This window comes from Prionailurus bengalensis, chromosome B2 (assembly GCF_016509475.1).
Source record: "Prionailurus bengalensis isolate Pbe53 chromosome B2, Fcat_Pben_1.1_paternal_pri, whole genome shotgun sequence".
NCBI lineage: Eukaryota > Metazoa > Chordata > Mammalia > Carnivora > Felidae > Prionailurus > Prionailurus bengalensis.
In genome coordinates, this window is record NC_057349.1 from 27,778,099 (window position 1) to 27,922,277 (window position 144,179).

Here is a 144,179-nt window from a genome sequence, read left to right on the forward strand (position 1 = left end):
TTTTTAACTGTATAGTTTCATGGCATTCACAGAGTTCTGCAACTATCATCATGAGCTGTCTCGAACTTTTCCAAGACTGAAACTCATATCCATTTACCATTAACTCTATTACTCTCTTCTGCTAGACTTGGAAACCACAATTCTACTTTCTGACTCTAAGAATTTGACTACTCTAGTGTGAAACCTCATGTAAATAGAGTCATACAGTATATGCCCATTTGTGCCTGGCTTATTGCACTGAACATAATGTCCTAACACTCATCCAAGGTATAGCATGTATCAGAATTTTATTCTTTTTCAAGGCCAAATAATATTTTATTGTATGCAAATACCACATTTTGTGTATCCATTCATTTATCAATGACCAGTTGGGATGCTTCCACCTTTGGCTATTGTGAATAATGCTGCTATGAATATGAGTGTGCAAATATCTGTGTGACTTCCCACTTTCAATTCTTTTGGATATATTCCCAGAAGTGAAATTGCAGGATAATATAGTAAGGATTTTTTTAAGGAATCACCATACCATTTTTTAAGGTTTATTTATTTAAGAGAGAGAGAGTGAGAGTGGGAGACAGGCAGAGAGGGAGGGAATCCCAAGCAGGCCCCATGCTGTCAGTGCAGAGCCTGATGTGGGGTCACAAACAGTGAGATCATGACCTGAACTCAAGAGTCAGTCATTCAACCAACTGAACCACCCAGGTGCACCCACCATACCATTTTTTATAGCAGCTGCACTATTTTGTATTCCTACCACCAGTGAGTGCACTTAGTTCTCTTTCTTTACTCATGTTTATAATTATATGATCTGTAGACAATGATAACTTTACCTGTTCTAATCCAATTTTTATGCATGTAACATCTTTCTTTTTCTAATAGCGATTAGGTACAGTTTTCTATTATAAAAATTTCAGTTATATAACATGAAATAGTTATTCTCAGGATTTTACTTATTTAATGAGAAGTGAACCAAGTTCTTTGGTTGTCAAAAAGTAAGATTCTAAACCAAACATTTTAATGCACAATAAATCACTACTTTTAAGGGATAAGGAATCTCTACTAGCTAAAATATTATAAATTGGCTCTATGTGTTTTGCTGATCTAATTAATAAGCTGACATAATTCAGTATACATTCACAATTCCCTGTTTTTTTTTTAATTTTTTTTCAACATTTATTTATTTTTGCGACAGAGAGAGACAGAGCATGAACGGGGGAGGGTCAGAGAGAGAGGGAGACACAGAATCGGAAACAGGCTCCAGGCTCTGAGCCATCAGCCCAGAGCCTGACGCGGGGCTCGAACTCCCAGACCGCGAGATCGTGATCTGGCTGAAGTCGGACGCTTAACCAACTGCGCCACCCAGGCGCCCCCACAATTCCCTGTTGTGTGAATTCTATTTTGAGTTAATGTCCATAACATAAATAAAATAAATTTTTAATTCTCAGTAAACTTGACAGAGGTTAATCTGAAGTATTTGAGATTTCTGAAAAAGATACCATGGAACATATTAAACTATTACTAGGTACTATGGACTAAATTTTCTTCCCTCAAAATTCACATGTTGAGATTCATATGTCCTAACCCACAAGGTGACTCTCTTTAGAGATCGGAAGGTAGCTAAGGCTGAAGAAGGTCACAAGGGTAGTCCCTGATCCTATAGGACTGGTGTCCTTACAAGAAAATGAGAGACACCAGAGAACTTTCTGTCTTCCCACTGGTACAGAGAAGCCCTGTGAGCACACAGCAAGATGGAAGCAAGCCAAGGAAAGAACTCTCACTAGACACAAACCATGATGGCACCTTGATCTTAGACTTCTCATCTTCAGAACTGTGAAAAAATAAATACCTGTTGCTTAAGCTACCCAGTCTGTGGTATTTTGTTTATGGCAGCCCGCATAGTCACTCTATGTATATTTGAAAGGCGTTTTTTTTTTTTCTGTCAAATAATACAGATGTTAATTGTCTGAGGAATCTGCTCACTGATTCCTTCTCAACTGTGTATTTGTCTATTTAGAAATGAGAGCAATTGTGGTCTGTTTTTAGTTATTCAACCTGACACATTTAGAGTACCTTGAGATTCCAAGACTAGCCATTAAAATTTTTTAAAAAATCAATTACAACTAATTATCTGTATGTATCATGAGTTTCTCATGTCTGTGTAATGAAAATAAATACAGAAATATGCTGAAAACTGGAAATATACAAAATCCATATGCCCTGATTTCAAATTCCATGGTCACCAAAAGAATCTAGATTATCTTTCATTTACCTTTTAAGTATTTTTTAACTTTGGATTTTAAAATAAAGTTGCATTGATTCTCTGATATTACATATGAGGACATGAAAACACTTAAATTTTTTCCTAGGTTCTTTTCACTCTGTATTTTCAGATATTTAAATTACATTATGATTAATTTTATTCTATGAGGAATCACAATATTTATATTCTATGAATTTATCTCAGTTTTAAAGCTTATTATTTCTCATTTCTTGATAACTTCTTTGACATAAACAGAGTTAGTTAAAACAATGAGATACCACTGCACACCTATTAGAACATCCAAAATCTGGGACACCTGACAATAGCATTTGGATATGGAACAACAAGAACTCTCATTCTTTGCTGATGGAAATGTGAAATGGTACAGCCACTTTGTAAGACAGTTTAGGGTTTCTTAAAAAACTACTTCTCTATACAATCTGGCAATCACACTCTTTGGTATTTACCCAAAAGTGTTGAAAATTTATATCTACACAGAAACCTGCACATGGATATTTGAAGCAGCTTTATTCATAATTGTCAAACTTAGTAGCAACCAAGATGGCCTTCAGTAAATGAATGGATAAATAAATGGCACATGCAGACAGTGAAATATTATTCAGCACTGAAATGAAATGAGTTACCAAGCCATGAAAACACATAAAAGAAACTTAAATGCATATTAGTAAGTGAAAGGAGTCAATCTGATAATGCCACATACTGTATGATTCCACCAACTATAAGACATTCTGGAAAAGACAAAACTGTGGAGACAGTAAAAACATCAGTGGTTCCCAGAGGGTGGGAGGGTGGGGAAGAATAGGCAGAGTGTAAAGCTTTTCTAGGGCAGTGAAAATACCCTATGATGGATACATTTCTAAATACATTGAATATACAATGTCCAGGGTAAACTTTTAGGTAAACTATGGGTTTTGGGTGGTTATGTTGTGTCAATGTAGGCTTACCCTTGGTTGAAAACAATGTACCATTCTGGTTAGTGATGTTGATAATAGGGGAGGCCATGCATGTTTGGGAACAAGGGATATATGGGAAGTCTCTGTGCCTTTTTCTTAATTTTATTATAAACATAAAACTACTCTAAAAACTTAAAGGTTTTAACAATTTGGAAGTATTGATTTGATCCTATTAAATAGATATTATTATCCCTATACTTATATGTAATGTAATTTTCTTAGTTCTTTATTTTGATTCTTCTCTTAGTAGAATAAATACAATTGTCAAATATTTTTTCAAAAATCTTTCATGACTATTATATGCTTAAGTTTTTAGATGATGAATTAACATTTGACTGGGTAGAAAATTCTCAGGTCGAACTTTTCCTCCTTCAGAATTCTTGAATATTGTTTTTTACTTTATCTTAAAGCACTGTGTCTGCCTCTAGAGAAGTTTGAGGCTCATCTTGATAAGTGACTTCCTTTTTTCCTGGATGTCTACAGCATTTGCTCTTTATCCTTAAAGCTCAATAAGTTTACTAAGGTATGACTCAGTGTTAATAATTCTGTATCAATTTTTACCCAGTACGAAGTGTGCCTGCAGTTTCAGTTCTTGTTTTTATTTTAGAAATGTTTCATTCTATTATATTTGAGTACTTTTACTTTTCTGTTTATTCTCTTCATTTCCTCGGGAACACTAACTCACTCAATTTAATTTTTTCTGTCTTGCTTTAGATATTTTTCATTTTTGTCTAGTCATGATCCCTTTTCTTAATTTTTTTAATGTTTATTTATTTTTGAGGGAAAGCGAGCTAGAGCATGAGTGGGGGAAGGGCAGAGAGAAGAGACACAGAATCTGAAGTAGATCCAGGCCCTGAGCTGTCAGCACAGAGGCTAAGCTGGGATTTGAACTGGTGAACCCAGAGATTATGATCTGAGTAAAACTCGGATGCTTGACCTACTGAGCCACCCAGGAATCGGAATCTCTTTTTATTTAACTTTGCTGGGTGATTTCCTCATATTACTGACACTGTGTTCAGTGATATATATTCTAATATTTTTCTAAACTAACAATTTTTTTTCCCAGTAAGAATTATATTGTTATCACTGACTGCCTTTCGGAGTTTTGCAATCTCATTTTATATCCTCTAAATCTCTTTTTTAAAGTACTTCCCAACTGGTGGCGCCTGGCTGGCTCAATCAGTAGAGCATGTAACTCTTGACTTCAGGATTGTGAGTTTGAGCCCCATGTTGGGGCTTAAAACTTACTTAAAACAAACAAACAATTTCCCAACTGCCAAAAAGAATCTATTCACTTTTCAATTTGAGAGTACAGAGAAATATTTTCCTAAAATTTTCTTTTTTTAACTTCAATGAGTTTTCTTTTTAAGTGTATTCTTCTTTGCGTGTAATTATCATTTACTTTCACTTAAAAATTTGCGATGTTTGTGCACATGGTCTATTTCATATCCCTTCTGCATATTACTCATTTTTATTGGGATGAGTTTGTCTGTACCTTCTATTTGCTCAAAAAAAAAAACAAAAAAAGATTAGGAGGGCAGAGAGTATTAGCTTCCAATCAGTCAATAGCGTCCAATTAGTTCTATTGTCACTAAGTGCTTTTTCCACAAAATCTACCACTTGGTGGACATAGTTCTTTCCTTATATTTGGAGTCTTCACTTTATTGAAGTAAAATGATCTCCCAACAGCAGCTGGACAGTGATTTCCAGAGATGCCTCATAGCTCAAAAGGTATTAGGTTTAACATTGATAATAATTTAACATTGATTTTTCTCTGCTCCCATGACTCTGGTTAACAATTTCTTACTTCCAGCTGCTTCTCCAGATTAAAAACCTGTTTATAGAAAATAAGAATGTCTAGTGTTGACCTCCACCCTTAACCAGTCTTCAAGATGGAAAATTGTATGTCTCCTACTACTCCTCTCCTATATTCATGCTCTCACCTTTTGATTTTCAAGTATAGCTTCATCAGATTCCTCAAGGTCCACTTACCTTCAGAGCAATCTAAAAATCTTGAGAGGTGTATTATCAGCTTTGAGATTGTTCCACTTCAGATGCATATGCAAGCTATAGAAAACCCAACTGAAAGAGCTCTAAATAAACAAAGTCAATTGTCTCCCACAGCTGATGAATCCAAGGGCATATCTGGCTTCAAATGAGATTTAACCAGGCCTTAAGCAACATGACCATGAACCACTTTCTCTCTGTTTTTTGTCTTTGCATCTTGGGAGTTCTCAAGCAGGTCTTTTTTGGAGGTCTTAAGAGGCTGACTGGCTATATGGGCCAATATAATTCTCATTTACTTGCAAAAGGAAAAAGAAATGAACTGCTTCTCCAGTATGTCAGCCAAAGTATTGGAGATTAGTCTAATAGGCCCTTATGGGTCTAACTTGGGTTCTGTGTCCAGAATTGAACAAATAATCTCAGCCCAGGGGTTTGAGATGGTCTCAAGATAATCAGAGTCTCTGCTTGGGCTGGGAGGAAAGTTCAATTCCACTGAAACCACATGGCCAGGAGACCGGAGTCCAGTTATGAGGAGAGAATGGGTACAAGGTGTGGAGGCAACCATAGTATTCTCAGCTGATCAAAATGTCATTTTATCTGGTGGAATTCTTAATATTCTTGAACTCCTTCCTAATTTAGTTAGAGATGAAGTTTTCTACTTCATTTTCTTTTTGTTGTTGTTTGTTGTTGTTCATTTTTATGACTTCCAGAGATGGGAAGAGAGTAAACCTCTTCATTTCTAAGTTTTAATTCGAAGTCCCAAATTAGCAATTTTTTCAGCTTTATGATTTGGATTCTTCTTTGTTCATTAAACCAACGTATTTTGAGTATCTGCTAGGCATTGTTCTAAGACTGAAATTTCAACAATAATTAAGAAAGACATTTCTCTTGCCTTCTTGACATTTATAGTCTATGGTATAAGACATAATTTGGGGGAAAATAGTGTTTTTTTTTTTCAAAAAAGTATAAAACCATTGCTGTATTCCATGTAACACTCCCTTTTCCTTATTTATAGGTAGGGTATAAAGAACAAAGCAACAAAGCAGAATGAAGAAATGGAAAGTTTCAGTAATAGTAAAGGAAGTCCTAGGTGGTATAGGCCTTCCCCAATAGATGCTGCATATATCTGGGCTTTCTTGATTTTTGATTCTTAATATTCCCAAAGCAAACTCCAGGTGCACAATTTCTCTATTTCTTCAAGCTTTTGGCATTATGCAACATATTCCCAAAGCCAGGAACTCAGTATTGCTGTCTTGAATGGTTTGCTCTTCTTTTTTCTTGCCTCTTTTGTCCATCTTCTCTCCATTTTCCTTCCTCATGTTTCCCTTGGTGGTCATGAAAACCTACCTAGTGAGAACAGAATCTGGGGCCAGTATCTTTAGTCTACAGGCATAGAATTCATAGACCTTTGCCAATGCAAGTCCTATTCATATACATGGATATGCTGTTGTCATTTGCCCCTGTAAAGAACTAGGGTAGGGCCCCCGGAAAGGTCAGGCTCAAATCAGCTGTTGTTAGTGACATTCATTAATGGCCCATCCTGAGGACTTATTATGAGTCCGGAGTTATGCTCAGTCCATCACATGTGTCATTTCCTTCTGTCCTCACAACCCCCAGCAAGAGTTAAGAAATAGTTATTTCCAGAAGCGCCTGGGTGGCTCAGTGGGTTAAGCATCTGACTTAGGCTCAAATCATGATCTCACGGTCCGTGAGTTTGAGCTCCACATCTGGCTTGTGCTGACAGCTCAGAGCCTGGAGCCTGCTTCAGATTCTGTCTCCCTTTCTCTCTCCCCCTCCCCTGCTTGCACTCTTTCTCTTTCTCTATCTCTCTCTTTCAAAAATAAATGTTAAAAAATTTTTTTTGAATAACAATTTAGAAAAGATAATTATTTCCATCTTACTGACCAAAGATGGAGGGACTCATCCAAGTCTTTCACTTTACCTGGGCATTATACTATGTCCACCTGGCTCCCAAGCCCAGGTACCCACACATTGTGCTCCACAAAAGTGATCCACCACTTACTCCCTTTGCATCTCATAACCTCTGGAGAGAAGGGCTGCATTTGCCAGCTACAGCACTACCCCGTTCATTTTGTACCCTTTCTCCCTTAGGTAGCAGGACTCTCCTTGACAAATTGGCAGGGTAAAGAGGTACAGGGATTGCAAGGGAAGGGCTCTGCTTGTCAGACAAGGTGTGTTGCTAAATAAGCATCTATGCTTGATGAAAGGGTAAGCTTTTGTGGGTCTCCATGTCAAAACTTTGAAGGCTCTTTTTGCCTTTATGGTTTTTGCATTTGTTCACTCATTGTTTGTTTTTCTGTAATGTCTAAGTAAAATTTCTTTTGAAAATCCCATGCTCCCTCAGCTGTGCAAAGAAGAACAGAGAAAAGAGACTTGGTGTTTTGTCCATACTCAAGTATTCTAAAGAGGAAGAGGCCTATCCTTGCCCCATCTGATGGTGCTGGGCCCAGTAGGGAAGAAATGGAAGGGGCTTAGATCCAGGCATGTGGCCTTATTGTGCTTTTCCACTGGCTGCCTTCCCTACCTCAGGTGTGTGTTATGATTGTTCTTTCTCACAAAGAGCTACTGCATCCCTTTATCATCCACAAAATGGAGATTAAAAACAATGTATTCCAGGAAGTTTACCAATTTACCCCTAAAAAAGATCCAAGTCAATGTTCTAATTCTTCCAATCCCACTCTGGCTATGATCTCCAGCATGTCATTAGGAAAATCAAGAGAGGCCAGGTGGGAAGAGGACTGGATCGAATGGAGTGAGATGAGACTGCTTTACCCCGATTTGGCATCAGGGCTGACTGGGTGAGTCACTGAACCCTTCTGAGCATCAGCTTCCAAACCTAAAAAGGAAAAAATGATACTGACTTTACAGGACAGTTGTAATGACTGAACAGGGAAATATATATGGAGATACTTGGTAACAATAACTCTTTCCAAACATTAGTGTTAGTATCTGAGCACTTAAAGGGTGTAGTGCATTTGTATTGTGTCTGTGCTAGTGAGCTTGTGTTTTTGTTCAGCTGAAAGGTAGACAATGCAGTACATGGATACTAAACAATCAATCAAAGATGGGTTTGGCAAGGGGCCCCTGGATGGCTCAGTCAGTTAAGCATCCGACTTCAGCTCAGGTCATGATCTCATGGTTCATGGGTTCGAGCCCCACATTGGGCTCTGTGCTGACAGCTCAGAACCTGGAGCTTGCTTCAGATTCTGTGTCTCCCTCTGTCTCTGCCCCTCCCCCACTCATACTTTGTTGCTTTCTCTCTCTCAAAATAAATAAACTTAAAAAAACATTTAAAAAATTAAACAGATAGGTTTGGCAAAAGTGTTCTCCTGGAGCAGGCCTATACCCACTCACAAGACAGATGCTGCTCACTTCCTTCCATTCCACATCCACACATCACGTTGGGAGCTGAGAACCAGCCATCATGGGACATTCATATCACAGAAATCAGTAAATGATACCAATTAGGACTTTTTTGATTGAAGGGACAGTTCACCAGCAAACCACTGATTGGTAGGTTATATTTTTTAAAAAAAGGTTTCCAGGTAATGTCTTAGTTATTATTAAACAACAAGTGAAATCTGAGTAGTCCTAACCTCAGCAATCAGACAACAAAAAGAAATTGGTAGAAGAAGTCAAACATTCACGTTTTGCAAATGACACGATACTCTACATGGAAAACCTGAAAGACTCCACCAAAAAGTTTCTATAACTGAGCCATGAATTCATCAAAGTCTTAGGATACAAAATCAATGTACAAAAATCGGTGGCATTTCTACACACCAATAATGAAGCAATGGAAAGAGAAATCAAGACATCGATCCCATTTACAATTGCACCAAAACCCACAAATACATAGGAATAAGCCTAACCAAAGATGTAAAATGTCTGTATGCTGAAAACGATAGAAAACTTATGAAGAAAATTGAAGAAGACACCAAGAAATATAAAAACATTCCATGCTCGTGGATTGGAAGAATAAACACTGTTAAAATGTCAATACCACCCCAAGCAATCTACACATCCAATGCAATCCCAGTCAAATTGCACCAGCATTCTTTTCAATGCTAGAACAATGATCTTAAAATTTGTATGGAGCCAAAAAGACCCCAAATACCCAAAGTAATGTTGAAAAAGAAAACCAAAGCAGGAGGCATCATAATCCCAGACATTAGCCTCTACTACAAAGCTGTAATCATCAAGCAGTATGGTGTTAGCACAAAAGCAGACCCATGGACCAATGGAATAGAATAAAGAACCCAGAATTGCACCCAGAAATGTATGTCCAACTAATCTTTGAGAAAGCAGGAAAGAATATCCAATGGAAAAAAGGCAGTCTCTTTAACAAATGGTGCTGGGAGAACTGGACAGCAACATGCAGAAGAATGAAACTAGACTACTTTCTTACACCATTCACAAAAATAAACTCAAAATGGATGAAAGACCTAAACATGAGACAGGAAACCAAAACCCTGGAGGAAAAGACAGGCAACAACTTCTTTGACCTCAGTCACAGCAATTTCTTGCTTGACATGTCTCCAAAGGCAAGGGAATTAAAAGCAAAAATGAACTATTGGGACCTCATCAAGATAAAAAGATTCTGCACTGCAAAGCAAACAATCAACAAAACTAAAAGGCAACCGATGGAATGGGAAAAGATATTTGCAAATGACATATGGGATAAAGGACTAGTATCCAAAATCTATAAAGAACTCACCAAACTCCACACCTGAAAAACAAATAATCCAGTGAAGACATGGGCAGAAGACATGAATAGACACTTCTCTAAAGAAGACATCCAGATGGCCAACAGACACATGAAAAGATGCTGAACATCACTCATCATCAGGGAAATACAAATCAAAACCACACTGTTACCTTACACCAGTCAGAGTGGCTGAAATTAACAACTTCAGGAAACAACAGATGCTGGTGAGGATGCGGAGAAATAAGAACCCTCTTGCACTGTTGGTGGGAATGCAAACTGGTGCAGCCATTCTGGAAAACAGTGCAGATGTTCCTCAAAAATTTAAAAATAGAACTACCCTATGGCCTAGAAATAGCACTACTAGGAATTAATCCAAAGGATACAGGAGTGCTGATTCACAGCAGCACATTTACCCCAATGTTTATAGCAGCACTTTCAACAAGAGCCAAATTGTGGAAAGAGCCTCAATCTCCATCAACTGATGAATGGATAAAGAAGATGTGGTTTATATATACAATGGAATACTACTTGGCAATGAGAAAGAATGAAATATGGCCTTTTGTAGCAACGTGGATGGAACTGGGAGTGTTATGCTAAGTGAAATAAGTCAGGCATAGAAAGACAGATACCATATGTTTTCACTCTTATGTGGATCCTGAGAAACTTAACAGAAGACCATGGGGGAGGGGAAGGGGGGAAAAGTTACAGAGAGGGAAGGAGGCAAACCATAAGAGACTCTTAAAAACTGAGGATAAACTGAGGGTTGATGGGGGTGAGTGGGTGATGAGCAGGGAGGAGGGCACCTGTTGGGATGAGCACTGGGTGTTGTATGTAAGCCATGAATTATGGGAATCTACTCCCCAAACCAAGAACACACTGTATACACTGTGTGTTAGCTAACTTGACATTAAATTAAATTATATTAAAATTTAAAAAGGAGACACAAAATGAGGGCTTGGGATTGGATCTCACACTGGCTATGAGATAAAGAAGACACAATCCTTGATGGAAAGGGCACATATAGACCCTGATGCAAGACGGGAGCTCAATTACTAAAGATTTCACTGGAGTTGGCCTTGGAAAATGACCCTATGTGGAATGTTGCTGAGCTAAGTGCAATGATACAAGCATTTGAAAAACATGAGGGAACAGTGCTGACAAAGATAGTGGAGTTGGTCAGTTATTGCTATGTTGAGCTGATGTCCTGAAGCAAAAAAAGGAGAGTGAGATTTACTTACATGTATGAGTAAGCATAGGAGCCAGAGAGCTTCAGCCAGGGCTTCCAAAGAGATTTTCATCATCTGTGGTTGGCAGGAAGCTGCAATATAGCAGAGGGTCTTTGTGAGAGTTTTAGATCTCTATAGTGGTGTGAATGTCCAGTGAAGGCAGGTCTGAGATATGCAAGTCAGAACCTTGGTGGGGAGAAACTTGGAAACCTGAAAACTATGACAGGAGTATCTGGGTGGAGATCCCTTTGGATGGTGATTCTACAGATCCCATTGTCTTTCAGGACTACAGAGGTGCCCTCCCCTTTCCCAGTTAGAGCTCAGAAGGTCCCACCCCCATACACAAGCCAATAGGCACTTTCCTCTTCTAGCTCCCAAGACAACAACTAAGATTAAATATTAACAGAACCCAGTTAGGGATTTGCTGGGCCTGATAAGGGAGGAAAAAGACTATTCATCTAAAGAATTGAAAGGCTCCCAACCAGGAGCAAAGGGAGTATACTTGGGATGGATTTTGAGGGTGTGTGATCAAAGGGCTCAGACTATAAAGTCAGATAAGCAATAATTAAAGTTTTGTGGGGTTTTTTGGTTTGTTTTTTGTTTTTTGTTTTCTTTTGGTTTTTGTGTGTGTGTGTGTTTTTTTAGGATATGGGATTTAACATCTTAGTCAGGAGTCCTAGAATGGAGCTAATTCACTACTGAGGTGACTTTGAGAAGACTAGAGAAAACTGGTGGCTAAATATCAGCAAAGTAGGTAGATGTAGAGGAAGGAACAAAGAGGCTAAGAGAATGGGACGTGTAGAAACAGGCACATGGTAAGAAACCGAAGGGCTACAAAATGACTATCTTTCATGAGAAGGCCCAATGGATATACATGCACCAAGGGCATAGGAAGGCACAGGTGAGAAGGGCATGAACACTAGGAAGTTTGGTGATAACCCTTCTCTGCACACTGGGTCACCAAACTGGATTCAATAACATCCTGGGAATGACAGGGCCCCAAAGTAATAGAGAGTAGAATCCAGGAAGCCATAATTACCATGATCAATGGAGAGGTAGCCATAGATACCTGACCTACAGGGAGTTTTAGAGATTGTTAATAGAGCAAAATGTTCTTAGGATTAAAAAAAAGTTGGGAGAAGAGCAACTGCTGTGTTCCAGAATGCTCCCATCTTCCCAAGGAGAGTTTCTACACATGTCTGTTGCCTGATTTTTATGTCTAATTATATGGATTTTGCAGCTGCCATCCAGGGGCGTTCCTTGATTGCCTGGATCTGGAGGTCAAGGAAGGGGCTTTCATTTCTGGGTCTCGTAAAGCTGTAACAATGAGAGAGACAGTTTGGGGCAGACTATTACTCCCAGGGTACTGCACTGAAAGGAGATTGAAACACACTTCCAGTCTTTCTGAGAAAGAGGTCTATTTGCTTATCCAGGAGCTTTGGCTTGAGGGGCAGCTTTCTGGTTTGGTACACTTACAACATCCCACAGAGTTGTCAGGGACACTTAGAGTAGCCTACAGAGGAGCTTCCAGGGAATGGAGGCTGATAAATTCAATTTTGTGCTTTCTTCTGCTTCACTACAGCTCATCAGTATCATACAGAAAGGAGCTTACATCCTTTTCTGGTGCCCTAATTTTTCATCTGCTACCAGAGGACACCTGTACATCATCTGACTCTCGTGACCAGTGATGATTATGCTTATGGATGGATCCCACAGAACTATAACCAATGGAGAAAGAGTTCTTAAATAGTTACCACCACCAGGACACAGTGAAAGGCACTGACCCAGAAGCTCAATATTTCTGAAAAAGAGATCCATTTGTTTATCATCACAGCTTCAGCTTGAGGGGCAGATCTAAGGGCTGACTGTAAACCTTTCCTGAGACCTCAGAAGGAGAGCACTACCTTCATGCTTTCCCTCTGCCATGATCCAGAGTGCCAGAGTGCTCATCCATTAAAGAGGAGTTCTTATACATGCTTGGTATTCTAGTTTATGTCTTGTGATCTGGTTTTTGCAGCTGCCACAAAGGGGGTACTCTTTGATATCCTGGAACTGGTAGAGGGGCTAGCATTCTTGGGTCCCCTGGACTATAACAATCAAAGAAACATCCCTTGATAGGCTGCCACCTCCAGGGCACTGTATAAACAGCATAGTAATACACACTCCCAGACTTTCAGGAAAGAGGCCAATGGGTTAGTCCTGGAGATTTGGCCTTAGTGGCAGTCTTCATGCTAGGCACACATGTAGAGGCTATACAAGTTCTTTCAGTGAATATAGGCTGAAGAATGCCATCTTTATTCTCTCTGTCTGCCTTGTATCTTCCAGAAAATAGCTTATAAGTTTGTCTGGAGCCCCACTTTTTGTAACTGCTACCCAGGGAACAACTCCAGATTACCAGGTCTTGGGGGCAATAGGGCTAAAACATGTGACAGGACTGTATATTTTGCATTTTTATAAAGCTATTGCCTGAGGGTCTCACTTCCAATCACCCTAAATCTAAATGCAGATATTTCTTTTAGTATCTGAGATACTTCTTTTTGGGACACTGATAGATCTTGGCACACCCTCAACTACAAGGAGCTGTGAAAAATAACATAAGCCACTTGGAAATCACAAAAGTTTGAGAGAAAACCAAAGAGAGCAGGATTGAATGATAAATTTCATCTCCTATACAAGGTCAGTGCTTTGAGACAGAGAGGTGTCTGTTTGTTCCAATGTATAGAAATAAATATGAATGTCAACCAAAATGAAGAACCAGAGGAATACATTCTCAATGAAAGAATATGATATAATCCCAGATAAAACCTTAATGTCATTGAGATAAGGAGTTTACCAGATAAAATGTTCAAAGTAATGGTCATAAAGATGTTCACCAAACTGAAGAATGGATGAATACAGTGAGAACTTCAATGAAGAGATAGAAAATATAGGGAATTGCAAACAGAAGTCACAGAACAAATGAATAGAATAACTGAAATGAAAAGTACACCAAAGGGGTTTAATAGCAGACTAGATGAAGCAGAAGGAAGGATCAGTGAACTAAAAAACAGGACAGAGGGACTCAACCAATGGGAGAAACAAAAAGAAAAAAGAATTTTAAAAAATGAAGATAGCTTAAGGGGCTTATGGAACAACATCAAACAGATTAACATTTGCATTTTAAGGATCCCAGAAGAAGGGAGATATAAATGAATAGAAAATTTTTATCTGAAGAAATAATGGTTGAAAACTTTTTTAACCTAGGAAAAAAAACAGACATCCAAGTCAAGGAGGCCCAGAGAGTTCCAAATAAGAGGAACCCAAAGAGACACACATCAAGACAAATCATAATTAAAATGTTAAAAGTTAAAGACAAGAAGAGAATCTTAAAGACAGGAAAAGAAATACAATTTTCTAGATACAAGAAAACCCCTGCAAGACTATTAGCAGATTTTCTTCAGCAGCAACCCTGCACAATAGAATGGACTGGCATGATATATTCAAAGTGCTAAAAGAAACAAAACAAACAGGAGTTGGAAGATGGCTGTGGAGTAAGAAGACCCGAGGCTCACCTCATTCCATGAACACAACTGGATAACTATCAAATGATCCCAAATGCCCCAAGAAATTGACTTGAAGACTGGCAGAACAAACTCCACAACGAAAGGTAGAGAAGAGGCCATGTTGAAGAAGGTAGGAAGTGTGGAGATGTGGTTTGGGAGAGAAGTGGATCATGGCTACTGCAGTGGGGAGGGAGCCATGGTTGCAGAGAAGGGTGTGAGACAGACTGACACAGAGGAGAGCACACTGGGAAAACAAATCCTCATAGTAAATGCCCCAGTAGGCATAAAGTCTGGAGTTTTAAAAGTCAAAAGCCATGGCTGAGATAGAGCCCAGAGGGCATTGCATTGCTTTTGGAGTCAAGGCATACAAACAACCCCTGACAGACAGTGAGGAAACTGAGATCTAAAAAGTAGCTGACGCACACAGTAGGGAGGTTATTCACTCATCTCCTAGTGATATGGGATACAAAGGCAGAAGGAAAGGGCATATAGAATTAAATTTCCTTTAACCTGCAGCCCATTAACAAATACTTGAGGCAGGTAAACATTTCTCCAAGAATGCCTTACTGTCTTAATGTTAATATTTTGCTAGAGGGAAAAAAAACCTTAGTTTGACAATATGGAGGCCTCCAGTATCCTGTGAGTCTTCTTTAGCATATGAAAATCTCTTTGGAAACTTCCTCTTGACTTCACCTCCCCAAACTCCCAAGTATATAATCAGTCTCTCCTCAAGGTACAGGGCAGCTCTTCCTGCCCATGGGTCCTGTCCCCACGCTTTCATAAAATCACCTCTTTTTTTTGTACCAAAGACATCTTTAAGAATTATTTTTGACCATTAGCAACAAACCTTACCATCACTTCAAAAAAACATCATCACTAGAACATCCCAGAGAGGCAGCATCACAGAGAAACCCCCTCCAGGAAGAAAGGAAATAGCCTGTGGCATTTCCTTCCCCCACCCCTCAACATTAACAGAGAGACATTTGTTGGAACTAGCACAGACAAATAGTTCCTACCTAATTTGCTTACACTAAACCCCAGCCCTGGATTCCAAAAGAACAACCCTTCCAGTCACCCTTGTCTCAGTCCCATTAGAGTAGGCACCCTCCCCCAGAAGACCAGCCCAAACCCCTGCTCACACCTTACCTCCTGATGTAGGAATTTTGCAGAGCTTCTGTGTCCATGGTGGTAACAACAGGTTTCAGTTCACAAATAGACCAGAGCACACCTAGTTAAAATGAGCCACATTCAGGCTAAGGACCAAACACTGCCCACATTGAGCAAAGAGAGCCTTTGAAGATGACTAACCTGAAAAATAAAGCAGCCAGGACAAAATACCAGAGAACATATAACACACACTGGAGACACTCCTGAAAGAGCCAGGCTGTGGGCAACAGGGGACACTACATGGCAGAGCACTGCAGAACCTCTTTTTCATAAGGCCATTATCCATAAGAATGGGAGATATAGTTGACTTTCATCACACACAGAAACAGGCATAGCGACTTAGAAAACAGAGAAGATAATGAAAGTTATCCCAAACAAAGAAAAGTACAAGGCCATGGCCAGTGATCTAAGCAAAATAGATATAAGTAACATGTCTGATAGAGAATTTAAAGTAATATCATAAAGATAGTCACTGAACTCGATACACAGTGGAAAACATGAGTGATACTCTTAATACAAAGATAAGGAATAACATAGTAGAGATAAAAGGCTCAATAAATAAAATGAGAAACATGTGTGATGGAATGGACAGCAGGCTGGAAGAAACAGAGGAATGAACTAATGACCTATAAGACAGAGTAAGGGAAAATCATCAAGTTGAGCAAAAGAGAGCAAAAATAAATATGCAACATGAGAATAGACTTAAGGAACTCAGTAACTACATCAAGCATAATAATATTTATATTATAGGAATCCAGAAACAGAAGCAGAAGCAGAGGAGGAAGAGGAGGAGGAAGAGAAAAAAAAAGCAGACAGAAAATGTATTTGAAGAAAAACTAGCTGAAAATTTCCCTAATCTGAGTAAGGAAATAGGTATCTAAATTCAGGAGGAACAGAGCTCTCATCAAATCAACAAAAAGAAGATCCACACAAAGACATATTGTAATTAAAATTGGTAAAATATAATAATAAGGAAAAAAATTTTAAAGCAGCAAGACAAAAGAAGATATTAAGATGAAAATGGAAAACTCATAAGGCTAGCAGGGGATTTTTCAGTAGAAATTTTTCAAGACAGAAGGTAGTGGCATGATATATTCAAAGTCCTGAATGGAAAAATCTGCAGCCAACAATACTCTATCCAGCAAGGCTAACATTCAGAATAGAAGGAGAGATAGTTTCTGAGACAAACAAAAGCTAAAGGAATTCATGACCACTAAACCAACCCTAAAAGAAATATTAAGGGGCCCTTTGAATGAAAAGGAAAGACCAAAAGTGATAGTATAAAGGTAGACAACACAAAAGCAGTAAAAATGAATATTTCTGTAAAATTCAGTCAAAGAATTCACAAAATGAAAGGATATAAAATATGACCACATACTCTTAAAATGTGGAGAAGAGTAAAAAATAAGATCAAACTTAAAGGGCCATCAACTTAATATAGATAGTTATACTCAGAAGAGCTTATATACAAAACTGATGGTACCATATATCAAAAAACACAAATAAATATGCAAAGAATAAAGAGAAATAAATCTAAATAGATCACTAAAGAAACTAAGCAAACCATGAAAGAGAGAAAGACAAGAATCAGAGAAAATCTTCAGAACAATCACAAAACAAATAATAAAATGACCATATACATATCTATCAACAATTACTTCAATGCAAATAAACTAAACACTCTATTCAAAAGACATAGGGTGACTGAATGGATTAAAATAAGACTCATCTAAAAAAAAAAGAGAGACTCATCTATATGTTGCCTATGAGAAATTCATTTTAGACCTGCAAATTGAAAGTGAGGGGATGGAGAAACATCTATCATGTAAATGAATGTCAAAAGAAAGCTGGAGTAGCAATAAATATATCAGACAACATGGACTTTAAAACAAAGACTAACAAGAGACAAAGAAGGTCACTATATCATAATAAAGGAGACCATCCAACAAGAAGATAAAACAATTGTAAGCATTTATGCCTCCCAAATCCAAGCACACAAATATGTAAAAAAAAAAAAAATGAATGACCAACATAAAGGAACACTTTGACAATAATATAATAATAGTAGGGGACTTTAAACCCCACTTACCCCAGATCATCTAAACAGAAAATCAACAAGGAAACAATGGCTTTGAAAAACACCCTGGAACAGATGGATTTAACAGACATATTCAGAACAATTTATCCCAAAGCAGCAGAATACACACTCTTCTCCAGTACACATGGAACATTCTCCAGAGTAGATCACATAGCAGGTCACAGATCAGCCCTCCAAAAGTACAAGAAACCAAGATCATACCATGCATATTTTCAGACCGCAATACTAGGAAACTTAAAAACCAGAAGAAAAACTGGAAAGACCACAAATACTTGGAGGTTAAAGAACATCCTATTAAAGAATGATTTGGTTAACCAGGAAAATAAAAGAAATAAAAAAGTACATGGAAGCAAATGAAAATGAAAACACAATAGTCCAAAACCTTTGGGATGCAGCAAAGGAAATCCTAAGAGGGAAGGATTTTGCAATACAAGCTTACATCAAGAATCAAGAAAAGTCACAAAGACACAACTTAGCCTTACACCTAAAGGAGCTAAAAAAAAAAAAAAGTAGCAGCAAAGCTCAAAGCAGCAGAAGAAGGGAAATAATAAAGATTAGAGCAGAAATAAATGATACAAAAACAAACAAAAACCCAGTAGAACATATCAACGAAACTAAGAAGTGGTTCTTTGAAAGAATTAACAAAATTGATAAATTTCTAGTCAGACTTATTAAAAAGAAGACAAAAGGCCCAAGTAGATAAAATCATGAATGAAAGAGGAGAGATCACAACCAACACTGCAGAAATACAAATAATCATAAGAGAATATTGTGAAAAATATGTCAACAAACTGGGAAATCTGGAAAAAATGGACAAATTCCTAGAAACAAACTATCAAAACTGAAACAGGATGAAATAGAAAATGTGAACAGAGCCATAATCAGCAAAGAAATTGAATCAGTAATCAAAAATCTCCCAACAAACAGAAGTCCAGAGACAGATGGCTTCCCAGAGGAATTCTACCAGACATTTAAATAAGAGTTAATACTTATTCTTCTCAAATTGTTCCAAAAACTACAAATGGAAAGAAAACTTTCAGATTTCTTCTATGGGGCCAGCATTACCCTGATTCCAAATCCAGACAAAGACCCCACTGAAAAGAAGAATTAAAGATCAATATTCCTGTTGAACATGACACAAAAATTCTCAACAAGATACTAGCAAATCAAAGTCAACAGCATATAAAAAGAGTTATTCACCATGATCAACTGGGATTTAATCTTGGGCTTCAGGGGTGGCTCAGTATTCACAAATCAATCAATGTGGTACATCACATTAATAAACAAAAGGATAACAACCATATTATCCTCTCAATAGATGAAAAACATTTGACGGAATACATCATCCATTCTTTATAAAAAACCTCAAGAAAGTAGGGATAGATGGAATATACCTCAACTTAAAAAAAAGCAATATATGAACAACCCACAGCTAATTTTATCCTTAATGGGGAAAACTGAGAACTTTTCCTCAATGGTCAAGAATAAGACAGGGTTGTCCATTCTCACCACTACTAATTAATATAGTACTGAAAGTCTTAGCCTCAGCAATTAGACAACAAAAAGAAATAAAAGGCAATCAAATCATCAAAGAAGAAGTCAAACTTTCACTATTTGCTGACAACATGATACTCTAATGTGAAAAACATGAGACTTCACCAAAAAAATTGCTAGAAATAATACATGAATTCAGCAAAGTCTCAGGATATAAAAGAATGTACAGAAGTCTGTTGCATTTTGACATACAAATAATGAAGCAGCAGAAATAGAAATCAAGGAATTGATCCCATTTACAATTACACCAAACCCCATGAGATACCTAGGAGTAAACCTAACTAAAGTAGTAAAAGATCTGTACTCTGAAAACTATAGAACACTTATGAAGGAAATTGAAGAGGACACAAAGAAATGGAAAAACATCTCATACTCCTCATACTCATGGGTTGGAGGAAAAAATATTGTTAAAATGTCTATACTACCCAAAACAATCTACACATTTAATTCAATCCCTATCAAAATTCCATGAGCATTTTTCACAGAGCTAGGACAAACAATCCTAAAATTTGTATGGAACCACAAAAGACCCTGAATAGCCAAAGCATCCTGAAAAAGAAAAGCAAAGCTGGAGGCATCATGTTTCCAACTTGAAGCATACCATAAACCAGTAGTCATCAAGATAGTATGGTGCTGGCATAAAAACAGATACAGTTGGGTCTCACTCTTTCACTCCCCTATTTGTGCTGTCTGTCTCTCTCAAAAATAAAATCAATAAAACTTACAAAAATGGTGCTGGGAAAACTAGACAGCAACATGCCAAAGAATGAAACCAGACCACTTTCTTACACCATACACAGAAATAAATTCAAAAGGGATGAAAGACCTAACTGTAATATAGAAAACCATCAAAACCTTGAATAAAAACCCAGGAAGCCATCTCTTTGACCTTGGCTGCAGCGACTTCTTACTAGACATGTCTCTGGAGGCAAGGGAAACAAAAGCAAAAATGAACTATTGGGACTTCAAGATAAAAATCTTCTGCACAATAAAGAAAACAATCAACAAAACTAAAAGGTAGCCTATGGAATAGAAGAATATATTTGCAAACAACCTATCTGATAAAGGGTTAGTATCCAAGATATATAAAGAAGTTATCAAACTCAACACCCAAAAATCCAATAATCTAGTTAATAAATGGGCACAAGACATGAACAGAAATTTCTCCAAAGAAGACATACAGATGGAAAACAGACACATGAAAAGATGCTCAACATTGCTTATCATCAGAGAAATACAAATCAAAACCAGAATGAGATACCACCTCACACCTGTCAGAATGTCTAAAATCAAAAACATAAGGAACAACAGGTGCTGGTGAGGATTTGGAGAAAGGGGAACCATTTTGCACTCTTGGTGGGAATGTAAACTGGTACAGTCTCTGTGGAAAACAATATGGAGGTTCCTCAAAAGGATTAAATAGAACTGCCTTATGATCCAGCAATTGCACTACTAGTTATTTACACAAAGAATACAAAAACACTAATTCAGAGGAATACATGTACGCAATGTTTATTGCAGCATTATTTAGAATCACCAAGATATGGAAACAGCCCAAGTGTCAATCAGTTTATAAATGGTTAACAAAAGAACAAATATATATCTACAATGGAATAGTATTCCTCCATTAAAAAAAAGACATTTTGCCATTTGCGATGAAACAGATGGAGCTAGAGAGTATAATGCTCAGTGAAATAAGCCATTCGGAGAAAGACAAATACCATATGATTTCACTTATGTGTGGAATTTAAGAAACAAAACAAATGAGCAAAGGGAAAAAAGAGAGAGATAGACAAATCCAAGAAACAAACCACAGAGAACAAATTCATGGTTACAGGGCAGGAGTGTGAAGAGATAGGTTAAACAGGTGATGGGGATAAAGGAGTGCACTTGTGATGAGCACCAAGTGATGTATGGAATTGTTGAATTTCTGTATTGTACACCTAAAACTAATATAATATTATATATTAACCAACTGGATAAAATAAAAACTTAAGAAGCTAAATGAAAAAAAAAAAGAAGGTGGGGTGAGGAGAGAAAAGAGCTAAAAGAATTCATCACCACCAAACAAGCTTTACAAGAAACTGAAAAGAAAGAGTGCTAATTAGTAAAGGGAAACATAAAAATCTAAATCTCACTTGTAAAGGTAAATTTGTGATAAAGGTAGTAGATTAATCAATTATAAAGCTAATATAAAGTTTAAAAGCGAAAATAACTGTAACTATAATAGTTAAGGGATACACAAGATAAAAAAGTAAAACATGACATCAAAAACATAAAATATAGAGATTTAGAATTGTTCAAACTTCACTTGCTATCAACTTAAAATAGACTGTAATAAATATAATTTGTTATATGTAAACTACTTAGAAAATAACCTCATAAAAACTCAAAAGATAATGAAAAAAATCTAAGCATACTACTCAGAAAATTATCAAACTACAAGAGAGGAGAACAGAAGAAAGAGAAACAAAGAGATGAACTACAAAACAGCCAGAAGATAACAAAATGGCAATAAGTCATATCTATCAATAATTACATTAAGTGTAAATGAACTAAATTCTCCAATGAAAAGACTTAGGGTAACTAAATGGATTTTAAAAATCTACATTCATCTCTATGCTGCCTACAAAAGATTCACTTCAAATGTTAGAAAGCACACACACTAAAAGTGAAGAGATGAGGAAAGACACTCCATGCAAATGGAAACATACAAATATATATATATATATATATATATATATATATATATGTCTGTGTGTATGTATATATATACACATATATATATGTTTGTGTGTATGTATATATAGTAGTTATATATATATATATATGGAAATATATATATATATATATATATATATATATATTTGGGGTAGTTATATAAAACCATATAGACTTTAAAACAAAGATTGCCATAAGAAACAACAATGGATATTATATATTGATAAAAAGATCATTTCAAAGAGAGCATATAACATTTATAAATACTTATGCACCCAACATAGAAGAACATATATATATATATATATATATATATATATTAATCAACCTAACTGGAGAAATAGACAGCAAACAATAATAGTAGAGCACTTTAATACACCACTTACAGTGATAGATAAATCATCCAGAGAGATCATCAATAAGGAAACATTGGCTTTAAAAAATACATTAGGTCAGATGGACCTAATGGATAAATGCAGAGCATTCCATCCAAAACCAGCAGAATATACATACTTCCCAAATGCACATGAAACATTCCTCAGGATAGATAATGTATTAAGCCACAAAACAAGTGGCTCAACAAATTTAAGAAAACTGAAATTATATCAAAGCATCTTCTTTGACCAAAACTGCATAAAACTAGAATAAATTGTAAGAATAAAAATGGAAATTTTACAAAGATATGTAGACTAAACAACACACTATTAAACAAACAAAAGGTCAAGAAAGGAATCAAAAGTAAAATCAAAAAGTACATTCAATCAAACAAAAATGGAAATACAACACACCAAAACCTATGGGATACAGAAAAATCAGTTTTAAGAGGAAAGTTCAAAGGGATAATAAAAGCCTACCTCAAAAAAAAAAAAAAAAAAACCCTCAACCTAGCAACCTAACTTTGCATCTCAAGGAACTAGGAAAAAGAACAAATAAAGCCCGAGCTTAGTGGAAGGAAGGAAATAACAAAGATCAGACCAGAAATAAATAAAATAGAAACTAAATAGACAATATAAAAGATCAATGAAACCAAGAGCTGGTTCTTTGAAAAGACAAACAAAATTGACAAACTTTTAGTTGGGCTCACAAAGAAAAAAGAGGACTCAAATAAATAAAATCAGAAGTGAAAGAGGAGATGTTAAAATGAATACCACAGAAATACAAAGGATCATAAGAAACTACTATGAACAGTTATATGCTAACAAATTGGATAATCTAGAAGAAATGGATAAATTCCTAGAAACATAATCTACCAAGACTGAATCATGAATATGTTAACCAGTAATTTAGATTTGAGATGCCTGAGAAACAGATCAGTTTGATAGTTGGTCTCTGAATAACAAAATCCAGGGCGGGGTGGGGGCGTGGAGGTCTGACTAGACTTAGACAGGTGAATGTCCACACCTCACCGGGAACCAGAATGACACACCACTCAGAAATGTGTGTCCACCAGTGTGAGGTGGCTCAGGGCTAGGGTATTTGTTTTCAACTTCCCTGGACAAATCTGTGCAGCCAGGAAGAACAATCAGAGGTAGTGTGAAAGAACACAGGCTTGTGTGAATCTGAATCTCAGGATTATTGTTTACTAACTGCGTAACCTTGAGCAACTCATTTTACTTCTCTGAGATATAATTTCTCATTGCCCATATTTACCCATAGATTCCTTTGAAAATTAAGTGAAATAATGATGAAGATGCCTAGTAAACTTTTTGTATAAACCAAGTGCTTGATAAATGCAGAGTACTATTATCAATAATATATTTTTATTCTTAACATCAAAGTTAATGTGTTGCAGGAAGAATAGGTCCCCATAGAAATAGAAAATCAAACACAGTGATTGCAAGTAAGAAGATTGAATCAATAATTTAAAAACTCCTAACCACATGGGTGGCTCAGTTGGTTGAGCATCCGACTTTGGCTCAGGTTGGATCTCGAAGTTCATGAGTTCAATGCCCACATTGGACTCACTGCTGTCAGTGCAGAGCCTGCTTTGAATCCTCTTTCCCCACCCCCCTGCCCCTTCCCTGTTTGTGCTGTCTAAAAACAAAAACAAAAACAAAAAAAACCCACAAAAAACACAAAAGCAAACAAAAAACAACTCCCTGCAAACAAAAATCCAAAACTAAACAGACATTATTAGTGAACTTTACCAAAAATTCAAAAGAGAATTAATATCAATCCTTCTTAAGACCCTCCAAAAAATAAAAGAGGAGGGAATACTTAAAGCTCATGTTAGGAGGCCAAAATTACCCTAATACCAAAACCAGACAGGAAATCAAAAGAAAAGAAAATTACAGGCCAACATCCCTGATAAACATAGATCAAAACTCCAGAACAAAATATTAACAAACTTAATTCAACAAAACATTAGAAGGATCATACACTCTGATCAAGTGGGATTTCAGAGATACGAGGACGGTTCAACATCTGCAAATCAATCAATGTGATACCCTTCATTAACAAAATAAAGAATAAAAATCATATGATCACCTCAATAGATGCAGATAAAGCTTTTGATAAAATTCAACATTTATGTATGATAAGTACTCAATAAAGTGGTAAAGAGGGAACCTACCTTACCATAATAAAGACCGTATATGACGAGCCCACAGCTCACATTATACTCAGTGGAGAAAGGCTGAAATTTTTTCCTCTAAAATCAGTAATAAGATGAGGATGCCCACTTTTGCCACTTCTATTCAACATAGTATTGGAAGTCCCAGCCAGAGCAATTATGTCAGAAAAAGAAATAAAATGCATCCATATTGGAAAGGAAGAAGGGTTGTCTTTCCTACTTGCATAGTCTCAGCCAGCACCACAGTCCAGGTGTTTGAAGAATTCCTGATCCACAAGTATGGAACCTATACATTTTAGCATTTAACCAGGGCACCCACCTCAGAGCAAAGGCAGCACAGGAGTGGGTCCATGACCATGGAATACACTAGGTATATCATGACCTTGCCCTAAAGAAGCAATTGGTCTTGTAGAACATTGGCATAGCCTTCTGAAGGCTGAACTGAGGTACTAGATTAGAGAAACCTCTCTGAAAGGATAGGCTACCATCCTTGAAAATATAGCATACTTATTAAATCAGTCACCCCACAGTGGTGCTGTGTCCCCAGTAGGAAAGATACTTGGGTCTGGAAATCAAGAGGTATAAGTAGGCAGGGCCCCACTTAATATCACTCCCAATTACTTCCACAGACTGCTATGCTTTTCATCTACCTCAGAGGAGTTAGAGGTTCCAGGTCTTATAGGGCAGTATACCCTTGTAGATGATACAACAAGAGTCCTATTGAATAAAAGTTATAATGATCACAGGGCACGCTGGACTGCTGTGTTCAAGAACCAGCAAGCAGAAAGGGGTGTTACCATACTGGCAGGGAAATTGACCCTGATCAAGGGACGAGCTGGGGTTGCTTTTACATGGTTGGAACATAAACAAACACCTGTGGAAGCCAGGGGCCCAAATGGGACTTTCTCCTTTGTGAGCAAGAATGGACATTCTGAGCAACCCTGGACTGAGAAGAATATGCTTATCAAGTTTTGGACTCTCCATGAATGAATGTTTGGGTCATCCCATAAAATAAATGAACATGATCTGCTTAGGCGCTCTCTCAGCATAAGGGACATTTAGAACAGAGAGTGGAGTAGGGGGAGGATAAGTACCGGTTGTGCCCCCAAGTCAACTTTCATAATGGCAAAGGAGGATACAGTTCATCCTAATCATCTCCCTATTCTGCATTTTCCCTTTGGAGAAAGCCCCACAGGAGCCAGGGAGGCACTGCTCCCAAATGTATGATCTTTAACCATAGAGAAATAATTGAATGAGGGGCCCAGCATGTGCCTTCTGAAGTCTATCACCATATTTGTGCCATGGCCATCCCTCTTCCTGGCTAATAACAGGGCAGCAGAGATCCCAAATCCAGCCCTGGAAGAAATGGGCTTCTCTGACTTTTGCTTAAAGACTGACTCTCTGAGGGCACTTGGGTTGCTCAATCAGTTAAGTGTCCAACTTCAACTCATGATCTCAGCGTTCATGAGTTCAAGCCCTGTAATCAGGCTCTGTGTTCACAGCTCAGAGCCTGGAGCCTGCTTTTGATTCTGTGTCTCCCTCTGTCTCTGCCCCTCTCCTGCTCATGTTCTGTCTCTCAAAAATAAATAAATGTTAAAAATTAAAAAAAAAAGACTGACTCTCAGACTGGCTTAATAGCAGTGTAGGATGATTCCTTCCACCCCACCTCACCACACTGCCTCCACTCTATCACTCCAGCACACACTTGCCTCTCAGTCATAGTTTTTGCAACCTTCCTCCATTCCCTGTCCATTCTCTCTCACATGGGGATGTATAACATTCTTGCACATCCAGCCTCATATTGGTAAATTTCAAATGGCTGTGGCCAAGTCAGTTTACCTCTCTGTATTTTGGTCTCATACACAAATTTATAGATTTAGGATTTCAGAATCCAAGGTACTATTAAGAATATTTTATTCAAACCTCCAAACTCATTCTATGAGGTCAACATTACCTTGATTCCAAAATCAGACAAAGACCCCACAAAAGGATACCTACAGACCAATTTCTCTGATGAACATGGATGCAAAAATTCTCAACAAGATACTAACGAACCAAATCCAACAATACATTAAAAGAATTATTTACCACAATCAACTGAGCTTTATTCCTGGGCTGCAGGGGTGGTTCAATATCCATAAATCAATCAACATAATAGATCACATAAACAAAAGAAAGGATAAGAACCACATGATCCTCTCAATAGATGTAGAAAAAGTGTATGACAAAATATGGCATCCTTTCTTGATAAAAATCCTCAAGAAAGTAGGATTAGAAGGAAAATACCTCAAAATCATAAAAACCATATATGAAAGACCCACAACAAATATAGTCTTCAGTGGGGAAAAACAAAGCTTTCCCCCTAAGGTCAGAAGCATGACAGTGATGTCCAATCTCACCAACATTGTTCAACATAGTGTTGGAAGTCCTAGCCTCAGCAATCATACAACAAAACAAAAAGGCATCCAAATCAGCAAGGAAGAAGTTAAACTTTCACTCTTCACAGACAACATGAAAATCTATGTGAAAAACCCAAAAGACCACCAAAAAACTGCTAGAATTGATTCAGCAAAGTTGAAAGATATAAAATCAATGTACACAAATTGGTTGTATTTCTATACATCAATAATGAAGCATCATAAATAGAAATCAAGGAATAACCCCATTTACAATTGCAGCAAAACCAGAAAATGCCTAGGAATAAGTCTAACCAAAAAGGTAAAAGATCTGTAAGCTGAAAACTATAGAAAGCTTACGAAAGAAATTGAAGAAGCACACAAAAATGGAAAAACAGTCCATGCTCATGTATTGGAAGAACAAATATTGTTAAAATGTCAATACTACCCAAAGCAATCTATGCATTCAATGCAATCCCTATCAAAATAACACCAGCATTCTTCACAGAACTAGAAGAAACAATTCTAAAATTTGTATGGAACCAGAAAAGACCCCAAATAGTTACAGCAATTATGAAAAAGAAAACCAAAGCTGGAGGCATTCCAGACTTCAAGCTGTATTACAAAGTTGTAATCATCAAAACAGTATGGTAATTCCACAAAAACAGACACATAGATCAATGGAACAGAATAGAGAACCCAGAAATGGATCTACAAATGTATGGCCAACTAATCCTTGACAAAGCAGGAAAGAATATCCAGTGGAAAAAAGATGGACTCTTCAGCAAATGGTGTTGGGAAAACTGGACACCAACATGTAAAAGTCTGGACCACTTTCTTACACCACACACAAAAATAAACTCAAAATGAATGAAAGACCTAGATATAATACAAGAAACCATCAAAATCCTAGAGGAAAATTCAGGTAACAACCTCTTTGACCTCGACCACAGCAACTTCTTACTAGACATGTCTCTGGAGGCAAGGGAAATGAAAGCAAAAATGAACTATTAGGATCTTATCAAGATAAAAAGCTCCTGCACAGTGAAGGAAATCATGAACAAAACTAAAAGGCAACTGACAGAATGGGAGAAGATATTTTCAAATGACATATCAGATAAAGGATTAGTATCCAAAATCTATAAGGAACTTATCAAACTAAACACCCAAAAAACAAAGAATCCAGTGAAAAAATGGGCAAAAGACATGAATAGACACTTTTCCAAAGAAGATCTCCAGAATGCTAACAGACACATGAAAAGATGTTCACCATTACTCATAATCAGAGAAGTACAAAGCAAAACCACAAGATATCACCTTGCACCTGTCAGAATGGCTAAAATTAAGAACTCAGGAAACAACAGATGTTGGCAAGAATGCAGAGAAAGGAGAACCCTTTTGCACTGTTGGTGGAAATGCCAACTGGAGCAGCTACTCTGGAAAACAGTATGGAGGTTCCTGAAAAAATTAGAAATAGAGCTACCTGACGATCCAGCAATTGATGCTGATTTGAAGGGGCACATGCACCCCAATGTTTATAGAAGCACTATTAAAAATAACCAAATTATGGAAAAAGCCCAAAAGTCCATCAGCTGACGAATGGATAAAGAAGAAGTGGTATACATGCAATGGAATATTACTTGATGGTCAAAAAGAATTAAGTCTTTTCACTTGCAACAATGTGGATGGAGCTAGAAAGTATTATGCTAAGCAAAATACTATGTCAGTCAGAGAAAGATAAATATATGATTTCACTCATGTGGAAAGTAAGAAACACAACAGATGAATATAGGGGAAGGGAAGGAAAAATAAGATAAAAATGGAGAGGGAGGCAAACCATAAGAGACTTTTTAAAATTTTTTTTTAAAAATGAAATTTATTGTCAAATTGGTTTCCATACAACACCCAGTGCTCATCCCAAAAGGTACCCTCCTCAATACCCATCACTCACCCACCCCTCCCTCCATCTCCCATCAACCCTCAGATTGTTCTCAGTTTTTCAGTCTCTTATGCTCTCTCCCTCTCTAACCTCTTTATTTTTTTTCTTCCCCTCCCCGATGGTCTTCTGTTAAGTTTCTCAGGATCCACATAAGAGTGAAAACATATGGTATCTTTCTTTCTCTGTATGACTTATTTCACTTAGCATAACACTCTCCAGTTCCACCTGTGTTGCTACAAAAGGCCATATTTCATTCTTTCTCATTGCCACGTAGTACTCCATTGTGTATATAAGCCACAATTTCTTTATCCATTCATCAGTTGCTGGACATTTAGGCTCTTTCCATAATTTGGCTACTGTTGAGAGTGCTGCTATAAACATTGGGGTACAAGGACCCCTATGCATCAGCACTCCTGTATCCCTTGGGTAAATTCCTAGCAGTGCTACTGCTGGGTCATAGGGTAGATCTATTTTTATTTTTTTAAGGAATCTCCACATTGTTTTCCAGAGTGGCTGCACCAGTTTGCATTCCACCAACAGTGCAAGAGGGTTCCCATTTCTCCACATTTTCACCAGCATCTATAGTCTCCTGATTTGTTCGTTTTAGCCACTCTGACTGGCATAAGGTGGTATCTGAGTGTGCTTTTGATTTGTATTTCTCTGATGAGGAGCGACGTTGAGCATCTTTTCATGTGCCTGTTGGCCATAAAAGACTTTTAAATACAGAGAGCAAACTATGGGTTGCTGGAGGGTAGTTGGGTGGGGGGATGGGCTAAATGGGTGATGGGCATTAGAAGGGCCCTTGTTGGGATGAGCACTGGGTGTTATATATAAGTGATGAATCACTAAATTCTACTCTTGAAATAATTATTACACTATATTTAACTAACTTGGATTTAAATAAAATTAGAAGAAAGTAAGAAAGAAAGAGAGAGAAAGGGAGAGAGGAGGAAGGAGGAAGGAAAGAAGGAAGGAAATTTTATTTGTGTGATAAGAACTTTAATTCAGGTCACACCCAAATTCCTAATGCAATGGAGAACTTATGTTCATTAGTGAATTTTACAGGTTAAAAAATTTGGGATATGGGGTGTTTGAATCAGGAAGATAGGTCTCCTTCCCAGGATCTCCTCTGGCAGCTGTTCATAACATGTATCACCCACTCCCATTCTACTGTATGCCTCTCCAGATTGCCACAGCTTCTGTGATCACTCATGAACCTGAATTTTTGTGTCCTTTTCTCCCCAAGCTTCTGCCCCTGCAGTAGCTTTACCCAGTGTGTTTAGGTAGGAGAGAACATTGTACTGGGAGGCTCATAAGCCTTTTACTTGAGTATCTCTGGCATTTTCTCCTCCACTCTGAAATACATACTCTGAATTATATTGTATCATCCCCAAAAGGCTACATTTTAAATTAATATATTGGTGGGGTGCCTAGGGAGCTCAGTTGGTTAAGTGTACAACTCTTGATTTCAGCTCAGGTTATACATAATCTCGCAGTTCATGAATTTGAGCCCAGTGTTGGGCTCTCTGATGTTAGCAGGGAGCCCACTTTGGGTCCTCTGTCCCCCTTTCTTTCTGCCTCCACCTCACTCATGTTCTCTCTCTCTCTTTCTGAAAACAAAAACAAAATTTTAAAAATAAATAAATTATTATTTGGATAGCAGTGTCTATTTAGTGAATACTTAGAATTTTGTATTCATTATAGAGTCTTTCAAATAACCAGGGTTAATATTATCTTCATTGAAATATGAGGGAACTCAGAAAGGGTAAGTTGTCCAAGGTCCATAAAGCAAGTATGTAGCAAAATTAAGTTAAAATGTAGTTTTTTTGATTTCCCTGAGTCAAGGCATGTTTCCAGTGCTCACCATTTTAATAATGAAGAATTGAAAATCAGATAAGGCATTCCCTGAACACTGAATGTCAGAATCATTTCCTTTCTTTGAGGATTCTAGAGCACAGCTGGGTTCCCTGGCTTACCATTTATCCCACTACAATGTAATTGCCTGTTAACTTATTTTCTTACCCACTAGACTAACTAAAGTCTCTTGGAAGGCAGAAGTGGGGCCTTACGCATTGTATTCCTGGAGCACAGCATGATACTTAGCATGTAGAAACTGTGTAACAAATAGTTATTCAGTAAATTAACGGATGATAGTAAAAATTAGTTTAATTTACTCTACAAAACACAAAGTAATCTTGGGTAAATTACTGAAGATGTTTGAACCCCAATTCCATTTCTTCATTTGTAAAGTGAATACTATATGTTTTAATTAAGTAATCTCTGAGTTCCTTTCCAGATATAGAGACTTGTGATAGTAAATAATACGTATATGTTATGAAAGCTTAAAATCATGTACTCATGTGTACAATAAGGAAGAATGCTAAGAAATTAGTTAACCTTTTCCTGTTTCAGCATTTTGAGGTAACAGTTAATGTTACTAAACATAATTCTTTGACTATAAATCTTGGTATACAACCTATATTAGCTATGGACTGAAAAATGGACATGTTTTGTAGAAATTCACATATACTATTTACAGACAGGTTCAAAAATTTCTAATAAAGTTGAAGACATATTACTCACATAAAGGATTACTGCTAGCTATGAAAGGTCAGTGTAGTCCTTACTAATGAACATTCCAAGTGTTCTCTCACAAGTGTGGATGGTAGTGTGATCTAAACACAGACATGAATCACCATGGTTTTACAGAACATGAATTTCTTAAATAGCATACTTTTCATGGTAACCCAAAGAACAGATTTATTTTTCCCATTCTAAATGTGGAAGAATTTTGAGTGGATTTTTTTTGGGAAATCCAGAGAAGCAAATCACGCAAATTAGCCTTCATGTGTTTATGTATATTATTTGAGCCTATAACTGAAACAAGCTAGGGGTTAGCTCTGGGATGTACAGGTGGAAACAGTGGGAACTGCTCACCAAAAAATAAAGAACCCTTTAGATTTTTGCCTACAAAGTAAAGCCAGAGAATCTCCAGTCAGGGTGGGCTTTTCCCCTGGACTCCCTTGTTACTAAGGTGTGAACATGCTAGAGGTGGGGTGTGGGTAGTCATAGGGTTAACTAACTGCAGTTTTATGATCTTTTAGCGCATAACTCCTGCTGTTAGTCACAGTAAGGACTGAAATTTCAGAGGTGGCTTTATTGTCTACTTGACCAAAAAGCAGATTTTAAACTTCTATCCCAATGAGGCTATTATCAATGAAGCTATCTTTGATTAAGAAACAGAATCTATGGGGCACCTGGGTGGCTCAGTTGGTTAAAGGCCTGACTCTTGGTTTCGGCTCAGGTCATCATCTCACAGTTTGTGAGTTCAAGACCCACATCAGGCTCTGTGCTGATGGTCTGGAGCCTGCTTGAGACTCTCTTTGTCCCCTTCTTTCTCTGACCCTTTCTGCTCTCTCTCTCTCTCTCAAAATTAATAAATTAATTAATTAATTAAAAACATTCAGAATCTATTTTGGTCACAATGCTCAATGTCTATAATCTAAACTTTGAAAAGTTCAATTAATATATATTTTCCTTAAAATCAAATAGAAATGTGTTCTTGTAATTTTAATTCTTCTTAGCATATGGTAGGGTATTTGCTTCATTCTGAGATGTACTTTGCTTGTTCTATTCTGTTCAATTGACGTTTATTTTTTTTAAGTAGAAGAAAAAATTATAAATTGGAACCCTCTTCCTATAACACGTTGACTTTAATGTTAAGAATAAAAATATATTATTGATATTCGTACTGAGCATTTATTGAGCACTTGGTAAATGCAAAAATTTACTAGGCATCTTCTATTATTATTTCACTTAATTTTCAAAGGAATCTATGCATAAATGTCTTCTCTCTACATTTTTTTCTCTTTTTCAAATGAGAAATTAAGTCTCATAGAAGTAAGATGAGTGGCTGAAGCCTACATAATTAGTGATGAATTATCCTGTGAATTCAGATTCACACAAGCCTGTGTTCTTTCACAGCACCTCTGATTCTCCTCCCTGGCTGCAAAGATTTGCCCAGGGAACTTAAAAAATCCCCTAGCTCTGTGCCACCTCACACTGGTGGAAACACACTGAGTGGTGTGGGAGGCATCTGGCATAGACCACCCTACTCTACATGCTGGCTCCCAGTGAGGTGTGGACATTCACCTGTCTAAGGCTAGTACAGACATCCCCCCTGGACTTTGTTATTCAGAGACCAGCTACCCAGCTTATCTGTTTCTCAAGGCATATCAAACCCAAATTACTGGTTAACATGTTCTCCTTTTCTGAATATAAACTAAAATGTTCACTTCTACTTTGTCAATATGTATGAAATTCCATAACATGAACAATTCCTGGCATTCTAGAGATTCTAGATCACTGGACTTGGGGGCCTGACAACAAGGCTGGGCGATATGGGAATAGGAGGCAGCTGAGGTCCTATCAGCATACGCTCACTGACATCCACAGACGAAATCATTTCGTAGTCAACCCATCATATAAACAAATTTCATAGGTTGTATATTCCTGTTATTTTGAGACAGAGGGAATAGTAGGGATAGTACCTGCTGTGTACCAGGCCCTATTCTAAGTACTCTGTCTCTGTATGTATTAATTCATAATCTGCACAACAACTCTACACTATTAACATCCCCCATTTTACAGATAAGGAAGCTGAGGTGCATGTCACACAGCAAGTGTGACTAATGAAGCTAGGACTCAAGCTCCAGAGTCCATAGTGATAACTAGAGGCTATACTGAGGTATCAGTAAGGAAGGTATCAAATTTTTCTGTACCTGTTAGAAAATTAGAAAGTCAAGCAAACAATAAGAAAAACATTCCCAGTCATTCTTCTACCTGTTATTAATATTTTTATAAATACCCTTGTAGAATTTACCTTTTATGTATATATTTATTTTATGTATTTATAGGGTTTTTAAGAAACAAAAATCATATCATATCTTGTAACCTGAATATCATTTATAAGTATTTAAATTATTGACCTTTAACTTATTGACAAAAATACTTCTTTGGAGGCAATATAGAGGAATATATAGGAATTTATAAGAGACCATTCTTTTGGTACCTCTTGATTTCTCTAAATAAGAATGCCTTCTTCTGAGTCTCCAATGGAAATATTTCGCCAATCTCAAAGCTAAATATTAAGTATTTTGAGAATGCTTATTACCCCTCCTCTACATGTGAAATTTAGCTTATCACCTCCCTTTGGTATTATAGTGCCCAAGTGCCTCTCATTCATTTCTATTCTGTGTCAATTCCAATCTTTTCTCTTTTTCTTGCCTTTCAGAATGAGTGTTGTTTTGGTTGAATCCAGTTGATTACGATTTTTCTGTCTTCACTTTTAATATCTGAAACTGTCAGTAGAATATCAGAGTCTGTGGTGGGCAAGCTATGAGTTAATATTAAGCAACTACCATTTGTAGAATAGACTACAGCTCAGGATAACATAAATGTACAAAGTCCCTTAAGTGAATGAATGCTGAGGATTGACCAGGTTATTCATGTGTGCATCACCTCAACCCCCCTAAAGCATTGTCTGTAACCTAGTCTCTGTGCTCTTAGGTGGGTGGTGACTTTATGCCTTTTCTCTGCTCATTGTCTTTCTTTACTCATTTTCTCCAATCTGCAGTCTTTGTCATTTTCCTCTGTTCTTCTTTCTCCCAGATTTTGACCTACCAGAAATTTCTAATCAATGCCCAGTTCAAAGACATTTTCTCCATAAAGTCTTTGTTCTTTTCCTTCAAATAGGCATAATGTATTACTCTTTTTTCTGTCTTCTCAGAGTATGTTTCTTATACTTCTATTGTAGTACTTCTCTAATTATTCGTTCTGATTATCTGTGAACTGTATTATGGATTGTACTAGATCAGAAACCACCAGGTAACTAGGGATCAATCTTTTGTACTTCCCTCTGCCCTAGTCCAGTGACTGACACATGTATATTTTTATTGAATAAGTAAATGAGGGAATGAATAGACGGTTGAATAAGCATGCGAGCTTGAAGATCTAAGTCCCAAAATTGTCTCATTTTTTTACTACTTAATTTTGCACATAGGAAAACTGGAGGCTAACCTCATACATTGGATCCTCTAGGGCCCTTGTTCAAAGGAAACTTTAAAAATGCAATCAGTATGAAAAGGGTTTGTCTCTACAGCCTTTGGATAGGAGGATTTATTATGAGAGATTTTACAGGACTGCCATAAACAGTGAGTAAACAAGAAGAAGGAAAACAAATGTGACAACTCTGCATCTGTTTATTTCCTTTATTTATGTTCTGTCTTCTGTCTTTAGATTAATTTCTATATCAGAAGCTTTGGAGGTCGTGCTGGTCTTTAATTAAGTATGAGTGAGTCAGTGTGTGTGTGTTGGGGGGGTGTGCATGTGCACTCCCTGATGTCAGACTGAAGAGCAAAAAAATTTAATCACATAAGCAAATAACAAGATTTCCCATGGCTTGAAATGCATTAACAGTCACCAACGCCCCATATTTCAATGTGTCCTTTGGGTTGTAGATGCTACAGTTATAGATCTTCAAGTGGGAGGGTCCAACTCACTGAAGTCAGACTGATTTATTCACTACCCAGTCCTCACTCAGTCGCTCATGAAGAAGCTTAGATAAACATGGACAAAGAAGCTCAGTGTTCCATATTGAGTGTAACAGTCCCAGAATCTACTTCAAACACAAAAGGTTAGCTTTGTGTCATATGGGCCTCTCACATAGTGAAGTCCATGCTCCCCATTCAACTTCTCATTGAAGATTTCTGATTAGGGGAAGGTCAAGGAAAGCCTGTTTGGGCTCAGTTCCTCAGCAACTTCAAGGCAGCAGATTTCATTACCTGGAAAACTGAGGAGCCACACTTTATATGGAAAAGAAGACTGGACTTATTTCTGGAAGACCCATCTAACCCTGACTTGCATTAATTTCTTATATTCTTGAGCCTTGTTAGATCTGTTTTCTGCTTACTTACCTCATAGGATTGTTTTAAGAACTGAAAGCTCCAAGCAGACTCCCAAGGCTTGATTGGGCCTGTCATGAAGTGTCTGTACGATCAAAACCTCCTGTATGACCTCCAGGTGAAACTTTCATTGAGGTATACTATCACTGAAGATTTACACTGGAGAGAAAAATACCACAAATACCATTAAAATGTGTCCAGAAAAGTCTGAAATTGGCATTTCCTTTGGTTTAGACTTATGCTGCTAGGTATAAGGAGGGAAATGAATAAATCTCTGGATAGCTTCTACTTCACTGATAGGATTCTACCAATGCTCCACTTATTAAAAGTAGGTACGTTGAGATGCTAAGAAAAAACACCTTGTGCTTTTATAAGTAAATATTATTATTTATTATTAAGAATGAAGACCCTGAAATACATTTCAGTTGGAAAACACCCCCTTGAGTCAGCACTACAAGTAGAAAGTGAAAACACTGAGTGGAGAATATTTATTACAAAATGTGAAGGCTCATGAAAAATCTGTCTTGTAGAGACAGGAAGATAATCTCAACCAAATGTAAAATTGCAAGTGAATGTTTTTATAGGACAAATTGTGAGTCTGATATATATTTACTTTGCCTAATGGGTAGCTGCTTCAAAAGAAAGAAATCATAAATATAGTATGATTTCACATGTTTTAGCTGAAGTACATTTTTCAAGCCCAAATGAGTTATCAGAAGACAATGGGTAGAGTTGAAGTTTTAAGAGGGAAAAAAGTCTAAATTGACCAAAACATAAAGTAGTGCAGGAAAGTTAACATTTTTTTGCAGGGTTATTGAAAATATCAGATCACAAAAAGTGACTTGAGCTGACAATTGTACAGATGGAAGAGAGAAATTAAAAGTTAGACAAGATGAGTAGGACTTGGAAAGGAGATCAAATGTCATGGTGGTTTGAGTGGGAGTTTGCCGCCAAGAGGAACATGTGTTGAGGGGCATGAATACATAGCTATTCTGTCTCAATTGTTACTGTGGACAGGGCTTGGAAAACTTTTCCTTCAAGAAAGTCCTGGAAAACCTACAATATATGGGTCATTTCATGGGGAACCTAGAAAAATGAATAAGACTGCAGGGACACTGCCTGTCACACTTAGATAAAAATTTGCCAGTAAGACCAGGATTCATATTTGGTGCCCACAAATCCATATGCACAGCTAGCATTATGATTTAACTAGATCAGATACATCACCTCTCTTACCCATTCCTGTCCTATCTTTCAAATTATATAGATGGCACTGTGATTCATAAAATGCAAACTCTTTGATAACCATTACTGAAGGCATAGTAAATTGTAATCATGTAGTTAAGCAATACACACATTCTGAAAATCACAGATAGTCACAAAAAGAAATGTCCTTAAAATTTCTGGGTTTTAAAGCAAATTTATTAAATTCATAATGGTTAGAAATATGTGCTCCAGAGCATAACATTATAGACATGAGTTCTTTCCTCAGAACAGGAAAAGTGCTTAAAGAACCCTGGCTGAGTTCTGTCTTTTATGGCAACAACTGGCTGACAACTGGCCCCACAGATTGCTAAGAGCTTTCCTTTATGGACTGAAGATTTGGAAAGATTGGCTCTGAAGCATTTAGTGGAGAGAAAATCACACCCAGAAGGGAAGAGAATTTTTTTTATGAAAAGTGTAGACTGTGATAGCAGCAAAAAAACAGCTGTGGGATGGAAGACACATGTAGACCAGATCTGTATAAAAGGAGAAAATACAGGGATCTGGCTTAGAAGCATTCCCAACAGTAAGTGAGTGGTAGTCTGCCCCATCTGCCCCTCCATGCTTAGCTAGGCACAAAAATGTTCTGACAAAGATGTTCACATCCTAATCCCTAGAAACTATGAATGTTACTTTACATGGCAAGAAGGACTTTGTAGGTAGGATTAAGGACCCTGAAATGGGGAGATTACTCTAGATTATCCAGGTGGGGCCAATGTGATCACACAGATCCTTAATAGCAGAGCATCTTCCTTGGCTATGGTCAGAGACAGAGATGTGCCAACAAAGAAAGGTAAGAGAAATGTGATATTTCTGACTTTGAAGAAAGGAGGCACAAGGCCAAGAAATGTGGACAGTATCTAGGACATGCAAAAGGCAAGAAAATGGTTTTTCCCATAGAGCCTCCAGAAGGGAATTTAGCCCTCTGACAATTCAATTTTAGTGCATTGACACCCATCTGAACTCTGACTTACTAAATTGTAATATAATAAATTTATGTCTTTGTTTTTGGTAATTTGTTTTAGTAGCCATAGGAAACAAATAAAAGTCTTCATCACCAGCTAGAGACCACTGGAAAAACTGCATCTTGAGGGCAGTATTGGGCTTGGCCCTTGGAGCTGAAGACTCTTGAAACACTTTTTGCCTCTGTGGTGCACTTGAACTGCTAACACCCAAGGACACTTGAACAAAAATGTCTCAGGAGATCCATCCTTATGGAGATTTTTGCAGAGTGAATTCAGAAGACTTGGGTGGTGGAGTATTGGAATTACCAATTCTAACAGAAAACCTATTTTCTAAATGGCCTTGATGAGGACCTGTAGGAAGTCTACACAAGTAATGAAACTTCAAATTGGGCAACACCATTATTTCTTTAGGAATTGGGCCAATTTCTAAAGGAAGATTGGGGAAAAACATATTATTTGAAAAAAAATACTCTAGAATAAGCCTTGCAAATAAGGTTGAAGTACACTATTTTCAGTATATGAAATTTAATTGACCAGATTTATTTTAAGCCAGCCAAATTAACTCATTTACAGAAGTAATCTTGTTATAGTACCTGTAAATACATTTAAAGATGAAACAAAATGTTCTTGGTTTTTCCTAGGATGCACATGTCCTTTTGGTCTGCATATTTACTATATAATAAAGGCAAAAATTGTACCTCATTTACTCAAAGCACCAGAAACTAGGGTTATTAATAGGACAGAGATGCACACAAAATTTGTAGTTGGACATTGAAAAGTTGTTTTTGGAGTAAGAATTTTCAGAGTTGACATTACTGTGTGTGCTTTGTAGCCACTAGTCCGGGAACACAAAAGCCAAGGAACTCATTAGGCAATATAGGTTTATGAGATGATCCCACACTATGAGACATAAAAAATCATAAGCATCAGAGCAAAAAGTGATTATAATGATTATTTAGCAGGACCTTCTTGTAAAATAATGAGAAAAACAACCCTAAACTAGAAAGCCAGCACGCAGCAGGGCTACAAGTTGATGTCAAGTCTATGCCCTGAGACAAGGGCTCTTTTGGCTTCCTGTATCTCTGGATGAGTGACACATGATCTCTGCATCAAGACATGTGCACACTAGCACAGGAATTAAAGAAAAATAAAATTAAATGTAGGAGAGCAATCCACCACACATGTCCTGAGAGCTAAGGTCAGTTATATCTAAGGAGTCTGGAAAAGCAGCCCTGAAGATTTCAATGACTAGAACATACCTGAAAGGAGGAAAGACTCTACTAATTTGTAAGTCAGTTATGATTAGGCAATTAGAGAAGAAGGTGGGAGATGTTTCAGTACTAGGAAACAGGGAACTAACATCCTGAGTTAGGAAAACAACTGTCCTGTTAGTATACAGTGAGAAAAATGATCAGAAAAGAAGAAAAGAAAGAAGGGTAAGGAGGGAAGGTGAAAGAAGGAAGGAAAGCTGGTTGTGAGGCAGGCATGAGGGAAAGTAGGAAGAGGGGACTAAAGTCAAATTGTAACAGGCCTTGACTCCCAGCCCTCTGCTCCTATACCTCTGGGAGTTACTTTTTCAGCTCTGGATGAGTGACAAAGTGGTATGGGACAGGGGTCTAAGGTTAGTGCATGCCTTTTTTTTAATAGCTCCTTGCATTTGCATAATACTTTTATATTTGTAATGTAGTGTATTGGGAAGGAGAACTGGACTGGCAGTAAGCATGGAAAAGAAGGAGTGGAAGTAAGAGAAACCATCAGTGTTGAATGATTCAGTAAAGCTCAAGGACCTGCCCCTGACTAGATGTCAGCAGTAAGGGAAAGAGAGAATAAGACTTAACAATTTGTCCTATATGCACTAATACCAGCCTTTCCTGTTTCAAACATCCCCTCCACCAATCATTTCATCTCTCTTGGACACAGCTCACTGAGTTTTCAACTTTAAACTGCCCTGCAAAAAGTCACAGACAGATGGGTGCTCTAAAGCCTCAGATCTCACAGTGCCCTGTTGCAAATAGATAGCTACCTGTGCACACAGAGAAAAGATGACTATTGAAAAAAAATGGGTTATAAACAGAAGCTACACATGTGAAAAGCTGCTCAACATCACTAAATTATTAGGGAAATACAAATCAAACCTACAAGAAGAAACCATTTCACATCCACTAGGATGACTACTATCAAAAAAACTAAAGAAAACAAATAGATAAGAGCTATGTGAAGAAACTGGAACCCTGGTACCTACTGTGGAAACAATATGGCAATTCCTAAAAAAATTAAACAGAATGGTCGTATGATCCAGAATCCCACTTCTGGGTATATACTCAAAGAAGTGAAAGCAGAGACTCAAGCAGCTATTTTACAAAAAATGTTTATATCAGTGCTATTTATAATAGTCAAAAGGTGGAAACAACCCAAATGTCCACCAGTGGATGAATGAATACACAAAATGCGGTATACACATACAGTAGAATATTATTCAGCCACAGAAAGGAAGGAAATTCTGATATATGCTATGGTAAGCATAAATCCAGAAGACATTATTTTAAGTGAAATGAGCCAGACACAAAAAGACAAACACTCTATGATTACATTCATATGAGGTCCCTAGAGTAGTCAAATTCATAGAGACAGAAAGTAGAAGGGTGGCTACCAGCGGCTGGTGGGGAAGGACAGGGACAGTGTTTAATGGGTGCAGAGTTTCAGTTTTGCAAGATAAAAACAGTTCTGAAATGGATGGTGGTGATGGTTGACATTAAAGTTAAAAATGGTTAGGGGCGCCTGGGTGGCGCAGTCGGTTAAGCGTCCGACTTCAGCCAGGTCACGATCTCGCAGTCCGTGAGTTCAAGCCCCGCGTCGGGCTCTGGGCTGATGGCTCAGAGCCTGGAGCCTGTTTCCGATTCTGTGTCTCCCTCTCTCTCTGCCCCTCCCCCATTCATGCTCTGTCTCTCTCTGTCCCAAAAATAAATAAACGTTGAAAAAAAAAATTTTAAAAAAAATGGTTAAAACAGTAAATTTCATGTTGTGTGTATTTTACCACAGTAAAAAAGAGACTAAAATGTGTGACTATCACAAGCACACTCATTCATTACTGGTACAATTATTTAGCAACAAATGGGGAGCCAAGCACATGTTGCCAACACATAATCCAGTTTATAATAAGCAGATATCAAATCCAGCGCTGGTTTTACCTCAAGACTCCTGTAGTAACTTGGAAACAACACATTTTGCACCTTTCTAAACTTCAGTTTTCTTATCGGTAAAAGCATATGTTTCAACTAAGTAGTCCTTAAGATTCTAATTCTAATCCATTGTGTTTCTGAGATAGTTTGGGATCAGGCTGACAAATCTGGCATATTTCTAAATCAGCCTTATGTAGTCACAACACGAGTATGTTTCCTTGTTGTCCAAAAGTACAAAATTATACCAGAATGTGTTCAGGATGGTGTGATCTTATAGCTCACTGTCTAGTAGTGAGAAAATGCCTTTCTAGAATAATGAAGTTCTTATCAGGTCAAATTAGCTAACAACCCTGACTCCCCCAGACTCTTCCTGACTTGAGGGCTAATTAAGTGTATGGATGCCAGAGGCACCTCTTTTAACTCTCGTCCCTACCTGGAAGAGATGCAGAAAGTCTAGTCTTGCAGTCCTTTCTTCAATACTTGGGTAGTTCCTGAGCCTTCCTCTGTGGCCAAAGAAACTCTTGGGTTACTGGTATGTTTGACCTGATAAGTCTACCCCGTGGTAGCGTCTTTTGGTGGCTGATGCTTCTACCGCCCCATAGAACTTGTCCAATACCACTGGTGTCCTGGTCTCCATAGTCCATAGTCCTGCTCTTCTGTGTGAGGCTGCATTTTGCCCACCTAGAATTAGGGAAACCCTTCTCCTTGCCTGTGAGCACAGGCAACACTCTCTCTGACTTTGAGTAGTGTGACCTTACAGAAAATGCTGCTTTTTGTTTTGTTTGTTTGTTGTTGTTGTTTTTTACTTTGGTCCAGTGTTGACAATTCAAGGGGCCAGATTACAGTTGAGTCATATACCGTGGTGTGATATACTTCTGTGCATAGATGCCTACCCTGCTAACAAGGATAGCAACACTATTGATAGGATGGAAGCTTGCCATTTGGTACTCAGGATTGTAGTGAGAAATCTCAATAAGGAAAGGGGGGCAGAATTGGACTTATTAAAGTGCAGGTGGCAGACATAGGGATGCTTGTCACATGTGCACCAAATTTAAATAATTCTGGAGAGTCCGTAACAGCTAGAAATGTTTTCACTAGTAATGATAGTCAACCTGATCTGTATTGACCTCTTTGCTAGGTGACCATAAATCAGTTTATCCCAAACATGCAAACTTTCTGCAGCCTTGCCTTCCCTGTCTGCTTCTGTTCTCATATGCATCTCTTTTTTCCTTTGTCAGAGAACACTGATAAAGTGGATTACTGCCTCCCATGTGAATACAAGTAAAAAACTGATGATAATTAACCAGATGTCTTTGAGTTACTCTTTGACAGTTGTGGTCTCTATGAAGTTTGGAACAAAATTTCTGTCCCTTTCTTCTCAGGGAAGCACAATTTTGGCTCCTTCTACCTGAACAATGGCCATGAAATTTCATTTTATTGCTTTGCTAGGAACTCAAGCCATGCTCATGAGGACTCTGAGGGTCTATCTCTGAAGGGCAATGTCTCTTGTTGGGTGAGCATATCAAGCTCCACACACTGTCTTACTATATCTTGATTCATCATTTTCAAACAGGTAATAATGTGTGATTTTAGGACTGTCCTAATACCTATATCACTGTTTGATTCTAAAACATACAATCTGACCTATGAGAACATTGAAAAACACCTTACCCACCCTGATTGAATCCCTTTTCTGCTTCCAAGAAAACACCCAGGAATGTGCTGAGGAAGTGGCACACTGGTTGCTTGCACCTAATGTGCAGGAAGTATGGTTGCAAGATGCCAGAACAGTCAAGCAGGAGAAAAGTCAAAGGGGCATAAAAATATCTTTTAAACAAGTACAAAAGAGCCTTCTGCACCTGGTAGAACCCTCACTTCTCGTATATGGGGTCACCCTTAGCTGTTTGCCCACCTGGGGAGCTTTCGGTCACCTGGAAAGAGACATTCCTGTCTGGGAAGACACTGTACTATCTGCATTTTGTGTACATCTCTTACTAAGTGTCCCAACTTTGACATTAAAAAAACTCTATACCTTCTAACTGTGAATGCTGGCAACTCTCTGTCAAGTACATCCATGTTCCCATTGGGACCATGTACAGAGCCACAGAGACAATGAATGTTGGGCTTAGGAACTACAGAGCCAAGTACACATTGGAGAAACAGGATGAAAACCTACTTAGGGAGCTGAGAGATTTAAAAGCTTTATCAATTCATTATTTTTTATAATGATATAAATATATTTGCAATGTAGAAAAACAAAGAAATATTCTACTGCTAAAGAGCTGAGCCTTTGATTTTTTTTGTTTTTAACATATGTGAAAGTAGGGTACATATAGATTTAAAACCATATTTAATTTTCAATTTTTTAAAGAAAGAAAGAGAACACATCTGCATTTTAAAATATCCAAAATAGAGAACATATGTAAACATATTTCAAAAAATGAAATCTGGCTGTCTATATCCATCATATATGATCTTCTTGCTGCATTTACCTCATGGTCTCAGGGACACAGGGATCTGACCCTTCTGTTAAATATCTCCAGTGCTTATCATAGTATCTGGCACATTTTTAAAAATAATAAAAGCAACATTAGCTACAAAACCTGTATGCCATTTTCTTTAATATTAAAGTGGTGGCCTCTATAATGAGAACACAAAAATAGATGAAATTATATCTAATAAAGTAAAACAATAAATAATTTCAAATCATTAAGAAAAATGAAATCCTGAGAAACTGTGATTATAAATACTGAGTGAAAAAAGCAAAAGAAAGAAGTACATTTACAATATTCATTCTAAACGTTGACATTACTAAATCTATGTGGTAAAAGAACAGATAACTTTAATGTTTTGATTCATGTTTTCAAACATTTTTAAAATATTTTTTTAATTTTATTTATTTATTTATTTATAAAATTAAATATTTATTTAATTTTATTTATGCTCGAACTCACAGACCTGGAGATCATGACCTGAGCCGAAGTCCGAGGCTCAACTGACTGAGCCACCCAGGCGCCCCTGTACATTTTAAATATATACAAGTTTCGTCAACTATACTTCAATAAAAAAAGGATGTAAAGAAAAGAAAAAAGAGAGAGAGAAAGAAAGCACGAGTAGAGAGAGGAGGAGGAGAGAGAATCCCAAGCAGATTTCACACTGTCAGCTCAGAGCCCCACATGGGGTTCAAACTCATGAACTATGAGAACACGACCTGTGCCAAAACCAAGAGTGGGATGCTTAACCAACTGAGCCACCCAGGTGCCCCTGTTTTCAAATATTTTTATAAAAACACATATTACTATTAAAGAGTAATAATTTTAGAAAGAAATTATTCTCACTTCAACTTCTCTCAGGAAGTTATTTTTTATTAAACTTTTTATTTTGAAAAAAATCAAGATGACAAAGGAGACAGAGAGAGACAGAGAGACAGAGAGAGAGAGAGAGAGAACAGAAAAACAGACCCTTAGCTACAGAGAACAAACTAATGGTTATCAGAGGGCAGGTGGGTGGGGACATGGGTGAAATAGATGGTGGGGATTAAAGAGTGCATTTGTTGTGATAAGCACTAACTAGCACAGAATTGTTAAATCACTATATTGCACACCCCAAGGTAATATAACACTGTCTGTTAACTACACTGGAATTAAAATAAAAAAAAAAAGAACCTTTAAAAAAATAAATAAGTTCTGGAGAATCTAATATATAGCATTGTGGCTATAGTTAATATTACTGTATTAAATACTTAACGTTTGCTGAGAGTAGACTGTGAGTGTTCTCACCACAAAAAAAAAGGCAACTATGTGAGGTAATGAATGTTATTTAGCTTGATTATGGTAATTATTTCACAATGTATGCATATATCAAACCATCACATTGCACACTTTTTTAAAGTGTTTATTTATTTTTGACAGAGACAGAGACAGAGCATGAATGGGGGAGGTGCAGAGAGAGAGGAAGACACAGAATCCATAGCAGGCTCCAGGCTCTGAGCTGTCAGCACAGAGCCGGGCACGGGGCTCGAACTCACAGACCTGGAGATCATGACCTGAGCCGAAGTCCGAGGCTCAACTGACTGAGCCACCCAGGCGCCCCTGTACATTTTAAATATATACAAGTTTTGTCAACTATACTTCAATAAAAAAAAGGATGTAAAGAAAAGAAAAAAGAACATTAAAGACAACAAAAACGTTGCAAGGATAATACCAGTCAATGTTCATATGTCCTTTACCTCTATTCTGACCATGAACTCTTTGCCACATTGACTCTCTCTGTCTGTCTGTCTGTCTATCCATTAACTCAACTCTTCTTTGCTAAAAAAATTATTTGAGGGGCACCTGGGTGGCTCAGTTGGTTAAGTGTCCGGCTCTTAATTTCGGCTCAGGTCATAATCTCACAATTCGTGGGTTCGAGCCCTGCCTCAGGCTCCATGCTGAGTGCAGAGCAGAAGCCTACTTGTGGTTCTCTCTCCCTCCCTCCCTCTCTCTCTCTCTCACTCTGCCCTTCCTCTGCTTGTGCATGCTCACTTTCTCATGCTGTCTCTAAAAATAAAAATAAACTAAAAAATTATGACACTTCACCTATAAATATTTAGTGTGTCTCCTAATAAATAGAACAATCTTTCACATCATCACAATGCAATTATCCAATTTAGAAAATTTAATATGGATAGAAAATTATTATCATTAGATAATACAGTGAATTTTCAAGTTTTGTTGATTGTTCCAAAACTATCGTAAAAGTTAACTTTCACTTCCCAATTCAAGAGCCAATCTAGGATTATACAGGCATTTATATATCATGTCCACTTAGATTCCTTTAATCTAGAACTATCCTCAACCTTTCATTGTCTTCTGTGACACTGACATGTCTGGGTTTTTTTTTATGTTTTGTTTTGTGTGTCTGTGTGTTTTGTTGTCCCATGGACATTTCTAAAGAACTCAGGATTACTGCTTTGTAGACCATCTCTCAGTTTGTGTGTAGTCCCTTAGCAATGGTGGTGCCATTTCAATTTCTCCACTAGGAAGCTTCCTTTTACTCTTGGATAGTAAGTAATCTATGGACAGATACTAAGAGACTGTGTAAATGATCTGCACCTCCCCCAATCTCACCTAGTGAGTTATTCAGTGAAGATTCTTGCCTGGATCAATTATTATGATGGCAGCAAAGTAGTAAATTTCTATTTCTATTACTCCTTCTTCATTAATTTGTTGGCATTCTACTCTAAAGGAAGAGCTTTCCCTTCTACCTTATTCCTTTATTTATTTCTTTATTTTCTGCTACTAGTATGTAGTCACAGGTTTATTATCAATTTATTTATTCAAAGAATTATAATCCATTACAGTCACTATTTGTTTTGATGCTCAATTTGCTTCAGGTTTGGCCAGGGACAGCCCCTTCAAACTAATTCCTGTGTACTTTTGGCATGTCCTCATTATTTTTTAAAACAATTTCATCTTCTGGGGCTCATCTTATCCTTTATAGCTCCAGCCCTGGAGTTGGCCATTTCGCTAAGGAGCTCTGATTCCTTTTAGTGGGTCTGGCACATTTTTAACAAAGGAAGAAGAAATGGAGGGAGGGAGGGAGGGAAGGAAAAAAAAGAAGGAAATAAGGGAGAGAAGAAGGAAGAGAACATAAACACCACACAAACTTCATTTTAGAGAGTCTTGAAATTATCTGAGGACAGGTAGACTTCTTAATATCCAGTGGATTTTAAGTTTAAACTGTCCACATCATAAATCCTGGGTGTTTTTCTCTGTAAAAGTTACACAGTTTGCTCTGAGGCAGATCAACCAAGCCCTTCTCCAGTATGAACTCAATAAAACCACAAGAATTTTAGTTCACATTATGACTCATCTCAAAATCAAGTTTGTGAGTATATGACTTGCTTTTAACCTTATGTAAAAGAAAAGCTCCCATGTGATGTTTATGTATCCCCAGATAAGAGAGAGCATTTGTGATGTCTTCTGTTTCCTGAAAGGTGAAATCACTGCACCTTGTTAATAACTTCCTTAAGTAAGAGGGACCTGTGTTTGGAACTTCTCCATACCCATTCTCTCACTCCTCTGAGACACTGGCATTTTGTTGAAACACACATCTCTAAGCAGGAATCATTTTTATCCTTACCTGTGCCTGGAGTGAGGTGTGTGTATGTGTGTGTGTGTGTGTGTGTGTGTGTGAAAATAGAGGGAAATCGGATTGAGGAGGTAAGGTACTATTGAATAGATGAGATATTCATTATTATGGACATTTTTGGGTTTAATCCTAGTATCTCCTAGGGCAGAAACTTATAACTTAGGGTTTGTTTGTTTCCCCTTTCTCTGGGGACAGAGAAAGAGAAAGGGAAACATATCCAGAAGGGGCCTGTTCAATCCTGAGGAGAAGGTGGAAGCTGTTTGAAAATGTGTCTACTTTTCATGTACCACTGCAGTCCTCCAACACCTTGAGTGTCACCTAATTGGATATTAGAGTTATGTTGCATTCAAAGTACTTCTCGACAGCCATAAAAGATTTGAAAAATAAATTGTACCTTTGAGAGATCTATAAAGAGTCTACATATTTATTTCAGCTTTTCTCTTAGGCACCTTTCTTACCCAGCACAGTTGCTTAAGCACCTCCACCCGCACCTCCCACAAAGCTGATATCCCTTCTCACCCAGTTGTTGTCACATATGTCCCCTTAGTCTAAGAATATCCTCCAAGATATCCAAGAATATCCTCCCTAGGACATTGGGGAAGGAGAAATGGAGATGATAACTGAATTAGAGGATATCTTATCCAAGAAAGGTGAGCAGGAAGTCTATGAATATCATGTTAATATGTCTGCCCATTATATCAGTTAAATCATTTCACTTCTTTATGCATCTGTTTCTGTGGCTTACAGATTTGGGTTTTAATTGTAATAAAATGTTTAAAAGACTGAACTGTATTATATAAATCCAAAAATAGTTTATTAAAACAGTTTTAGAAAGCCATGTACCCCCTTAAACTGCCTGCAAAAATTGGGATTTTCTTTCTGAGTGAGGGTCAGAATACATGGTTGTCATAACTTTTCAACAGTCTTTCCAAGATCAGACAACCTGTCTCAGTGCCTGATCCCTTCCTGCTCTCTCTGCCAAGGTTTCTGGTGACTGCCAGCAGTTAGATTTGGCCAGTAAGAGATACAATGGGATAACGTATTCTACATATGGATCGATGATATATCCAAATAAAACTGAGGGTTATACTTACTCTACAGCAAATAGCTGTTAATATGACATGGGCAAATCAACTGTAGAATAATTACCAACATTTTCCATGTGAAAGCAGAAAAGTTCATATTTGGCTTTTTCATGGGTAACTTTACCAAATCCATTAACTTCTTAAATATGAAGACAATCTTTTATACTCTGTTTACTACAAAGTGGACCTTATGGAGATGGCTATCTCAAATTGAGAGTCACTATTCTGAAAAATGAACAATGTATAAATAGTAAAGTAATATTTAAGAGGATAAATGAGTCTAAAAAACATGGTAATTTGTCTAGAATTTTCTATATTAAAGTCTAATTAAATAATCGTAAGTGTAACTCATTTATGTCCCAAGAAAAACAACAAATTGTTTTCACCTGTAATGCATTCCAATTGTCCATGGCAGGACGATAATGTGATATTGTGATATAGAAACTTCTGACTTCTAGAAATTGCTAGAATTAGATTAAAGTTGCTCTTTCTCAGAAGTGGAGTGGTGGGAGATCCTCTGCAGCAATAATGCCTTTGTTTAAATCTCCACTTACTGGCATGTGACCCTGGCCGGGGTAATGAGGCTCCTGGACCTTACATTCTCCATTTGCACAGAGTGAGAATGAAATAAGGGTGAGGATGAATGGGCTAATATATATGTAGCACTAAGGGCATAGCTTGGGTCTGAGTTGGCACCATAAAATGTTTGCTATTTTATACTAGCTTGGAATAGTGTTTGTCCCTTGAGGCATTGATGATCTTTGAGGATGGTTTCCATAGCCATAGCCTTCTCCAGCTTTCTTATTGCCTGCTCTTCATCATATGGCCTCCTTGTACTCTCCCTACACAATAGGCTGAAAACTGATTCAAAATCACAAAAGACTAAATCTTCACCTGTGCCATGATTCTCCTCAACCACCACCAGGAAAAAGCTATGATGTCAGAAACTCACTCCCATTTCCCAAATTTGAAGACGAAGTTTTAAAGCTGTCTTTTCAATTCCTTCTTTCCTTCCTAAGACTAATGAATGTGAAAGAATTAATTAACCCAAAGTGGTGTTAAACACAAATAAGGATTGCAGAATGTAGAGTTATTTCTAATAGTAGTTCTTTAAGGAACTAATTTTTTTTTCTGATTAATTTACATCTATCTTGAGCACATAAAAGAATTTCCAAATACTGTTACATGTCTTAATCTCAATTTCTAAAATGAACTTCTAAAACAAAATTTCTTTTGCTGTATACCTAAAACTTTCCTTGAAAAATAGTCACACACACACACACACACACACACACAATCCCACTCTGGGGACTCCCTCACTTTACTTTCTCTTCCTTGGCTGTTTCCTTCTCTTTTTTTTCTTTATGTATATTTTCATTCCAAATATCAAAATGATAGTGAGACAGAAAACATGTAAACAAATAGCAAAAAGATAATTCCTGTTAGAGATAACTGCTATAAACAAAAATAGTTGGTCATGTATAAAGAGTAACTAATGCTGCATCATGGACGTGAAAAAGACCCAAGGAAAGTGTTGCAGCAGAAATAAAGATGTAAAGATTGGAAACTAGCTTGGCAAGAACAGGTAGAAGGCCAGTGTGGCTAGAACATGGTGGGTTTGGTGAATGGGGGCCTGTGAGGGTCTTGCAATATGAAGGGAGGGGAAGGAGTCCAAGAAGCAAGCAGAACCTTGATCATCCTAGGGGTCTGTAGTCCTTGATAAGGACCTTGATTTTTCCTTAAGCACTGTAAGAAGCCATTCTATTTACATACACCAAAAGTGACATTACCAGCTGTGTGTGGGATAGGTTATACCAAAGCAAGAGTGAACCCAGGAAGACAATTGAGGAGGCCACTAAATTAGTCCAGATAAGGGGTGGTGATGACTTAGATTATGTGATAGGTGATGGTGGACTTGGAGCGAAATGGGTGGGCTCTGGGTGTACTTTGGTGGTAAAACTGGCAAAACTTGATGATAATTAGATATGGAAATGGGAGGAATCAGTGGGTCAGTTTTAGACCAGTGAGTGCCCCTAAGTGATCTAGAGAGGTCATTTTGGCAGTTGGAGTTGAAGCTGTGAATTTTGCATTTATTAGCCTATAGACAGTGTTAACACCCAGCATAGTTTGGAACCAGGTTTACGTACTCTGTTCCTTTGGTTATAACTGATTGACCCTGGCTTGGGTCACTGTTCATCTCTAGAGCAGAGTCCCTCCTGTAATTTTTTGAATCCCGAACTAAGGAAAAGAGTTAATCCAGCCTCTGCCATGCATGTTCCCCTCACATTCTTGAGGAAGGTGGTATGCAACAGAACATGAAGCCAACACACAGGAAGAAGTGGAAGAGGGGCAGTGGCAGGGGGAGGTGAGAGATTCTCATCTGTGCTTAAGAGACCCAACCCCAACATTTCTCACAATTACACAGATGCCCAGATCTCCTTGAAAAATATTTTTCTTCTTTCCCTAGTTGTTAGGCTTGTGTTTTTTCTCACTTGTGAATAGAAGAGCTCCATATAATAAATTTGACTTTGTACAAGTTGAGTGTGTGTCCCCTCTGGAACTTTCCTGTATATCTATTTGCCCTGTAGTTGAAATTACAAATCTGGAGTTCAGGGAGCACTTGGAATCTGCCTCAGCACTCAGATACTCCATAAAGTCAAGTCAGGAGCCTGGCTGATATTCCTGGTAGAAAGTTCTCTGTTATAGAATGAGAAGAGACTGGTAGGGAGGATGGAATTGTGGGGTTTGGGGATGTGCTGCATTCTGAACTCTAACCAGCAAGCATCAAGCCAGAGATCAATAGTCACATGAGGGTGCATGTGCCAGTGTTATGAATAGCTAGTCAGATGTCACCAGGACCAACCTCTCCAGAAGATGAATTGGAGTGCAAGGGTCCCCTTCTTGGGTACCACACTGGCATTTCAGTGGGGAGAATTTTTTCTGTAGTGCACTCTCAGCCTCCTTTACTCAGGTATTCATGGGTGAGAGTCTCCACCCTTACCCTATGGTGGGAGAAGGAAGAGAAAAAGAGGTGTGTCCAGCGGTGCCTAGTAAATTTAAAAAATTAATTGAGAAAGAGAGAGAGAGAGAGAGAGAGAGAGAGACAGAATGCAAGCAGGGGAGGAGTAGAGAGAGAGGAGACACTGAATCTGAAGCAGGCTCCAGGCTCCAAGCTGTCAGCATGGAGCCTGATATGGGGATCAAACTCACAAACTATGAGATCATGACCTCAGCTGAAGTCAGACATTTAACCGACTGAGCCACCCAGGTGTCCCGTAATTTTTTTTAAATATTATTTTCTCTTGCAGACTCTAAGGTGCTTTGCATGTTAGTCTTTGTCAGTAGCAGAACAAAACACCCAAGATACAGTATGAACTGAAAAAATAAATATGTATATATAATATCTCTAATTTCCTAGTTGCTCCTTTTGTCATGGAGGCAGTGTTTTAAAGAAAATTTATCTTCTAAGCAAAAGCTTAGCATGAGGAGGAAAGGGGTGAATTGGTGGGCACCAGTGGCTCACAGAAGGGAATAAGTGAAACTTTGGAGCAGAGAGTTGGCTGGTCTTCTAATCCCAATATTTCTTTTCTTGATTTGTCTTTTCCTATCCTTGGGTCTTCCCTTCTTCATATTTTAACCTGATATGCAAAGGGGCAGATTAAAAGTTTTGTTTTCTTCAGTGATATTTTTCAACATGAAGCATCTTATACTGGGTCTAATATATGAATTCAGGATGTCTCCTTTGAGTTTTTCTCAAAAGCCCCATTCTTCCAGGTCATCTTGTAACTGTGTGTCACATCCCTAACCCAAAAGAATGTGCAAATCAAGAATATGTAAGTAGAATGCATTGTCCTAAAGCAACATATATTTTTATAAAATTAAGGTACATAGAAAAAAGTGAGACGGTCAAGTTTTTTATATCCTATGCATAATTGAATTTTGATTTAGAGCACAAAGAGAAGATTACTACATATACTACATTTTCTCATGTTTTAGAGAAAGTTCACTAATGTGGATGATTTGAGACATAATTTGCTGCAAACTTGAAAATAACAATAATTTGTGGCTTACAGAATGATTGTTTCAAGTAATTCTCAGGAATTGAACTTAAATAACCATCAACATACGGGAGAACCCATACTGTTCTGACGATGCTTTGAGCTTAGTGGCCACAGTTGCAAACATGAGTCTGCCCTGCCGGGTTTCAGATTTCACTGTCCTCCTTTTAGATGAAGCTTATTTAGTAACTCACATCTCTCTCTTTAGATTATTGGCCCAATATTCTGGTCTCTAGACCCAATCATTGCTTATTTGGTTTTCATCATGGAGTTTAGGCTAGTGCATTCCATGCCATAGTTAGTGGGGGTCGCGGTAAGCATCAAAAGATTCTGAGTAAGGAGGGAGCCAGCTAACTCTCAGATGCTTATGTAAGCATCATTGGTCTGGAACCAAATTGACTGGAAACCTTATATGAAGACAAAATTTCTCCTTTCCAATCTTTTGAAAATAGCATTAGACATCACCTCAGAGGGTTTTGATTCTGCTAATTTTGACCTCAGAAGAAATCTGTGTGTTTTCAAAGCTTCAAGTGACCCCTGAACACCAGAATTTCAGGGAAGCCATGATGGTCCTTACCAAAGCTTCCTCCTGACCACAAACATGGAGTGTGGACCTATCTAGTACAGTAAATGAAACAATGTCTGCTTTTGGACAAAAAGCATCTCAACTTCAAGAAGCCTCATTCTTTTTAATCAGTTTTTTGCACAACCAAATTTTAAAACAGCAAAGAATCTGCATGGCCATGTGAGGTAGTCTTAAGTAACATTGGGCCTGTTACTTAATAACAGTAAATAAGAGAACAGAAGAACATGGTGGAAAATAGGGGGACCTGAGGTTCCCTTGTCCCTCAAACACAGCAGTTTTGAGGATAGAGGACTTGGAATTCCAAGATTCTGGGCTACAGAGTGATAGAGACATATCCAGGGGCCCACAGGGACAACATGGTGGGCCATAGGTGCATGATTGAAAACTGGGAGAGATAAAATGGGAGACTTCGGCATGTAAGGGAGGGATCCTCTTCTGCAGAGAGAAAAAAAGAAGAGATAGACTGTAGAAGTATAGGATTTTATTTAGACAAGAGAAAAAGCATGGACTGGGTATTGGAAAAAACAGACAAAGATCCAATTTCTAACAGAGGTGCTTTCTCCAGACTGGGTCTCATTGCCCTGTTAGTGTGCCTAAGGAGGAGGGGAGCCAGCCCCAGCCTTGGTAACTAGCTCAGAGTCATAGTCCACAGTGGTAGAAATCATTCCCCTCCCCTGAGTGCTGTGGGAAGAAGGAAAAGAGCCATTCCAAAGACAAAGGTCCCTGCTTGCGCCTGACAGCCAGAGGCCCTTTATTGGTGGGGCAGAGTGACTTTACCCCAGAACCAGAGAGCAAAGAGAGGGATCCTTTAATACACTGTGGTTTGAACCCCAGCCAAGTTCCTGGGAGCTATGGAAGACTGTGGAGTGGGACAAACAGCGTCATTCTTGCCATGCAGCACTATGAGGAGCCACAGGCCCTTTGTCGGTGGGGCAGAGTGTCACTTCCCCGGAACCAAGGCATGCAGAGTGGGATTCTTTAAGACATCAGGGTTTGAATCCCAGGCGACTACCTGTGGCACAGGAGACTGTGGATCAGGCACAGGAGACTGTGGATCAAAAAACACGGCCCACTCATGTGCACACAGCAATGTGAGGACAGCCTGAACAGAGTGGTTTGGGACACCTGGTCTGGGGAAGAGAGACTGGAGTGTCACCATTTTTCTCCCCATCACCAACAATGTAAGGCTTCAGGGAACAGAGAGTGGGCTCACAGTGGAGGTGGGACCTGCCTACACCAAACTATGCTTTCGGTGCCTGGTAACTGTGTGTCTACCAGAGCAAGACTAATAGTGACCAACCAGACAGCCCCTCTTCCAGACCAGGCTGCCACCAATTCCAAGGCACCTAGCAATTTTTCATTTTCTGATTTAATTCTTGGTCAATTCATATATATATATATATATATATATATATATACACACACACACACACACACACATATATGTGTGTATATATATATATATCCTTCCTTTTCTTCCTCTTATTTCTTCCCTTCTCTAGTCTGGTTATTCTGGTGGTTGGTTTGTCTAATCTATTCTCTTTACATATTTAATCTATTCTCTTTACACCTGTTCTGTATCTCCTTTTTTATTTTCCTCTCTCTGAATTAAGCTGTACAGTTTCTCTGCCTGATCTACCTTTTTATTTTATTTTATTTTATTATTATTTTTATTTTTCCCTGCTCCTATTATTTCTTTTTTTGTATGGGATAAGGCTTCTTCCACAACCACCAGACACTTAGAACGGAGTTAATACCTATCCTTCTCAAGCTGTTCCAAAAAATGGAAATGGAAGGAAAAATTCCAGACTCATTCTACGAATCCAGCATGACCTTGATTCCCAAATCAGACAGATACCCCACAAAAAAGGAGAATTACAGACCAATATCCCTGAGGAACATGGACACAAAAATTCTCAAGATACTAGCAAATCAAATTCAAAATATAAAAAAAAAAAATTACCACGATCAAGTGGGATTCATTCCTGGGCTGCAGGGCTGGTTCAATATTTGCAAATCAATCAATGTGATACATCACATTAATAGAAGAAAGGATAAGAACCATATGATCCTGTCAATAGATGCAGAAAAAGCATTTGACAAAATGCAGTATCCTTTCTTAATAAAAACCCTCAAGAAAGTCAGGATAGAAGGAACATACTTAAACATCATGAAAGCCATATATTAAAAGCCCACAACTAATATCATCCTCAGTGGGGAAAAACTGAGAGCTTTCCCCCAGAGATCAGGAACAAGACAGGAATGTCCATTCTCACCACTGTTTAACATAGTGTTAGAAGTCTTAGCTTCAGCAATCAGACAACAAAATGAAATAAAAGGTATCCAAATTGGCATAGAAGTCAAACCTTCACTTTTCACAGACTACATGATACTCTACATGGAAAACCCAAAATACTCCACCAAAAAGCTGTTAGAACTGATCCGTGAATTCAACAAAGTCTCAGGATACAAAATCAGTGTATAGCAATTGGTTGCATTTCTATCACTAATGATGAAATCAATACCATTTACAATTGCACCAAGAACCATAAAATTCCTAGGAATAAACCTAACCAAAATATAAAATATCTGTGTGCTGAAAACTATAGAAAACTTATGAAGGGAATCAAAGAAGACAGAAAGAAAGTGAAAAACACTCCATGCTCATGGTTGGAGGAACAAATAATGTTAAATGTCAATACTACCCAAACAATCTACATTTTCAACGCAATCCCAGTCAAAATTGTACCAATATTCTTCTCAGAGCTAGAACAAACAATCCTAAAATTTGTATGGAACCCGAATAGCCAAAGTAATGTTGAAAAGAAAACCAAAGTAGCAGCCACCACAATTCCAGACTTAACCTCTACTACAAAGCTGTAATCATCAAGACCGTATGGTATTAGCACAAAAACAGACCCATAGGCCAACGGAATAGAATGGAGAACCCAGAATTAGGCCCATAATTGTATAGCCAACTAATCTTTGACAAAGCAGGAAAGAGTATCCAATGGAAAAAAAGACAGTCTCTTTAGCAAATGGTGCTGGGAGAACTGGACAGCAACATGCAGAAGAATGAAACTAAACCACTTTCTTACAGCATACATAAAAATAAACTCAAAATGGATGAAAAACCTAAACGTGAGAAAAGAAATCATCAAAACCATAGAGGAGTAGAAAAGCAACAACCTCCTTGACCTCAGCGGCTGCAATTTCTTGCTGGACACATCTCCAAAGGCAAGGGAAATAAAAGCAAAAATGAACTATTGGGACCTCATCAAGATAGAAAGCTTCTGCACTGCAAAGGAAACATTCAACAAAACTGAAAGGCAACTGACAGAATGGGAAAAGATATTTGCAAATGACATACGGGATAAAGGGTTAGTATCCAAAATCTATAAAAGAACTTACCAAACTCAACACCCAAATAACAAAACAGCCAGTGAAGAAATGGGCAGAAAACATGGATAGACACTTTTCCAAAGAAGACATCCAGATGTCCAACAGACACATGAAAAGATACTCAACATCACTCATCATCAGGGAAATACGAATCAAAACCACACAGAGGTACTACCTCACACCAGTCAGAGTGGCTAAAATTAACAACTCAGGAAACAACAGATACTGATGAGGATGTGGAGAAACAGGAACCCTCTCGCACTGTTGTTGGGAATGCAAACTGGTGCGGCTGCTCTGGAAAACAGTGCAGAGATTCCTCAAAAATTTGAAAATAGAACTACCCTATCACTATGACCTATCGATAGCACTACTAGGAATTAATCCAAAGGATACAGGAGTGCTGATTCACAGTGGCACATGTACCCCAATGTTTATAGCAGCACTTTCAGCAAGAGCCAAATTGTGGAAAGAGCCTCAATCTCCATCAATTGATGAATGGATAAAGAAGATGTGGTTTATATATACAATGGAATACTACTTGGCAGTGAGAAAAGATGAAATTTTGCCATTTGCAGCAACATCGATGGAACTGGAGGGTATTATGCTAAGTGAAATAAGTCAGTCAGAGAAAGATCTCATATATTTTCACTCATATGTGGAACTTGAGAAACTTAACAAAAGGCCATGGGGGGAGGGAAGGGGAAAAAATAGTTACAGAGAGGGAGGCAGGCAAGCAAACCATAAGATTCTTAAATGCAGAGAACAAACTGAAGGTTGATGGAGGGAATGGGGGAGAGGGAAAAATGGGTGATGGACACTGAGGAGGGCACTTGTTGGGATGAGCACTGGGTGTTGTATGTAAGTGGTGAATCATGGGAATCTACCCCCAAAACCAAGAGCACACTGTGTACACTGTGTGTTAGTTAACTTGACAATAAATTATATTAAAAAAAAACAGTAAATAAGTAATTCTTAAGCACTTAATGTGGGTCCCATTTGATATTCAACACAGTGTCTGCCCTCCAGGTAAGACATAGGTCCCCCCAACCCTCAGAGTGATTACCTAGGACCTTGACCCCCTTCCTGTATTTCACCTTTCACATCCCAGCCCTAACACAATGCCATATATTTACCTTTTGTTTGAGAAGTTTGTTATTGGTGTTTTGTTTTTAAGAATTATTCTGGGATTTCTCCCTTGATAAAATTTGATAGACTCGGGCCAGAATCAGATAAGGCTTGAAAGAATCTATGGATTGCTTTGTTAAGAGGGAGGCTCACAGATACAGATCTGGCTGAAATGGAGAGAGAAAATGGCCTGAGATGGATGGAGGCTATGAAAACACAGATATGGGCTTTTCTTTCTTCACACTGTTTCTGGTAAAATGAAAGGTGCAGACACAGAAAAGGACCTCCCCATCGTTCAAAAAGAGGAACTTTACTGTCCAGGACATCTCACCTGCAGGAGGTCAACTATTTGTCTAGATTGGTCCCATAAATGATCTAAACACATTGAACTCAGAGAGTGGAGACTTTGTCATTATTACCTTGTGTCCAATCCGATGTCACTGTACCTTGGAATGGCACAGATATAATGCTACTGAGAAAAACTTGCAATAAAAATAACACACTTTCTGGGTTTCCTGGGTATCTCAGTCAGTTAAGCTCTGACTTCAGCTCAGGTCATGATCTCATGGCTTGTGAGTTTGAGAGCTGCATCAGGCTCTGTGCTGGCAGCCCAGAACCTGGAGTCTGCTTTGGATTCTGTGTCTTCCTCTCTCTGCCCTTCTGCCCCACTCATGCTCTCTCTCAAGAATAAATAAACATTAAAAAAATTTAAATAACACATTTTCTAAATGAAGAGTGGGGTGGAGGAGTAGGATAAAACACCATACAGCTCTTTTAAAAAAATTACTAGCAGGGTTTTTGTTTGTTTGTTTGCTTGCTTGTTTGTTTTCCTTTCAAAAGTATGGCAGCAAGATTAACTGGTATAGTAAGATGGCAGATGAATGAGTTTAACATGCATTCTCTATGTCTAAAGTAAGACGAAGATAAACTAGCCCAATTGTTACAAAGACTTATCTGGAACAGTGATTGACAAAAACATTGTCACACAAAAACACAGTGTCATGGAAATTTATAGGACAAATAATGAGAGCATACAGTTATCATTTTTGTGTATCTTATTATGAAACTGGAAGACAAAAGACAAAAGCATGTATGGACCCTGGTAATCATTGTGCCTGACGCAATTCCTTCCGGGGGCATTTTACTCTAAACCTTTTTTCCCTCTTGAGCTCTAAACATTACATATTCTTGAAAAAAATTAACAGTTCAGTTCAGGGGCAGATCTACAAACCATACATACTAAAATAAAAGGATTTTCTACCAATGTAAGTAGCATAGAATTCTTGGAATTATTGTCAAGCGCTTGTTTCTGAAAGGTAAATAAGATCAGAATTAGGAGCTGGAGGTGAGCAAAGGGCACAGCACCATTTATAGTTTCATATAATAGCAGAGGCTGGAAGGCCTAGTATTTCTGCTCAGAAATGAAGACCGTACAGTTAAAGATGGTGTCTTTGATCATTTCTGTAAAGCAAGTCCATTGTCAGTGGACAGCTTCCCAGAAAACAGTGTAAGCCAGGCCAGAAAACATAACACAAAAGGACTTTCAGTCATGCTAACAAATGTTTCTGACTCAGTTGGGCAACTAGGAATGGATAGGTCAGATACAGGCAGTTCCCTGGTCTAGGGGCTCATGTTTCTCTGTGGCCAGCTTAGGGTTAAAGATTCACTAAAGGGTACATTAAATGCTTCTCTCAAGATTTCTTCTTTAAAAATATAAACTATGATAAACTGAGAAAATGTCACAGTTGAAAAAAAGCATGACTATCCCACTATGGATTGTTCAGATCTACTAAATAACTTCCACCCAATCTCCTTGATGCTTTCACCATGTTTACAAATACTTGTTGAGTACAAGTAGAGATAGTCATTAGTATCTTCTCTACATTTCAGATTTGTCCCAGAAAGCGCCAAAGGAACTACCTTTTACTCATCTGCATGGAACCTGTCACCTGTCTAGGTGTCCCCTAATGACCGAGAGGTCTCCCTACTGATTTATGGCCACAGAAACAGCCAACAGCCCACAGGGCCCAGCCTGCAAAAGGCTGTGGCAGAATTGGAGATTCTGTGTATGTCTATGTACACAGGGGATGATGAGTGCATCTCTTTTAACTGTACCTCAAAGCTAATTCTAAATGAAGACTTATGATGCCAAGGGAAATCCACTATTGATAACTGTTATGGGTTGAATTTTGTCCCCTCAAAAATATATGTTGGAGTCCTAACCCCTAGTACCTCAGAACGTGACCTTATTTGGAGGAAATAGGTTTCTATATATGTAATCAAGTTATTCGATCCAATTCCATTCATATTCACAGTCCACTCATATTCATACTCAATATGTATGATATCCTTATAAAAGGGAGAAATTTTGACACAGAGATATGCATATAGGGAAGGAAATGTGAAAAGACACAAAGAGAAGATGGTCAGCTACAAGCCCAGTGGACGTGCTTGGAAGAGATTCCCTCACAGCCTCAGAAGGAGCCAGCTCTGACAACCTGGATTTTATACTTCTGGCCTCCAGAACTGTGAGACAGTACATTTCTGTTATTAACCACCCAGTTTGTGTACTTTGTTATGGAAGCCAAGCAGACTCACATACTATTTAATTCATCAGTATTGAAAATGTCTTGCCAGTTAAGCCAATGTTCTACTACTTGTATATTGACATCAGCTTATTTTTCTTTTAAGTCAGTGTTCAAATATTTATTTTTGAGAGAGAGAGAGAGAGAGAGCATGAGCAAGGGAGGTGCAGAAGATCCAAAGTGGGCTCTGTGCTGACAGCAGGGAGCCCCACGTGGGGCTCGAACTCACGAACTGTGACAATATGAGCTGAGCCACCCAGCTGTGATATGTTTCTGAATTTTTCCTTTTTGTTCTTTGGTATGTATGCATACAGAAAGCTTCAAAGAGAACCAGACAATGCAAACTCATTGACTTAATTCTGGGGAAGGTGGTTGGTGAAAAACTGAAAGAAAAAAAATGACTTTCTGGTATAAAATGGGATAGACAGAAAGCAGGTAGCTGGGTCTTGACCATTGTTGGGGGAGAAGGAAGGTGGTAGGAGTCTCCTTTCTCTGGCAAGACACGTGTTGTGGTCTGGCTTGGAGTCTGAACCAAAGCAGTTTAACTCTAAGAAACAGTGAAGTTTCTGGAGGGTCTTGGTGGTTTAATTTGTTAAGGCTCTGACTTTGGCTCAGGTCATGATCTCACAGTTCATGAGTTTGAGCCCTACATTGGGCTATCTGCTGTCAGCACAGACCCCACTTCAGATCCTCTGTTCCCCTCTCTCTGCTCCTCCTCCACTCATGTGCTCTCTTTCTCTTCCTCTCTCTCTCTTTCTCTCTCAGAAATAAATAACAAACATTAAAAAAATGAAAGAAATAGTGAAGTTTCTGCTGCATGTTGAAAAGAAAGAGAAGGAAAAGGGCACCTGAGGTGAGAGCCAGGTGGGCCTTTTTGCAATGCCTGATAGAGAAACACAAGGCTGCAGGTGAGTGGTAAGCAGGTGGAACTGAGGATGGGGTGCTGAGCACAGAACATAGGTACATTGGAGCTATAGTATCCATGGCATGCCAAAGGATGTCAGAGCTCCTGGGGCAAGCACTAAGACACCTGGAAGTCAAAGGCACATGGGAGATGGCAATCTGTGAAGGGAGGAGTGTGTTCTCTTCCTTCCAAGCTATAGAAAGACATGGGTTTCCAGTGTTCCTGGAACTTACTGGCTATGGAGCACAGGGATCTTCTATTTATCTGAAGTCTGTTTTCTTATTTAAAAAATTAGAATAAAAGGTGATGGGCATTGAGGAAGGCACTTGTTGGGATGAGCACTGGGTGTTGTATGTAAGCCAATTTGACAATAAATTATATTTAAAATTTTTTTAAATTAAAAATAAATAATAAAAAATAAAGACAAATCTTAATAAAAATTATAATAACAATAGTGTGTTTCTTATAGTATGTTGTGAAGATTGAAAGCATTAATGAACATCTGGCATGTAGTAAATGCTTAGCAAATGCAGACTAAAACTATTACACCAGTATTATATGTTCTACAAGTTTCCTATTTTATAGTGCTTATAGAGCAGTATTTAATAAATGGTATAGGTAATAAATTAACATGCACAGAAAACATCTGATATGGGTTACAAATAAGGTCTTTTACTTCTGTACAGGCATTAATTGACCCTAGACCACTTCAAGTTTACTCTGGGTCTGTGCAGCACCCATGGAGGTAAGTAGTAAATGTGGCTCTCCAGGGATGCTGAAGGTCAGGATTTATTCAGCCTCTCAGCAGGTATTTACTGAGCCCCCATCCTGTGCAAGGCAGTGCTGTAGGCCTCAGTGCAATGTTGTAGCAGGGGGGAGGAAGACAAGATAGGCATGGTGAAATGACCCAGCACATCATTTCAGACAGGACTGAAGGGTATCCAGAGGGAGTGTTCAGAAAATAATGCAGTATTTCCAACTGTGCAAAATAGCAAGGTACAAGACATGAGAACCCTGAAAACAAGGCATCTCTAGAGAGTCCAAATAAAGTGGGTTTACGGGTATGTGTGCTTAGAATGGGCAACTAGGGAGTGGTCTTGCAGTTACATTTTCATATCAAGAATGTTCTTATAGCTTTGTTACTATACCTATGCTACTTCTGAACCTACATTCCTTTAGGGTGATTTGAGAGGTGAGTTGATGGAGAATATATGGAGGATGTGTGCAGAAGGGAGTGGCAACCATGATCTTCCCTGGCCCTGCAACAGGCCATTGTCCTTCAGCACTGCTCTGTGGAAAAGAAAGATTAATATGCTAGAGGATCCTAGACTAAAGAAAAAAAAAAGAGTGGAAAGGAGAGGAGGTGGAGGGAAGAGGAGGGGAGGAGAGGAAGGAGAGAATAGGGGGGCAGAGAGAAGGAAAGAAAAAAAGAGAAAAGAGAAATAAAGGGAAAAGAGAAGAGAAAAAACAATATTTACCAGTCTATATACATCTCTACTGTGGACTTGGTTCTCATGTTCTCACTTTCTTTTTAATAATAACTTTACTAAGATATAATTCAGATAGAACACAATTCACCCATTTAAAGTATACGGCTGAATGGTTTTTAGCATACTCACAGAATTGTGCAACCATCACCACCATCAGTTTGATAACATTTTTCATCACCCCAGAAAGAACTCCTGTGTTCCTACTTCCTCCCAGTACTCTAGGCCCCAAGTCCTAGGCAACCACTAATCTACTTTCTGTCTCTATGGATTTACATGTTCTTCACATTTCATACAACTGGGCTTCTTTTCCTTAGCATAACGTTTTCAAGGTTCATTCATGTCATACCATGTTTTAGTGTTTCATTTCTTTACGTGACTGAATAATATTCCATTGTATGGATGGACCACATTTTGTCTATCTACTCATCAGTGGTTGGATTGGTTGCCTCACATTTCATTCCCCAACTTAAAGATACCATGTGATCCACTTCTGTTCCCTCAGTGCTCTATCCTGTTCCTGGACTCATACTGCTAGGAAGCTGGCAAGAAGGGAGTATGGAAAGGGAGTAGAGGGAGAAAGGGGGCAGAGGTCACAGAACAACCAGTAAGACACAGAGTCCTTACATTCTTTTCCTTCCTGGTCTCACGCCCTTTTCCCTTGGTCAACCTTAACCCTAAAAAACAAACAAATAAACAAACAACAACAAAAACTCTGTCACCTCTTACTACCAGCTTCCAGAGTTTCTGGAGAGAATTCTCTAACCAGCTCCCACCCAGATTCCTGCCTCCAGCTCATTCCTCAAAGCAGACTTCTCAAGCCTTTTCTGTAGTTCCCGAGCTCTATCTGTGTCTTCCTCCTTTGTTAGTTTTCCGTCACTCCTCTGATGATCTCCCATCCCAGCCCCGAACCAGACTTTATCCATCTTGACACCCCAGGGCATCTAACACCTGACCTTACCTCTAGGAAGTATGAAGCTGGAACACATTACTGACTTTCCCCTTCAGATCTGAGAGATGAAGAGATTTATGTCCCCATTTCTTGGAGTGCTGCTGTTGTCATCCCCACTTGTCCCCACTCCAGGCACTGCCCTCAGCTGGAGGGGCCTACCTTGAACAATGTCATGGGAATAGCTTGCATCCAATGATGTTAACATGACAGGAAGGCCCCTGCCCTTTCACCCCAATTTGGAATAACTGTGAAGGGCTGTCCTAGCTCCACACATCCTCTTATTGGGGTCAGCTGAGGCCTTTGTTGAGACTACACCAAAGCCCAACTTCTCCCTCTGCCCATCTGGCTGCCCACCTTTTTCTGCACGTGTCAGTTCTGATACCTTTCCTTAGGAAATATCCTGCATGGTAATCTCTATAACAAAGTCAGCTTCCTAGGAAACCTGACCAGCCATAGGCACCCAAAATATAAATTTATTGAAACTGTTGACTGAAAAAAATTATGACTCAGAAAGAAAATTTTCCTCATAAATTACAAATTATAAATTTTACTGTTCCATTGGTGTGGGGATCAATTTAAGCTTTTTGTTAAACATTCAAGTTTATTTAAATTTGTTAATATGAAATGTTTAATTCAAATCTCTCCTTATAAAATAAATAATGGTGTAAAACCTGAAAAAGAAAAGAAAAAAGCTTACTTGATGCGAAAATGTAAGACTTTACCCTACTAATTGTTTTTGTGAAATATATTCTTCACACAAGAGTAAAAATCATATCCATGTGATATTTAAATAATAATAAAACAAATACCTATTTATCTTCCAAAGAACTTAAGAAATAGAATATCCCCAATAATGTAGACTGAAGCTTCGTTATAGCTCCTCTGTATATATCACCTTCCAAACTAATTAACTGCTATCTTGATTGAATATTTTGTTGATTATTTCCTTGCTTTCCTTTAAGATATTTAGGTAGATGAAAGACAGATGATAGGCAGATAGACAGAAGATAGATAGATGATAGATGGATAGATAGATAATATACATTCATATAGTATATTTTTCTTTTTTCTGTACTTTATTTAACTGGAATTTTATATTGTATATGCATATTTATCTGACTTGCCTTTTGACTAAATTATTATTAAAATACATCTATGTTGATATGTGCCACTGTGGTTCATGTGCATTCATTACTGTATATTTCATTGTATGATTAATCACAATTTATGCACTCTACTATTGATAGCCATTTGGGTGGATTCCAGTTTCATGCTGACTGTGCTGCTTTTATAAATTGTGTAGATTCTCCATTGTTATAGTGTTGCTATGGGTCTTGTTTATGTGTCTTGGTACTGTTTATGCAAAATGAATAAACCTTTTTATAAAATTTCAAAGAGAAAGGAAAAAGCTTTATTCAAGCCCAAGTTAGGATATCTTCCTGGGATACACAGACTTCACAAAGAAGCGCTTCAAAGAAGGAGCATTTGATGCAGGTTATATATGTTTTTTACATAAAGAGTTACAAATAATCAAGATGGAGGGCATTCCAGAAAATTACAGACTATCTTAGATTTTTAGTATGTGCAAGGCTTTAACCTTATGGGAACTCAGAAAGTTATTTTTTCCTTATCTTTATGTTTGGAGTGCTCCTTTTGGTTTTTATTTACTTATTTATTTTTATTTATTTATTTTTTTTTTTACCAAAGCCATGCAATGTGTGCTCAGGGCAGAAATAGAGCCCATGCTTTAAGGTTTGTGGAGTCATTTTGAACTTGGTAAATGTTAAAAGTATAGCTTCCCTAGGAGTCCAGGAGCAGGGGCCACAAATGTTAAAAGTTGAAAATGTCCTTTATCAGTACACATGGTCCACAGTTTTTCAAGGTTACATATCTGGGAATAGAGTTGTCAGTTCATAGAGTATAAACATATTCAAGTTTGCTAAGTCAGTCCAGACCTTTTCCAAATGTTTTCGTCAGGTTACACCTTCACACACAATGGGTCAGAGTTGGCACCCCTGCACACCTTCACTAATTTCAGCTCCACCTGACTAATTTTGTGAACTTGGTGCAAGTGGAATGAAATGTCACCATGGTCTTAATTTGCCCTTCCCTGCTACCAGCCAAGTGAAACATCTTTTCACAAGACCATGGACTATTCATGTTTCCCCCTCTTTACATGATTATTTGAAGCTTTTGCCTATTTTTTTCCGATTAGGTGGTCTTTTTATTGTCAATTCAAAGGAGTTCTTTATATATTTTGCAGACAAACTCTTTATTAGTTTATACGATAAAAATAATTTTCTCCCAGTTTTTATTTTTTTCTTTTAAAATTATCTTTTCATAAACATAATAAAATGAATTGAGTTAAAATTAAATTATTAAATGTTAACATGGTCTAATTTATCAGCTGTTTTATTTACTATTTGTATATATTTGTCTTTTATAATAAGTTTGTCTCTGTTCTAAGCAAGTGAAGATATTTTCCCATATAATCCTCTAAAAACCTTTATAAATTTGCCTTTCATATTTACTTATTTTACCTAGAATTGATTTTTTTGAGTGGTATGTTATAAAAAATCACTTTCACTCTTTTCCATTTGATAACTAGCAACATTGATTTTTTAAAAATTTCTGGGTTCATATCAAAGAATCAAAACACTGTCAAAAGACATAAAGTGGAAATTCATACTTTACCCTGCTTCAACAATTCGTTTTCCCACCTGCACACCCAGACATAACCACTTTTAGTAAATCTTTTATAAACATCCTGGTTACTTTTTGTAAATACAAGAAAACGTGAAACTATATTCCCATTTTTTCTTCCTTGTTCCATTCATGAAACTTGCTGTTTTACAATTAGAAGCAGACCTTGGAGATTGTTCAATATTCCCACTGAGAGCATCCTTCTTCTTTTTATAGAATTGTACAATATTTCTCTGCATGGTAAAACCATGATTTCGAGAGTTCCATTTTCAGGCCTGATGGAGGAACAGAGACTTAAGCAATTGGAATTTGTGAAGCTGAATGCCAGAAAGTAAACAGCTGGAATGAAGGAATGCACTCCAGATACTTGTGGAGGGTTCTTCTTCATAGTGATCTGCACATACTTATGAGAAAAACAGCCAAGCTGGGCAACACCAATGGAAAAAATTAGGGGAGTAATCGTCAGAGTAAATGCAGGGCTCCTACAAGCCAGAGTGGAAAGAACTGCTCATATGAAGACACAAGGTGAAACTCTCAGAATATTGACTCCAAAATGGGCTCACTTCAGCCCTATATACTGAGGATAGTCTGGATCTACCTTAACTGAACTTAAATGAAAATATCAATGTACTCAAACTGATTCCAAGCAATGTAACTGTGTTCCAGAACGAAGATTAACACATATTTTAAATATAACAAATTCATTATCCAATAATGCAAAATTCTCAATGTCTAGCCTCTAAAAAGTAATTGCTGGGGGAAGGGTGTTCAAGATGGTGGCATACAAAGATCTTGAACTGGAGTGCCTGGGTGGTTCAGTCGGTTAAGTGTCAGACTCTTGGTTTTGGTTTAGGTCATGATGTCATGGTTCATGAGTTCGAGCCCCACATCAGGCTCTGTGCTGACAGCTCAGAGCTTGGAGCCTGCTTCAGATTCTGTGTCTCCCTCTTTCTCTGCCCTTCACCCAGCTTGTGCTCTTTCTCTCTCTTTCTCTCTCAAAAATAAACACAGAAAAATAAAGAAAGAGAAAGAAAGAAAGAATGAGAGAAAGAAAGAAAGAAAGAAAGATCCTGAACTCACCTTCTCCTAAGGACACTGTAAATTTGTAGCTCTATATGGCATAATTTTCCTAGAAAAAGGACTTGCAAAATAGATGAAAAATGACTCCACAACAAAAGAGAAAAGATACACACTGAAAAGAATAGAAGCCTGTGACTCTGCACAGATGTGGTGACCCCACAATTGGGGGGATCCTAAAAATATGGAACTCCTTCTCAGGGAGTGAAAGAATTGTGCCCCATACAAGGCTCCCCCAACCCTAGGAGTTGGCATTGGAAAGATCAATACACAAAACATCTGGTTTTGAAGATCAATGGGGCTTAATACCAGGAGAATCATTGAACTATAGGGAATGGAGATCCCACTCTTAAAGGGATCACAGGCAAACCCACTTACCCTGAGATCCAGTGCAAATACAGAAGATTAAAAGTTCTTAGACCATAAGTGAGGAACACCCACTTACTAACTGTAATATGGCTGCCAGAGAGGCAGGAACCTTCAGGGATTTCATCTGGGGACAGAGCACTGGTAGATGCCATTTTTTGCACTTATCCTAACTTGCTGATGACAGAGCTGACAGGCACCATTTTTGGTACCTTGTCTCTAGCCTGCTTGCACCAGAGAGCATGATCTGCCCACCTCATGCCATAGTAGGCTGGGAAAGTGCTCTGCACCCTACCCAAACCACACAACAGATGAACCACCACTGAGCCAGTGAGTGTCCTAGCCTCACCCTCCTCTAACAGCAACAGAGCTCCAATCAACCTGGGTGGCAGATCAGGAAATGTCCTGTGTGCCCTTGAGAAGAATGTGTATTCTGTTGTTGCTGGAGAGCATGTTCTGTACATGCCCTGTTAGATCTAGTTATCATGTTGTTCAAGTCCTCTATTTCCTAACTTACCTTCTGTCCAGTTGTTCTGTCCATTTTTGTGAACAGGGTAATGAAGTCTCCAACTACCACTGTAGAACTGTCTATTTCTCCCTTCATTTCTATCAGTTTTTGCTTTATATTTTAATGGTCTGTAATTAGATGCATAAATGTTTATAAATATTACATCTTTCTGTACTGAAATTTTATTGCAACATAACATCCTTCTGTGTCTCTTTTAATCTTATTTTTCTACTTAAGTCTATTTTGTCTGATATTAGTATAGCCAACTATACTATTGTGGTTGCTATTTGCATGGAATATCTTTTTCCATCCTTTCAATCTATTTGTGTCACTGGGACACTTGTAAACAGTGTACAGTTGAGGAAACATATATCTCTTCATTGTGCCAACATCTGTCCTTTGATTAGAGGGTTTAACCCATTTACAGTAATAACTGATAAGGAGAGATTTACTTCTGTCACTTTGTTATTTGCTTTTCATATGCTTTAGACACTTTTGTCCTTGCATTACTGTTTCCTTTTGAGTTAATTTTTTGTAGTGAAATGTTTAAACTAATTTCTCATTTTCTTTTGTGTATACTCCATACGTATTTCCTTTGTGGGTACCATCAGCATAACATTAGCATATTAAACACCCTAAACTTAGAACACACTCATTTAAATATATTCCAGTTTAACTTTAATAACAAAAACTCTGCCTCTTTACATCTCTGTTCTCATACTGGGGGTTGTTGATGTGGCCAGAATTAGATCTTTATATACTGTCCGTCCCAAAATATAAAGTAATAACTCTTTTAAATACATCAGTCTATTAAATTTTGTAGAAAAGAACATGCAGAGTTAAAAAACAAAGTTGTGGTAAGTGGATTTTTGACTAATTTTTTATTATTTTTTAATATGAAGCTTATTATCAAAATTGTTTCCATACAACACGCAGAGCTCATCCCAACAGGTGCCCTCCTCAATATATATCACCCACACACCCCTGCCTCTCACCCCCCATCAACCCTCTGTCTGTTCTCAGTTTTTAAGAGTCTCTTATGTTTTGGCTCCCACCCTCTCTAACCTCCTTTTTGTTTTATCCCTTCCCCTCCCCCATGGTCTTCTGTTAAGTTTCTCAGGATCCACATAAGAGTGAAAACATATGGTATCTGTCTTTCTCTGTATGACTTATTTCACTTAGCATCACACTCTCCAGTTCCATCCACGTTGCTACAAAAGGCCAGATTTCATTCTTTCTCATTGCCACGTAGTATTCCATTGTGTATATAAACCACAATTTCTTTATCCATTCATCAGTTGATGGACATTTAAGCTCTTTCTATACTTTGGCTATTGTTGAGAGTGCTGCTATAAACATTGGGGTACAAGTGCCCCTATGCATCAGAACTCCTGTATCCCTTGGGTAAATTCCTAGCAGTGCTATTTCTGGGTCATAGGGTACGTCTAGTTTTAATTTCCTGAGGAACCTCCACACTGTTTTCCAGAGCGGCTGCACCAGTTTGCTTTCCCACCAACAGTGCAAGAGGGTTCCTGTTTCTCCACATCCTTGCCAGCATCTATAGTCTCCTGTTTTGTTTTGTCCCTTTTAGCCACTCTGACTGACGTGAGATGATATCTGAGTGTGGTTTTGATTTGTATTTCCCTGATGAGAGCAACGTTGAGCATCTTTTCATGTGCCTGTTGGCCATCTGGATGTCTTCTTTAGAGAAGTGTCTATTCATGCTTTCTGCCCATTTCTTCACTGGATTATTTGTTTTTCAGGTGTGGAGTTTGGTGAGCTCTTTATAGATTTTGGATACTAGCCCTTTGTCCGATATGTTATTTGCAAGTATCTTTTCCCATTCCGTTGGTTGACTTTTGTTGATTGTTTCCTTTGCTGTGCAGAAGCTTTTTATCTTCATGAGGTCCCCAATAGTTCATTTTTGCTTTTAATTTCCTTGACCTTAGGGATGTGTCAAGTAAGAAATTGCTGCCCCTGACGTCAGAGAGGTTTTTCCCTGCTTTCTCCTTTAGTTTTGATGGTTTCCTGTCTCACATTCAGGTCTTTATCCATTTTGGGTTTGTTTTTGCAAATGGTGTAAGAAAGTGGTCTGGTTTCATCCTTCTGCATGTTGCTGTGCAGTTCTGCCAGCACCATTTGTTAAAGAGACAGTCTTTTTCCCATTGGATGTTCTTTCCTGATTTGTCGAAGATTAGTTGGCTATATTTTAGTGGGTCTAATTTTGGGGTTTCTGTTCTACTCCATTGGTCTATGTGTCTGTTTTTGTGCCAATACCATGCTGTCTTGATGATTACAGTTTTGTAGTAGAGGCTAAAGTCTGGGATTGTGATGCCTCCTGCTTTGGTCTTCTTCTTCAAAATTACTTTGGCTACTCGGGGCCTTGGTGTTTCCATACAAATTTTAGGATTGCTTGTTCTAAGCTGGTGAAAAGAGGAATGGTGGTGCAATTTTGATTAGGATTGCATTGAGAGCTTTGGGTAGTATTGACATTTTAACAATATTTATTCTTCCAATCCATGAGCATGTAATGTTTTTCCATTTCTTTGTATCTTCTTCAATTTCCTTCATAAGCTTTCTATACTTTTCAGCATAACAGATCTTTATTCCTAGGTTTAAACCTAGGTTTATTCCTAGGTATTTTATGCTTCTTGGTACAGTTGTGAATGGGATCAGTTTCTTTATTTGTCTTTCTGTTGCTTCATTAGTAGTGTATAAGAATGCAACTGATTTCTGTACATTGATTTTGTATCCTGCGTCTTTGCTGAATTCATGTATCAGTTCTAGAAAACTTTTGGTGGCGTCTATCTGGTTTTCCACGTATAATATCATGTCATCTGCATAAAGTGAAAGCTTGACTTCATCTTTGCCAATTTTGATGCCTTTGATTTCCTTTTGTTGTCTGAATGCTGATGCTAGCATTTCCAACACTATGTTAAACAACAGCAGTGAGAGTGGGCATCCCTGTCGTGTTCCTGATCTCAGGGGGAAAGCTTTCAGTTTTTCCCCATTGAGGATGATGTTAGCTGTGGGCTTTTCATAAATGGCTTTTATGATCTTTAAGTATGTTCCTTCTTTCCCGACCTTCTCAGGGGCTGAATTATGTCAAATGCCTTTTCTGCATCGATTGACAGGATCATATGGTTCTTTTATTTTCTTTTATTAATGTGATGTATCACATTGATTGATTTGTGAATGTTGAACCAGCCCTGCAGCCCAGGAATGAATCCCACTTGATCATGGTGAATAATTGTTTGTATATGCTGTTGAATTTGATTTACTAGTATCTTATTGAGAATTTTTGCATCCATATTCATCAGGGATATTGGCCTGTAGTTCTCTTTTTTTACTGGGTCTCTGGTTTAGGAATCAAAGTAATGCTGGCTTCACAGAATGAGTCTGGAAGTTTTCCTTCTCTTTCTATTTTTGGAACAGCTTGAGAAGGATAGGTAATATTTCTGCTTTAAATGTCTGGTAGAATTCCCAAGGGAAGCCATGTGGTTCTGGACTCTTATTTTTTGGGAGATTTTTCATAACTGATTCAATTTCTTCACTGGTTATGGGTTTGTTCAAGTTTTCTATTTCTTCCTGTTTTAGTTTTGGAAGTGTGTGGGTGCTTAGGAATTTGTCCATTTCTTCCAGGTTGTCCTGTTTTTTGGCATATAATTTTTCATAGTATTCCTGATAATTGCTTGTATCTCTGAGGGATTGGTTGTAATAATTCCATTTTCGCTCATGATTTTATCTATTTGGCTCATCTCCCTTTTCTTTTTGAGAAGCCTGGCTAGAGGTTTGTCAATTTTGTTTATTTTTTCAAAAAACCAACTCTTGGTTTCATTGATCTGCTCTACAGATTTTGTTTAGATTCTATATTGTTTATTTATGCTCTGATCTTTATTAGTTCTCTTCTCCTGGGTTTGGGGTATCTTTGATGTTCTGCTTCTATTTCCTTTAGGTGTGCTGTTAGATTCTGTATTTGGGATTTTTCTTGCTTCTTGAGATAAGCCTGGATTGTAATGTATTTTCCTCTCAGGATGGCCTTTGCTGCATCCCAAAGGATTGCTGTATTTTCATTTTCATTTGTTCCCATATATTCTTAAATTTCTTCTCTAATTGCTTGGTGGACCCATTCATTCTTTAGTAGGGTGTTCTTTAACCTCCATGCTTTTGGAGGTTTTCAAGACTTTTTCCTGTGGTTGATTTCAAGCTTCATAGCATTGTGGTGAAAGTATGCATGGTATGATCTCAATTCTTATATACTTATGAAGGGCTGTTTGGTGACCTATCTTGGATGTGATCTATCTTAGAGAATGTTCTATGTTCACTTGAGAAGAAAGTATATTCTGTTGCTTTTGGATGCAGACTTCTAAATGTATCTGTTAAGTCCACCTGATCCAATGTATCATTCAGGGCCCTTGTGTCTTTATTGATCCTGTGTGTAGATGTTCTTTGCATTGTTGTAAGTGGAGTATTAAAGTCCTCTGCAATTACCACAGTCTTATCAATAAGGTTGCTTATGTTTGTGATTAATTGTTTTATAATTTAAGGGCTCCCCTTTTCAGCGCATAGACATTCACAATCATTAGCTCTTCCTGATGGATAGACCCTGTAATTATGATATAATGCCCTTCTTCATCTCTTGTGACAGCCTTTAATTTAAAGTCTAGTTTGTCTGATATAAGTATGGCTACTCCAGCTTTCTTTTACTTCCAGTAGCATGATAGATAGTTCTCCATACCCTCACTTTCAATCTGAAGGTGTCCTCAGGTCTAAAATGAGTCTTGTAGACAGCAAACAGATGGGTCTTGTTTATTTATCCATTCTGATACCCTATGTCTTTTGGTTGGCGCATTTAGTCCATTTACATTCAGTGTTATTTTAGAAAGATATGGGTTTAGAGTCATTGTGATGTCTGTAGGTTTCATGCTTGTAGTGATGTCTCTGGTACTTTGAGGTCCTTGAAACATTTCATTCACAGTATCCTCCTTAGGATCTCTTATAGGGCTGGTTTAGTGGTGATGAATTCCTTCAGTTTCTGTTTGTTTGGGAAGACCTTTATATCTCCTTCTATTCTGAATGACAGACTTGCTGGATAAAGGATTCTCGGCTGCATATTTTTTCTGTTCATCACATTGAAGAAAACCTGCCATTCCTTTCTGGCCTGCCAACTTTCAGTAGATAAATCTGTCACTAGTCTTATGGGTCTCCCTTTATAAAGCGTGTTTATCCCTAGCTGCTTTCAGAATTTTCTCTCTATCTTTGTATTTTGCCAGTTTAACTATGATATGTCATACCGAAGATCGGTTCAAGTGACATATGAAGGGGGTTCTCTGTTCCTCTTGGATCTCAATGCCCTTTTCCTTCCCCAGATCAGGGAATTTCTCAGGTATGATTTCTTCAAGTATACCTTCAGCACCTTCTCTTCCTCCTCTGGAATCCCAATTATGTGTATGTTATTACATTTAATTGTGTCACTTCGTTCTCTAATTCTCCCCTCATACTCCTGGATTTTTTTATCTTTTTCTCAAATTCCTCTTTTTCCATAATTTTATGTTCTAATTCACCTAATCTCTCCTCTGCCTTTTCAATCTGAGCTGTCGTCGCCTCCGTTTTATTTTGTCGCTCATTTATAGCATTTTTTAGCTCCTCCTGAATGTTTCTTAGTCCCTTGATCTCTGTAACAATAAATTATCTGCTCTTCTCTATACTTTTTTCAAGCCCAGCAATTAATTTTATGACTATTATTTTAAATTCATTTTCTGTTACATTGCTTGAATCATTTTTGATCAGTTCGTTAGTTGTCGCTACCTTCTGGAATTTCTTTTGAGGAGAATTCTTCTGTTTCATCATTTTGGATAGTCCCTGGAGTGGAGTGGAACTGCAGGGCTCTTCCTCTGTGTTGTCTGTAGTAACTTGTGTTGGTAGGGGGGGCCGCAGTCAGACCTGATGTCTGCCCCCAGCCCACCACTGGGGCCACAGTCAGACTGGTGTGTACCTTATCTTCCCCTCTCCCAGGGGCAGGACTCACTGTGGAGTGGTGTGGCCCTTGTCTGGTCTACTTGCACACTGCCAGGCTTGTGATGCTGCTGTGATGGGATTGGCATTTTAGCTGGGGTGGACCCACAGGTGCTAGGGGTGGGAGAGACAGGGTTAACTAACTTTGCTGCTGGTCATCCTCTGCAGGAGTGGCCCTCCAGCACTGGGAGGGAGGCAGGCCAACCCATCCAAGGGATGGATCCACAGAAGCACAGCGTTGGGTGTTTGCACGGTGCAAGCAAGTTCCCTGTCAGGAACTTGTTTCCTTTGGGATTTTGGCTGGGGGATGGGCGAGGGAGATGGCACTGGCCAGCGCTTTTGTTCCTCCGCCAATCTCTGTCCTCTGAGGTCAACATATCTCCCTCCCATTGTCCTCTAGCCCTCCTGTTCTCAGAGCAGAGCTGTTGACTTATAACATTCCAGATGTTATGTCCGCTGGCTGTCAGAACACACTCCGTCTGGCGCCTCCACCTTTGCAAGCCAGACTCGGGCTCTGCCTTGCGGGCGGGCTGCCCCTCCACTGCCCTGGCTCCCTCTGGCCAGTCCATGTAGAGTGCACCGCCTCTCCACCCTTCTTAACCTCCATGGGCCTCTCATCTACGCTTGGCTCCAGAGAGTCCATTCTGCTAGTCTTCTGGCATTTTTCTGGGTTATTTAGGCAGATGTGGGTGGAATCTAAGTGGTCAGTAGGACGCAGTGAGCCCAGCATCTTCCTGTGCTGCCACCTTCCTAATAAGACTGGTTAGCTTATGTTTTGACAGATACTTGCTTGAACATCTGAAGCCCTCCCAAAACAATAGAAAAGAAAGAATAAAATAAAAACCCTCTCCAGTATTTGTAAATTATCACTGTATTAGGAGACTCCTATAATGCTCATTCAGGCTATTTGCAACTCTGCTTTAGCTTTCACTTCCTGCCTATTCTGAGATGTTTTTAGGTTGCTTTTCTCTTGATTCAGTGTTCATTTGGTTGCTTTAAATTTTGATGACTTTCTAGACTTTTGACAAAGTTGATTCAGTTGCTCACTTTGCAGTATTTAATTCAGTATTTATTAATTATTAATTAACTTTTAACTATTAACTATTAATTAATTATTTATTAATTTAATTTAAGTATTTGATTCATTATACACAGTGACAAACTATTAAAAGTAACAATTGAATTCAGCAATATTGCATGCAAATCAACACACAAAAAACCCACTACATTTCTGTACAATTTAATGAGCAATCTGAAAGTGAAATTAAAAAGACAAAATGGCATTCAAAGTAGCATCAAAAAATTAAACACTTAAGAATAAATTTAACATACAAATCAAAATCACAATGAGATTTTGTGACAAGTGACAACAGGTACTAGAAAGGATGCTGTGAAAAGGGAACCCTTACACTTTTGGTGGGAATATAAATTGATCCAACCACTGTGGACAATAATATGGAGGGTCCCTCCAAAATTAAAATTATATCTTCCATACAATCTAACAATTCTGCTTCTTGGTATATACACATAGGAAGTAGAAACAAGGTTTTAAAGAGATATATGCACTCCCCTGTTTACTGCGACATTATTCACGATAATCATGATTTGGAAACAACCAATCCTCATCAGTGGATGAATGAATATAAGTGATGTTATACACACACACACACACATGCATGCACACACACACAAAAGAATATTCAGCCACACACATGAATACTCAGGCACAGAAAGGAGGATATTCTGCCATTTGCAACAACATGGATGAAACTTGAGGACATTATGCTAAATAAGATGAGTCAGAGAAAGACAAGTATTGTATCATATAACTTATATGTAAAGTCTTACAAAGTTAAGCTCATGAAAAAAGCAGAGAAGAAAACGGTGGTTATGAGGAAATGGAGGTGTAGGAACAAAATTGATGTTTAAGTCATGAACTTACAGTGAGTAGTAAATAAGCTGTAGAGATCTAATGCACATATAATAAATACAAACAACATTGTACTACAATAAACGTTTGTTTTAGTAAGTAAACGTTTAGTAAGTTTTTACTAAGAAACTAAAACTTAATTATCCTAACCACAAAAATGAAAGGATAATTATATAATGGGTAGAGGCTAAATGTTGCTACAACAGCAATCATATTACAAATATAAATGTTTATCAAATAAAAAATAAATTTCACAAATGAAATACTATACACTTAGATTTACAAAATATTGCTAGGAGAAATTGATCTCAAAACATGAAAAAAAAATCATGTTCATGGACTGGAAGACTTAACATTGTTAAGATGGCAATACTCCCCACAGTGATCTACAGATTCAATGCACTCTGAATCCGAGCTGAGTTCATTGTAGAAATAGACAAGGTGATTATAAAATTCATATTGAATTTTGGTGGACATAGAATAGCCCAAAATCTTGAAAAGGAAGAGTAAAATACGACTCAAGCACTTCCTGATTTCAAAACTTACTACAAAGCAACAATAGTCAAAACAACATGATAATGACATGAGGAGAAACATATAGATCAATGTGATAGAAATGAGAATGCAAAAATAAACTTATACATCTATGGTCAACACATTTTCAACAATTGTCTCAAGACCATTCAAAGAGAAAAATAATGGTCTTTTCAACAAATAATTTGGGACAACTGGATAGCCAAAGCAAAGATTTTTACCTCACACCATATGCAGAAATTAATTCAATGTGGAGTAACAATCTAAATGTAAGAGCTAAAACTACACAAATCTTAGAAGAAACCAGAGGATCAAATCTTCATAATTGTGTATTTGACAAAGAATCCTTAGAAATGACAACTAAAACACAAGCAGCAACTACAACAACAACAACAAAATAGATGGATTGGACTTCAGAAAAATTAAAAACTTTTATGCATTAATAACAATAAAGTAAAAAAAACTCATAAAGTGTGAGAAAATATTTATAAATCATATATCTGATAAAAAATTAATATCCAGATTAAATAAGGAACACTTACAATTTAATAATCAATATAGGTAACTCAATTAAAAATAAGCAAAGGATCTGAATAGACATTTCTCTAAGGAAAATGTATAAATAGCCAATAACCACATGAAAGATTCCTGAGCTTATCATCATTAATCATCAGAGAAATGGAAATAAAACCATAATGAAAGACCAATTTAAATGCATGGGATGGCTAAAATATAAAAAGATAATAACAGATGTTGGTAAGGATGTGGAGAAATCAGAACCCTCACACCCTGCTGGTAGGAATATAAAATGGCACAGTCACTTTGGAAAATAGTCTGAGGCATTTCTTCAAGAGGTTAAATGTTGAGTTACCATATGACCCAGGAAATCCACTTAGGTAAATACCCCAAAGAAATAAAATAATGTATTCAGACAAAAACTTGTATGTGAATGTTCATAATAGCCAAAAGGTGGAAATAACCAAAATTTCCATGTACTGATGAATGGATTAAAAAATGCATAAAATGAAATACTATTTGGTGAGAGGAAATAATGCAGTACCGATGCATTCTACAGCATGGATGAAACTCAAGAACATGTGCTAAGTGAAAGAAATCAGGACAAAATACCACATATCATATGGTTCTATTCATGTGAATGCGCAAAATAGGGAAATTTACAGACTCAAAAGTTTACATAAACAGAAATGTTCCTTAGGACTACAAAGGAGCTGAAATACCTTGCTGTCAGCTCCTTCAGGGTCTGCCTCAGTTGTAGGCAGGCCTTGGGAAGGTCCAAAGCCCTGCATCTCCAGAGGCAGTCTGCTTATGAGGAAGCCAACCTACCATGGATATGTACACAGGAAATTTTAGAAGAGAATGAGGGAAGGGGTGCCTGGGTGGCTTAGTCGGTTAAGCGTCCACCTTCTGCTCAGGTCATGATCTCACAGTCAGTAAGTTTGAGCCCTGCATCGGGCTCTGTGCTGACAGCTTAGAGCCTGGAGCCTGCTTCAGATTCTGTATCCCTCTCTCTCTCTCTCTCTCTGCCCCTCCTCCACTCACACTCTGTCTCTCAAAAATAAATAAGCATTAAAAAAATTTTTTAAAGAGAATAGGGGGAAATTGGGGCACCAATAAAATTGTGTGAGTCACCTCCTTGAAAAAGTGAATGCAACAGGAGATGAGCAGGAGACAGAGGTTGACCCCTGCTTTGAATTCTATTCATTCAACACAGGCATTAATCATCTACTTAATACTAAGCAGTAAGGTTTACATTTTAAATGTTTTCAGCAAGAAATTTAGACTTTCTGTATGCAGATCACTTGCACAGCTTCCACCACCATTCTGGGGCAAGTATGAATGTGATGCTGAGGTATATTACAGCAGTGTTGAACTTTGTACTATAATGATGATGGCTTAAGTTTATTCAACAGTTCACAAAGTAAAACAATTAAAACCCCAGGAAACACTGAAACTGCTGCTGGGGAATATAAACATTCATAATGCTCAGAAAATCTGCTGCCAAAGTATATCTGAAGCACTGAATTATTGTATTTTTGATCTAGGTGGAAAAAGAAGAGTAGCATGAAATCTCAGCTTAAGGCTTTGTCTCCATAGGGAACTGTACACCAAATATAAAATGTAAACATAGCTTAAGTCTATTAATATCATCTGAAACACTTTTCTACATAAGTTGAATACATTACTGTCATTATTATCTGGCCTAAAATCCTCTCCTTAAAACAAAATGAAGCTACCCAATAAAGAATACCCAATTAGATTTTATTACCAGCCCCTCCCCACTCCCAAGATGTGTCTTCATAACCTTTTGTTACCTGTGAAAGTTAGCCTGAGGCTTTGTGGCAGTCACTGAATCCTAAGTGTTTAGTGTTAGAACATGTTTTGTGTATTTAAAAACATCAAAATATTGAATTAAGTAAAGTTACTAGGGTGACTATAACTTATTAAGATCCAGGTAAACTCTTACTTAGGTAGACCAAAATATGGAAGAAGCCACCAAAAACTCCTGCTCAGATTACAAGTTAAAATTCATGTAGGTACGTGTGCACACAGGCAAAAACCAACTGGTGAGAGGTGATAAAACACGAAGCTGTAGGCTTCTCTATTGATATTTTATGTGACTCTGTCCCCTGACTTACTGGTGGGAGTAGAGGGTCTGTGGTCTGTGGTTCTGTGGCATCTGTATTTTTGTTTCCCGTCATCTTCATGCATTATACCTTCTTTTTACAAATTACTTTAAAAAATTTTTCCCTTCAGCTTGTCTTTATATTTATATTCTCTCTCTCTTTTTAAAAGTAAACTTCGGGGTGCCTGGGTGGCGCAGTCGGTTAAGCGTCCGACTTCAGCCAGGTCACGATCTCGCGGTCCGGGAGTTCAAGCCCCGCGTCGGGCTCTGGGCTGATGGCTCAGAGCCTGGAGCCAGTTTCCGATTCTGTGTCTCCCTCTCTCTCTGCCCCTCCCCCGTTCATGCTCTGTCTCTCTCTGTCCCAAAAATAAGTAAACGTTGAAAAAAAATTTTTTTTAAAAATAAAAAATAAAAAATAAAAGTAAGCTTCACTAGAGGTGCATGGGTGGCTTAGTAGGTTATGTGTCCAACTTCGACTAAGGTCATGATCTCACAGTTTATGAGTTCAAGCCCCATTTTGGGCTCTGTGCTGACCTCTCAGAGCCTGGAGCCTGGTTCAGATTCTCTGCCTCCCTTTCTCCCTGCCCCTCCTCTGCTTGTGTTCTGTCTCTCTCTCTCTCTCTCAAAAATAAATAAACATTAAAATTTTTTTAATAAACTTCATTGAAAAAATAAAATTAAAATAAACTTCATTTTTATTTTATTTATTTATTTTTTTCAATATATGAAATTTATTGTCAAATTGGTTTCCATACAACACCCAGTGCTCATCCTAAAAGGTTTATATACACAATGGAGTACTATGTGGCAATGAGAAAGAATGAAATATGGCCCTTTGTAGCAACGTGGATGGAACTGGAGAGTGTGATGCTAAGTGAAGCCATACAGAGAAAGATATGTTTTCACTCTTATGTGGATCCTGAGAAATTTAACAGAAACCCATGGGGGAGGGGAAGGAAAAAAAAATCAACTTCATTTTTTAAGCACATTTAGGTTAACATCAAATTGAGTGGAAAGCACAGAGATATCCATAAACCTGTTTTCCCCTGCATATGCAGCCTCCCCCACTATCAACAGCGCTCACCACTCACCAGAGTGATATGTGTGTCACAGTTGATGAACCTACATTGACACCTCATCATCACCCACAGTCTATAATTGTATCTGTTTTAAAAATGTGGGGGTTTTTTTGGAAACAATTTTATCCCCTCCCACACAATTTTACAGCTAACATTAACAAACAAAAAATAAGCCTCTGGAAGAGTCCTTCAAAATGGGGGAAGAGGGAGCTAACATTATTGGACACCTATCACATGCCAGGCACACACCTTTTGTGATTTCATTATATCCTCAAAATGATAAATTTTCCCACTTTAGATATTCTTTTCCATTTTCCAGATAAGAAAATTGAGACAGGGCAAATCATGCCCAAAGTCATATTTCCAATAAGATTAAAATGAACCATGCTGTCACACTTACCATACTCGAGTATAGCACATTAAAGGTTAGACTTAGATGGAATTTTGGGGGAATATGGTGGAGTAGGAGGACACTGGGCTCACCGCGTCCTGCTGATCGAAAGGGCGGGCCTACGCCGGCCGACTCCATCTTGTTCTGTGTTCTCCACCTTGAGTGACTATGTCCCCAACATGACCCCTTTTCTGGGAAAATCACAGAAACCTCAGATCGCGCCTCCTCCCCTTGAGTAACCTCCCACTCACCCGTTCAAACTTCCTGATCAAAACACACCCAGCGACCTGTGTAACAAGACTCTGACCCTTCCCCAGCCAATCGGCCGAGGCCACGACCCTTCGCCAGCCAATCGGCTGCCCCTAGACCCCTATAAAACCTTTGTGCTTTTGAAACTCACTCTCTCTCCCCGGTATCTCACCGCTGCGTCGGTGCAGGTACGGGACTGATCTCGAGCTAGCTCGAATAAAGGCTCTTTTGCTTTTGCATTGGACTCGGCTCCCTGGTGGTCTTTGGGGATCACGAATTCTGGGCATAACCTTTGGGGGCTCGTCCGGGATCCCCAAGACCCGCGAGGGACCCCCGACCTGGAGAGCCTGACTGGCCATGGTTAGTGTCTGTCTGTTTGTTCTGTCTTTTCTGTGTGAGCTCATTTCTGGAATTCTGGTAGTGTCCGACACAGTCTAAGTGGATGCACTGGAGGACCACGGGCCAGGAGTTTCAGAAGACGTTCCAATTCTCCCTTCTGGAGGGACGTGGAATGCCCTCAAAGGTCTGAGACAAGGCGGGTCGCTCCCGCTGGTCAGTGTGAGGCTGTCGTCTTTGGAGGGACGTGGAATCCCCTCAAATGTCTAAGCTAGCTTTCAGTTTTGCTTCCATGGAGTTGGAAGACTTTCTAGGGGCCCTCTGTTTGTCTGTTTTTGTGTTTCTCTGTTTTGCTCTGTGGAATTACTGGACGGACATTATGGGACAGACTCAGACTACTCCTCTAAGTATTATGATTGATCACTTTAAGGATGTGAGGGGAAGAGCTAACAACCTCAGCATGGAAGTCCGAAAGGGTCGGTGGCAGTTTTTTTGTTCTAGCGAGTGGCCAACTTCCAATGTCAGATGGCCACCAGAGGGGACCTTCGACCTCCCTACCATCCACCGAGTCAGGAGTATCATCTCTCGGCCTAAGATGGGCCATCTTGATCAGCTCCCTTACATTATCACTTGGCAGGACCTTGTAGAAGACCCACCCTCTTGGCTTAAGCCCTTCCTAGCCCCGCTCCCTCCGGAGCCAAAACCCATTCTTGCTTTGCAGGGGACAAAGAAGAAGAAAAGTCTTATCCAGCCTTCAGCACCCCTCTACCCTGTCTTACAGGGGGGTACTGAAGAAGAATTAATTTTTCCTCCCCCGTATAACCCCTCTAGGATGCCGGAAGAACACCATCCTCCCCCTCCGGGGGAGGCAGACGCCGTTCCGAGAGCAGGAGGCGGAAACGCTCCAGTGGGAAGCCTGCCCTTTACCAGACAAAGGGCTCAGAGGGAGCAATCCGCCTCCGCTGCCAACTCCACTCTTCTGCCCCTGTGAGCCGCCGGACCCCCAGACACGGAGGGGAATCAGCCCCATCACTATTGGCCTTTCGCCACTAGTGACCTCTACAATTGGAAAGCTCAGAATCCTAAGTTTTCCGAGAAACCAGCAGGGCTTATTGATTTATTAGACTCTGTTCTTTTTACCCATCAGCCCACGTGGGACGATTGCCAACAGCTTTTGCAGGTCCTGTTCATGACTGAAGAAAGAGAAAGAATCCTCAATGAGGCCCGAAAACTAGTTCTGGGTACAGATGGGAATCCCACCACCAACCAGGCTCAGACAGATGCCTCCTTCCCCTTAACTCGGCCCCAGTGGGATTTCAACATGGCAGAAGGTAAGGAGAGGCTCCGGGTCTACTGCCAGACTCTAATGGGGGGTCTCTGAATGGCTGCTAGAAAGCCAACCAATTTGGCCAAGGTAGGAAATGTACAACAGGGAAAAGATGAATCTCCGGCTGCCTTTTTAGAATGGATCATGGAGGCATTCCGTACCTATACCCCCATGGATCCAGAGGCTCCGGAAAGCAAAGCAGCTGTTATCATAGCCTTTGTAAACCAATCGGCCATAGACATTAGGAGAAAATTACAGAAAATAGATAGACTAGGAGAAAAAAGTCTGCAGGACTTACTGGTGGTAGCCGAAAAGGTATATAATAATCCGGAGCCTCCTGAGGACAAGCAGGCTCGTGTCATGGAGGCTGCCAGCAGTAAGCAGACTCGAGACCTGGCCAGAATACTACTAGCTACCACTGCTGACTTCCCCGAGGAATGAGACCGCCGTCTCCGGCAGCTGGCAGACGACTCAAGAAAAGGTAAAGGAACCACCAAGGGTGGCGGGGGGGGGGAAGCAGAGGCTGCAGAAGGATCAGTGCGCATACTGCAAGGGGATAGGGCATTAGGCCCGAGATTGTCCGAAAAGGGCTGGCGGGAAGGGAAGCAAGACTGATCGAGTAAAATTTCTAGAGCTAGATGAACTAAGTGACTAGGGGAGTCAGAGTTTGGACCCTCTCCCCGAACCCAGGGTAACTCTTAAAGTGGAGGGGACCCCTGTTGACTTCCTTGTCGACACCGGAGCACAACATTCAGTCCTCCACACCCCACAAGGAAAACTAGCCAGCAAGAAGTCCTGGGTACAAGGGGCAACTGGTATGAGCCAGTATTCATGGACTACCCGAAGAACAGTAGATTTGGGAACAGGCCGGGTATCCCACTCCTTTATGGTAATACCAGAATGCCCCTACCCGCTATTAGGACAGGACTTACTGACCAAGATTGGAGCTCAGATAACTTTCAGACAAGGGGGGCCTCAGGTCACCGATGGCAAGGACCACCCAATCCAGGTACTGACCATGAAACTGGAGGATGAATACCTCCTCCACCAGGAGGCACTCCTGAGAGAGGATAATATAGACAGATGGCTACAAAAATTCCCCTGGGTTTGGGCAGAGATGGCGGGGATTGGACTAGCTGCTCACAGGACCCCAGTCCTGGTAGAGCTCAAGCCAGGAGAGAATCCGGTAAAGATCAAACAATACCCCATGTCTCAGGAGGCCTGGAAGGGGATCCAGCCACACATCTGGAGACTACAAAGCCTAGGGGTACTAGTTCCTTGCCAGTCTGCCTGGAACACCCCCCTACTGTTGGTCAAAAAGCCTCACACAGGGCCTCACACAGGGTCCAGAGGGCGCACGAGGACATTTGGCCGCACCTCTGTGCCATCTACGAGGCTGGCCCAACCGCGACACCTCATCAGTACAGGCCGGGAGACTGGGTCTATGTCAAGAGGCACCACCGAGAGACCCTCGAGCCGCGCTGGCTCGAGCTCCCTGGTGGTCTTTGGGGATCACGAATTCTGGGCATAACACTGATCACTTAGATTCCACCTACACCTGCCTAAATAACTGAGAAAACTGCCAGAAGACCAGAAGAACAGAGTCTCCGGAGCCAAGTGCAGACGAGAGGCCCACGGAAGAGGGTAGGAAGGACAGCAAGGTGGTGCAAGCTACACGGACTGGTGGGAGGGAGCCAGGGCAGAGGGGCGGCCTGCCAGCCAAGAACAGACCCCAAGTCTGGCTTGCAAAAGCAGAGGGGCCGGATGGAGTGTGTTTGGACAGCGAGCTGGACTTAACATCTGGAAGGTTATAAGTTAACAGCTCTGCTCAGAGAGCAGGAAGGCTGGAGGACAACTGGAAGGAGAGTTGCTGAACCCGGGACAACAGAGCTCAGTTTGGCAGGGAACAAAGGCGCTCGCCAGCGCCATCTCCCTCACCCATCTCCCAGCCAAAATCCCAAAGGGAACCAGTTCCTGCCAGGGAACTTACTTGCACTGTGCAAACACCCAACACTGTGCTTCTGAGGATCCATCCCTCTGGCTGCGGCGGGTCTGACTCCCTCCCGCTGCTGCAGGGCCCCTCCCCAAACGGTTCACAAAAGGAAAAGCGAGCTGAGCCTGCCCCTCCCACCCCATGTACCTTGCCAATCCGCCCAAGCTAATACACCAGATACCCAGCACCACAAGCCTGGCAGTGTGCAAGTAGCCCAGATGGGCCACACCACCCACAGTGAATCTCACCCCTAGGAGAGGGGACGAGAAGGCACACACCAGTCTGACTGTGGCCCCAGCAGTGGGCTGGGGACACACATCAGGTCTGACTGCGGCCCCACCCACCAACGTGAGTTATTCAAGACAGCACAGGGGAAGTGCTCTGCAGTTCTGCATCACTCCAGGAACTATCCAAAATGACCAAACAGAAGAATTCCCTTCAAAAGAATCTCCAGGAAATAACAACAGCTAATGACTGATGAAAAAGGATTTAAACAATATAACAGAAAGTGAATTGAGAATAATAGTCATAAAATTAATCGCTGGGCTTGAAAATAGTATAGAGGAGAGCAGAAAATCTATTGCTACAGAGATCAAGGGACTAAGGAAGAGTCAGGAGGAGCTAAAAAATGCGATAAACGAGGTGCAAAATAAAATGGAAATGACCACGGCTCAGATTGAAGAGGCAGAGGAGAGAATAGGTGAACTAGAAGATAAAATTATGGAAAAAGAGGAAGCTGAGAAAAAGAAAGATAAAAAAAATCCAGGAGTATGAGAGGAAAATTAGAGAACTAAGTGATGCACTAAAGAGAAATAATCCACGCATAATTGGTATTCCAGAGGAGGAACAGAGAGGGAAACATGCTGAAGGTGTACTTCAACAAATCATAGCTGAGAACTTCCCTGAACTGGGGAAGGAAAAAGGCATTGAAATCCAAGAGGCACAGAGAACTCCCTTCAGACGTAACTTGAATCAATCTTCTGCACGACATATCATAGTGAAACTGGCAAAACACAAGGATAAAGAGAAAATTCTGAAAGGAGCGAGGGATAAACGTGCTCTAAATTATAAAGGGAGACCTATAAGACTCGTGACCAAACTCTCTTCTGAAACTTGGCAGTCCAGAAAGGAATGGCAGGAAATCTTCAATGTGATGAACAGAAAAAATATGCAGCCGAGAATCCTTTATCCAGCAAGTCTGTCATTCAGAATAGAAGGAGATATAAAGGTCTTCCCAAACAAACAGAAACTGAAGGAATTTGTCACCACTAAACCAGCCCTACAAGAGATCCTAAGGGGGATACTGTGAGAGAAGTACCAGAAACATCGCTACAAGCATAAACATACAGACATCACAATGACTCTAAACCCATATCTTTCTAAAATAACACTGAATGTAAATGGACTAAATGTGCCAACCAAAAGACGTAGGGTATCAGAATGGATAAAAAAAACAAGACCCATTTATTTGCTGTCTACAAGGGACTCATTTTAGACCTGAGGACACTTTCAGATTGAGAGTGAGGGGATGGAGAACTATTTATCATGCTACTGGAAGTCAAAAGAAAGCTGGAGTAGCCATACTTATATCAGACAAACTAGACTTTAAATTAAAGGCTGTCACAAGAGATGAAGAAGGGCATTATATCATAATTACAGGGCCTATCCACCAGGAAGAGCTAACAATTATAAATGCCTATGCGCTGAATACGGGAGCCCCCAAATATATAAAACAATTACGCAGAAACTTAAGCAAGCTTATTGATAAGAATGTGGTAATTGCAGGGGATTTTACACTCCACTTACAGAAATGGATAGATCATCTAGACACATGGTCAATAAAGAAACAAGGGCCCTGAATGATACATTGGATCAGATGGACTGACAGATATACTTAGAACTCTGCATCCCAAAGCAACAGAATAGACTTTCTTCTCGAGTGCACATGGAACATTCTCCAAGAGAGATCACATCCTGGGTCACAAAACAGCCCTTCATAAGTATATAAGAATTCAGATCATACCATGCATACTTTCAGACCACAATGCTATGAAGCTTGAAATCAACCACAGGAAAAAGTCTTGAAAACCTCCAAAAGCATGGAGGTTAAAGAACACCCTACTAAAGAATGAGTGGGTCAACGAGGCAATTAGAGAAGAAATTAAAAAATATATGGAAACAAATGAAAATGAAAATACAACAATCCAAACGCTTTGGGATGCAGCGAAGGCAGTCCTGAGAGGAAAATACATTGCAATCCAGGCCTATCTTAAGGAACATGAAAAATGCCAAATACAAAATCTAACAGTACACCTAAAGGAAATGGAAGCAGAATAGCAAAGACAGCCTAAACCTAGCAGAATAAGAGAAATAATAAAGATCAGAGCAGAAATAAACAATATAGAATCTAAAAAAAACTGTAGAGCAGATCAATGAAACCAAGAGTTGGTTTTTTGAAAAAATAAACAAAATTGATAAACCTCTAGCCAGGCTCTCAAAAAGAAAAGGGAGATGACACAAATGGATAAAACCATGAGTGAAAATGGAATTATTACAACCAATCCCTCAGAGATACAAACAATTATCAGGGAATACTATGAAAAATTATATGCCAACAAACTGGACAACCTGGAAGAAATGGACAAATTCCTAAACACCCACACGCTTCCAAAACTCAATCAGGAGGAAATAGAAAGCTTGAACAGACCCACAACCAGTGAAGAAATTGAACCAATTATCAAAAATCTCCCAAAAAAATAAGAGTCCAGGACCAGATAGCTTCCCAGGGGAGTTCTATCAGACGTTTAAGCAGAAATAATACCTATCCTACTCAAGCTATTCCAAAAAATAGAAAGGGAAGAAAAACCTCCAGACTCATTCTATGAAGCGAGTATTACTTTGATTCCTAAACCAGACAGAGACCCAGTAAAAAAAGAGAACTATAGGCCAATATCCCTGATGAATATGGATGCAAAAATTCTCAAGAAGATACTAGCAAATTAAATTCAACAGCATAAATAAATTATTCACCATGATCAAGTGGAATTCATTCCTGAGATGCAGGGCTGGTTCAACATTCGCAAATCAATCAACGTGATACATCACATTAATAAAAGAAAAGAACCATATGATCCTGTCAATCGATGCAGAAAAGGCATTTGACAAAGTTCAGCAACGTTTCTTAATAAAAACCCTCGAGAAAGTCGGGATAGAAGGAACATACTTAAAGATCATAAAAGCCATTTATGAAAAGCCCACAGCTGACATCATCCTCAATGGGGAAAAACTGAGAGCTTTCCATCTGAGATCAGGAACATGACCGCTCTCACTGCTGTTGTTTAACATAGTGTTGGAAGTGCTAGCATCAGCATTCAGAAAACAAAAGGAAATCAAAGGCATCAAAATTGGCAAAGATGAAGTCAACCTTTCACTTTTTGCAGATGACATGATATTATACATGGAAAATCCGATAGACTCCACAAAAAGTCTGCTAAAACTGATACATGAATTCAGCAAAGTTGCAGGATACAAAATCAATGTACAGAAATCAGTTGCATTCTTATACACTAACAATGAGGCAACAGAAAGACAAATAAAGAAATTGATCCCATTCACAATTTCACCAAGAAGCACAAAATAGCTAACAATAAATCTAACCAAAGATGTAAAAGATCTCTATGCTGAAAAGTATAGAAAGCTTATGAAGGAAATTGAAGAAGATATAGAGAAATGGAAAAACATTCCGTGCTCATGGATTGGAAGAATAAATATTGTTAAAATGTCAATACTACCCAAAGCTATCTACACTCTCAATGCAATCCCAACCAAAATTGCACCAGCATTCTTCTCAAAACTAGAACAAGCAATCCTAAAATTCATATGGAACCGCAAAAGGCCCCGAATACCCAAAGTAATTTTGAAGAAGACCAAAGCAGGATGCATCACAATTCCAGACGTTAGCCTCTACTACAAAGCTGTAATCATCAAGACAGCATGGTATTGGCACAAAAACAGACACATAGACCAATGGAATAGAATAGAAACCCCAGAACTAGACCCACAAACTTATGGCCAACTAATCTGACAAAGCAGGAAAGAACATCCAATGGAAAAAAGACAGTCTCTTTAACAAATGTTGCTGGGAGAACTGCACAGCAACATGCAGAAGAATGGAACTAGACCGCTTTCTTACACCATTCACAAAAACAAACTCAAAATGGATAAAGGACCTGAATGTGAGACAGGAAACCATCAAAACCCTAGAGGAGAAAGCAGGAAAAGACGTCTCTTGACCTCAGTCATAGCAATTTCTTACCTGACACATCCCCAAAGGCAAGGGAATTAAAAGCAAAAATGAACTACTGGGACCTTATGAAGATAAAAAGCTTCTGCACAGCAAAGGAAATAACCAACAAAACTAAAAGGCAACCAATGGAATGCGAAAAGATAATTGCAAATGACATATCGGACAAAGGACTAGTCTCCAAAATCTATAAAGAGCTCACCAAACTCCACACCCAAAAAGCAAATAACCCAGTGAAGAAATGGGCAGAAAGCATAGACGCTTCTCTAAAGACATCCAGATGGCCAACAGGCACATGAAAAGATGCTCAGCTTCACTCCTCATTAGGGAAATACAAATCAAAACCACACTCAGATATCACCTCACGCCAGTCAGAGTGGCCAAAATGAACAAATCAGGAGACTATAGATGCTGGAGAGGATGCGGAGAAACGGTAACCCTCTTGCACTGTTGGTGGGAATGCAAATTGGTGCAGCCACTCTGGAAAACAGTGTGGAGGTTCCTCAGAAAATTAAAACTTGACGTAGCTTATGACCCAGCAATAGCACTGCTAGGAATTTACCCAAGGGATACAGGAGTGCTGATGCATAGGGGCACTTGTACCCCAATGTTTATAGCAGCACTCTCAACAATAGCCAAATTATGGAAAGAGCCTAAATGTCCATCAACAGATGAATGGATAAAGAAATTATGGTTTATATACACAATGGAGTACTACGTGGCAATGAGAAAGAATGAAATCTGGCCCTTTGTAGCAACATGGATGGAACTGGAGAGTGTGATGCTAAGTGAAATAAGTCATACAGAGAAAGACAGATACCATATGTTTTCACTCTTATGTGGATCCTGAGAAACTTAACAGAAGACCATGGGGGAGGGCAGGAAAAAAAAAGAGGTTAGAGAGGGAGAGAGCCAAAGCATAAGAGACTGTTAAAAACTGAGAACAAACTGAGGGTTGATGGGGGGTGGGGGGGTGGGTGTTGTGTTTTGAGGAAGGCACCTTTTGGGATGAGCACTGGGTGTTGTATGGAACACAACAAAATTTATTTGACAATAAATTTCATATATTGAAAAAAAAATAAAAGTAGAAAAATAAAGGTTAGACTTAACATGGATCCTGCATGGTCATAAAGGGAAGAGCATCCACAACTTACCTACAGGAAGTTCTCATAGTCATTATAAATTCCCTAACAAGCTAAATTCTTTTTATCCTGGTCTTTCCTTAGAGGGATTGGGGTAGGCTGGGTACCATCTCTGACATACAATGTCTTAAATATTTACTTAATATTTTTCATATTATGGGCTCGACTAAAAATTCCAAAATTGTGTCATCTTTACTAGACTTAGACTTCTTGAGGCTTGATACTATTCATTTTTCGTACTTCAGGCATGGGCCTTTGTATAAATGGTGAGACAGCCTGATAAAATACAAAAGACAGACTTTGAGCAAAGAGGTTTGGGTATATTTCTAAGGTTTGTCATTTTCCAGACTGTCTGAAATTGACCAAGTAGCTTTACTTCTCTTAGCCTATAAATTTTTTTAAGAGGGTACATTTTTTTAAAATTTTTTTTCAACGTTTATTTATTTTTGGGACAGAGAGAGACAGAGCATGAACGGGGGAGGGGCAGAGAGAGAGAGAGACACAGAATCAGAAACATGCTCCAGGCTCTGAGCCATCAGCCCAGAGCCTGACGCGGGGCTCGAACTCACGGACCGCAAGATCGTGACCTGGGTGAAGTCGGATGTTTAACCGACTGCGCCACCCAGGCGCCCCTAAGAGGGTACATTTTTAAAGATAACAAGGAAGATGCTTTGCCATTACATGCCAATTTCAGTGATCATCCTCTTGATGCACTTTCTCCTTTCTTTTTTAAAATCTTTTTTTAATGTTTACTTATTTTTGAGGGAGAGAGAGAGAGAGAGACAGGAAGAGAGACAGAGACAGAGCAGGCAAGAGGCAGAGAGAGAAGGAGACAGAAAATCTGAAGCAGTCTCCAGGCTCTGAGCTGTCAGTACAGAGCCTGATGTGGGGCTCAAACCCAAACACCACGAGATCATAACCTTACCCAAAGTTGGACGTTCAACTGACTGAGTCACCCAGGCGCCCCTACTTTCTCTTTTTTTAAACGCCCTTTATAGTCCTCTTCTGTAGACATTTTTAGTGCCAAGAACTGCCTTTGAATACCCTACCAATGGAATGAGAAGTTAAATAGTCCTCTGTACTTCCCCTGAAGGAGTAAATTATTCTGTTTCTTACACAAAAGGCATGTAAAGAGTTTTCCATATGTATAAGTCCCATATGAACCTACCTTTGCAAAATGCTTCAGAAACGCTTGAATATCTCAAATTAAGAAAGTTGCCTGGAGGCCAGCTCAACATATAACAAATCTTGTAATTGTGTTCTCTATAGCTCTTCGGCCCCTAAAAAAATTCTTGAAAGCCCCATGCTTAAAATACCTATTTTTAAATTGTTATCATTTAATTATTTACTTTTTAAAAATTCATTACATAATTAAAATAAAATGGAAAAATCTACCTTTTACCCCGTCCCCTTCAGTCAGGTCCCTCCTATGTATTAGATCTACCATTGCTATTTGGATCCTGTGAAGTCAGGTGGCTTTGCTTTGGAACATGCAATAATATCCTGGATAATATGGAAATCAGGTATTTTTACAGTTGTGATCTCCTGCTCAGATTGCACATCAGAAAGACCTGTACAGCTTTAACAATGCAGATACCCAGGCTCCACTGCATAGGATGAAACAGGTATGACATTTCATACAGAGCTACAGTTGAAAACCATTGCATGATAGTGTCAACTATCCTGTAAATACAGGCTAAAGTGGTACAGATGATGTATTACACTTGTGCCAGGCCTGCCACCAGAGTGGAGTTCTCGGTGTGTCCACAGGCAACCATTTATAGTGTCCCTGTGGAGGGATGTTGACCAGGATAGTGCCAAAAATACAAATCGTGTCTCAAAGAAAAAAAATCAAAAATCTTTGTTCTCTCAGGTACCTCTAAAAATATACCCCTTTAAAACCTTTTTTTAGGAAGCACAGAGAAAAGCCAATAGTCACAGCACACGTTTAGTAAAAATAACACAAGTTATAAAACAATTTACTACAGATTGAAAAAAACCTATAAGAAGGAGGGAGAAGATGGTGGCCTAGGAGGATACTGGGCTCACCACATCCTGCTGATCACTTAGATTCCACCCACATCTGCCTAAATAACCCAGAAAACTGCCAGAAGACTAGCAGAACGGACTCTCCAGAGCCAAGCATACACAAGAGGCCCACAGAAGAGGTTAGTAAGGGCAGAAAGGCAGTGCGCACTACACAGATTAGTGGGAGGGGGCTGGGGCGGTGGAGGGTCAGCCCCCTTGGCAAGGCAGAACCCTTGAGTCTGGTTTGCAAAGCAGAGGGGCCAGACTGCATGAGTTCTGACAGCCAGCAGGACTTAACATCTGGAATGCTATAAGTCAACAGCTCTGCTCAGATAGCAGGAGGGCAAGAGGACACTGGAAGGGAGAGGTGTTGAGCCCTGGAAGACAGAGCTTAGCTCAGCAGGAAACAAAGGTGCTGGCCAGCACCATATCCCTCTCCCATACCCCAGCCGAACTCTCAAAGGGAACCAGTTCCCATCACTGAACTTGCTTGCACAATGCTAACACCCAACGCTGTGCTTCTGTGTATCCATCCCTCGGATGGGTCAGTCTGCCTCACTCACAGTGCTGGAGGGCCCCTCCTGCAGGGGATGACTGGCAACAAAGCTAGCTAAGCCTGTCCCTCCCAACCCTGTGCACCTTGTGGGTCCACCCTAGCTAATATGCCAATCCCATCACAGCAGCACACAAGCCTGGCAGTATGCAAGTAGCCCAGACAGGGGACACACCACTCCACAATGAATCCTGCCCCTAGGAGAGGGGAAGATACGGTATACACCAGTCTGACTGTGGCCCCAATGGTGGGCTGGGGGTAGACATCAGGTCTGACTGCGGCCCCACCCATCAACAAAAGTTACTACAGACAGCACAGGGGAAGTGTCCTGCAGTTCCCCACCACTCTAGGGACTATCCAAAATGACAAAATGGAAGAATTCTCCTCAAAAGAAACTCCAGGAAGTAGCGACAGCTAACGAATTGATCAAAATTATTTAAGCAGTGTAACGGAACAAGAATTCAGAATAATGATAATAAAATTAATTGCTGGGCTTGAAAAAAGTATAGAGGAAAGCAGAGAATTTATTGTTACAGAGATCAAGGGGCTAAGAAACATTCAGGAGGAGCTAAAAATGCTATAAATGAGCTGCAAAATAAAATAGAGGTGACAATAGCTCAGATTGAAGAGGCAGAGGAGAAAATAGGTGAATTAGAAGATAAAATTATGGAAAAGGGGGAATTTGAGAAAAAGAGAGATAAAAAAATCCAGGAGTATGAGGGGAGAATTAGAGAACTAAATAACGCAATGAAACAGAACAATATCCATATAATACAATTCCAGGAGAGGAAAAGAGAGAAAAAGGTGCTGAAGGGAGACTGATAAGACCGATAAGACTAGTGGCAGATCTATCTACTGAAAGTTGGCAGGCCAGAAATGAATGACAGGAAATTTTCAATGTGATTAACAGAAAAAATATGCAGCCAAGAATCCTTTATCCAGCAAGTCTGTCATTCAGAATAGAAGGAGAGATAAAGGTCTTCCCAAACAAACAAAAACTGAAGGAATTCATCATCACCAATTCATAACCCTACAAGAGATCCTAAGGGGGATTCTGTGAGTTAAATGTTGCAAGGACCTCAAAGTACCAGAGACATCACTATAAGCATGAAACCTACAGACATCACAATGACTCTAAACCCATATCTTTCAATAACACTGAATGTAAATGGACTAAATGCTCCAACTAAAAGACATAGGATATCAGAATGGATAATAAAACAAGACCCATCTGTTTGCTGTTGACAAGAGACTCATTTTAGACCTGAGGACACCTTCAGATTGAAAGTGAGGGGATGGAGAACTATCTATCATGCTACTGGAAGTCAAAAGAAAGCTGGAGTAGCCATACTTATATCAGAAAAACCAGACTTTAAATTAAAGGCTGCCACAAGAGATGAAGAATGGCATTGTATCATAATTATAGGGTCTATCCATCAAGAGGAGTTAACATTTTTAGGTGTCCATGCACCAAATTCAGAGCCCCCAAATATATAAAACAATTAATCACAAACATAAGCAACCTTATTGATAAGAATATGGTAATTGCAGGGGACTTTAACACCCCACTTACAGAAATGGTTAGATCATCTAGACACACGGTCAATAAAGAAACAAGGGCCCTGAATGATACATTGGATCAGATGGACTTGACAGATATACTTAGAACTCTGCATCCCAAAGCAACAAAATATACTTTCTTCTCAAGTGCACATGGAGCATTCTCCAAGATAGATCACATACTGGATCACAGAACAGTCCTTCATAAGTTTATAAGAATTGAGATCATACCATGTACACTTTCAGACCACAATGCTATGAAGCTTGAAATCAACCATAGGAAAAAGTCTTGAAAACCTCCAAAAGCATGGAGGTTAAAGAACACCCTACTAAAGAATGAATGGGTCCACCAAGCAATTAGAGAAGAATTTTAAAAATATATGGAAACAAATGAAGATGAAAATACAACAATCTAAATGCTTTGGGATGCAGTGAAGGCAGTCCTGAGAGGAAAATATATTGCAATCCAAGCCTATCTCAAGAAACAAGAAAAATCCCACATACAAAATCTAACAGCACACCTAAAGGAAATAGAAGCGGAACATCAAAGACACCCCAAACTCAGCAGAATAAGAGAAATAATAAAGATCAGAGCAGAAATAAGCAATATAGAATCTAAAAAAACTGTAGAGCAGATCAACGAAACCAAGAGTTGGTTTTTTGAAAAAATAAAGAAAATTTATAAAGCTTCAGCCAGGCTTCTCAAAAAGAAAAGGAAGAGGACTCAAATAGATAAAATCATGAGTGAAAATGGAATTATTACAACCAACCCCTCAGAAATACAAGCAATTATCAGGGAATACTATGAAAAATTATATGCCAAAAACAGGACAACCTGGAAGAAATGGAAAAATTCTGAAACACCCACACACTTCCAAAACTCAAACAGGAAGAAATAGAAAACTTGAACAGACCAATAACCAGTGAAGAAATTGAATCAGTTATCAAAATTCTCCCAACAAATAAGATTTCAGGACCAAATGGCTTCCTTGGGGAATTCTACCAGACATTTAAAGCAGAGATTATCCCTATCCTTCTCAAGGTGTTCCATAAAACAGAAAGGGAAGGAAAACTTCCAGACTCATTCTATGAAGCCAGCATTACTTTGATTCCTAAACCAGAGACACAGCAAAAAAAAGAGAACTACAGGCCAATATTCCTGGTGAATATTGATGCGAAAATTCTCAAGAAGATACTAGCAAATCGAATTCAACAGCATATACAAACAATTATTCACCATGATCAAGTGGGATTCATTCCTGGGCTGCAGGGCTGGTTCAACACTCACAAAGCAATCAATGTGATACATCACATTAATAAAAGTAAAGATAACAACCAGATGATTCTGTCAATCGATGCAGAAAAAGCATTTCACAAAATTCAGCATTCTTTTCTTATAAAAACCCTTGAGGAAGTCGGGATAGAAGGAATATAGTTAAGCATCATAAAACTCATTTATGAAAGGCCCACAGCTAATACCATCCCCAGTGGGGAAAGCTCTCAGTTTTCTCAGTTCCTGAGATCAGGAACCCGACAGGTATGTACACTCTCAATGCTGTTGTTTAACATAGTGTTGGAAGTTCTAGCATCAGCAATCAGCTAAAAAAAGGAAATCAAAGCAATCAAAAATGGCAAAGATGAAGTCAACCTTTCGCTTTTTGCAGATGCCATGTAAAACCCGATAGACTCCACCAAAAGTCTGCTAGAACTGATACATTAATTCAGTAAAGCTGCAGGATACAAAATCAATGTACAGAAATCAGTTGCATTCTTATACACTAACAATGAAGCAACAGAAAGACAAATAAAGAAACTGATCCCATTCACAATTTCACCAAGAAGCACAAAATAGCTAAGAATAAATCTAACCAAAGATGTAAAAGATCTGTATGCTGAAAAGTATAGAAAGCTTATGAAGGAAATTGAAGAAGATACAGAGAAATAGAAAAACATTCCTTGCTCATGGATTGGAAGAATAAATATTGTTAAAATGTCAATACTACCAAAGCTATTTACACTGTCAATGCAATCCCAACCAAAATTGCACCAGCATTCTTCTCGAAGCTAGAGCAAGCAATCCTAAAATTTGTATGGAACCACAAAAGGCCCCGAATAGCCAAAGTAATATTGAAGAAGAAGACCAAAGCAGGAGGCATCACAATCCCAGACGTTAGCCTCTACTACAAAGCTGTAATCATCAAGACAGCATGGTATTGGCACAAAAACAGACACATAGACCAATGGAGTAGAATAGAAACCCCAAAATTAGACCCACTAAAATATAGCCAACTAATCTTCGACAAATCAGGAAAGAACATCCAATGGGAAAAAGACTGTCTCTTTAACAAATGGTGCTGGCAGAACTGCACAGCAACATGCAGAAGGATGAAACCAGACCACTTTCTTACACCATTTGCAAAAACAAACCCAAAATGGATAAAGACCTGAATGTGAGACAGGAAACCATCAAAACTAAAGGAGAAAGCAGGGAAAAACCTCTCTGACGTCAGGGGCAGCAATTTCTTACTTGACACATCCCTAAGGTCAAGGAAATTAAAAGCAAAAATGAACTATTGGGGACCTCATGAAGATAAAAAGCTTCTGCACAGCAAAGGAAACAATCAACAAAAGTCAACCAACGGAATGGGAAAAGATACTTGCAAATAACATATCGGACAAAGGGCTAGTATCCAAAATCTATAAAGAGCTCACCAAACTCCACACCTGAAAAACAAATAATCCAGTGAAGAAATGGGCAGAAAGCATGAATAGACACTTCTCTAAAGAAGACATCCAGATGGCCAACAGGCACATGAAAAGATGCTCAACGTTGCTCTCATCAGGGAAATACAAATCAAAACCACTCAGATATCATCTCACGTCAGTCAGAGTGGCTAAAAGGGACAAAACAAAACAGGAGACTATAGATGCTGGCAAGGATGTGGAGAAACAGGAACCCTCTTGCACTGTTGGTGGGAAAGCAAACTGGTGCAGCCGCTCTGGAAAACAGTGTGGAGGTTCCTCAGGAAATTAAAACTAGACGTACCCTATGACCCAGAAATAGCACTGCTAGGAATTTACCCAAGGGATACAGGAGTTCTTATGTATAGGGGCACTTGTACCCCAATGTTTATAGCAGCACTCTCAACAATAGCCAAAGTATAGAAAGAGCTTAAATGTCCATCAACTGATGAATGGATAAAGAAATTGTGGTTTATATACACAATGGAATACTACGTGGCAATGAGAAAGAATGAAATCTGGCCTTTTGTAGCAACGTGGATGGAACTGGAGAGTGTGATGCTAAGTGAAATAAGTCATACAGAGAAAGACAGATACCATATGTTTTCACTCTTATGTGGATCCTGAGAAACAATTTGGGATTGCTGGTTCACATGAATTTTTATATAACAATATATGTTATGTATTCTTAGGTGAAAAACATTGCATCCTAATTTTCACTAATGCTGGGGAACATCCTTTTTTTTTTTTTTTAACTTTTTTAACGTTTATTTATTTTTGGGACAGAGAAAGACAGTGCATGAATGGGGGAGGGGCAGAGAGAGAGGGAGACACAGAATCGGAAACAGGCTCCAGGCTCTGAGCCATCAGCCCAGAGCCCGACGCTGGGCTCGAACTCACGGACCGCGAGATCGTGACCTGGCTGAAGTCGGACGCTTAACTGACTGCTCCACCCAGGCGCCCCAACATCCTTTTTTTTTTTTTTTTTTTTTTTTTTTTTTTAAATTTTTTTTTTTTAAAAATTTTTTTCAACGTTTATTTATTTTTGGGACAGAGGGAGACAGAGCATGAATGGGGGAGGGGCAGAGAGAGAGGGAGACACAGAATCGGAAACAGGCTCCAGGCTCCGAGCCATCCGCCCAGAGCCTGACGCGGGGCTCGAACTCACGGACCGCGAGATCGTGACCTGGCTGAAGTCGGACGCTTAACCGACTGCGCCACCCAGGCGCCCCACCAACATCCTTTTAATATATCATTATTTTCTGCTTGCGTTTTCTCTTCTTCTGTCAATATTAAATCTTTTGCTAAAAATTTTTTGACCAAAGAATTAACACAAACAAATAATTCCACCATGTTGCTAGTTATAAACCCTTTAAGAAATATATTTACATCTGTGTTGTGTACATTAAGTACTATTTGTATATTTTTTATAAATGCTAAAAAACAAGCAATCCATGTCCTATTGGCTGTTACCCTAGTTCCCTTACTCATAACCAGTGCTGTCTCATAACTTTGTTTCTTCAGGGTGCCCATTCATACTTATGTCAGCCATTTACTTAACTGAGCAAATGCATTCTAGGGATTCAGGTTACAAACCCAAAATGTTACACAACATGGAGGGGCTTCCGTTTTTCTGAATTTTCAGTACAAGGTGAATTCAAGAGGATTAAATACAAATGTATTAGTTTAAGAACTTAATTTTTCTGAGTTGCCACCTGAGATTTAGTTTTAAAATCAGAAGCCCTCTGAGGAGCTGATTACCTTTGGGGGAAAGACTGAGGTAATATCAAGGGGTTAGTATAACAATATCCTGCAGGGCAAAGTAGGCATGCAATTGCTTTGTGGATTAGCAACTTCTCTAAGAGTAACAATGAAGAATATATTTTCGGAAGTCAAACCTGTGATGTAAGATTTGACATTACAGCTATGCTTGTGGTGACACTGCAAGCCAACAATATAGAATATATGTATACATTTCTACTGGAAAATTCATCTATACATCAAAAATAAACTGAGGGTTGAAATTAAAATCAGATATATTTCTTGGACTTGAAGCTGAGATAGTGTGAAGCAAACTACTCATTTTGGAGATCTTCAGTTAAAATTTATTCTAATTTCATAGAGCAAGTTATCAGTAATAAATTGTATTTAAATGTTTTTAAATTATAAGAAGGAAAAATTAAATTACTTTTAGAAATAGTATTTATCTTAACACTTTATAAAATAAAGTGAATGACTTACTGGGCTTTGGTTTTTAATTTTGTTTTTATTTTTTAAATTAATAGATTTATTTTTAGAAAAGTCTTAGGTTTAAAGAAAATTAAGAATAAAGTACAGACAGTTTTCATACAACCTCTACCCTCATAGTTTCTCCTATTATTAAAATCTTGCATCAGTGTGGTACTGTTGTCATAACTGATGAACCAATATTGATGCATTATTACATTAATTATTATGTTAACATAATAATTGCCTTATTATAATATGGTAACATAATATGTTTCCTTAACATAATGTAATACATATAATACATGTAATACATGTACATGTATTGTACATTCTATTGGCTTGACAAATTATATCATGCAGTCACCATTACAATATCACCCAGAAAGAAGGGTTCACTGCCCTAAAAATCCCTTCTATCCCACCTAGTCATCCTTCTCCTCTCCCCAGACCTCTGGTAATTACTGATCTTTGTCTTCTGCTTATAGTTCTACCTTTTCCAGAATGTCACAGAGTTAGTATCATACAATATGTAGCCCTTTAAAACTGGCTTCTTTCACTTGGTAATATGAATTTAAGTCTCTCGGTGTCTTTTTATAGCTTGATAGCTTGTTTCTTTTTATTCTTGAATTGTAGTTCATTGTCTGGATGTACCACAGTTTATTTATCCATTCACCTATTGAAAACATCTTGATTGCTTCTAGATTTTGGCAATTATGAATAAAGCTGCTATAAACATCTCTGTGCAGGTTATTATGTGGACATATTCTCAGTTCATTTGGCTAGATACCAAAGAGTGTGTTGTGTCAGTCTCACCCTATTGATAGTGATGCTATTGGCTAGGAATGCCCCACAGACATTTCCTCAACCAGAGCCAATGTTGTGCCTAGACAACATTGTGGGTCTTAATAAGATGGAAGGAAGCACTTCATCAACAACCTTCATAGAACTTTGAGGAACAAGATTTATCACTGACAAGTCCTAGAGGTTACATGGCACACCCTAGACCACACAAAGAGGTCACTGGTAAAGAGAGAGAAGGATGGAACACAGACTTGGGGCTCTACCTCTATTAGGGTAGGGTGCCTCAGATTTCTCGGGCTCATTATTGGTGAATATAAAGCATAAGAGTGGGAATTGGACTGCAGAAAGGGAGAAGCAGGTTCATTCAAGTGGTCAGTTATCTAGGTTGGCTTTCTAAGAAGAAAACTTCATGGGTGAAGGTGGCCTTATACCTTACCTAGTGGTTTTGCTAGTAGCTGTGTCTTACAGCTGGCAAGGTATTTATTTAAGAAGATTGTCTTTGAAATGGATGCCTCAGCAATGGGAAGCTTAATGTCAGGTACTTGCATTACAATCAAAAAGCTCAATGATAGGCATTTACACTGCAGAATGAGATTGCTGGACTGCATGGTAAAATCATTTAGCAACTTTACCATTTTGCGTTTCCACCAGCAATGCAAGAGAGTTCCTCTTCCTCCATGTCTTTGCCTACATTTTGATTTAGTCATTCTAATGAATGTATAGTGGTATCGCATTGTTTTAATTTGTATTTCCATAGTGATATATGATGCTGAGCATCTTTTCAAATACATATTTTCTATCTGTATATCTTCTCTAGAGGAGTTGTCTGTTCAGAATTTTCCCCCACTTTTTAATCAGGTTGTTTTCTGCATGCAGAAATTTTTAATTTTAATGAGGTTCCACTAATCAATTCTTCCTTTCATGGATCAAGCTTTCGATGTCATATCTTTTAGATATCATTGTCAACCAAATGTCACCTAGATTTTCTTCCTCGTTATCTTCTAAAACTTTTATAGTTTTGCATTTAACATTCAGGTCTATAATTTATTTTTAATTTTTGTAAAAAGAATGAAGCTGGGGTTTAAATTATCTTATTTTATTTTATTATTTTATTGCAGGTGGATATCTAATTGTTCCACCACTATTTGTTGAAAGGTTATCTTTTCTCCATTGTATTACCTTGCTTCTTAGTCAAAAATCAGTTCATTATATTTGTGTGAGTTTATTTCTAGTCTCTCTACTTTGTTCCATTGATCTATTTCTCTACTCTTTCACCAATACAACACTGTCTTCATTATAGTAGCTTTATAATAAGTCTTCAAGTTGGGTAGCTAACTTGGTTTTAAGAATTCATTTAGGGGTACCTGGGTGGCTCAGTTGGTTAAGTCTTTGTCTTTTGATCTCAACTCAGGTCATGATCTCAAGGTAGTGAGTTCAAGCCCTGTGTTGTGCTCCATGTTGGGCATGAAGCTTATTTAATTTTTTTTTTAATTCATTTAAATTCTTTGTTTTTGCCTATTAATGATTATGACAGCCAGAACATAGGATAAATGAAAATATTAATTCACAGTGAGATAACTATACATTATACTCAAAATTGTAGGGCAGAGATTGTTAAAGAGAAAATACTTTAAAAAACAACAAATGTATATTTTGAGTAATCAGGGGAGCTTAGAATGCTATTGTCTTTTTATTTTACACAACTCGATTTTTTTCTTTATTTTTTTCTTTTAATTTTTTTATTCTAGAGAGAGAGAAAATGAATTGGGGAGAGGGGCAGAGGGTGAGAGAAAGAGAGAGAATCTTAAGCAGGTTCCACACTTAGCAAGGAGTCTGACGTGGGGCTCAATCTCATGACCCTGGGATCATCATCTAAGCTGAAATCAAGAGTCAAGATGTGCAACCCACTGAGCCACCCAGATGCCCCTACCCAACTGAAAATTTTAAAGCAAAGTATCTCTTCAAAAAAAATTACTGTCATTTTTGATGTGGAGAACAAAGGTAAAAGAACTGTAGAAAAATTAAATGTCCTTACAACTTGAGAAGTACTTTATTTAAATGTTTATTTATTTATTTTGAGAAAAAGAAGTGGGGGGACAGGCAGAGAGAGAGGGAGAGAGAATCCCAAGCAGGCTCCACACTGTTAGCACAGAGCCTGATGCTGGGCTCAAACTCACAGATCCTGAGTTTGAACTGAAGAGTCAGATGCTTACCCAACTGACCCACCCAGGCTCCCCTGAGAAGTACTCGAGACAGGCAAGGTGATCTTCCTCCAAGAATTCAACTGCCTCGATGTTAATACTTTGCTAGAGGTGAAAGGCAACATGAGTTTGACATTATCCCCAACTTCCAGGATCCTATAAGTCTTCTTTAATATATGAAAATCCCTTTGGAAACTTCCTTTATCTCTGCCCCCAGGATATATATTAGCAATCATTCTCCAAGTATATAGCTAATTGATATACATCTGATGTGTCTCATGACTAAGGTTTTACTAGACAGTAGTAAATGACTCCTCAAGGTTCTGGAAACCTTGCTTCCAAATTCCTTAGAAACTTACACTATCCCCGACCTCTTCCCAACCTGAAAGCATATAATTGGTCACTCCTCACAATCCCAAGTGTGGCTCTTTCTGCCCAAAGGTCCTGTCCCCGTGCTTTAACAAAACCACCTTTTTGCACTGAACATGGCTTAAGAGTTCTTTCTCAGCCCTTTGCTCCTTTATTAACCCAACATTTCACCTCAATTTTAAGTGTTGGTCACTAAAAGTGTTAAGTGTTAAGGCTTAAACTGTTAAGTGAGCACAATTTGATATCATCTTATATAACTAGAAGTCTAAGAAGGATTCTAGGTAAACCTGACATTTTAATCCAATTTTATTATGTAACAAACTTAGCATACATTATGAATATGTGTGATAATGAGGTATAAGATCTTTTTTTATTCAAGAACATCTGACACTCTATTCAATAAAACCAATTCAATTTAACTCACACTATTAAGCTATGTGTCATGCCAGTCTGGGTGGGAAATTAAGAAATGAATAAAATATTATGCATGCCCTCAGGAAACCTAAAATCTAATGACCTATGTGATTCCACCCAATTTTCTAATTAAAATCTGAAAGTTATTTGCTACTGTTTTATTCCCCAAAAACATTAAATAAAAATTAATGTGCATATGATGCAAATCTCTGGAAGAGTTTTGGCACTAATTGTTTATTAGTTAATGATAGTATACTAGTTTATGGTAAAACTATAAACTATTCTTCATTTAGTTTCATTAGAAGAATAGAAAGTTCTCATCTTAATTTGTTAAGGTATATAAACAGGAAAGATTATTGAAAGTTTGAAACATTGCCATCTGTCTTTTATAGCTACTACTTAAAGTTCAGTGTTTCATCTGTTCCCAAGTATGACATGTTTGTGGGCTTGGGCAGTATCCAGGAACAATTGTTTTATTACCTGTTTTCATCCTGCATGAATGTTTGAGGTAGGCTCACCTATGAGGCTGTGATAGGTTCTTTTCCTACTTTACTTGCCTTGTCCTACTTGCTAGGAAAAAACTCTTCCATTATGCTCTTATTAATACCCTGACTCCAGTCTTCCCCACTTGTACCCTCAGATCTTGGAAAACTTCTCCAGATAGAGTCACTAACTCTTCCTTTGTCAGGAAGCAACCCAAATTTCACCTTTATCCTGAAGCTTGGTGAGAATGCAGGAGCACTTCTCTATCTAAAATATATTGCATTCATTGCTTGACATCCTACAGTATATGTTTACTCTTTTTTTTGTACACAAAGTTCTTATGTTTCAGTTTATTTGATATTGTTTTTGTAAAAGTAAACAATAGTCTTGTGTTTTAAAGTAAATAAAGAGAGGGGAATATCACAAACCTTAAAGTTCTAGCAGGCTTATTGAAGAAACAAGTCTGTTCCCAAGTTGATCATAATCTGGACATAGGGATGAATAAAAATATTCATTCATAAGGAAACAATAATACTTTATTTTCAAAATTGTGAGTACAGACATTTTTAAGAAAATTATTTTTAAAATAAACTTATTGCATGAAGGAAACCGAGATGAATATTGTAGTGAGAATTACCTTAAATTTTCACACATTTTGGTCATAATTTTGAAGTAGAATGCAGATATCCTTCTAAAATACACATTAAGATTGAGTTTCACCAGCAACATCCAGAAGACTGAACCTAGACCACTTTCTTAGGCCATATACAGAAATAAACACAAAATGGATGAAAGACCTAAACCTAAGACAGGAAGCCATTGACCTAGGCTGCAGCAACTTCTTACTTGACATATTCCTGTAGGCAAGGGAAACAAAACCAAAAATGAACTATTGGGACATCATCAAGATAAAAAGCTTCTGCATAACAAAGGAAACAATCAGCAAAACTAAAAGGCAACCTATGGAATGGGAGAAGATATTTGCAAATGACATGTCAGATAAAGAGTTAGTATCCAAAATCTATAAAGAATTTATCAAACTCAACACCCAAAAAACAAATAATCCAGTGGAGAAATGGGAAAAAGAATGAATAGACACTTTTCCAAAGAAGACATCCAGATGGCTAGCAGACAATGAAAATATGCTCAATATCACTCATCATCAGGGAAATAAAAATCAAAACCACAATGAGATACCACCTGACACGTGTCAGAATAGCTAAAATTAGCAACTCAGGCAACAACAGATGTTAGCAAAGAGGCAGAGAAAGAGGAACCCTTTGTACTGCGGGTGGGATTGCAAGCTGGTGCAGCCACTCTGGAAAACAATGTGGATGTTCCTCAAAAAATAAAAAATATAACTACCCTATGATCCAGCAATGGTGCTACTAGGTATTTATCCAAAGGATACAAAAATGCAGATGCGAAGGAGCACATTGAACCCAATGTTTATAAGAGCACTATCAACAATAGCCAAAGTATGGAAAGAGTCCAGATTTCCATTGACTGATGAATAGATAATGAGGAAGTGGTATATATATGCAATGAAATATTACTCAGCAATCAAAAAGAATGAAATCTTGCCATGTGCAACAACATGGATAGAACTAGAGTGTATTATCTAAGTGAAATAAGTCAGTCAGAGAAAGATGAATATCATATGATTTCACTCATGTGTAAAATTTAAGAAAAAAAACATATGAACATAGGAGAAAGGAAACAAAACTAAGATAAAAATGGAGAAGGAAACAAACCATAAGAGACTCTTAAATACAGAGAACAAACTGAGGGTTGCTGGTGGGGTTTTGGGTCAGGGGATGGGCTAAATGGGTGATGGACATTAAGGAGAGCACTTGTTGGGATGAGTACTGGGTATTATATGTAAGTGATGAATCACTAAATTCTATTCCTGAAATCATTATTATACTATATGTTAACTAACTTGAATATAAATAAAAAAAGAAAAATTAAGATTGAGTTCCACAGTCTGTAATGATTAAGATTTTCACCAAATCTCCAACCAGCTAAAACATCCCCAATTTCACATCATTTCCTTCCCAATTTTGGAGTTTGGAGTCAGGCACATCACCTAGAATTCAGACCCACCTTTATTACCATTTATAAACAATAATTCTGGGACAGAAGTCTTCATCTTAATCAGCCTCATGTCTTGTATTTGAAGGATGCAATGTTAAGCACCAGACACCCAAAAATGGAGAGCATAAACTCAATCCCTGTCATGAAAGAGTTTCTAATATAGTGGAGAAGAAAGTCACAAAGCCAGCCTACAAAGGTAGTAGTTGTTACAAAGCAAGTGCTCTAGAATAGATGGCAGAGAATTTTATGTAGGCTAGTTAAGGACAGTGGTTCTCCAATTTGTTATAATGATCCATTCCCACCAGGAGTGCTGATGTATAGGTGCACTTGTACCCCAATGTTTATAGCAGCACTTTCAACAATAGCCAAATTATGGAAAGAGCCTAAATGCCCATCAACTGACAAATGGATAAAGATGTGGTTTATATATATAATGGAATACTACTTGACAATGAGAAAGAATGAAATCTGGCCATTTGTAGCAACATGGATGGAACTGGAGAATATTATGCTAGGTGATATAAGTCAGGCAGAGAAAGACAGGTACCATATGTTTTCACTCATATGTGGATCCTGAGAAACTTAACAGAAGACCAGGGGGGAGTTTAAGGGGGGAAGTTACAGAGAGGGAAGAAGGGAAACCATAAGAGACTCTTAAATACTGAGAACAAACTGAGGGTTGATGGAGGGTGGGGGAGAGGGGAAAGTGGGTTATTGGCATTGAGGAGGGCACCTGTTGGGATGAGCACTTGGTGTTGTATGGAAACCAATTTGACAATAAATTATATAAAGACAAGAAATAAGTATGTTAAAAAATTCATTAGAAAGATCCAGGGATCTTGTTAGTAACACGATTGATAAAATCCAGATAAGGACTTTGTTTTCATGTGACATAATGAGCACATGACAGGAAAGACATTTTTATGTCACCTAAATATACAATAGGGCTTACAGGGGAAGGACATGTAAGGCTATTGATTTTGCCTGTCCTAGGCATAATGTCACCAACGGAGAGAAGGCTGGGAGTCATGGCTTTGTGGTCCATGCAGCCAGGTGAGCCTTTCAGACACCTACCTGGGGGTTAAGGAGTGTCACAAAGACTTTTCCTCTGCTTGTTTTGTTCAGGAAGACCAGGTAATCACAAACACCCCTCCTGAACATGTTTGCCTTATTCTCATCAAACCATGGAATCCAAATCACTTTTACATAAAATGCTAAATTTGTTAAAATGTCCTAGCAATTTTCTTCCTCATCTCTTTTCCAATGGTTTCATAATTTATTCATTCTATTCTGGGCTGAATTGTGCCCCAGCCTCAAATTCATATGTTGAAACCCTCTGAATTGTGCCCCAGCCTCAAATTCATATGTTGAAACACTCCTCTGAGAGTGTAACCATATCTGGAGATAAGGTTTTTAAAGAGGTAATTCAGTTAAAATGAGGTCATTAAAGTGGGCCTTACTCCAATATGACTAGTCTCCTTATAGGAAGAAGAAGTGAGGATGCCAATATACACAAAGGAAAGACCATGTAAAGGTAGGGAAATAACACAGCCCAAGGAGAGAAACCTCAGAAGAAATCAACACGGATCTTGGACTCCTAGTCTCTAGAACTGTGAGAAAATATTTTTTTTGTTTTTTCTGCCACCCAGTCTGTGATACTTATTATGGCAGCCCTAGCAAACCAATATACATTCTTTAAAACACTTACCAACCACCTACTAAATTAACACAATTTGTACTCATAAACACACAATTTCTTGTTTCTTTGGAGGACATAATTTCTGGAACATACTTTCATAAATAGAAATCATATTTCACTTTGTTACTAAATCAAATTTCACCTGAAAAGCTATTTAAAAAAAATTATCTATTGTTAAAAGCATTCTGGGTTGAGTTTGTGTTATTATAACAGAAATAGATCTGTTTTTCAACAAAGCAACCAAATTGATAAAACACCAATATGCTAAAATAATTATCTCTAAAATATATGTATAGTCCATAGTAATTTTCTTCAATTAAACCTTTGATAAATTACAGTTGTTTTTAAGCTCTTGGCTCTCAGGTATTCTTCATATACATTGCCAGTTTGGCCTTATTATTCTGTTTCTTATATCTCTTATAATTAAGCCATCCAGCTTGGGCATACATTTCCCATTATAGATAGCTTTATACTTAGAGACACATTTTTAATCAGTGATGCATAAGAAGTGTTAGCATTTTCTTTTCTGTTTTGACATTTTCTTATCATCCTGGCAGTTCTCCCCATATCCCCTGTAGTTCCACTCTTTGCTGTCTTTGGAACCATTTTGAGGAGAAAAGAGACACGAAGCTCAGCAAACACCAAGCCAAAGGCTTATTTTGCAGGGTGTGAAGTCTCATCCCCTCCCCTTTCAGGATCTGAGGACAGCACCCAACTTCATCCTGAGGACCAGCTGGAGCCCTGCTTCCCTAATATATATATATTTTTTGGCCCTGTATTGGTTGACCACCATGAGCACTCTTTTCTTCTAGACTTCGCCTACCTTCTTATCGAGTCTTGTCTCATCCTAGGGCCAGTGTGGGAAGAGGAGTGAACCCTGAACTGCAATCCAGTGACCTGAAAGGGGCCCAGGGCACCTATGTTGTAAAACAGGACAATAAATCTGAAAATATTTTGTCACTAGTCTAATCCCATTTTCTGTAGTTTTGGTTGTTCTTATGGAGGGTGAGTTGAGAATAAACTACGCCATATAATGAAGTAGGCATATCCCAAGGCCAGCTCTGAAATAAATTCCCACATCAACCTTTTCATTATTGTCTCTGATGATTGCTTGCTGACACCATACCAAAAACAAACAAAAGAAGTCATTTAAAGACCTCTGCTTACTCCTCCTTCTGATAAAGGGATTATGTTCTTTCTTGTTTACCTGTTTCTTTCCCAATATTTTGCATTGTTTAGAGGATGTGTTCAGTGGGATCAAGGTTATACAGTTTATAAAGAAGAGAGAACCTCGGAACACAAACTATATTTATCTAAGGTGAGTTACAGGTGAACAGTTTCCAATTACTTTCTTTGCTTGTCATAGTTTAAAACATTAAATCATCTCTCAACAATTCCCTGCAGTTTGTCATTGTCTCCTCACACCTCCACCCCTGGGACTCATAAGTCTCAGCCTCAGATTCCCAGCTTCAGACCATCTTTGTGTGGCAGGATGTGTTAAGTCAGCTTCCTCAGAAAGAGATTCTGACCAACTTGGCCTTTTGTTCTGAATTTCGGGGTCTCTCTCTCTCTCTCTCTTTTCTTATCCTTTGTCTTTATCATTGTAGAAAATGAACTTTATTTTAACCTTTTTTTGATGCTACAATACATTACCTAGTACAACGTTCTAAGGAAACAAATATGTGAAATTAGGTCTCCAATGCACAGCTTTTCAGAACGATGCTGTTGTTCTGTTCCACTAGGGGCACCCAGTTTCTTGTGTATTTTTCCAGAGATAGTCTATTAACTTTAAACAATGATATCTTATTTTGATAGACTGGAATTTTCATCTACATTGTTGTCTTAGGAATCAGAAAGCTCTTACCAACATGAGGAATTAAGTAACAGTGTGATTATTCATAATAGGAACACAGTTTTTGTCTTATCATTTTGGTCTCAAGCATGAGCCATCAGCCTTGTGAATCTTATTAATAAAACAGATGGCTCCATTGACTTTTGTTATGCCACATTTTCATTGTACAGGCTGGCAAAGGATATAGATTCTTGCACGTTCCTTGACCACAAATATTAGAACTACCCTGATATGGATTGATTGCTCTCCATTCCTGGTGCACAGCAGTAATTATTAAATACACAATCACCATTCTCCACAAGATTCCTTTCATCACACTCTGGAACTAGATATCCAGTTTTCTGAGTTCCATGTATTTCTTTTTGTTTGTTTATTGGCTTTATTTGGTGGAGCACATTTACATTACCTTCTTTAAAACGGGTCTGAAAGGATATCTTTCTTCTCCCACTGAACTGATAGTTTGGCTGGAAATACAATTTTAAATTGAAAATCATTTTCCTTCAGAATTTTAAAAACATTGTTTCTTTGTAATCTACTACTCAACATTACAGTTGGGTAAAAAATTAACCCAAATTCTTTTTTTTTTTTAGAGTTTATTTATTTATTTTAAGAGACAGTGCTTGAATGGGGGAGGGGCAGAGAGAGAGGGAGAGAGAATCCCAAGCAGGCTCCACTGACAGTGCAGAGCCCAACATGGGGCTCAATCCAACAAACTGTGAGATCGTGACCTGAAGCTAAATCAAGAGTCAGACAGATGGATTCTCAACCCACTGAGCCACCAAACAGCCCCCAAATTAAGCTGAATTCTAGTTCCTTTTCCTTTCTTGTGACCTGTTGGTGGTATTATTGCTGCTGGTTTGGGTTTCTTTCTGGAAGGTTTTAGGACATTTTGTCATCATTACTTTGAAATTTCAAAATGCTTTGGCTTGATGTGGATCTACTTTCATGAATCATTTTGGGTTTAGTGTCTTTCTCAGTCCAGAAACTTGTATACTTCAGTTCTAGGGAACTATTAAAATTCCTTCATTGATGTTTCTTCCCCCTATTTTCTCTCTGCTTTTTGGAAATTCTGTTATTTTAATGTTGAACATATAATTTTCTTTTTTTTTTTAATTTCTTTTTTTCAACGTTTATTTATTTTTGGGACAGAGAGAGACAGAGCATGAACGGGGGAGGGGCAGAGAGAGAGGGAGACACAGAATCGGAAACAGGCTCCAGGCTCTGAGCCATCAGCCCAGAGCCCTACGCGGGGCTCGAACTCACGGACCGCGAGATCGTGACCTGGCTGAAGTCGGACGCTTAACCGACTGCGCCACCCAGGCGCCCCTTTATAATTTTCTTAACTTTTCTTTCTTGTTTGGTACATTTTATTCTACATAACTTAATTTTTTAAGCTATTTATTATTTTTAAATTTTCATTATTTCATTAAATTTTTTTCAATTGTGAAATACATGTAACATAAATTTTGTCATCATACCCATTTTTAAGTATACAGTTCAGTTGCATTATGTATATTCATATTGTTTTGCAACTATCACTACCATCCATCTCCAAAACTGTTTTTGTCTTGTGAAAGAGAAATTATGAACTTATTGAAAGCAAACTCCTCATTTCATCTTCCCTCCAGGCCCTGGAGCCATTCTACATTTTTATCTCTTTGAATTTGACTACTCTAGGGACCTCATGGAATCATACAGTACTTGTTCTTTTGTGACTGGCTTATTTCACTGAGCATAGTGTCCTGAAGTGTTCATCTATGTTAGAGTATGTATCAGAATTTCCTTCTCCTTGAAGGCTGAATAATATTCTGTTGTTTGTATATACCATATACTTTGTTATCCATAATATGTAAGGGAACACTTAAGTTGCTTCCACCTTTTTTCTATTGTAAATAATGTTGCTATAGAGACAGGTATACAAATATCTCTTCACTACCCTGCTTTCAATTCTTGGGGTACATAAAAGTAGAGTTGCTTAATCATAGAGTAGTTATATTTTTAATTTTTTGAGGAAACTTCATGGTTTCCACAGTGGCTAAACTATTTGTATAACAGTGTTCAAGGGTACTAACATCTCCACATCTTCATCAATATTTGTTTTTTTCAGTTTTTTTTTTTGATAGTAGCCTTTCTAATTCGTTAAATGGTCAAGCTAGTTTATTAATTTGAAATTCTTCTTTTTTTCATATCAGCATTTATTGCTATAAGTTTCCCTCTCAGAACTGCTTTCACGTGTTTTGATGTGTTGTGATTTCACTTTCACTCATCTCTAAGTATTTTCTAACTTCCCTTGTGATTTTTTCTCTTTTTTTCTTTTTTTAAAATGTTTTTATTTATTTTTGAAGGAGAGAGAGACAGAGAGTGAGCTGGGGAGGAGCAGAGAGAGAGGAAGACATAGAATTTGAAGCCAGCTCCAGGCTCTGAGCTGCCAGCAGAGAGCCCAATGTGGGGCTCAAACCCACGAACCGTGAGATCATGACCTGAGCCGAAGTCGGACGCTCAACTGACTGAGCCACCCAGGTGCCCCGTGATTTTTTCTTTGATCTGCTAATTCTTTAAGAGTGTACTGATGAGTTTCCACAAAATCTGATTTTCCAGTTTTCCTTCTATTATTACTTTCTAAGTTCATCTCTGTGACCAGAGAAGATATTTTCTATGATATCTAAACCAATCAGACTTAATCTGTGGCCTAAGTTATGATCTATCCTGGAGAATGTCATGTGTTCTTGAGAAGGATGTCTCAATAGATTCAGCAGTACAGGATGTTTGTTTTGGTCCCACAGGGCATTTCAGTCATTTAGGATGTTTCAGTTGCACAAGTTCTTTGAATTTTGCAAGTAATTTCTGTTGCACAGGTAGAACTACTAGTCATCAATGTCCATCCTGACCCAGAATGAAACAGTTGCTGTGATGGTTGACCAGAAACTGAGGCCTGTCTTTAAGCTCCATTTCTCTTTGTGTATCCATCACGTTACACTTAGTGTGAGTGTTTGAGTACTTTAATGTTTTTCCAGTGTTTCATAGCATTATTTCTAAAATGTTTTCAGTTTGGCCAAACCCCAAATGTATTTTTGCCAAATGTCTTCTTCTTCAATCTGCCTACATTTCAAAGAAAATTTGAGCCATCTGTTTCTGTTTCATTGGCTTCACTGTTGAAAATTCTCTTTGGTAGGAACTAAGTGCAAGAAGTCTTAAATCTCTGCTAAAACCTTCCACACCCTTCTCTGAAGCACTTCATAATAAAAGGGTCTGCAGAATCAAGTTCTTTTTTGAACATTATTTTGACTAAATGCCTTCCTCATTTCTACTCACATCACACACCTGCTCACCAGTGAAATGTTAATTGGTAGATGAGTCCAGGGGGGCCAGGGCCCTTTTAGAATGAATGAGTCACTGGCCCAGATTACCTACTTCTTTTTTCCATGCTTAACCTACTCTGTGTTGCTTAGGGGATTTATTTCAAGATAGTACAGACGGCATTTCTTTTCTACATACTTTTCTGTATTTGAATAAATGCTCCAAATATAGATGTCATTTTTTATTATGTTAAAAACGAAAAGCAGAAGAATATAATGACAGTGCAGTTCTTATTTTAAGCAAAATAAGCACAAATACATAATGAGAAGTACTTTATTTCCCACTAAGTTAATATCATTTATTAAGTATAGAAGGAACGTGGGATCAAACGGTATGTATATTTTTATTCCCTGGATTTTCTTTATACACATTATATCATGAACACTGTTACTAAGCCTAATCCTCAAAAACATGATTTTATAACTCTATAGTATTTAACTACACAATTATCCCTTAAAATGTTTCTATTTTTTAAATTTTTTGTTTTTATTTTTATTATTTAAAAAAAAATTTTTTTTCAACGTTTATTTATTTTTGGGACAGAGAGAGACAGAGCATGAACGGGGAAGGGGCAGAGAGAGAGGGAGACACAGAATCGGAAACAGGCTCCAGGCTCTGAGCCATCAGCCCAGAGCCCGACGCGGGGCTCGAACTCACGGACCGCGAGATCGTGACCTGGCTGAAGTCGGACGCTTAACCAACTGCGCCACCCAGGCGCCCCTGTTTTTATTTTTTTTAATATAAGTTATTGCCAAAGTGGTTTCCATACAACACCCAGTGCTCATCCCAACAAGTGCCCTCCTCCCTGCCCATCACCCACTTTCCCCTCTTCCCGCCATCTACCCTTAGTTTGGTCTCAGTCCTTAAGAGTCTGTTATGGTTTGCCTCCCTCCCTCTCTATAGTTTTTCCCCCTTCCCCTCCCCCATAGTCTTCTGTTACATTTCTCAAGATCCACATATGAGTGAAAACATATGGTATCTGTCTTTCTCTGCCTGACTTATTTCACTTAGCAAAATACCCACCAGTTCCATTCTTGTTGCTGCAAATGGCATGATTTCATTCTTTCTCATTGCCACGTAGTATTCCATGGTATATATAAACCACATCTTCTTTATCCATTCATTAGTTGATGGACATTTAGGCTCTTTCCATAATTTGACTATTGCTGAAAGTGCTGCTATACACATTGGGGTACATGCGTCCCTATGGATAAGCACTCCTGTATCCTTTGGGTAGATTCCTAGCAGTGCTATTGCTGGGTCATAGGGTAGGTCTAGTTTTAATTTTTTGAGGAACCTCTACACTGTTTTCCAGAATGACTGCACCAGTTTGTATTCCCACCAACAGTGCAAGAGGGTTTCCGTTTCTCCACATCCTCGCCAGCATCTATAGTCTCCTGATTTGTTCATTTTAGCCTCTCTGACTCATGTGAGATGATATCTCAGTGTGCTTTTGATTTGTATTTCCCTGATGATGAGTGACATTGAGCATCTTTTCATGTGTCTGTTGGCCATCTGGATATCTTCTTTGAAAAAGTGTCTATTCATGTCTTTTGCTCATTTCTTCACTAGATTATTTGTTTTTTGGGTGTGGAGTTTGGTGAGTTCTTTATAGATTTTGGATACTAGCCCTTTATCCGATAGGTAATTTGCAAATATCTTTTCTGATTTTGTTTGTTGACTTTTAGTTTTGTTGATTGTTTCTTTTGCAGTGCAGAGGCTTTTTATCTTGATGAGGCCCCAATAGCTCATTTTTGCTTTTAATTCCCTTGCCTTTGGAGATATGTAGACCAAGAAATTGCTGCTGTGGAGGTCAACGAGGTTGTTGCCTGCTTTCTCCTCTAGGGTTTTGATGATTCCCTATCTCACATTCAGGTCCTTCATCCATTTTGAGTTTATTTTTGTGTATAGTGTAAGAAAGTGGTCTAGTCTCATTCTTTTTCATGTTGCTGTCCAGTTTTCCCACCACCATTTGTTAAAGGGACTTTTTCCCATTGGATACTCTTTCCTGCTTTGTCAAAGATTAGTTGGCCATACATTTGTGGGTGCAATTCTGGGATCTCTATTCTATTCCATTGGTCTAAGTGTCTGTTTTTGTGCCAATACCATGCTGTCTTGATGATTACAGCTTTGTAGTAGAGGGTAAAGTCTGGGATTGTGATGCCTGCTGCTTTGTTTTCTTCTTTAAAGTTACTTTGGCTATTTGGGGCCTTTTGTGGTTCCATACAAATTTTAGGATTGTTTGTCTAGCTTTGGGAAGAATGCTGGTGCAATTTTGATTGGTATTGCATTCAATGTGTAGATTGCTTTGGGTAGTATTGACATTTTGACAATATTTATTCTTCCAATCCATGAGCATGGAATGTTTTTCCATTTCTTTGTATCTTCTTCAATTTCCTTCATAAGCTTTCTATACTTTTACTATACAGATCTTTTACATCTTTGGTTAGGTTTATTTTGTGGATCTTGAGGTAATTGTGAATGGGATCAGTTTTTTAAATTCTCTTTAATGTTGCTTCATTATTGGTATATAAAAATGCAACCAATTTTTGTACATTGATTTTGTATCCTGCATCATTGCTGAATTCATGGATCAGTTCTAGCAGACTTTTCATGGAGTCTGTCGGGTTTATTAAGTATAGAAGGAACATGGGATCAAACTGTATGTATATTTTTATACCCTGCATTTTATTAATTCAAATTATATCATGACACTTTTATTAAACCTAATCCTCAAAAACATGATTTTATAACTCTATAGTATTTAAATGATCATCCTTTAAACAGCTTCCATTTTTAAAATTTTTTTAATATATGAAATTTATTGTCAAATTGGTTTCCATACAACACCCAGTGCTCATCCCAAAAGATGCCCTCTTAGCCGGAGAGTTGGTGGTATAGTGGTTAGCATAGCTGCCTTCCAAAAGATGCCCTCTTCAATTCCTAGCACCCACGCCCTCTCCCTCCCACCCCCTATCAACCCTCAGTTTGTTCTCAGTTTTTAAGAGTCTCTTATGCTTTGGCTCTCTCCCACTCTAACCTCTTTTTTTTTTCCTTCCCCTCCCGCATGGGTTTCTGTTAAGTTTTTCAGGATCCACATAAGAGTGAAAACATATGGTATCTGTCTTTCTTTGTATGGCTTATTTCACTTAGCATTACACTCTCCAGTTCCATCCACGTTGCTGCAAAGGGCCATATTTTATTCTTTCTCATTGCCATGTAGTACTCCATTGTGTATACAAACCACAATTTCTTTATCCATTCATCAGTTGATGGACATTTAGGCTCTTTCCATAATTTGGCTATTGTTGAGAGTGCTGCTATAAACATTTTTTATTTTTCTTTTTTTATATATATATGAAATTTATTGACAAATTGGTTTCCATACAACACCCAGTGCTCATCCCAAAAGGTGCCCTCCTCAATACCCATCACCCACCCTCTGCTCCCTCCCACCCCCCATCAACCCTCAGTTTGTTCTCAGTTTTTAACAGTCTCTTATGCTTTGGCTCTCTCCCACTCTAATCTCTTCCCCCCCCCCCCCATGGGTTCCTGTTAAGTTTCTCAGGATCCACATAAGAGTGAAACTATATGGTATCTGTCTTTGTATGGCTTATTTCACTTAGCATCACACTCTCCAGTTCCATCCACGTTGCTACAAAAGGCCATATTTCATTTTTTCTCATTGCCACGTAATATTCCATTGTGTATATAAACCACAATTTCTTTACCCATTCATCAGTTGATGGACATTTAGGCTCTTTCCATAATTTGGCTATTGTTGAGAGTGCTGCTATGAACATTGGGGTACAAGTGGCCCTATGCATCAGTACTCCTGTATCCCTTGGATAAATTCCTAGCAGTGTTATTGCTGGATCATAGGGTAGGTCTAATTTTAATTTTCTGAGGGACCTCCACACTGCTTTCCAGAGCGGCTGCATCAATTTGCATTCCCACCAACAGTGCAAGAGGGTTCCCATTTCTCCACATCCTCGCCAGCATCTATAGTCTCCTGATTTGTTCATTTTGGCCACTCTGACTGGCGTGAGGTGATACCTGAGTGTGGTTTTGATTTGTATTTCCCTGATAAGGAGTGACGCTAAAAATCTTTTCATGTGCCTGTTGGCCATCCGGATGTCTTCTTTAGAGAAGTGTCTATTCATGCTTTCTGCCCATTTCTTCACTGGGTTATTTGTTTTTCGGGTGTGGAGTTTGGTGAGCTCTTTATAGATTTTGGATACTAGCCCTTTGTCCGATATGTCATTTGCGAATATCTTTTCCCATTCCGTTGGTTGCCTTTTAGTTTTGTTGGTTGTTTCCTTTGCTGTGCAGAAGCTTTTTATCTTCATAAGGTCCCAGTAATTCACTTTTGCTTTTAATTCCCTTGCCTTTGGGGATGTGTCGAGTAAGAGATTGCTACGGCTGAGGTCAACGAGGTTGTTGCCTGCTTTCTCCTCTAGGGTTTTGATGATTCCCTATCTCACATTCAGGTCCTTCATCCATTTTGAGTTTATTTTTGTGTATAGTGTAAGAAAGTGGTCTAGTCTCATTCTTTTTCATGTTGCTGTCCAGTTTTCCCACCACCATTTGTTAAAGGGACTTTTTCCCATTGGATACTCTTTCCTGCTTTGTCAAAGATTAGTTGGCCATACATTTGTGGGTGCAATTCTGGGATCTCTATTCTATTCCATTGGTCTAAGTGTCTGTTTTTTTGCCAATACCATGCTGTCTTGATGATGACAGCTTTGTAGTAGAGGCTAAAGTCTGGGATTGTGATGCCTCCTGCTTTGGTCTTCTTCTTCAAAATTCCTTTGGCTATTCGGGGCCTTTTGTGGTTCCATATGAATTTTAGGATTGCTTGTTCTAGTTTCGAGAAGAATGCTGGTGCAATTTTGATTGGTATTGCATTCAATGTGTAGATAGCTTTGGGTAGTATTGACATTTTGACAATATTTATTTTTCCAATCTATGAGCACATGGAATGTCTTTCCATTTCTTTAAATCTTCTTCAATTACCTTCATAAGCTTTCTATAGTTTTCAGCATACAGATCTTTTACATCTTTGGTTAGATTTATTCCTAGGTATTTTATGCTTCTTGGTGCAATTGTGAATGGGATCAGTTTCTTTATTTGTCTTTCTGTTGCTTCATTGTTAGTGTATAAGAATGCAACTGATTTCTGTACATTGATTTTGTATTCTGCAACTTTGCTGAATTCCTGTATCAGTTCTAGCAGACTTTTGGTGGAGTCTATCGGATTTTCCATGTATAATATCATGTCATCTGCAAAAAGTGAAAGCTTGACTTCATCTTTGCCCATTTTGATGCCTTTGATTTCCTTTTGTTGTCTGATTGCTGATGCTAGAACTTCCAGCACTATGTTAAACAACAGCGGTGAGAGTGGGCATCCCTGTCGTGTTCCTGATCTCAGGGAAAAAGCTCTCAGTTTTTCCCCGTTGAGGATGATGTTAGCTGTGGGCTTTTCATAAATGGCTTTTATGATCTTTAAGTATGTTCCTTCTATCCCGACTTTCTCAAGGGTTTTTATTAAGAAAGGGTGCTGGATTTTGTCAAAGGCCTTTTCTGCATCGATTGACAGGATCATATGGTTCTTGTCTTTTTTTTTTTGTTAATGTGATGTATCACGTTGATTAATTTGCGAATGTTGAACCAGCCCTGCATCCGAGGAATGAATCCCACTTGATCATGGTGAATAATTCTTTTTATATGCCGTTGAATTCGATTTGCTAGTATCTTATTGAGAATTTTTGCATCCATATTCATCAGGGATATTGGCCTGTAATTCTCTTTTTTTACTGGGTCTCTGTCTGGTTTAGGAATCAAAGTAATCCTGGCTTCATAGAATGAGTCTGGAAGTTTTCCTTCCCTTTCTATTTCTTGGAATAGCTTGAGAAGGATAGGTATTATCTCTGCTTTAAACGTCTGGTAGAACTCCCCTGGGAAGCCATGTGGTCCTGGACTCTTATTTGTTGGGAGATTTTTGATAACTGATTCAATTTCTTCGCTGGTTATGGGTCTGTTCAAGCTTTCTATTTCCTCCTGATTGAGTTTTGGAAGAGTGTGGGTGTTCAGGAATTTGTCCATTTCTTCCAGGTTGTCCAATTTGTTGGCATATAATTTTTCATAGTATTCCCTGATAATTGTTTGTATCTCTGAGGGATTGGTTGTAATCATTCCATTTTCATTCATGATTTTATCTATTTGGGTCATCTCCCTTTTCTTTTTGAGAAGCCTGGCTAGAGGTTTGTCAATTTTGTTTATTTTTTCAAAAAACCAACTCTTGGTTTCGTTGATCTGCTCTACAGTTTTTTTAGATTCTATATTGTTTATTTCTGCTGTGATCTTTATTATTTCTCTTCTTCTGCTGGGTTTAGGCTGCCTTTGCTGTTCTGCTTCTAGTTCCTTTAGGTGTGCTGTTACATTTTGTATTTGGGATTTTTCTTGCTTCTTGAGATAGGCCTGGATGGCAATGTATTTTCCTCTCAGGACTGCCTTCGCTGCATCCCAAAGCGTTTAGATTGTTGTATTTTCATTTTCGTTTGTTTCCATATATTTTTTAATTTCTTCTCTAATTGCCTGGTTGACCCACTCATTCGTTAGTAGGGTGTTCTTTAACCTCCATGCTTTTGGAGGTTTTCCAGACTTTTTTCTGTGGTTGATTTCAAGCTTCATAGCATTGTGGTCTGAAAGTATGCATGGTATAATTTCAATTCTGGTAAACTTATGAAGGGCTGTTTTGTGACCCAGTATATGATCTATCTTGGAGAATGTTCCATGTGCACTCGAGAAGAAAATATATTCTGTTGCTTTGGGATGCAGAGTTCTAAATATATCTGTCAAGTCCATCTGATCCAATGTCTCATTCAGGGCCCTTGTTTCTCTATTGACTGTGTGTCTAGATGATCTATCCATTTCTGTAAGTGGGGTGTTAAAGTCCCCTGCAATTACCACATTCTTATCAATAAGGTTGCTTATGTTTATGAGTAATTGTTTTAAATATTTGGGGGTTCCGGTATTCTGCGCATCGACATTTATAATTGTTAGCTCTTCCTGATGGATAGACCCTGTAACTATTATATAATGTCCTTCTTCATCTCTTGTTACAGCCTTTAATTTAAAGTCTAGTTTGTCTGTTATAAGTATGGCTACTCCAGCTTTCTTTTGGCTTCCAGTAGCATGATAAATAGTTCTCCATCCCCTCACTCTCAATCTAAAGGTGTCCTCAGGTCTAAAATGAGTCTCTTGTAGACAGCAAATAGATGGGTCTTGTTTTTTTATCCATTCTGATACCCTATGTCTTTTGGTTGGCGCATTTAATCCATTTACATTCAGTGTTATTATAAAAAGATACGGGTTTAGAGTCATTGTGATGTCTGTATGTTTTATGCTTGTAGTGATGTCTCTGGTACTTTGTCTCACAGGGTCCCCCTTAGGATCTCTTGTAGGGCTGGTTTAGTGGTGACAAATTCCTTCAGTTTTTGTTTGTTTGGGAAGACCTTTATCTCTCCTTCTATTCTAAATGACAGACTTGCTGGATAAAGGATTCTCGGCTGCATATTTTTTCTGTCTAACACCCTGAAAATCTCGTGCCAATCCTTTCTGGCCTGCCAAGTTTCAAAAGAGAGATCAGTCACGAGTCTTATAGGTCTCCCTTTATATGTGAGGGCACGTTTACCCCTTGCTGCTTTCAGAATTTTCTCTTTATCCTTCTATTTTGCCAGTGTCACTATGATATGTCGTGTAGAAGATGGATTCAACTTACCTCTGAAGGGAGTTCTCTGTGCCTCTTGGATTTCCATGCTTTTTTCCTTCCCCAGTTCAGGGAAGTTCTCAGCTATTATTTCTTCAAGTACCCCTTCAGCACCTTTCCCTCTCTCTTCTTCCTCTGGGATACCAATTATGCGTATATTATTTCTTTTTAGTGTGTCACTTAGTTCTCTAATTTTCCCCTCATACTCCTGGATTTTTTTATCTCTCTTTTTCTCAGCTTTCTCTTTTTCCATAACTTTATCTTCTAGTTCACCTATTCTCTCCTCTGCCTCTTCAATCTGAGCCGTGGTGGTTTCAATTTTGTTTTGCATGTCATTTAAAGCATTTTTCAGCTCCTCATGACTGTTCCTTAGTCCCTTGATCTCTGTAGCAAGAGATTCTCTGCTGTCCTCTATACTGTTTTCAAGCCCAGCGATTAATTTTATGACTATTATTCTAAATTCACTTTCTGTTATGTTATTTAAGTCCTTTTTGGTCAGCTCATTAGCTGGTGTTATTTCCTGGAGATTCTTCTGAGGGGAATTCTTCCACTTGGTCATTTTGGATAGTCCCTGGTGTGGTGAGGACCTGCAGGGCACTTCTCCTGTGCTGTGGTATATAACTGGAGTTGGTGGGCGGGGCCGCAGTCAGACCTGATGTCTGCCCCCAGCCCACCGCTGGGGCCGCAGTCAGACTGGTGTGTGCCTTCCCTTCCCCTCTCCTAGGGGCGGGATTCACTGTGGGGTGGCGTGGCCTGTCTGGGCTACTTGTACACTGCCAGGCTTGTGATGCTGGGGATCTGGCGTATTAGCTGGGGTGGGTAGGCAAGGTGCACAGGGGCAGGAGGGGCAGGCTTAGCTTGTTTCTCCTTAGGTGATCCACTTCAGGAGGGGCCCTGTGGCAGCAGGAGGGAGTCAGATCCGCTGCCGGAGGTTTGGCTCCGCAGAAGCACAGAGTTGGGTGTTTGCACGGAGTGAACAAGTTCCCTGGCAGGAACAGTTTCTCTTTGGGATTTTGGCTGGGGGATGGGCGGGGGAGATGGCGCTTGTGAGCACCTTTGTTCCCCACGAAACTGAGCTCTGTCGTCAGGGGGCTCAGCAGCTCTCCCTCCCTTTGTCCTCCAGCCTTCCCGCTTTCCAAGCAGAGCTGTTAACTTATGACCTCCCAGACGCTAAGTCGCACTTGCTGTCGAACACAGTCCGTCAGGCCCCTCCGCTTTTGCAAGCCAGACTCGGGGGCTCTGCTTGGCCAGCGAGCCGCCCCTCCGCCCCGGCTCCCTGCCGCCAGTCCGTGGAGCGCGCACCGCCTCGCTGCCCTTCCTACCCTCTTCCGTGGGCCTCTCGTCTGCACTTGGCTCTGGAGACTCCTTTCTGCTAATCCTCTGTCGGTGTTCTGGGTTATTTAGGCAGGTGTAGGTGGAATCTAAGTGATCAGCAGAACGTGCGGTGAGCCCAGCGTCCTCCTACGCCGCCATCTTCCTCCAGCCCCAGTTCTATAAACATTTTTTAAATGTTTATTTATTTTTGAGAGAGAGAGAGAGAGAGAGAGAGAGAGAGAGCGTGAATGGGCAAGGGGCAGACAGAGAGGGAGACACAGAACCCAAAGCAAGCTCTAGCTGCACTGATAGCTCAGAGCCTGATGTGAAGCTCAAACTCATGAACCTCAAGATCATGACCTGAGCTGAAGTCGGATGCTTGACTGAGCCACCTAGGGGCCCCTAAAGTGTTTCCATTTTTTTATCTTTATAAATCACACTCTGGAGGCATCAATTTATATAAATCTGTAACCATATTTTTGATAACTTCCAGGGAATAGATTCTTAGAACTGAGATTGCTAGGTTAAAGGGTATACATATTCTCAAATTACTCTTCATAAGGCTCATTATCTGTTTTAAAGCTTTTACAATAATTTATATAAAATTTTCTGTAGAAATTAGACATTTAAGTTTTTGTGAATTTATGCTATTACAAATAACGAAAACCAATTTTGAAGCACATTTATTTTAATCACTGATAGAGCATAAAATATTATCTATTTTCTGATTCTCTCTAGCATATTTAAGAAAAAATAAAAGAAAAATAATTATTTTCATTTAAAAAGATAACTGGGGTGCCTGGGTGACAGATTAAGTCACTCAATCGGTTAAGTGTCTGACTTCGGCTCAGGTCATAATGTCATGGTTTGTAAGTTTGAGCCCCATGTCTGGGTCTGTCTGTGCGGACTGCAGAGCCTGGAGCCTGCTTCAGATTCTTTCTCTCTCTCTCTCTCCCTCTCTCTCTCTCTCTTTCTCTCTCTGTCCCTCCCCCTCTCCCTCCTCTTTGTCTCGAAAATAAATAAAATCATTTAAAAAATGATTTTACTCTCTTAAAAAAATACTCTCTTAAAAAAATAAAGAATAAAAAGATAACTTTTGATCTCCAATGAGGAAACTAACCCTATTAGGGTTAATTGGTGATTAGGCCAAAAGAATCATGTCAAGAAAAAAAAAAATAATATCTTCATCTAATAATATATTTTAAGGTGGATCTGGAAACAGGATGCTATGAATCATAGACTTATGGTTCAGAAGGGCTTGTGATAGAAAAGTTTATAATTACATGGAGGCAAATGACATAGAAGGAAAGAAACAATCCATAAACCAATAGAGTAGAATGCAATTAAAACAAATAATAATAATAATCATAGTTGTCAAAATAAAATTATGATCGAAAATGACAAAGTAAAGAAAAAACTATAGAACAGGCCTTAACAAAAATCAGAATTTGAACTAACATATGTAGATAATCTGGGGTACAAAATTCAGATTTTGATGACATATATCCTGAAACCTAGAGGGCAACAAGGTAGCTGAATATTTTAATGACTGAAGAATCAGGACAAAGTTTGGTACAGGAGAAAAACAGGGCAACTGGTTTTCTGAAAGCAAAACAAAACTGAAAAACACAAGGGTAATGTTGTGAATTATAGAGCAGCAAGTCAGCCTACAGATTCCAGCTATACAATAGCAAAGAGGGAGAAAGAGAAAAAATGGATTTTATGGATATAACACTAGAATTTAAATAACAAGAACAAGATGACAGCCTTGAGTCCTTTTTGGCATATGACTTAACTTTTCTGAATCTCCATTTTTAAGTTTCTAGTGTGTAATTACTAAAATATACTCCACTTGCCACACAAAATTTCTGTTAGGATGTAAGCTGTTTAGTGCCACATCAATACAAAATGTTTTCATGTCTCTCATCTGAAGATCAGGGAGAGCTTTGAGTGTTACCAACACTAAAAGACTTTAGATGTGACCCAGAGAACAGAGTTAGCCTCTTTAGTCTTTGCACTTTGTTGGCCCAGACATGAAACTCAACATCCCTTTGAATTCCTCTGACTAACCCATTCTTAACAAAAGTATCAGTAAACAATGTCATCTTTATTAAGATCCTTGATGTGGAGATGAAGGTGAGCCATCCAGCCCACATCAAACAGTATAACAAATCCCAATTGCAGCACTTCTGTCCCCAAGTTCTGTCTCACTGTTCAGTTGGTCCTTATTCCTTCTTCCCTTATTGCCTGTCTTACTGGGTCTTCCTCTGGCTCCTTTCCCCTTTTCCTCTCCCTGTGTCACTGTCAGAGCAATTCAGCTTTCTCACTTACTGCTCCTAGGATTATATACTGAATCTCTTCAAGATGCTCTGGAATGCCACACCCTTCCCATTAATGGGATACTCTCTTTAGAAAGCAATTGGGATAATGAAACAAAAACTAATAGCTAATAAAAAATAAATTAAAAAAACCTTTTTTATAGAAAACAAAACACTAAAAATTTTACTATTTTACCAGAACATTACACAAATAATCTGTTTATTAAACAAACTCTTATTGATGTCCAAATGAGGAATAAATAATCAAGTAACACAAACAAGGACATTGGAGGAAAGACTCATGACCAATCACAAGATGAGCCTTGACTATTTGAAACAAAGTTTCCTGAATCTAAGAGTCTCAAGAAATTCTGCTTATGAATGTATATTCTTGTGGGAAAATGATGTACATAGGTGAAAAGTAAATTAACAATACATGTATGAAATAATGGGATTTTTCAAATGTAAGAGGTATCAAAATGAAGTACCCAACTATTTGTCTAAGAGCTGTGAGTTAGGAGTCTATGAAGAGATCATTATGAGCAGGTATCATATAGGAAGCTTCATGGAAGAGGTAGGTGTTAATAGTTCATGAGTAAACAGTGAATGAAAATCAGGGAGAAGAAATTCTGTTAGGAAGCATGATGTGAGAGAAATCACAGACACAGAGAAATTCTGGGGCCACGAAAGTGTGAGGAGAGAATTTTAGGTACAGGCTTCACCTAAGGAAATGTGAGAGCCAGTGCAGAGTCAGTTCTGCACTGCAAATTCTTAAATGTCAAGCTGGAGCTTATCCTATAGGATTCTCAAAGTCTTCACATTAGTGGTGTATCAAAATGACCATAGGACCTTAGGAAGTTTAGCCTGACAGAGGGTGTAGAATATACACAAGCAGGGACCTTTCAGAAGGTAGGAAGATGAGTCAGGAAGCAGTATAATGCTCTAAACATGAGATGATGAGGGCCTGGATCCAAGTGAGTGATGGCAGAGGAAACAGAAAATATGCAAAATTTGTGAGATTTGGCAATTGGTTAGATGTGAAGTTGGCAAGATAAAAAAGTAAAGAAAGTGTCAAAGATCACCATAGGTGATGAAAAGTGACAGTATCATGATTAGAAATAGAGGTATAGGAAAGGGATGGAGTTGGTAGCAAAAGTTGATGAATGAGGCACTGGTTTGTATACCAAATGCACATAGAAAAGTTTGAAAAGTAAGAAAGAAAAGTCAGGAAGAAAATCAGAAAAATATGTCAGGGCCAAAGATCATAGTATGTCTTCCCAGTCCCTCCCCACCCAAATAAGCCATCTGAAGATTTTCTGCTAGAAGATCCATTTGTGTCTGGAGTACCATACCAGGCTGAGAAAGAGGGTCCTTGGAAAATCCACATGGCCCATGGCTTGTGTCTCTGATTCTAGGTCAGGATATTGTAGAGATGTGTTGTCTCTGCCATAAGGCATCTTGTGGAAACTGCTGAAGTCCAGGTGCCTGAACGTCCCAGTCCAGCTATTTGGAAGCTTCTCCCCATGAATATACTGAGCACTCTACAAGCAAAGTAAGCCAAAAAGGGCAAGGAGAGAAAGGGGAGATCACCTGACAGGTTGAAGTGTTGTGGCCCAGAAGTCCAAGCCTCATGCATCAAACTTTGTAGGAGGAAAAGATAAATTCCTGCTAAAATCACTTATGTTCAAATTTGTTGCTTTTTCCTCACTGAAATGAATCCAGATGGTCTTCTTTGGCTGTTGTATTTCAGTGGAGCTTGTGGCTGAAGTCCTGTGGAATACTTCAAAGGGACCTGAACCCAGGTCAATGACCTTCTTAGAATGCTATCATTTTTATTCGATATCAGGAAAGGCCATGTTACTATTGCTGTCTCTTTCCAGTGGAAACAGAGTGAAATGCCACTTGGTCAGCTAAATCATGCTGTCCTAAACCACTACATCCTCTCAGGAAACCACTCTGGCATGTAAACCATGTGGACAATATTCCAGTTACTTCAAATATTGATTTTTTAATGAACCAAAAAAATCTAAGTTTGTAAATAAAACTAATCTGTCGCCATAGTGTTTCTAGTCTATAACAAGAATAGTTACTGTTTAATAGAACATTTGTGGGGTTTTTTTTTTATCATTAAAGCATATCATTTCATGAAACTGCTTTTTAGCCCACCACTGGATATTTTACATTTGAAAGTTGGTTTTTTTTTTTTTTTTAACTAATGTTTACTAAACTGATCTATCTTTTCCCTCCTCTTCTGTTTCAACTTAAAGCTATCTGGAAGGACTTAGAACATCCTTCAAAGTTTGTCTTTAATAGAGGAAAAGAAGTTAAGGAGAAGCATTCTATAGAAGGCAGAGATGAATGATGAGATAACACAACTCACATAGAACAAAGCAACTGCCTGGCAAGAAGACTTGTTGGTCTGTACAAGCATGAAAACAAACCATTAGTATTGTAACAAAAATAGCATCCTATGTAAATGAGAAGCCATAAAGACACACAAACTTGGTCTACCAGGCATCCTGATGAGGACAAGAACATGGTCTTCAAGTATTTGTATCACTTTGCCATGGGTGGTTTTCAAAATGAAAAATCCAGCTTTACTTCAGTTCAAAGAACTCTTGCTATTCTAAACTTGAACACTGATGGAAAAAAGAGATACCTACCACCCCACAGACAAACAACAGTGGATTATTTTTACAAGTCATTGCCTGTGAGCATGTTTTAATGATTTGATAGGAGATGAATTTTATAACTAATTATGTCTAACTGTTAAGAAGCTAATTTTATATTTTAAAACTCTGCCAATTTACCAGTAGCTAAGAAGGCAAGAATAAGACAGATATATAATCATGTAATTTTATATTATAATAGTATAGTATTAAGTTATATGCAGTATATATTATGATACGTTCTCAGAGTTTTCTATTACTTGTTACTTATAAACCATAATTGTAAATTAATTTCCCCTTTCATTTATTAGTATTATTGTCAATTAAAATTTATTAAGCCAAACTTTTTCAAAGAAAGTCACTCCCTGCTTGTAAAGAGAGCCAATTAAGAAGGTGAATTACATGCCTTTTGCCACTAGGGTACAGTTTACAAGTAAATGGTACTATTTGGTAAGTGATGGTTACAATGTATTCTTGAGAATGAAATGGGGTTAAAAGAATCATTCTGATATTTTTTAGATGGTTGAAAAACCAGAAAGGGTATTTTTACTTACTAAGAGACTCTAGATCAGTACTGTTTAATATAAATAGAACAAGAAAAAGGCAAGTTATGTGTGCAATTTTAGATTTTCTAATTGCCACCTTTTTTTAAAGTAAAGGGAAAAAGTAAAATTAGTTTTAATAGTATGTTTTATTTAACCCAATATATAAAAAAATACTGTCATTTCAGCATACAATCAATTTAAAAATTATTGATATGTTTCACATTCAAAATCTAGTGTGTATTTTGTACTTAAACATAACTCTATTTAGACTAGCCATATTTAAGGGACTCAATAGCTACCTACAGTTAAGTGGCTACCATAATGGACTAATTCATTCTAAACCAACCAAACTGGTCTCAAGAATATACATAAAATAAAAATGACATCAATTGTTAAAACTATTGATTATTATTTTTTAAATTTATTCTGGGAAAAAAAGATTGAGGGAGAGTGATAAGATTAAATATAATTTAAATATTTTGTTTAATTATTATATTAGAGGGAGGCCATGTTTAGAAATAAAACATAGTGATAAATTTCTTATAATAGAAATAACTTGTTCGAAATAATGTTTGCTGTCATTTGTTTTTCATAAAAAAATAGATAAACTATATAAGGAAGCATCTGATCACGATGATTTGTATACAATATTCTTTTAAAGTTTCAACTTGGGTTGCCTGGGTGGCTTAGTTGGTTAAGAGACTAGATTCTTGGTTTCAGCTCAGGTCATAATCTCACAGTTCCTGAGATCAAACCCTGCATCAGGCTCCAGGCTGACAGCATAGAGCCTGCTTGGGATTCTCTCTCCCCATCTCTCTCTGCTCCTTTCCTGCCTATGTGTGCACATACATGTTCTCTCTCTCTCTCTCTCTCTCTCTTTCTAAGCAAATAAATTTAAAAAAAATTAAAGTTTCAATTCAATCAACTTTTAAGGTAGCTACATTTTAGTGGAAAATAATTTATAAAATTGTAAATATCAGCAAGATGTCTGTCATTGATGCTTAAGATATAACCTTGAGAGAGCTAGACACCATCATATCTACCTGAAAAAAATTAAAGACTACAATATAAACTAAATAACAAATGAATAAAACATAATCTTAGGAATAGTGTCTGTGCAAGGTGGTCTCTCATATGTATTTTACCATATTAAATGGTAAATTGGAAGGATTTTATTCCTAGACTTCTACTAAATACAGCAGTTGTCTAGTGGAGAACACATTAGCCACTGGATCAAAGAAGGTTACTTTTACTCTATCAAGTTTATAACCTCTTCACTTGAGGGGATGGCTTCATGGTTTATAACCAAAGATTTGGCACCTGTAAGTTTGACTCAATTCTTACTCATCTCTCCCATCTGTTTCCTATAGTCTTTCAGATGAAACTATGAAAACTGGTACTCAATCCATTGCACATGCTGTTGAAGGGCAGGTCTTATGCCATTTGTTGAATGAGGGAAGAGTGACCAAATCTCTCTAGATACTTGTATATATTTTAAATTATTATGTTTTTGGAGATAACTAGATCTAAAAGAAAAATCCAATCAATTACATAACCACATTGATATTCCAAAGAACAAATAAGCAAAGGAAACTATTGCTTTGGACTCCACAAAAATCCCAATCTTCAGTATTTCAAAGAACAAAATGACTTATTTATGGGAGGCACTGTAGCAGTGGAACTAGCATAGCCTTGTAATTTAAACAGACTCTGGTTTAAATCCTACATCTGTTATGCACAAATGCATAACTTTTAGCTTTAATGTGACCTGACCCTCAGTTTTCCAATCTATATAACAAGAATAACATTGATGTCACAGAATATTTAGAAAGATTAAATAAGACAGCATAGATAAAGCACCCAAAATACCACTTGGTACACAGTAAGAAATCAATAAATGGCAACAACTATTAATCATTCATTAATGAACCTAATGACCTTAAACACCTCCCTAAACCATCTGCTTGTGCCAGTCCATTTAATATTTTTAAAACTAACACTGGCCACCGTTGTATATGGTTTAGAGAGGTGGTTCAGAGCTTGCATGCAAAAGTCTCCCTGCCGTGTTTGATTTTTGGCTGTACCACTGACTAGGAATACAACTTCATACAAATCCTTTAACTTTCCCTAACATTCCCTTTTAGAACTATGAAATGGGTATAATAAAAGAACCAACCTATCACTGTTGTAGATAATTAGAAAAGGTTTATTACGATACCTGCCATAAAACCAACAAGCATTTTCTGTGAGCTATTTTCTGGATAGGAGGATTGAGGTTACATTTTTTTTCAAGTATCTAAATGAATCTATACCTTACCAAAGTGATAATACTGGCAGCATTTTTTAGTTCCTATTACTTGAGTTCCTTAAACAGGAACTTAGAAATTAGTTCACTCACACTTCTGGTTCATGGCACAGCCAAGGTTGAAATGCAGAGATTGAGCATTTTATATCTATCTATTTAATATGCTAACATGACCACTGATGGCAATATTATCTCCTTGCAGCTGAGGAAACTTAGTCTCAGTCTATGGTAGTTTGAAAGTACATAGTACAGCTGAGAGGGAGGCAGTGATTCCAAAACCCATCTTTTTTTTTTTTTTTTTTTTTTTTTTTTTTTTTTTTTTTTTGCACAGCTCCTCTTTATGACATTGATCTTTCTCCTAAAGAACACCAAAAAATGTGACTTTCAGGGACATGAACTGAAAATGGACTTGGCCACCATTTTATCCATGTTGTGAGGGCTAAATGTTTCTATATTGTGATTATCTTTTTTTTTAACTTTTTTACATTTAATTTAATTTTAAACGTTTATTTTTGAGGGGGGGAGGGGCAGAGAGGGGGATCCAAAGCAGGCTCCACACTGTCAGCAATGAGACTGATGTGGGGCTCGAACTCATGAACCATGAGATCATGACCAGAGCTGAAGTTGGATGCTCAACTGACTGAGCTACCCAGGCACCCCTTGATTATCTTTTTGATAAAAGAGTACAGAAAGTTATCTCCCTGTGGACTTTTCAGCCGAGAAGTTTTAATGTATAAATAGAAACACTGCTATCATTTCTCTACTTCAAAGTGTGATTGCTATATGGAGTAATAGGTGTTCCTCCCTCTCAAAGAGGCAAGTTTTATTAGTTTATACACACACACACACACACACAAACCTTCCTAGCCTAAGAAAAATTTAAACAGTGAGTAAAAAATCATTAGAAAAATGTATCTCATAACTTTCACTTACCTAGAATCCTAAAAACTAAAACATTTTTAGGGCACCTAGGTGGTTTAGTTCATTAAGCAGTCAACTTTGGCTCAGGTCATGATAAGGTATGTGAGTTTGAACCCTGCCTCGGGCTCTGTGCTGACAGCTCAGAGTCTGGTACTTGCTTCAGAGTCTGTGTCTCCATCCATTTTTTCCCCTCCTGCTCACACTTTGTCTGTCTCTCTCTCTATCTTAAAAATGAATAAACATTAAGAAAACATTAAGTTTTAAATATTGTATTTCAAGAATATTTAATTTTTTTAAATTTCCTGGAAGAAACCAAGCAAACTTAGTTGGAGACCAGGTAAACCTAATTCTAATATTTCATCATACTTGCCTATTATTGGTGAACTGCTTTTGAGGAAGACCCTAAGAAAAGGAAAGTTCTACAGTGTTCAGCTGGTGCAGACCTGGAACAGTGCTTTCAAATATGTGTTTCAGAAGCTGTGAGTCAGGTTATTAAAAGTGACCTTGGAGGTAAATGTCTTACTCTTCTCAGGTAAATTATTTTTTAAAGGTACCAAATTCTTAACTGACAGAAAGGGTTCCTTCATGATGAGCTCTAATGATCATCTCTCTAGAAACACAATATGTACAGAGCCCTCCTGGCTCAGTACTGGTTTTCTGTTGCTGCTGTAACAAATTATCACAAACTTGGTGGCTTAAAAACAGCCTGCGTTTATTATCTAAAGTTCTGGAGATCAGAAATCCAGAGTGGATTTTACTGGTTTAAAACCACAGCATTGGCCTGGCTGGCTCTTCCTTGAAGTTCTCAGGAAGAATTCATTTACTTGCCTTTTCCAGCTCCTGGAAGCTGTCCACATTCCTTGGATGCCCCAACCTCTATTTTGGTCTATTTTGTTGTTACATCTTCTTCTTTCTCTGACCCTCCTCCTTCCCTCTTATAAGGACCCTTGTGATTACATTGAGAACCACCTAGATAATCCAGGTTGATCTTTCCATCTCAAAAAATGCTAACTTAATCATATCTGCTCTTGATGTAAGGTATTTGCCAGGAAAAATGACAACTCACAAGTTCTAGTGATTAGAATGTGGGTATCTTTGGAGACTATTACTCAGCCAATCACAGAGCCTAAAGGAGAGGGACCAAGGCTGGACCTAGAGCAGACCCTCTGAATAGTAGCCTTCAGGTAGTGAGGTCTTTCTGGAAGTGTACCTTCCCTTGTTTGCAGTATTTGCCTTTTTGTTAGTCCCATAGTATCAGCAATAACAAAAGCACTAGGAGGCTTTTGATTTTATGCAGAAAATGAAATGAAAAACTGAGAGAAAGTCACTCACTTTAAAAAAGAATGCAGAATAAAGATTAGGTATATAAACTGTCTTATAATTCCCAACGGATTATTTTTTATACTCAAATATATAGCGTTTTCCATAGGGCATTTTGTTGACTCTGACATTTTCAGTTTGTTTCTACAGCTATTTTTCAAGGGCCAATAAGGAAAATTAATAGAACTTAATTGAAAAATAAAACAGAATTAAGCCCAGAACATCTCAGTTAATGAGCAATAGAGATCATATTGATTTTATTTTATAAATAACATTAACCCTCAGTACCAATTAATGCAAGAGAGAATGTTTGTTTAAGTTATCCAAAGTTCATACATTTAGAGTATTAATCTAAAAATATGATAAAAATATGATACTAGTATCCAGGAAGTTAGAGTTGATAAAAACCCTTTCCAGTCTGCACATTAAACTCCATGCTGAAATCTGAAACCTTGTTGCAACTAGAGAACTAAAAGAAAAATAAATTCTGACCAAAACCAGAATTGGCTTTCCTGTTGAAGAGCCCATTAAATTTTTCATATTAACATATCCATTCTAGAACATTTATGATTATGACCAAAAAGAGAAGAAAAAAACTGTTATAGTCAGCATTTGAAAAACAAGTTCCAGTGCAACAGCAAAATCACAACCAATCAATGTATGGATGACAGTTTGAAATTTACCATGGAATATCCTACTCCAAAGACCACATAATATCCTACCAGTATAATGAAAATCATCCAATGGGTCAATTTGTAATCTTTATTATTACCCCAGAAGTCACTGTCTTTTGCTGCTTCTAAATATTTCATTTCTCTTAAAGACTTACGGCTTAATTGCTTGTTTGTAAGTGTTGAACATTTTTAAGGATGAGGCAAGATGTTCAGTCACGTGACCATGAAAAATAAACAACCTTGGTTGTCCCTACTTTTGGATCCTCTGAACAGAACATTTTCAAGCTTCTGCTTTTCCTGGTTATTAAAATGTTTTACATCTAAGCAATGGATCAGAAATAAGATTGATATGATTCTTAAAACAATGTAAATATTCTGCAACAGATTAAATTAAACTTTATGGATAGCTTTAAAATATGGCCAATGAATGCTCAGAAATCCCAACACAAATTATCACATACTGGGACTAGCAAAGAAAATACTATATACACCAAAACAACACGTGAATATATAGAACAACACAACAAACATGTTGAAGCATGCATTGCATACTGAAAAGTTGGGTGTCACTATATTTTGGTTGGCACAAGGGACATAAAGATGATCTGTTCACAAATACTGACTTCAAAAAGCTCAGTAAAAAGATAATCACAATGGCAAATAGATATAATATGATGGCTAGTAAAACAGAAGCGATATTTAGTTAAGAATTTTTGTGGTCTAAGGAGTCAGATTGGCTATGGAAAGTAGTGACATATGAACTGATGAAAAACAAGTTTGCAATGAAAAAAGGAAAAGGAATTTTATCAAGGGAAAAGGAATGAACAAAGAAGAGGGCATGGAAGAGACAGTCTGTGGTTTGTGTGGCATAGGCATTAGGGATGGCTGGAAATGACTTCATTGGTAAACTGGGGCATGACTTCATCGAAAATGTATGAGTTCTGTGCCATATTAAATAACCTGGTAATAATTCTCTAGGATAATTTATATTCACAATGAATATAAAGCAGAAGAATTTCATAATAGTATCTATTTTTTCAAACATATTTGGGGGAGTCTAAGAAGTAATGTTAGAAAGTAGACAGATTGGTGGTGGAAAGCATTTAGGAATGTGGGAATTCAGACAAGCTAGACTATGGAAATGGCAGTGAAAAGAGTGTGATGCAAAAGTGGATAGAGTAACCAAAGATGGATGTGGCAAGGATAGTTGTCAAGGAAGATTCTGAAGCTCCTCCTTAGGAAAACTAGGTGGATGGAAGCACCGATGCCCAGAGTAGGGAAGACAAAAGAAGAAAACAGAGAAAAGATTGAGTTGGTAGCAGGAGGTGTGGACCCGGATATACAGCCAGAAGAAACAGCTATAGCCATGGGAGCATATGAAAGAAATAACTCTGTTGGATTTCATAATTATTTACCTAATATTGGAAGGAATATAGTATAGTAAAAAATCCATCATCCAAGAACTCTTACAGAAATACCTACAGGGAATACTTAAGTACAAATTTTTAGAAAGCAAATTTTCAATATACATCAAGAATTTCTAGGAATTTCACTTCTAAAAACTTATCCTAAAGAATAACCAAAAATATGATCAGGACTTTACTTTAAAAAAGACCATCACAAATGATTCAATAGCTAAATCTCAGAAACCATGTAGATGGTCAACAAAAGGAATGGTTAAACTTTATATATATTAAAACATTATACCAGAGCTAAAAATCATGTTTTTAAAGGAATATTTTATTTATTTTATTCTTTTTAAAATTTTTTTTTCAACGTTTATTTATTTTTGGGACAGAGAGAGACAGAGCATGAGCAGGGGAGGGGCAGAGAGAGAGGGAGACACAGAATCGAAAACAGGCTCCAGGCTCTGAGCCATCAGCCCAGAGCCTGACGCGGGGCTCGAACTCACGGACTGCGAGATCGTGACCTGGCTGAAGTCGGATGCTTAACTGACTGCGCCACCCAGGCGCCCCTTAAAGGAATATTTTAAACCATGGAAAATCTTTATGATTATCAATGTGTGACATGATATAATTGATTCATTATATATTATTCAAGTCTAGAAAAATTGTTATAAAGTAGTAGAGTTATGGGTAATTTTCATTTCCTTTTTTACATTTTATATATTGACTACATTTTATACCCAAAACACAATTCCTTTCATGAATATGAAAACAATCTTTAAATAAATAGATATAAGTATATAGGTAGTTACACAATCAGAGAAGGAAGAAAAATAAAATAAATGCACTTGGAAGAAATGTGAAGATTCTGAAGGACAACCCAACAGGCCAAAAAAAAAAAAAACCCTGACCCGGGTCAGCAGCCAGATAGGGGTCTATTTTTTTTTTCCTGAGACTTCTCAAATTTTAAAAAATGCACATTTTGTTGTGAATAAAGACACCTATTCCAATGTAGCTTAAAATAGGAAGAAAATATGTTGGCCCTACCTACATACCTGAGGCAGTTATTTTATATTATATAATTACAAGTTGCCATTTTGAAATTGAAAAAAGAAAAAGAAAGAAAAAAGTGGATAAAGCCAAGACAATTAAAGCTACCACCCTCAGATTCCTGACTAAATCTGATATCCTCTCATGGTAGTTAATCAACATGGATTGCAAGATTGGTGAATATTTGCTGACTATATATTGTCAAATTCCCATTTACTATTTGCTAAGTCAAATATCTCAGTGCCTAAATATCATAAAACGAAATGATCTGTAAAAATTTAACATTAAGATTTGTATAAAGTTTTCCCCTCCCCACCTTAAAAAAACAAACTGATTACTTTTATTATCAGTGGCGCCAGGCTACATTAGGAAGAACTGAGCCAATACAATGAAGAAAATGATTTATTTTTGATGTCAGGTTTCTTAGTTTTCATAGTCTCCTGTCCAAGAATACTTTTGATATTGTATCTCTTTTTGACATTTCATGTGCAGTTGCTTTCCCTCTTGAATTTTATTCTCATAATCCAACAAGTAACAAACTAATAATTTACATGTGTTAAAAGAATGTAGAGACTAGTTAAAGAGGCAAGGTGTGAATATTAAATAATTGGAGGAATATGTAAAACAAAACTAACCAATCCTAGAAAAATGTTTCTTCTATAGAAGACATGCTCTGTAAACATTTGTTGAAGAAATGAATGAAATACCATAATATGTGACACAAAAATAAGTATTGTATGCACTAAATTAGAGAAGAGAGGTAGAAGTAGAGGCTAAAGGAGTAATGGAAGGCACGTGCTTGGCAGGATTTGCAAAAGCAAGAAGTCATGCTAGGTAACAAAGCAGTGCTCAGTAAAGCTCAGAGACAGGTCATGGGAAGACTACCCAGAAAAGGGATTTATGAAGAAGAGCAGGAAAGGTGAACTCAAATAAATGAACTAGCTCTTCTTTAAAGGTAATCTAGACTGGGAAGCTAGGACTTTGGAGTTAGAAGTAGGCTTTTGGAAAGTCACTGGAAGTTCTTGAGCCATGGAATAAGATGCTAAAGGCAGCATTTGGAGGAGGTATATTGAATTGGACCCAAAAGAAGTGGAAGATTGAGAAGAGAGTGATTCCTTACCTAGGGCTGAGATGAGGAGAGTGTGCCTAGGGTGGTGTCCATGTGAATAAAGACAAGGAAAAACACCTTTTCAAGCATGAGATGCTTGAAAAGAAGAATCAGCTGATTCATTTATGTATTTGGATATAGGGAATAAAGAAAAGACAATAGAGAAAATACTTCCAATTTTCAAGTGTGGTTTCCTAGAACAACGATAATTACTGAATGAAGAAGTTACATAAAGGGCATTGCAGCCTACTCATGAGTTCAGCGGTACCAGCAAAGTGAAAGCAGCAATATTTTACAAAATAAATTGGCAATTTAGAAGAAAACATCCAAAGTGCTATGTTGGGAAACTTAGACTTTTTTATGCTTACTTTATGCTTTAGCTTTTAAATTGTTTCAAATTGCATATGGTAGGTGGGGAGGAAGGGGGTCACATAATCTTCTCCAGTTTTAAGAGATGCTATAAACTCCAAGAGGAGCAAGTATGGCACAAGTTAACTGGGTTTGAGACATAATGAGTTGGGATGAGAAAATGGATATTCAATTAGATCCAGCAGACCATTGACAATATCGTTCTGGGTATATGTCCTATATCGTACATATAGGTCAGGGTTGAGAAGGTAAAAAGCATAGGCATTTTATTTTCAGAGATGATAACTCCACCATGCAAAAAGTATATATATATTTTTTATATTTCACTTCACTTTGACAATATCTATTCATGTGCTATATGGTTGCAATAATTATTGCATGGAGTTATTGCATGGAATATTGTGAAGAATTTTGTATTCTGGATTTTTTCTTTATGCTTTCTCAAGCAGTTCCCCATAATTCTATACTCTTCACCAAAAAAGTTAATAACTGCATAATCTTCCATTAACTTGTTGCATGGGGCTAGGGTCTGGCAGAAGAAAGGGCTACTTCTTCTAGAGGGTTTCTTGTTGGGTAACTGGTTGCATAGTTCTGTGAATATACTAAAATCCATTGAATTGTAAAAGAAAGCAAACAAAAAACTATACTGCTTTTCAAAAGTGATTTCCAAAGCTATGCTGAACGCTCTTTTCACCTTGTTCTCATGGAAAGCTGCCCCTTCCACAATGTCCCTTCATGGCTGTCTCCGAGGTGGTGCTTTTTTTTTTTTTATCCCATTACCTCTCATACCATTGGGACTGCAGAGTGTGTCTTCTTTTCTTCTCACTCCATTCTATTCTTTTCTCACTCTTTCCTAAAAACAAAAAAAGCTAACCAACAAGCAAAAAATAAGTCACCTTCACTTTCTTCAACACTAGTTCTGTTCTTACACTTTGTGATGTTTATTTACATCCACATAAATCCTTCTAATACCTTGGTCTCTTGGTTTTCTCATATAATGATTATGTTCTCAACTTTATCTCCTAATTATGCCCTAGACTTTGTCATATCAATAGTTGTTATACATCCATAATCTCAAGTTCAAGCATCTCAGTCTTCAAACTGGACTGTCACCCTAATTCCCTCCAGAACCTATGATCCCAGTGATATTCAACCTCAGAGGAACAAAGAGCCTCCCTCCTTTTTCTGGCCCTTTATCACCCCTGCCTGCCATCCTCTTTTTTTTACTCAGTATAAATGCCATGTTTCCAGCATTATTAGAATCATAAAGCATTGTCTTAACCCTAATTCCTTTGTCTGTCTTCATCATGCCTATAATTTAATACTTTATAATCATGATATGAAGATTTTATTTAAATTTTATTTATTTTATATTAAAAATATATTTATTTAAATCATAAGTATTAATTATATGTATTTACATGTAGTTATATGTATATTATATATATGTGTGTGTGTGTGTGTGTACATAAATATCCAAAATAGTAACAATCATTGAACCTAGACAGAAATTAAATGTGTTTTTATTGTACCATTCTTTCAACCTCCATTTTTTAGGTTAGAATTTTCTATAATAAAAGTTGGTAAAAAGCTTATGACCCCCCCCTTGAAAAACCTTTTGACTAAACCCAGATGACAAAATTGTACCATAGTGACAATCACTTGGAAGACAGCCTGTATGAAACAGCCACAATTCAGAAAGTCGGACTATAAATGACTATTACAAAATAATGTATATGTTTATATAAACTTACAAACTAATTTATTTCTAAATATACCAAAATGCCCTTAAAGTTCTTGAGCCACTTTCTTTGCTTTGAAGAAGCAACCCATTAAGGAATATTCTAAACCAAAGACAACATTTTACCAGTTAGAAGTGGCTATCTGTCCCTTGGCGAATAGATGGGTGAGGTTTCATGTTCTGCGGATGGTGACACTTAATCCATGTGTTTGGTATCACATATACATCTTTTTAACCACACCCATAGACTGCATTTCCATTGTTGTAATCTTAGTCTGTTGACAGCCCCAATTTTCACACTCACACGTACTTCCAGAAAACACAACTGATGAGCTAGTCTTAAATGTCCTGAAGGTTTCTTTGGGAGGGTTATTAGGATGGCATGCAAAACTTACACAGTATGAAAGACTACTGACACTGTGTTTGGCAGGTTCAGAGATTGAGTAAGATTAGTTGTGAAACAGAAGTCATTTTTTGGTAGCATATTTATTTGGAAGCAAAGATATGACATTACCACATTACCTGAGTCAGAGACTCTTAACACCATTGCAAAACATAAAATGACAAAAGAGAACACTACATTCGTACAAGACATTTGTTTAAATTTCTTCAAGCACAAGCAGATATTTGATGTTGTTTTATAAGAAAAATTTAATGTAACTCCCAAAATATGTCTTTGTGATGCCACAGTCATCAATTTAATTCCCAGACAGTTCTAGTTCTTGGGTCTTGGTGAGATCATACTAGGTGTCAACTCAAAGGGAATGACATCAGATCTGATGCAATCAGAATGTTTGCAAGGTAGTGAACATGTAAACTATATGTATAATATACAATGTCAACCTTTTGCTAGGGCTTCCCCAGCACTCCTATCCATCCTGAAATGCCCATCATTTTGTTCCTCATGTCTCTATGATGCTTTCCTCTTTCCCTTGATAGAACACTGAACATGTATCAGTTCCTTCTGTCCACCAAGGTTATCCTAGAGCAGAACCGAGCTTTGAAAGCCCTCACTCTTCGCATAGAATCTGACTCATCACAGGCTCTCAGCAAATGCTTGGAGGAATGACTCTCAACCTGTTTTAACTAAAATCCACAGCCATAAATACATTTTGAGCACAACTCAGTAGAAACACACAGATGACTCTATAAATTGAAGCAAAACTTTCATGAAAAAATAGTCTATCTTACTATGTACAATGCATAGATATTTCCTAGTGTCATTGTTTCATTTTTTATAAGTATTGGCCAAGACTATTAAATTTATTTCAAACTTATTAACTATACTTTTATTTATTTTTTTAATATTTATTTATTTGTTTTGAGAGAGAGCGAGAGAGAGCGAGAGCATGTGTGTGCATGAGTAAGGGAGGAGCAGACAGAGAGGGGAGAAAGAGAATCCCGAGCAGGCTCATGCTCAGTGCAGAACCTAAGGCAAGGCTCGATCTCATGACTGTGAAATCATGACCTGAGCTGAAATCAAGAGTCAGACACTTAGCCAACTAAGCCACCCAGGCACCCCACTATAGTTTTTAATTATAGATGTTACCCAGTCACTAATGATCAATTAATAGCTTCTTTAGGATTTCTATAATACGAAAATAGTCTTTCAAATATAGGTTTCCCTGGGATCTGTTATGCTTATTGCTTGTAGGTAAAAATTACCATGAATGCTCCATCAACTTCCTACCAACCTATTGGTGCCAAGCCACCTAAGAAGGCTTGGCAGTGTCAGGCCCTGCATTGTTTCTTCTACTCTGCCCTCTACAGTTACCTATGTTTGGTCCCTTGTATTTGCTTGCTGCAGATCCCTTATGCTTTCAGTCTTTGAGCAAATTTTAAAGAAGAAAATGAACAAAAACTTTGGCTTCACCATCAGTGGATCTGGAAACTGTCACCCAGTTAGACCCCAGATTAAGAGGCCCAGCGTCATCATTCCTATGGCCTCAGTGCCCACATAGCAATTTGTTGCAAATGTCCATACAGTCCTGTCTCAGTACCTCCCTCGATCCTCTGTTCTTCTTTAGATCTTGGATCCATCCTGGGTCCCAGCCCTCCTGTTACTTAATGCTCAGTATGTTACTAAATGCTCAGTATGTTTCAGGCATTGTACTGCACTGCCAATGGAGTGGAGAACAAGACCCTCTTGCAATGGTTTTATTCATGGTATCCATGAATACCACTCAGTATGGTATCCACTCAGGCTAGCTTCCCACGTAGACTGCTTCCTAGGATCCTGAGAAGCCACCTTCAACTCCATCTGACCACTTTGTGTTGGCCTTGCCTGACTAATCCCTTTGTGCACTATTGTCTCAGAAAACCCAACTGTGCTTTCCCCGGGCTCTGCCCATACAAAGCCCCAAGTGTGGATGCAGCCCCTTCCCAATGTTATCCTACTCCCACCAAATTTGTTTTTCAGGATCTCAAGCCAAATGCACAGTCCCAAGACCAAAAGATGAGTGATGAAATATCTGTATCATCAGAAAAACAAGGGAAGTAGAGATTTCTAAAGGAGTCCATGGGCCACATGTCTTTCTCCAAGAGAAACTGTGGTTCAAATACCCTGCTTAGGGCAATATCATGAAGCCAAGCCTCTCTGACTTTAGTTTTCTTATTTTGACTTTGGTGGAAAGGCACACAGCAGAATGAGCATAAACTCTGGATCTAGATTGCTTGGCCTGGATCCCACTCTGCCACTTGCTCATTCTATGATGTTGAGCACATTACTCATCCCTCTATGCCTCAGTTTCCTTATCTGTGAAAGGGGGAACAATGGTGACTACCTCACGGGTTGTTATCAAGATAAGTGAGTTAAAGAGCTAAAGGGCTTAGAACATCACCTAGGCAGGAGAGCAAGTGAGAACAGATCATAGAAAGCTCAAAATTAAAAACATCTCAGAGGCCATTTCACATATGAGGATATGGAGGGAATAAACAAGGCCAGAACTCACCTCACAAAGAAAACTGAGAAACATTAGGAGTGTTTAATCCTAATGTTTAATCCTAAAAATCAGCTGTGATTTTTCCTTCACTGTCTTTTGTGTACTTTGGAAGCATTTACTAGGTGGGATATTCATTTAATCTGGCCAGCAAGGGACAAGGGAGAAAAAAATAAAAATATGCTAGGGGTGCAGGAAGGAGCACCCTGTACTGGCTGCCTGTGTACCCTTCCTCATCACAGAGAAGCTGAGGTATGTTTAGATGACCCTGTGCCCCTTTCTGCTGTTTCATCTAAAACATGTTTGGTAAGGGAGAAGGAGAAAACTAATATTAATTGACCGCTTCTTATTGGTTATTGATCAAAATCTTCAAAGTAAGCCTATAAGAGAAATACTAGTCTCATTTTACAGATGAAGAAACTGAGGTTTACAGGATTATAAAACTTGCCCAATATCGGCTTGCTATTTAGGGTGAAATTGGGAATCAAACCCATCAAAGTCATCTTTGCTGACTCCAAAGATTTTATCTTCCACAGCCTCGTCCTTTACAAAGTGAGCTTGTGTTTTCCCCCTTAACACACCCTGCCATTCCATCTAGGACAATTTCAAAGGCATCAGGGCACCATCTCTCAATCTTTCGAGCAATTTAAGATTATGATTTATCTTGTTAATAAGAAAAGGAGCAATAACAAATTTTTCCATATTTTTGCAATTATTTTTTACTCCATGAGTCGTTTTTGAAAAGCTTATATAATGTCACATCTGGAAACTCTTAAAGATTTGGGAAAATCTAGCTGATGGCAGTAGGTTTTATGTTTAGGAATGAGCTCCTACTTATTCTGTGAAATGATTCCTCAGTATTATAAGAGAATTTTCTAGAAGGCAAACTTTAAACAGAAGGCTTACACAGTGCATTTGAAATATGATTCAACTTCCCAAAATCTGATTTCCTCACATGGCTCTCCAGTGGTATCTCCTAATTCTCCTAACTCATCTGATCAGCAATCTGTACTAACTAGCAGAAATTGAGTCTTTCAATTTTCTTTTGTTTTTTATTTTTGTAACTTTTATGTATTTTTTAGACAGAGAAAGAGCATGAACGGGGGAGGAGCAGAGAGAGAGGGAGACACAGAATCGGAAGCAGGCTCCAGGCTCTGGGCCATCAGCCCAGAGCCGGACGCAGGGCTTGAACTCACAGACCGTGAGATCGTGACCTGAGCTGAAGTCAGACACTTAACCGACTGAGCCACCCAGGCGCCCCAAGTCTTTCAATTTTCAAGGCCAGGATGGAGCTAGAAAAGTACAGGCTTTGGTGTTTCTTCCCAGGTACTACCAATTTAACCACCTTATTCTGAAGCAATGCCCTGAAAGTGCAGGGCCCTTGAGCATTCAGCTGTACCTTCTATCATGAATTTAGCCTGGTCACAGATGTAAGCCCCAACAGAACCATTAGGATGGATGCCACAAGTGCAAATGAGGTGGTGGGGCTGAAGGTCAAATCCAAGTTCCTCCTCCTGGGCTTTGAACCTCCGATACCATCAATCCAGCTTGTAGAGAATCTTTATTTTATGTATTTGTCACCATATCCCCACAATATCCACAACTTTGGAAGAATGAGCTTATGTTACAAGTCACAGGACTTTTGTTTTCCACTCCATTTCTGCTGTGCCCATGTGGGATGACATCCTCATGCCTTCCACATAGCTCCATCTTTCTGGTCAGCGTCAGCCCAGCCTCTGTTGTGAAGATACTGCTAAGCGCCTGATGAGACTGAGCCTGAGTACCCACAATGGTTACCCTGGATTGGTGATGGAGCTGATCACACATCACTCTCCTCAACCTTCCTCCCTCTGAGATTCAACTCTCCATGCCCCATACCTCTTCATGTGAACAGCTTCTCAAATGAGACATGACTGAGAGGACAAGTGTGAACCTAAGGTTGAATGAAGGCAAGGAAGAGTTTGAGAACCAGTTAGACAACTTTTGCAATGAGACCATGGCTGCGGGACACTGGAGCACATTAGGGACAGGGATGGCTGAGGATAATGCTTATGGATTTCCAGACGTATCTTGGGGTCAGGATATGAGGATCCCTGCCCCACTCCCAGCCAGGTCTGAACTCTTCTCCCTCAGTGAACTCATAGTAGGAGGAGTTACCAGAACCAGGCTCCTTCCCCTCTAGCTCTGGGGAAGAAGACTGGAAAGAAACCATAAGGAGGAGGAATTGGCACATTGAGTATAACCACACAAGTGAGAGCAGCTTTGTTCCCAAAAAGTATTAACAGCTGTTGCTTATGAATAAGAATAGCTCTACTCAGTCTCTACAAGTCAATGATAGCAATGGATGCTGACCACCGGCTGGCATTATTCTACATACATGTTGTCATGGTCATGAAATGGCCTGAACTCCTGAACACAGCAGGCTGCGTGGATGTACATCCTAACCTCTTCACTTAGTTTCTTCATCCATGCAATGGGACCTACATCACATTTAACTATTATTCAATTAGCTAATAATAGAAAGCACTGAAAACAATGGCACATCAAAATTGCTCATAAAATGTTACTTCTCATTTTTCTCTTATTTTGTCATCTTACTGACAAAGAAGCTGAGGCTCAGAGAGGTTAATTAATTTGTCTAAGATCATACAGCTAATCAGAGCGGGAGTGAGGATTCTAAGCCAGGCTTGTGTGTCCCATTGCTTACACTATTAACTTTCTTTTATCTGCCTACTCCATGGAACCCATGCATGTTCTTTGTCCACTTCCTTGTCCCTTTGCAAGAAAGAACAAGCAGTAGTTTACCTTCATTTGAACCCAGGTCAGTTCTGTCCTACAGCTTGCTTGTGATCACAGCTTGGCAGCTGCTTTTTCAAGTTAA